Source organism: Pollicipes pollicipes, unplaced genomic scaffold (assembly GCF_011947565.3).
Source record: "Pollicipes pollicipes isolate AB1234 unplaced genomic scaffold, Ppol_2.1 Scaffold_7262;HRSCAF=8765_pilon_pilon_pilon, whole genome shotgun sequence".
Lineage (NCBI taxonomy): Eukaryota > Metazoa > Arthropoda > Thecostraca > Pollicipedomorpha > Pollicipedidae > Pollicipes > Pollicipes pollicipes.
The window spans coordinates 22,435,851-22,538,350 of NW_023597055.1; the positions used below are offsets into that span (position 1 = coordinate 22,435,851).

The 102,500-nt window shown below is 55.0% G+C and overlaps 6 protein-coding genes across 6 annotated transcripts in view; 5 read left to right on the plus strand and 1 right to left on the minus strand.

The window, feature by feature from the left end:
• Positions 1-14,323: 14,323 nt before the first annotated feature.
• Positions 14,324-23,211, plus strand: LOC119113351 (uncharacterized). Its single transcript, XM_037237662.1, has 4 exons — positions 14,324-14,838; positions 20,294-20,449; positions 20,840-20,938; positions 21,749-23,211. The coding sequence occupies exons 1-4, from the start codon at positions 14,500-14,502 to the stop codon at positions 22,361-22,363; spliced, it is 1,209 nt and encodes a 402-aa protein (XP_037093557.1). The 5' UTR covers positions 14,324-14,499; the 3' UTR covers positions 22,364-23,211.
• A 4,701-nt stretch (positions 23,212-27,912) lies between these two features.
• Positions 27,913-36,638, plus strand: LOC119113352 (tyrosine--tRNA ligase, mitochondrial-like). The gene is given in 12 exon segments (XM_037237663.1): positions 27,913-28,019; positions 29,180-29,336; positions 30,006-30,153; positions 30,936-31,120; positions 31,739-31,829; positions 32,403-32,456; positions 32,458-32,550; positions 33,477-33,561; positions 34,187-34,395; positions 34,737-34,992; positions 35,500-35,625; positions 36,575-36,638. Coding segments are annotated over 11 exon segments (1,437 nt in total). The 5' UTR covers positions 27,913-28,019; positions 29,180-29,181; the 3' UTR covers positions 36,610-36,638.
• A 3,264-nt stretch (positions 36,639-39,902) lies between these two features.
• Positions 39,903-53,377, minus strand: LOC119113353 (ethanolamine-phosphate cytidylyltransferase). The gene is made up of 11 exons (XM_037237664.1): positions 53,318-53,377; positions 52,120-52,198; positions 51,631-51,768; positions 51,050-51,162; positions 50,598-50,664; positions 48,536-48,614; positions 46,029-46,175; positions 44,634-44,767; positions 43,405-43,583; positions 42,612-42,720; positions 39,903-40,330 (listed from the first exon to the last, which is right to left on the minus strand). The coding sequence occupies exons 2-11, from the start codon at positions 52,188-52,190 to the stop codon at positions 40,252-40,254; spliced, it is 1,116 nt and encodes a 371-aa protein (XP_037093559.1). The 5' UTR covers positions 52,191-52,198; positions 53,318-53,377; the 3' UTR covers positions 39,903-40,251.
• Positions 53,378-53,805: 428 nt separating this feature from the next.
• Positions 53,806-58,851, plus strand: LOC119113354 (60S ribosomal protein L18). Its single transcript, XM_037237665.1, has 5 exons — positions 53,806-53,858; positions 53,972-54,058; positions 56,411-56,617; positions 57,051-57,173; positions 58,661-58,851. Exons 1-5 carry the CDS (start codon positions 53,856-53,858, stop codon positions 58,805-58,807), a joined length of 567 nt encoding a protein of 188 aa, XP_037093560.1. The 5' UTR covers positions 53,806-53,855; the 3' UTR covers positions 58,808-58,851.
• A 3,940-nt stretch (positions 58,852-62,791) lies between these two features.
• LOC119113582 (protein CLEC16A homolog) lies at positions 62,792-78,193 on the plus strand. Its single transcript, XM_037237874.1, has 18 exons — positions 62,792-62,878; positions 66,040-66,168; positions 67,573-67,706; positions 68,033-68,181; positions 68,696-68,811; positions 69,437-69,550; positions 70,025-70,127; positions 70,368-70,454; positions 71,255-71,389; positions 71,966-72,098; positions 72,411-72,467; positions 72,500-72,634; positions 73,309-73,314; positions 75,255-75,374; positions 75,929-76,083; positions 76,709-76,870; positions 77,177-77,718; positions 78,133-78,193. Exons 1-18 carry the CDS (start codon positions 62,811-62,813, stop codon positions 78,191-78,193), a joined length of 2,406 nt encoding a protein of 801 aa, XP_037093769.1. The 5' UTR covers positions 62,792-62,810.
• A 19,199-nt stretch (positions 78,194-97,392) lies between these two features.
• The window catches only part of LOC119113583 (fatty acid synthase-like), an 11,577-nt gene continuing 6,469 nt past the window's right edge, over positions 97,393-102,500 (plus strand). The window contains 7 exon segments of the mRNA XM_037237875.1: positions 97,393-97,472; positions 98,004-98,160; positions 99,604-99,756; positions 101,307-101,380; positions 101,382-101,481; positions 101,944-102,021; positions 102,479-102,500. The exon segment at positions 102,479-102,500 is cut by the window's right edge and continues 101 nt beyond it. Of these exon segments, the coding sequence (XP_037093770.1) occupies positions 97,407-97,472; positions 98,004-98,160; positions 99,604-99,756; positions 101,307-101,380; positions 101,382-101,481; positions 101,944-102,021; positions 102,479-102,500 (650 nt within the window). The 5' untranslated portion in view covers positions 97,393-97,406.

Below are 102,500 nucleotides of genomic sequence, written 5' to 3' on the forward strand. Positions count from 1 at the left end.
CCGTGCTGGGCCTGTGACACTGGCTTAGATACCGGCCAATCGGACATTCGGGCTGGCTGTGAAGAGCTCTGCAGTTATTACTTGCACTGCGGTGAGGGTGGGCAACGCGGGCCTGTCGTTGGGCCATCATGACTGGGCCTGCACGTTGTGCTAACTTGCAAGATAGTGCAACAGGTATCTATCTATTTGCAACATAGCGCGAGCCCGTTGTTGGTGTCCTTGACTACCGGTGGGGAGAGACATGGCGTTTGTAGAAATAACCAGACTGACGCCTTTTTTCAAAGCAAGAAGTATTTTTACATCTATCCAAGGAATGATCCTGTTCGGGGCGGCTTATCCATGTGACCTTTTCTCAGCTAATCAAATGCCTCGCAATGCCAAATGCCAATCGGGACGCCTGGCGCTAAGTGCGTAGAGGTCGCATGACGTTTAGTTCCCTAGGATCATTATACACTCAGGCAGCACAAGACACACTTGGTGAGAGTCTGCAGCTGCTGCTCTCCAGACAATCGTCTACCCCCCGAGGACGGTTCCTGTTCCTGACCCTTTCAGGTCGGGGGTCAGGTCAAAACGACAGTCTGGTTACGAAAGTGCTGTTTGTGATGCAGCCAAAGTTCGGTATATTCCGCGACGCAGCCATTATACCTACGCAGAGCAAGCTTCCGCTGAGGCCTGAGGTGCATTATAATAGCAAGCAGGTCTGAAAGGCCAACCGCTTCCGGCCAAACGGCAGACCACCTGAAGGAACGTGAGAAGGGAAACCAGCAAAGCGTCATTGGAGAAATGCGTAGGCATCAGCTAGAGTCCATTGGGTCACAGTACAGAAAACGCGGGTGAATGAAGACGAGAGAGAGAGAGAGAGAGAGAGAGAGAGAGAGAGAAGAGAGAGAGGAGAGAGAGAGAGAGAGAGAGAGAGAGAATAAGAGAGAGAGAGAGAGGGAGAGAGAGGGAGAGAGCGGAGAGAGGGAGAAGGAGAGAGAGAAGAGAGAGAAAGAGAGAAAGAGAGAGAGGAAAAGAGAGAGGGAGGAGAAGGAGAGAGCGGAGAGAGGGGAGAGAGGAGAGAGAGGGGAGAGAGGAGAGAGAAGAGAAGAAAGAGAGAGGAGAGAGAGAGCGATGAGAGAGAGAGAGGATGAAGGTGAAGAGAGAAGAGAACAGAGCCTACACCGCCACATCGCGTCCTCCCATCAGCCGTGTCAGCCAAATGTACATCAATCGTGCGCCCCTTTTGCCCCCTCCCCTCCCCCCAGACGCCAGGATAGACTTGAGTCATGCCCTTCCTTGAACCAGGGGGTTGCGGCAGCAGGAAGCGGCTAGCTGCAGATTATGTGCATGTGCCAGCTCTGACATCCTCTTATAAAAAGTCGGCCTAAGGTTGAGCTCATCGCCGCTAGGTTCGCGTGTTCGGTATGATCAGCTGTTTAGCACAAGGTGCCATCACGGCTTGCTGGGAAAGTCCAATGAAAATGAATGGATTGAAGGGAGCGCTAGAGGCATTCAATGTTCTGAGGTATGAGCACAAGAGGAAAATGAGCAACAGCAGTGACGACGACAACGTCGACTAAACCCAGCAGACTAGTGTCACATACAGGGATATGTAAGCCTCAAGGAGGAGAACAAGGTCCTTGTCGCCATGGCCTACTGTCGTTTGGGAGCGGTTTTGTATGCATAGCTTCCGGGCCTTTTCTGTAGACGCACACACGTGAATTGCATTCAGGAAAGAGTCTTTGCCACCTGTTCAAGAAGCCATGTTCCCTGCAACACCAAGCAAGCAAGAGGTGAACGCCCTGTTTCTTTTCTCGCTTGGTCATTATCCTTGGCTTGAGCTTGTTGGCATGTCAGCTTGTTGGAGATCTCGACTTCAAATGAAGCCATATTAGCCGACATGTTTCAGAAGGTATGGAAGTGCTGAGATATGCAGAATGACGTAAGTTATCACGGATGAGAGAACACACCAGTGAAAGCGATCATCGCTTTGACATATGTCTACTCGCCTGGCAAATCAGGGTCATGTACGGGGTCATCCTATTACCAGGGAAACCCTTATTTCATGTGGCTTAATCGGCAAGGAAGCCATCTTTGTCGCCATCAGCTCTTGCATTTTGAAGGCAGTTTTGTACATAGTTCCCGTTCACTGGCGACATATGTGCAGACGTGCACACTGGAGGTACACAGATGGAAGAGCCCGTGCCAACCGCGCTTGCAGCGGTAACCTTCGAACCGCCAAGTGGTCGGCGGGAAGAGGGCCGTTTCCTGCAGCTCTTGGTCACGCCCTCACCTTCAGCTGCGCGGAAGATGAGCTGGAACTCTCTAGCAAGGTCGAGTCGACAGGAGGACAGTGTGCTCTCCCTCGGTTTGGCATTAATAACAGGTCAGTTGTTGTTTATTGCTGTGAGCCGTGTGCCATGAAAGCTCGAGTGAATGCAGTGGTGCCAAGTACCCCCCACCCCCACCCCCCACCCCTCTCACCCTCAGCGGTCGGACATGTGGCTGAGGCTGAACGGTTTTACATTGCTATTTACATAGAAAATCGGGTAAGACAGTAGAACTAGCCTCATTCCTCGGAGAAAAACAGGGGAATGGAGATATAGTTGGGTTGATATTTCGGCAACATGCCTTTATCGAAACAATAGCAGAAGTGACAACTTGAAGTGATGTCGGTTTTTCTCCGAGGAACCTTATCTATGTGAATAATGATCCTCGCTAATGCACTGAACAACTTAAGTAAGGTCGGGCTGTAACGCAATCGCCGTTCACAGTGATTCGGGCTCTGATATTCATCAATGCAGCGTCTGGTCTCTTCTACCCCGGCCCGTTTGTATGATGGAGCACGATTTCAAAGTCTAGAATTGAAGAAAGTGCTCCACATCTGCATGAGTTTTGAACTGAAATAGCTGAAAAAAACTTGAAGATCATTCGGTGCATTTCACAGCTCTGCCGTTCTTGAGGCCCAAACATCTCTGGTTAATGATCGTGAAGGTGTGCAGACTTTTTCTGGGAAACTATTTCGAGGTCACCCAGGCTTCCAAGACGCCACAATAGCATCGTCTAAAACCTGCGATTTCATTAACCATGTAGCGATTAAGGCCAAGAAAAACATAATTATCCAGTCGTTCATATCTGCCGTTCGTAAATACGACTTCCAGATACATCGACCGTCCATTGGCTCTAAATAAATGCTGTTCGAGGCACGATGGCGTAATCAAACAAGTACGTATGGAGGAGCCTATTTACCAAACGGAGATATTGTGTTGTCTAGAGCAGTGTGTGCCTTTAAGAATATACCAACAAATATAAGTGAGCTTATTTCAACATATCTCACGACTGCTTCAATATTTTAAAACGTGAAACCCTTCTTTTAATTGCGTTGACTGTATTTTTTCTCAACTCTATCTCGCGACTGGACCGTTACGGTTAGCGTGAACCGGTGACGTTAAACACATCCAGTTCAGCACTCTGAGGCGCGTGATTGCTGTCAATTTGAGCTAGACTCCGACAGGCGACTGGTGTTTACCTGTGCGGCCTCCAGCTCAATGCGGTCAGCGGCATCCCTGCAATCGCTGCACCACGTACGCTGGATGAGGGCTCAAAGCATGCCAGCGCCCATGTGGCGCGACCAGTGATGTTGCATCGTTGTGCTTCAGCGTTGGCATTTGTCCCTGCAGGCTTTTTGCAAGGTAACCAGACTGGAAACGGCGCAATTGCGACGAGCTGAACAGCAAACAACTATAAATAGGATTGGTCTCAGGGATTCGGGGTCCGGTTTGACCAGGCTTGTCTGCGAATGAGGCACGTCCGGCTCATGACAGCCTGGCTGGATGGGACCGGTGGGAGGCGCGCATGGCAGCCTTATTGGATGGGACCGGTGGGAGGCGCGCATGGCAGCCTTATTGGATGGGACCTGTGGCAGGCGCGCGTGACAGCCTGACTAGATGGGACCCTGTGGCAGGCGCGCATGTGCTGCTGCTGTGTGTGTGTGTGTGTGTGTGTGTGTGTGTGTGGTGTGTGTGTGTGTGTGTGTGTGTGTGTGTGTGTGTGTGTGTGTGTGTGTGTGTGTGTGTGTGTGTGTGTGTGTGTGTGTGTGTGTGTGTGTGTGTGTGTGTGTGTGTGTGTGTGTGTGTGTGTGTGTGTGTGTGTGTGTGTACGTTGTTAGTCGTCCGCTCTGGATCCCGGAGTTGCAGTTGGGTTGGGGCGTTTTGATAAAGCGAAGTTTGGGTTTAAAGGAAGTGGGCCACTTTTTGTACTTTTCACTTAAAGATAGATCATGCGCGTCCGATTTGGCGGCAATGGCAGCTTTTGCATGCCTTCTTAAAGGCTCAGAATTTTCATTTGCAGCGGCGGCTCCGACAGTGGAAAGGTTATTGGACTCCTTGATTATCTTCAGTAAAGTGGCACTTTTCATCTGTTTTGTGTATGTGTTATTCATGTTAATATGTGTGATATGTGGTGATAACAGTAAGCTAACGAATCACGAAAGTAGTTTTCTTCTCACTGGGAGTAAAGTCCAGCCCCCCCTCCCTCCCCCCCACACTTTGAGAGTAGAGTGGAACATTTCCGTGGGCAAATCTTTGTCGCATTTTGTTTTTGTTTTCGTTATTTTTTACTGTTCATTTCCCTTCCCAGCTCCCCTACCCACCCAACTCGCTTTGCGAAACTACGTTCCTGATACCCGAACGAGGCCATCATCATTCGAACTCAACGAAACATCATATAATGGCTTTAATTTCTGCCTTTTGGCTTTTTGCGCACTGACTCCTTGAGCAGGTGCCAAGACGTCGGTCAGCATTGTTCACTAAGATGCTGAATTCGTCGCGAGACTGTTTATTTGACCCATATAGAGCGAAATACACCCGGACTGTTATATTTGAGGTGTAACAGGATACTGGTGGTTGGTGTTCGCAGGTAGACTTTGCTCTTTATCATGCCAGTCTGCGTGGTCATTTTAACGAGATTGTTGTGACCCCACTGCCCTCCCCCCCCCCGCACTGTCGCGGAGACTACGATGAATATCTCACTTAAATGTCTTGTAGGAGCCAAGATCGCATTTCGGAAAAAGGAGCGCAGCCTTCCAGAGCCAGTCAAGAAGCTCTGTCAGCGAGAAAGCCCAAGGTTCGGACTTCGGAACATATTCCCCGCTACTTCAATCGGAGCCCAGTTAAGTTCTTTGCGTTAGAACCTCTTACGTCAGCAGCTTTATGCGTAGGAAGTTCTTGCATTCGAAGCTATGTCGCGAGAAGTCTTTGCAAAAGAAGTTTTGCCACGTAGAAGTTTATGCTGTAGAAGTTCTTCTATTAGAAGTAACGTCGTGTGGCATTTTTGTGTTAGCACTTTTGTCGCAAACAACTTTATTTACGAAAACTTATTGTGTTAAAAGTAACGTCACGTGGAAGATTTCTTGTGCTAATTTTTGACGCGTAGAAGTAATGTCGCGGAGCAGCATTTGGGCTAGAAGTCATGACGTGGAAGTTAAAGGAGGTGTTCCACATTTATATCGGGTTTTGAACCGAAATATCCATCTTAAAGATCTTCCGGTGCTGTTCACAGCTCTACCCTTTTCAACACTTCTCAGCTATTTTCTGAACTATACGCCCACGAAAATGGGAAAACTGTTTCGGGGGGATTTCATAGTTACCTTGTCATTCATGAGGTCATACTTACGTTATTCAAATCACGCCATTCCATAAGCCATGCGGCGATCAGGGCCAAGACAAATTTAATTGTAGAGGCACACATATCTGGTGTTCATGAGCGCGATTCCCAGATACAACGGTCGTCACTTGGCTCTCAATCGATATTGTGCAAGTTAGAACAGTCTCTTCCTCTAAAAATGTTTTCCAATAGTCATAAGTGAGCTTGCTTCACCATATCTGATGCTTATTTCAATATCTTCAAACGTGAAGCATTCCTTTTATGTCGTTAGCAGGCATTGCATTAGATGTACTGTTGCGGAATCGTTGTTTGAACTGCTCAGCTGTAAACGCAACTGCAGTTCTTGACAGTTGCGTGGACGATGATGATCTAGCTTCACAAATCACTGCTGAGGAGGTTCCTGGTTGTTCAGAAGACCGCCGAGTGCAGCTGAGCCCGGGCCCTGTCTGAGACGGATCTGAGACCCTGGACCCTGGACCATGACGGACGGACCCTGCAGATCTGACGTGCCTGGCTGTGAGAGCAGACTCGACGTGCCTGGTTGTGAGAGCGGACTCGACGTGCCCGACCGAAACGGATCCACTTTGGTCAGACTCTGATGTGACTGATACATGTCCCCATTATGCTTCTTGGGGACTTGCTTTCTACATTCTGCGCGTAGCTGTCGCCGAGGCGGAAGTCCCTGAAACAAACGGTGGCCTAGAATTAGCCATTTAGTGGCAGTTTGCAGCTCTTTATTGGTCATTTTACTCTGTAGGTTAATTCGGTTGCGCAAGCCCTCAGTTTTAAAGGATATGCGCGCTCCGTGACCACTGCACGCAAAGGACCGTCTATCCAGACGAAGCTCACGCCGCTGAGCGAGCCGCAGCATGTCATCGGGTGTAGGTTACAAAGCTGATAACCGCTACATCATCGTTGTTAAACGATAGCTCTAGCCGTCCGGAGCTGTTCTGCCTGGACCAGCACGGAAGGGGCCAACCAATTGCGGGTGACAATCGGCGCAGGGCCGGCTCGGCCGGCAGGAGGTGAAGTGGCGCACGGGCCCCGGGCCGGCCAGGGAGTCTGTGTGGCGCACGGGCTCGGCCGGACAGGAAGGTGTGAAGTGGCGCACGAGCCCGGGCCGGCAAGGAGGCTGGGGTGGGTGCACGAAGCTGGCCGGGAGGAAGGCGGGGAGGCTGTCGGGCATGCACGGGCTCGGGCCGGCAGGAGGTGGTGGAGCTGCCGCACGGGCTCGGACCGGCAGGAGGTGAGTGGCGCACGGGCCTCGGCCGCAGGAGGTGAGTGGCCGCACGGGCTCGGGGCGGGCAGGAGGTGAGGGTGGCGCACGGGCTCGGCCGACCAGGAGGAGGTTGAGTGGGGGGGGGGGGCGCCAGGAGCTCAGGGCCGGCAGGAGGATGGGTGGCTGCACGAGCTTCGGCCGCCGGAGGAGGCCTGGGTGGTGCACGAGCTCGGCCGACAGGAGGCTGGGTGGCGCACGAGCTCGGCCGACAGGAGGCTGAGTGGCGCACGAGCTCGGCCGACAGGAGGCTGAGTGGCGCACGGGCTCGGCCGGCAGGAGGCTGGGTGGCGCACGAGCTCGGCCGGCAGGAGGCTGGGTGGTGCACGAGCTCGGCCGACAGGAGGCTGAGTGGCGCACGGGCTCGGCCGGCAGGAGGCTGGGTGGCGCACGGGCTCGGCCGGCAGGAGGCTGGGTGGCGCACGGGCTCGGCCGGCAGGAGGCTGGGTGGCGCACGGGCTCGGCCGGCAGGAGGCTGGGTGGCGCACGAGCTCGGCCGACAGGAGGCTGGGTGGTGCACGAGCTCGGCCGACAGGAGGCTGGGTGGCGCAGGCCGGCCCGGCTGGCAGGAGGCTGGGTGTTGCACGGGCTCGGCCGGCAGGAGGCTGGGTGGTGTACGAGCTCGGCCGGCAGGAGGCTGAGTGGCGCATGGGCTCGGCCGACAGGAGGCTGGGTGGTGCACGAGCTCGGCCGGCAGGAGACTGGGTGGCGCACGGGCTCGGCCGGCAGGAGGCTGTCATGCGGCGGGAGGCTGCCACAGGAGGGTGGCGCAGGAGGCAGGAGGCTGGGTGGCGCACGGGCTCGGCCGGCCGAGAACGCCGCACCGCGACGGTCAGTCCGGCTATGATCGCAACCGTACTGTACGGACGTATATCAAGTCGCCATTTTTCTATTAATCTTCGCGATGTAAAATTGAAGGGCGGCTCCAAAAAACGAGATTTTGAAAAATTAAAGGTGTTATTAATTTGGGAACCTGAACTTTTATGTTCGGAAATCAGTGCAATCCAAGAATGATGTAATTGACTTTACCTGTCAGTTTATTGCCAGATATGACACCGCATTACCTACATAAGACTACGCTATGGCTAAGAAAGTGTGCTATAGCTGTACAGGAGTCATCGTTTAACTTATAGCATTTACGTCACAACGTCAGTTTATGACGCCATCGTCAATGAAAAACGGCCGGATGTAGAGACCTAACACTTATGGATTGTTATCAGAGTATGAGATAACCGTATGGACAGAGTTTTTTTTTTGACTCACGTGGGTTGTTCAGTGCATTAGCGAGGAACATTAGTCACGTAGATAGGACGGTAGTATAAGCCTTATTCCTCGGCAAGACCAGGGGAATGAAGATTTAATTAGGTTGATACTTCGGCAACGTGCCTTTCTCGAAACAATAGTAGAATCTAACTATATCTCCATTCTCCTGGTGTTTCCGAGGAGTATGGTCAATGCTGTTGTCTTATTTATGAATTTTGTTTGGATTTGAGATGGTACTATGGGCTCGCTTGACTAAAAGATTTCTGTCTGATACGCGGGTCCGTGCCCATGAATCCCGTGGGATCTGGGGTGTAACTGACAGCCTCGTTTCTTGCAGTATCTGGGCTTAATGTACAAGCGTTTTGCAATTTGATGACATCCTTCGTTGTACTGAGACCTTGCAACGATCGAAATGGAAAAAAGTTAGAACCAGTACGTAACGCATGCTAAGTCTATCACGAATATAAAACCTGGTATCATTTGCCGCATTTGCGTTTTAAGGGATTACCCGAGGCGATATATGCCAGGTGGTACCCAACTACGCACTTCTCAGCGAATATCCCCAAGTGACGTCACCGGGGTAGGTATACCTCAAACGTCGGGACGTCCGCACACGTGGTAACGGACATTAACTATTTATTACATGCATTGCGACACGTTTTGGGGGGTGGAATAATTAGTAAGATAAAATGCATATGGATATCTGAGCAACCTAGAACGTTATGTCTAATTTTAAAGGTAATTCAAGAACCGAGGCGGTAACATAGGCCCAAGGATCAAGCTATTCGAGCACGATTTGCCGCGTTTTACGCTAAAGAAGCACTTGGTATAAGACATTATTTACGACTTTGGAAGCACTAGATAGACTCAAAACTACACCTCCGGGTTACCAGTTTATGTTTAATCCAAGCTTGCATCCACCTTGCGGATCAATTAACAGCGATATTTTTCCGTTGATAAACGGCTTTTCGGTTATAAGACTGGCGACCGTGCAACGCCATCTCGTTAACGCAGGGGCAGGATCAGATGTACTTCAGCGGGTCCATCACCTCCACCGTCGGCTTCGTCACCCGGAGTGCCGCATGAGCGATGCTGGCATCGAGCTGAAAGTCGCACATCCACCTTGCTAGCGTGTTGTTTGAAGGCAGGTGAAGTCCATGATATGCTGGGCGAATGCATAGGTCTTCCGGCTGATCGAGCGTAGTGCGACAGTTCTGGCGCCATCCAGGCCTTCCATCGACCCTTGCCCCGTCAATGCTGGGTGAGTTGTTAAGTTGGGCGCTGAGTTGCTGCTGGCTGACGACGTCCTCGGTCTGGACGTGCCGTAGGTTCCGAGTATTCCGCAGGGGCTGGCACACCTGGCGCAGTGGGCGAACGATCCTCGGGGTCAGGTCAGACGGTTAGTTCGGTGCTGGGCATGTGACTTGACCCGTCAAAAGTCAGGCGGGCCTGTTGATGTCCTGGCGGTAAATTCAGGCCCGAGGATGACAAAAGCTCCAATAGTGAAAAAGGCACAGCGCGAATTGTCTGGGTGTCAAGGACCCGAACAGCGTGTAGCGTTTTCCACCCGCCAAATTTGTTAAATACTCAGGACGTGCACCAGAAGCGTAGTCAAGCACCCCCCTTTCCCATGTGGACTCACTTGGCCAAACTTTAACAACATGTAGACCTGCTGAGCTGACGCATAATAAGGCTGGGTGGGAGCTGAAGACACATTGTGCCATTGTTGCCCTGTCAAACACACAGGGCTCACTAGCATTCGGAGTCCCCATCAGTGTCCCTGTTCAGCAAATGTTGCATGTCTCCTGGCGAACTCGGGGTCCCTTGTCGGCACAGGACCCCCCCCCCCCCCCCCATTAGTCACTGTAATCCCCTGACAGACGTTCTCATTGTTTCAGGGACCCCGACCAATGCAAATCCTGGGCCCGGCCTCGTCTCAGGAAACAGACCACCAGGATTCCGAACGATTCGGAGCCGGCTGTTTGGTGTTGGTGGTCTCTGGCCGACATAAACGTTTGCGTTGTCTCTGTGGTCTCAGCCCGTTGTCTCTTGCGTTGTTTGGGTAGGCCCCGGGACCCTCTCCGGGCCTCATCGAATACTTTCATCAGTGAACTCGGGGCCCCTTGCCAGCACAGGACCCCCCCCCCCCCCCCGTTAGGCACTGCGGGTCCCTGTCATATGAATTGTGGGCAAAAACTACCTTGAAGTGCTGCGATCAGTCACGGCAGTTCACTAATTCGCCGCCAAACCTCAATGGAAAAAATTGAAGTATAACAATAACAAAATGAACGGGAGTTGAAACTTATAAATTGAAGCGTGGGATTACCTGAGTTGATTTCTTACAGAGTATCCACCTTAAAATATATCTTTTGAAATTTTGTGACAACCGGGTGATACAGAAACAGTGGAATCTAAAGTGGCAGCAATCGAACAGTTGGTACTATCCAAGCGAGTTAGATTATGATTGACATTCACATGCGATTGATAATATCAGGAGGTGTTCGGTTGCGTTGCATAGGGGTAGTCATGGGAACAAAGCCGTCTTCATCTTCGGCTTCGTCAAGCCGCAGTTTTCACCACTGGCTTTGGGCTCTGCTTCGGTTTGTGACATTATTTAGGACTGGCATCGGCCTTGTGTCATTTAGAAAATCTGGCTTCTCCTTCCGCTTCGAACAATACTTGAAATTGGGATCAGACGTAAAACCAGACCTCTTCCCTCCCCCAAAAAACCCTCCCCGCTCCCGGCCTGCGTTCCTGCTGGTTTCGGCCTCATGCGATCTTGAACTGATGTCTTCGGTTTCGTCATGGTGACTTTTTCCATGAAGTTACGACTTCAATTCACTAAAACATACATGCCCATCATGTCATCTTAATATACATACCAATAGGGTTTTGGCGCTGTGGCACACACGTGTCTGAAAGCTCAACACCAGCCTGCTATTTTCGGGATCAGCTGACACCTGATGATGGCCGGAGGACAAACTGTCCAGAACATGGTGTGCACATTAGCACGCAAGACGAGGACAACAGTCCAAACAACCTTTCCATCCGTAATGTCCACGCCTCGTCTCAACCACTCTGTAAAGCCGTGATGAAATTTTTAAGCGCGCGCGAGAAGGGCTTTAGTTTCACAACACAACATTGCTTATCAAATTCTGCTTCGACTTCGGCCTCGTCACTCTAAACTGATGGGGTGGTCTGGCTTCATGTTTCCTGAGCTTAAGGCTGCTGACTTGGCTTCTGTTCAGAGTTTAAAATCACTGCATCAGCATCGGCTTCATGCGTTAAGCACGAAGACGTTGAATAAATGGTCATTCATCCAATTCATAGATGGACTATTTCTCTCCGTATTTCGTTCCGTCTACGTCGTTACCAAAATTGACTAAATAAAAAACGTCTGGGCATCCCGTGCCGAGGAATTGAAAGCTGTTTCTTTCGAATAATGTTATTACAATTTGGAAGAGTTTGATGTTTTCGGGGTCACGCACTGTAATGATATCAAGAGGCCGCTATCATGTAGACGACTTATTCAGCTTTGATAACATCGCCAATTCATGCATTTACGCTAGCTGATGGACCTTCTAGGTCAGATGACATGTTCAATTTTGTATATTTTCCGAAATGACGTCCTCATAAGTGTGCAAGGAAAAGCGGCGATACAGGTGCTTGGTTGCCTTATCGCTAATCTACTTGATAGCTGTGCGACTTTTAGTGCCCATAGTTAGTAAGAAAAATGTTCTTATAAGGTCAGGTATGTAGGTCAGGCCACGATAGGTCACGTGGTGTTTGCGATGAACCCTAACCTCAGCTCTAATCCCTTCCCTACCCTAAACCCTTCAGACGCTCTAATCGGCATCCAACGTCCTTCCTTTTAGCGTTTACGGAAGCCCCGGTCAGATCTGATCATTGGCGCCGGGCTCGCTACAGATTTTAGCACACCAGGGCCGTTTGCATCTACGCTGTAAACACGCCGGCGCCGTTTGCACATACGCTGTAGTTTTTAATATAATTTTTTCCAAGACGCTTTTGCATTGTCCAGGGTGAAGGGCGCGGCGTGGACGTGTGACCCCCAACCACGTGGCCGGCGCCGGCGCCGGCGCGCGCCGCGGTTCCCGCCATTCACTTCCGCTGTGCTGATTCGCCGAACGCGGCGCGCGTCACCGCATTCCGCGCCGGCGCGCGGCGTAGTAGCCTTGACCCTGTGGGCTGACTCAGCTGGCGCGGAGTCAGCTGGCGGCCGTTGACCGGGGCTGGCTCGGTTTGGCGCGCGCTCTCACTCTCGCCGGCGCTGCGGCGGCGGGACGCGCCACCCCCGGGGCGGGGCTGTGCCTGGCTGGGGCAGCTCGCCCGCCCCCGGTGGCCAGTGACCTAACAGCTCGCGCGAGCTCACTGGCCGGGTCCAACGCTCGGCTTCAGGTCGCAGCTGCAAAGTGGGCGTCGAACGTCCGACGCGGGCATGGCATGACGTGGTGGGCACCCTAATCAAGCTGTCTTGGTGAGTGCCGCCAGCAGACGGCTACTGAGAAACACCTGAGCGCATGTTTCCGAGTTCCAAGCCGGGTAGTGATTCTCCACTGTTCCTGCGAAACATCGGCAAGTTTCTTGCCCGCACCAGAAATAACCTTGCCCATCCATTTTTTGTCACATTATTTGAACTGATGCTTAATTTATCTTCAAAATTATGAAGTGATATAAAAGTGTTTTGCTTTTGTATTACCTTGCCATCGAAGGAACACCTTCCTTCCCTAAACCAGGGCCTGGTGTATTCATAATCGAGCGTGACGCTCCAAACCCCGTGCCTGCACGTGACGTGTCACAGGCCATCTGTCACTGGCAAAAGCCAGTTTATGCGGTGGTTACATAACCTGGTGTTACCTCCCAAAGTCCTGTTCCATATTAAGACAGCGGCAAAGTGGGTTGGACAATTGCTGCTCATTTCTACGTAGTGCCGCGTTTTTTTGTGGCGATTTTGATGCCGACTGAAGTTCATGAATCGCTTCTGACTTCGACCAACCGAAAAAAACACAGTTGACTATGTAGAGAATTACGTCACACACTCGTGATCGTTTTGGTGTGATTCCTTTCGCTAGGAGATCACGAATGACGACCGTCTTGGAGTAAAAGTCTCTCCTGAAGAATTTTGCAAAATGCTGGCCCAACGATAAATGCTGCCACCAGGTGCTACTCACCCCACAGCGGCTACTTAGTCCATAACGTTGTGGCCAAATAAAATGATGGTTTCTGACCTTACGGCCACACAAAAAGCCGAGCATAGAAGTGACAATATTTCCGATGGGAGTCAATTATCAGGGGAAAATATACTGTTATTGTTGTATATTGAAAATATACTGAATATTTATATATATATATATATATATATAAAGATATGTTAGAAAACTGTATTGGTGCAATCATCGGCGTTAATGGTAAAAGCGCGACTGATGATAAAGGAACGTCCATGACCACTTGCTGTGATGATAAAGGAACGTCCATGACCACTTACTGTGATGATAAAGGAACGTCCATGACCACTTACTGTGATGATAAAGGAACGTCCATGACCACTTACTGTGATGATAAAGGAACGTCCATGACCACTTACTGTGATAATAAAGGAACGTCCATGACCACTTACTGTGATGATAAAGGAACGTCCATGACCACTTACTGTGCGTCTTGACATGGACACACTGCAACTGTTGTTCACTGACACGCGTTGTGGTAATTCTAGCTAAGCTCAGGACTGGGCGCAGTTTGCAAATTCAAGCCGTCTGCTTCCTTTCATCGTGCTTCAACACTTCACCCGTCTTTGACTTGACATCGGGTACCCAACCAGTTGCGAAAATAAACGCGCGGTCTAGCTGCTTCACAGAGTCTCTTCAGACATGCCGCCCGGGGCAGCGAGCGGGGTGAGGATCGCCTCGGCCCTGAGAAGCGAGCCTCAGTGCTCGGTAAGACAGTGGGCTGTTGGGGGCGCGGCGGCCGTTGCTGTCTCGCCGACCGCTCCCCCGCCGCCGTCGGCCGCGCGGCCGGCAGCTCTGGTTGGTCCGACGGGGGTTCACTCCAGGGTCGCCGCGCGCCGGCCCACCGCCATATAAGCGGCTGCGGCGGCTGCCGGCTCCAGTGTGGTCCGCAGACCCTCGCCGCCCCGTCGCCGCCCGTGGCAAATTCGGTCCGATTTGTCGCTCCGCTTTGCCGTCTCCTTCCGCCGCCGGTCTCGGCCGTCTCGACGGTCTCTGCAAAAAGTCGCTGTTCAGGGTCGGAAGTCGTTGTCATCGAGTGACTGGCGACGGTCGCAGCGCCGACGCGGACTCATGTCGGGCGCCAGCAAGGCCGCGCCGCCGCCGTCCTTCAGCCATCTGCCGCCGCCAGCCGGTCAGCGCGGCCCCCGCGCGTCTGGTGACCTGACCTCGGAGTGGCTGGCGGCGATTCTGCGCGCGTGTCACGGCGCCGGCTACTGCCTGCGGGGTCACGAGGGTTACGCGCTGCCGGCCGGCTCCATCGCCGTCTGCAGCCAGCTGCGCGGCTTCACCGCCCGCGGCCACGTCCGAGGTCAGGAGGTCATCGACCACGTGGTGGTCAAGCTGCTGCCCGAAGACCCGCAGATGCGCCGGCTCGTGGTCAACCACCGCATGTTCCAGTGCGAGACCATGGTGAGTGGGGTACGAGGGGCACTGTGGGCTGGTGCCTGGGTAGCAGAGCGGTTGTGGGACGCCTCCGGGTGGAGTCATGTGTGTGGGCCCAACGGAAGTGGTGCAGCGAATGCTTCGCGCTCCGCATCACGCTGTCTAAGATAGGTGAAATCACGGCTGTCCCGGGCTCAGTAGGTCCGGCTATTGTGCTATAATGGCCGCCATGTCACTACCCCTGTCAATGGCTGTCTTGACGCAGCTCCAGAGCTGAACGAGGGCTCAGACAGGGGGCCCGCGTAGAGGAGCCCCTGTTTAGAGCGGCCTCTGGGACCCCGCGCAGACAGACATAGACTCGCAGAGGCTTTAGACTCCAGAATTCGCGATGGGCCGGGCTGAGCCGAGCAGGAAGCCAGGTGGGCAGAGCATGCGGCGTGCGCCGATCGTTTTCCAACTGTCGAAATGTAGCGAACTGGCGAGGTCCGCGTTCAAATGGCCATGTTCATGTATTTCCTCAACGACATGCTTATCTAGAGTGGCCTATACCAACATCGCTCCGGTAAGATTTGTGTTCGATTCAAATCCACATGGATGAAATTGATGTTGAACCGAAATAATTGAGAGTCCTAATCAAGATTCAAATAAGCCTTACTTTTCAAATGAGGATTCGAATCAACCGTTGATTCAAGCAAATTGGCTTAGTCAAATTTTGATCAAAGAAATTTTCGAACAAATTTTCGAACAAAAAATGCCTCGAATCACCATATTTGAATCAGACTGAACGAGTTTCAAAACAATATCATATGTTAATGCCGTCAGGATTTCAGACACTGGTGATATTCAATGGCTCATCTGTTAAATCTTTAAAGCGCATTTATATTACCCCGCATCACAGTGCATTAAAGTACAGCATTTTGGGTTCCTTTCATGTATGTGAAGCAATATGCATTTCCTCTCGAACACTAAGCCTTCGTCCTCGAGCTCGCCTTCGTGAACTCAAAATTTAAATCATGCTTATATTTCAGTAAAGCATGAACATCCGTCAGATCTCTCACTTCTTTCTTTTCTTCAAATTCCTTACACGCGCATAAGACATCTTGATATACATTTGCATTTATGCTTTTGGTTTATGGCGTGTTGGCACTAAATCCAGCTCGGTTTCCACTCATCGCTGCGAGAAAAATACAGTCATTCATGCTATCATTCGCGGCGCATCGTCCGGCAGGACCATTCTGCCGTCCAAAGGTAAAACCTCATATGCTAGTTTTTGGCCGTCTTGCGTTTTTTTACGTCGTCTGATTTGTCTATTCATGCTGAACTCGGCTTTCAAATTCAACAGTTGGAGTTTTCACAAACTTTCAGCCCTTTCTTGTAGCTGAAAGTTTTTGCAGGCTTCAGCCGTTGGCTTAAACATCTGAATTCAGCATGGGAAAACGAATCAGATGACATAAAAACGCTAAATGGCAAAAAATAAACACATGGGGTTTACCTTTAGACGGCAGCATTAAGGACCGCGATCTCACAAATCAACCGGATTGGCAAAAGAACAGCGCTTTGGAATGTGTATCATTGACACTCTCTAACGTTGGATACTAGGGGCGCGGCAGGGTTTTCTTAAGGGAGGGCCCAGAGCTCGGTGAGCACGCAGCACGCCGATGTATGACCTCGCGTCGAAAACTCTCTGGTGAGAGACGACATTCCGGGCCTTAAGCGGGCCCCTTCTCGGATCCCTTCCTTGGCTACGCCCGTATTATATACTATTCGTTGGTTGCAGTTGTTTGACTTGGAAGATGCCGGGCTCTCAATCCAGTGGTGAGTGGCGGGAGAGGCAGGACGTTTGAGTTGCAGAACATGACATGGAAGCTTTAGCCGGAACTTTCCAAAGACTCGGCTTGGCCCGGGTAGCCGTGTTTTAGCATTGGGTGTCACGAAAAATTCTGCCGCTAGCCTGCCTACAGCGCTGTGGGCACCATCGTCCGATGAACTGGCATCTTAAAACTTCGCTGATGAGTTACAGGTTCAGGCAACGTTTTCTGACATGCTGCTCCGAGCGTGCTGCTCTGGGCGCAGAAGGCCAGTGCATGGTCTAAATCTGAATACATGTTTAAGACTTCTACAAACAACACAGTTAGTGCCGTTTTAGGACAAGGCATGCGGATCACGGAAGTTCTCAGTCAGGACAACTGCCATTTTTGTGTTGGAGCGAGAAGAGCTTTGTTCGAGTGATCAGATTGCCGAATGTAGCGTTAGGGGCTCACGTGCCACCTAAGTCCCTTGCCCTTCCCGGCGCAACTTGTCACCCGCGTGGTGCCGCGCGCCCGGCGTAGGGCCTCGAGGGGTTCCGCGAACAGACGTGGCTGACTGGATGCTGGTTAAGCCGCTCTCCGGTTGGCGACGTCGCCTCGGCCCGTGCCGTCTCTGGGACAGGTCGGCCCCTACCCTGATTTCTCCACGGCTCAGACGGGCGATTGATTCTCTCGGTAAATGCCCCCCCCCCCCCCCCCCCCACACACACATGCCTGTGGAGCAGCCCAGTCCGGATGAGCTTGCAGTGGTGGCGGTAGCCCCACGAGGACGTTAGGGCGTCGGCTCCGTAGTGCCTTCGCCAGGGTCAAGGGACATAATGCTGAACCTAACTGACCCGAAGGCTGGACTTCCCAGCGGAGAGACCCCTCCCCTCAGTCGTCCCTCTTCCCTCTTGATCCCTCTCCTCAGTCGTCCCACCGTGCGGCGACTCCTAACCCATTCGCTCGTCAGGTGGAGCCCCGACTGCTAACCCCGCTCTCTGGCAGCCCCCCCCCCCCCTCCCCCTTCTCCCATCGGCACACAGCGTGGCGGCCGCTAATCTCGGCCGACGTGTCACGTGGTGTGCCGGCTACTGACCCCCGGACGTCGTGCTCACGCCCGCCTCTGCCCGGCTCTGCGGCTACAGGGTGAACCGGTCTCGGCCGCCGGCGCGGCGAGGCCAGGGTCAAGGACGCTGCGGAGGTGTAGCTGGCCCCTCGTCGCCCGCCAACTTTCGCTCTCTGTCTGTCGCCCGGCTGGCTGTGGCAGACTGGCGGTACTCGCTGGCTGCTGACAGCCATCGGCACCCAGAGAGATAATTTTGCTTAGCTGAATGAAAAAACCCAACTGCCTGCCATCGGTGGGCGGCCAAAGATCATTCTTGTAGAAAACGTCAGTTATTTTATTTTCGGAATGGTTTCTAAGACGAAAATCGTGGCAGTCTCCGCTGAGAAATAGACTATAAGACAGCTTTGCTTAAATGGGCCGTGACTCGTCGCATAGGTGAACATGGATATGCAAGATAGATGAAGATGATAAATGAACAGTAATATGCATGATGTGGAGTTTCTATGATCAACAGTACGCTAGATGAGCAAGGTCATCGTCCGAGTTTCTGCATGAATTTTGGGTATTACGTGGCATGAGTACATATTTATTTTAGAGCAGGACTACCTGAAGGGATATCAACCATTGAATGATGATTGCAAATGTCCATTTTGCTTCTTTCGTTCTGTTCACATCGTTTGCGTCGGCTTAATGTAGCAGCCCGACTCAAACACATCAAACGAAAGAGCTTCTTGTAAAACATCATCGCTTCTTGCAGACTTTGTTTTGTTGTGTGGCATCACAACTTTCCCTCCAGTGCGTTTCTTCGGGCCTCGCCCCTTCGTTCTCTAGCCAGGCTCCTGTACAGAGGTTGCCCTCTCCATGCTCGTCCGACATCTGGAGCAGCGGAATTTCCCTCTGTTCAGGGGAAATTTTAGCCACTTGCACGGACAGCAAAAAAAAACTTTGTCTGAGGGTGGGCCGCTACACACAGCGCTTCTGAAGACGCACGCTTGCAGGGAAGAGTTCCTCTGAGCACGCGTGGTCGGCCCGAGGTGTCCTCCGAAGCCGCATGGATGCCGGGGTGTCCTCCGAGGGTGCGCGGATGCCGTGGTGTCCTCCGAGAGCCCCCGGCGGCGTTAAGGGCTCCTCCAAGGACACGCGGTCGCGGACCTCCTTCCGGAGACACGCAGCTGCACCAGTGACATGGCTGGAATGTGATTACCAGGAGCTTACCTTGCTCAAGAGGGCTCTGACCCAGACAAGTAGCAGGCCCGGCCGAGCCCGCTAAGCCTAGGCACCAATCCGCTCTCTGCCGCCTGCCTGATGGGGTGCTGAGAGCGGGGTTCGCACGGACAGCTCAGCTGGCGGGCTACGGAGCTCGGAATCCCCTGAGCTCTGAAGCGCTTGCGCTGGCCGGTGAGCCGGCGGGCGGGAAGCCCATTAACGCGGCCATCCGCGGAACTTCGCGGTGACGTCACTTCATGTGACGTCAGAGGTCGTCGCCCCGGCAAACCGCCGTTCGGACGTCGGAGAAGGATCGTGAGAGGGAGGGCGTGACAGAGGAGCGGTGTGCAGGGACGGGGGCTGGGGCGGCAGAAGTTACGAGCTGCTGGCGCCGGTAGCGCAGGTGGGTGTTGTCATGCCACCATGACGTCACACGCGTCTTCCCGGACGTTCCGCCGTTGTCGAGACCCAATACGTTCGTTGTCGACGCCGGCACCGAAACTCTGGTATCGGCCGGCAGTTTTATTTTTCGGATGCTTCCCAAGTGTCCCAGGCGGTCCTGCAACGGAAAGGAATGATTTGTGTGTGAATAATTTGTGTAACCAGGCCCGATGTGATGGCGCGAATGACTAAGATAAACCTTGCGGGGGAAGGCGATCGTTAGGATAAACTCTGTTTATGAGAGAGTCGTGTGGAGCTGACCTTTGAAGAGAGAAATACCAACACTAAATTACCGCTTCAACCAAATCCCTTGTTCATGTGTCAAATACCTGTTAAAGAGTTCTTAGCACCGCTCGGAACCCGGACTGGCGACTTATAATACTACGTCTCAGCTCCTGGACCATTTTATCAACTTCATCTAATGCGCTGAAATGGCTCGCTCCGCTTCTGCAAGACCGCGGAAAGCAGAGCAATGGCGGTTCAAAGCTCAGGTGGCACTGAACCCAGGGATGATCAGCCGATTTTCAGAGAAACCTAGGGTTATTAACCAATTATTAACCAACCGCTTATGAGCTCTAGGCTCTTCTGTCCGGAAAAGGGCAGCGCACGTTTTGAGCATAACACATTGAGCCAAAGAAGTAATCAGTTGCTCATGATGCCGCAGACAACGATCTGATAGTGGCATACTTATATTGATTATCATCCTGCCTAGCTTAGTTAGCCTCTAACCTACTCCCGATTCCACTGTAGTGCCGGCAAGGAGTTTCCAGCGACTGACCTGACGTGACCTGACCCGGCCTGGCCTGACCTGACCTGACCTGACCTGACCTTATCTGACCCGACCCGACTCTATCTGCTCTGCTGCAGGTGTATCTGAACATCCTGCCGACTCTACTGCAGCCGGCTATGGGTCAGTTGACCTTACCTGACCTGACCTGATCTGAACTGGGCCGATCTGACGCGCTCTCCTGCGCCGCAGGTGTACCGGGACCTGCTGCCGAAGCTGTGCAGGTTCGAGGCCGCCCACGGCTCGAGGCATGTGCGGGAGCTGACGGTGCCCTGCCTGTACGCGGGCCTGCTGCAGGCGCCCGACTACGCTATCGTGCTGGAGAACGTGCAGAAGCGCGGCTTCAGGGTAAGTGACTGACACTGACACTGACACCGCAGCAACACACCGCCCGCGGCAGGAGGCGATTGTTGGCCAGTGAACTTGCGAGCTAAACTGTGTACAATGTAGGCGGAACGGGAGAGAAACCCTGTCCAGTAGCTAAGTGGGAACAATGACAAAACTGCTTAGGCATGTTAACAGAACAGCGTTCGTGCGATCGGACCATATGTTCACGATCCCATGTCGCTACTTGAATGTTCACGATGATATATCGCTACCTGTCGTATAAAGACTGTCAACAGCCTTCATACGGCAAAGCGTATTCACCCACGACGGGCAATGCAGCAGCCTGCTGGGCGTGACTCTGTGACCGAAAGCTCTCAGCTCACCCGTCGCGCTCTCTCCCTCTCTGTTTAGACGATCAAGTCGCTGCAACTGCGAAAGCCGCAGCTGAACGCGGCAGTGCGAAGCCTGGCGCAGCTGGCCGCTACCTCTCACGTCTGGCTGCAGGAGACGGTAAGGCCCACGGTCAGGTCATGGCCTGTTACGCCCGACCCCGGCCGCGGTGCAAATACCGGTTGACAGCCGAGTCGGCGCTAACGCCGGTTGACAGCCGAGTCGGTGGTAAGGCCGGTTGACAGCCGAGTCGGTGTTGACGCCGGTTGACAGCCGAGTCAGTGCTGGCGCCCGGTTGACAGCCGAGTCAGTGCTAGCGCCGGTTGACAGCCGAGTGGACGTCAGCGAAGAGGAACCATGTTGCTTGTTCTAGCGCATAGCGGTAGCCCTCTGTTTTCCTCAGCGCTTGGCGGTAGCCCTCTGTTATTTGTTCTAGCGCATGGCGATAGCTCTTCATTGTTTGTCCTATCGGATGGCGGTAACCCCCTTATTATTGCTTTTGTTGTGACGCCTGCTAATAAACTTTTGACTCATACTGCGTAGGCATCCAGTTATCCTCCCTCTTGTAAGTGTGTGCCATTGGGGCTTTGCAACGGACTCAGCTGCTACGGCTGTTTGACGTCGTTTGCCTCTCATCTTGCCTGAGGGGCGGGTACCGCGGGAAATCAAACCCCGAAACTCTGGTTTCCCAGACGTGTAGTTTAACCACTACACTATCGGTGCCCCTAAACCCGTCTTCCTGTCGCTTGCAGCAATTGTTGGGCGATTCATTGTCGGAAAGAATTGCTCTGACCACTAACCTCTCCACTCCGGTGCAAACAACCTTCAAGTTAAGTTCCTACGACAGGAATAGAACCTGAACTTACCGATCTACCCGGCCACCTGCGAGTGTTGTCCGGCGACCGTTGACGCTAGCCTTCTCTCTTCCAGTGCACCGAGGACTTGCCGTACCTGCAGGACAACACCATCACGGACGGCCCACAGCTGGCTGACTTCATCAGGATGGGCCTGGAGCGTCTGTCGGCGCCGCTGGAGCTCGGCAGCCACCTCCGCCTGCGCCGGAGGCTGCTGCAGCTGCAGCTGTCCAGCGTGCGCCTGCTGGACGCCTTCCTGCAGCGGCCGCCCGCCTTCCGCGTGCTCTGCCATGGCGACTTCCGCGACGGCAACCTGCTGCTGCGGGAGACGCCCGACGGTGACTGGCAGGTGCGCGCCGTCGACTGGCAGACCTCCCGCCTGGGCAGTCCGGCGCTCGACCTGCTGTACCTGCTGCTGTTCTCGCTGCCGCGGCGCGAGATGGCCGACCTGGAGGAGGACGTGCTGGCCGCATACGGCCGCCACTTCAACCGCAAGCTGGCTGAGCTGGGCTGCGCGCGCCGCTACTCGGCCGACCAGCTGCGGGCCGACTTCACCGCCGCCAAGCTGGTCGGGCTGGTGTGGTGCCTGTCGGCGGTGCAGTTCTGGGAGCGAGTGCCCGGCTGGGCCGAGCACACCCTCGACCTAGCGCTGGAGGTGGATCGGCTCGGCCTGCTGGACGGCCTGCAGTGAGGCGCGCGGAGGGGCGGCGCAGTCGGAGCAGCGGCAGACCAGCAGGTGGCGAATGAGGCGCAATAGTGGCGCGGCCAGCTGACAAAGCGGCCGGCTCACCGTGTAGAAAGGTGCAGCAACGAAACGACTTCGTTGCCTTGAGCTTAAACGTTAACCCATTTTTACCTGTACATCATTAAATTAAACTTATTATCAGGCATAGAACACCAAAGGCAATGACGTATTTTGCATGTCATGCTTTGAAACCGCTTCGACCGTTTTTAGGATCCTTTGATATTCCTATTGAATCAGGTCCGATAATCCACATAATTACTAAGCATTCCCTCTCAGCGCAGAAGCATCGAAGTCATGTTTGTTTAAATGACGACGGATCCGGAAGCTGTCTCCGCCGCCGCACCATCTCACCCGCTCATGTCAAGGCTCAGTGTGACGGCTTGTTTGTGGTGGTGACCTGGAAGGAACCCTGGAAGGGAGCTGCGCCGCTGCGTTTGACGCGTGTGGGAAGCGCTGTCGTCCTCAGCAGGCCAGAGAAGAGCTTGGCAACATATCATGTGTCCATGTGTCCAGACTCAGGAGGCCCGTCTAACCACGGGAGTGAGTGGGAGTCTGTGCAGGTTTGCTAGAGCTTGTGATGTGCCCATGTTCGTGCCAGTGCGCTTTAGGGAAGCCAGTGCAGCTTTACCTACTGGCCACTGCCGACTGAAGCATCCTCATGTCCCCATACCGTCCATTTGCGTCCTTTGTCACTTTTTTACGTTTTTTAGCTCACATCGATGGGCAAGGTTGTGAGAATCGTCACATGAGTTGTTGAAGTGCGTGCGTGTACAATAAACAACTAAGTACACTGAATTTCTAATCATGTTAGTTGAAGCGGTTCTTCTGGACCTGTTAAGTGGGGCATGTCTTGGTGTCCTTGGACGACGGACACTGTGCATCGCCATCTGCGAAACCAGATGAAGTCTAGTTTTCATGTGCCACGCGAGCGAACATCTCGAGCTGCTCTTGAACGGTGTCCGTCGAGGGGAGTTACCAGGATACAGCGTCTGAGAAGGCCAAGCAATGATGGGGGGGGGGAGCAAACTGACCAAACAAAACGAGCCGTTCAGAGTTGTCGCTGCCGTCGGGAAAACGCACCACGCGATGCTCCAGGGGCATGGCTCCCTGCCCCTCCCCTTCCCCTCCGTTGGCAGCGCTCCCGGGCCGCCACTTGACATTCCCCAGTTCCAATGCATGCACCCCTTGTCATCAGCAGCAGTCCGTACACCCGTGCATCGATACCCGGTCCAAGAGTCGCGACATTGTACATCACAAGCAAATAATGGACTGCATTGTGAAGGGGACCTTCGACGACAAACATCTGACGATTTAAGTCGTGGTCACTCCTAAATGCCTGCATCATAAGTTTACCGTAAATTTCGGCAGCCAGGCGCCATTCAGCAGACACCGCATCCGCAGAAACAGCGCCCATCCCAGCTCACGGAGCACTGAAGCCGACCAAACCTGCATCCAAGTAACACATACATCCTCATAGGATAAAAACAAATTGTGTGAGCATTAGGCTGATGATAATTAGATACCATTTGCAGCTAAAAAGCAGAAGTTTCCCTTTGCCAATTGGCTTGGCTAGGATGGATAGGATGGATAGGATGCGCCACAAGACTGGTGTGATAATAAGCTTTCGAGACCACTAACTAGACATGTACCTGGATCCTAAGGGTAAGTCCAGAATCCAATTGAATACTTGCTTACGGGATCCTGGAATTTTTGGGGGTCCATACGCACGTCTGCTATCGACCTGTTTTTTTATTGTTGCACGAACTGTTTCCTTGGTCCGTTTTTGACGCTATGTAATCGATGTCACTCACATCCCTTAACGTTCCCGTTCTGACTCCGTGTCGACCAAATAAAACAACGTCGAAAAGAAGAATAATGAAACCATACATCATTTCACTACAAACGTCACAAGTTCTGGGGCATAACACATCAGACAGAATGTTGACATGTGAACGATGGACATGACACATAGAGTGATGAGGAAGAGTTTCGGGACACATTCAAGTTGTTCAGTAGACGGAGATCAGTTCTCGCTTCGGGAGTAGTCAAGTCTTGCGCGGCGGTCCGACAAGCGAGCTGCCTGCTCACGGCCTTGGAGTCACGAGCATGAGCTGAGCTCCTCGCGTCGCCACGTCGCGTCGTGTCGCACGCTCTGAAGCTCTTGTGAGCCTGTTACAAGCTTTGGAGTCACGAGCATGAGTTGAGCTCATCGCGTCACCACGTCGCACGCTCTGAAGCTCCTGTGGGCCTGTCAACATTCGCGCTCGGTGCGCCTTCAGGGATCCTGGGACGGCTCTTCTGCGCAGTTCGAGTAATAGGCTGAGGGTTTAACGCCGCAGTGTATTCGACTGAGCCCGCCAGCCTGGGACCTCTCGCACGACGGGGGCGTGTCAATGTCGGCTTTTTGTATGAAGAACACAACCTGAAAGCTATTCATGTCTTTATTTTGGGCAGGTCTACCAGAGCCGTTACCTGAAGCACACCGTGGGGTGGTACCAGGGGCGCAGCTGGAGCCTTGGTCAGGGGGGGGCACATGGTTGGAAAGACCGCTTAGGTTAATTTGGGGATGCGATTTTTGTTCTGTTTCATTACTGCCATTACCTTCTATGACCAAAACTGGAGCCAACAGCTACCGTGAGATTAATTTTGTTGGAACGTTGCAGTCGATTGAAGAAAACTAAAAAAAATCGGGCGGGTAACAGCTGCATGGAATGACTTACCGACTTTTTTCATTTCACAATGATTCCTTTGACTCTTTCCAAGCCCCAAGCCCTTAAAAACTTGAAGTAATTCAGATTGAGGTTCTACAGAGAAATTGAGGGCACCGCGAACTTTTGAACGCGTGTTTGCCTGGAAAGGTCCAACGTTCAGTCAGAGTTTATTCGTGAGAAAAATAATGCAGCAGAGTTCTGAATTTGCCGCTCGCAAGCTTTGGCAACAAAAACCTCGGTATTGCAGTCTCCACAGGCTGCTCAGCGTCGGCCCCTCGGCTAACATTAAGTGGTAGCTAAATGCCGTAGTGGAATGAAAATGCCGTGGTAGAACTGAAAACGTACAGGTAGAAACTCTACCTTTCACGTTGCTGTCATTGCTAACCGAGTTAGAGAAAAAACTCCACATCTTAAAAAGGGCTTTCCCTGTCTTATGTTTGAGCGGCACAGGTTTTTTTTAAAGGCTGTCGTGAGCATTGTTTCGAGACGGTCATTCTCGCGCGCACGCTGCCGGCCGCCTGATGTTCTTCGAAGCGGTCAACGCCGTTCGGTCTTACAGAAACTACAGCCCCGACCATAGGTGTTCCTGCTCAGAGATTGCGGGCGCGCAAGCTCAAAATTATGCATGCAATTTGCTTCACTACTAGAGTGTCCAAAAGGATGACGGTTCTCAAGCAAACATAAGTTAATTTTTTTCATTTTTGAGCTCATTTTGACATACTCTGCTCAACTTTCGGGCAAGGGACCCCTTGGGTAGGACGCTAGGGGCACATATTCGTTCCTGGTCAAGGGCTGAAGGGATACTCCGCCCCAGTGTGGGCTGCCTTCCGGCTGCCATTCTGGTGACATGGGGCGGTGACATGGTAATCGATCCGGAAGCCCTTAGAAGGATACCTCATATCAAATAAGGTCCCCTTCCTGGCGCGGAAGTCCTTCTGACCTGCGCAGTTGGCTCCAGATCGATGCGGGGCCCTCAATGACGTAACAAGCTTGCGGATTGCCGTAAGTGGCCTAAGAATTGGCACATAGAGTTCCAGTTCCAGTTCGGCTGAACGGGCTCAAGGCTGGAATTGAGCTGGAGGGGCCACCGTTCGGCACCGCTGACCCCTGACTGGCACGGGGCCCTTCCATTGTCTCGACCAACGCAGGCGGCATTCGGGGTCCCGTGCCCGTCCCGTTCAGCACATGTCCCCCTGGCTGACTCGAGTCCTCCTGTTGACACAGGGCGCTGTGTTAAGCACTGTGGGCCCATAACCGACAAAGAGGTCATGCAATGTTGCAAGATCTCGGCCAATGCATATCCCGAGCCTGGCCTTGCTCCTGCTTCGGAAATGGGCTCCTAGAGCTCGGACCGACAAGGAAGCTAGCTGTTCGGTGTCAGTGTTCTCAGGCCGAAAGAGAGGAACGCACTGTCCCACGGGTCCTTAATCGATGCGAGAGACCCTCCGATTGACGTCGGAGGTCACGGCCCTACGGGCGGGAGGGGATTTCTTATTGTGACCCACGGCCAGTCCTCCTGGCCCATCGGCCCATTCAGGCTCCCAATCTGGCTCTTGATCTTTGGTCCAGTAGGCCCTTCGGCCCCTCTTCGGGCCTTTTCGAACAAAGCCGGTAACGGACTCTGGACCACTTGCCGACACATGACGCCTTGTTAGGCACCGCGGGCCTCTGACCGACACGGGGTCTCCATCATTGCTTCATGTAACCAGACCAATGCCAATCGTGGGTCCCGGCCTTACACCTGCTTAGGAAGTGGGTCCCCGGACCTCCAAATTCAGACCGACACAGAACCCTTTGTCCGGTATTGATGGTGTTTGGGCGATACGAACGCCGTAATCTTTGAGAGGGTCCTCAATCGGTGGAAGTGACCCTCTGAATGATATTTCCGCCCGGGATCCTTTATGTGGTCTAAAGCCAGCCTTCTGGCCCTTGTGCCCTCCAATCAGACCTTTGATCATTGGTCTCGGCGCCCCCCACTCTCCCTCCACGAGCTGCTCTTCGGACCTCATTGAACACTGTCTCCGGTCGCCTCGGGGGCGCTTGCAAACACAGGGCTCCCCTGTTAGGCACTGCGGGCCCCTGGCAGACGCTGGGCCCCGAACAATGTAAACCACTAGCAACAACTTTGTTCCTGCTTGGAAAATGAGCCTTCAGACCCATGCCGACACAAAGCTGCGACTCAGGGCCTACCGGTCAGCGCAAGTGACCCTCTGGCTAACATTGAAATCCCTGACCCTGCGGGCCGGGTCTCCTGAATACCACCTCCGGCCGAATTTTTAGGCACTTCAGGCTCTCAAATCGGGCCTCAATTGTTGGCTTCAGAAGATTCTTCGGCGCCTCGGAACCTAAGTGGGAGGACGTGCCCTCGTATATACCCAAGCCTGCTTCAAAGGCACCTCATTACCAAGAAAGGCACCACGCCAGCAACGCATTTGGTCCAAACCTCAAATGCTACAGCGATTGAGTCGCTTACAGGAAGAAACTATTTCTGTCGTCTTGGCGCTAATCCCGTTGCCCCCCCCCCCCTCCCCCTCACAGGACCCTGCGGACTATCCCTGTGTGCGGGTCTTGCTCCACCAGGTCCGCATTTCGCACCTCGTTTCGCTTTTACGCGTTTTTCCCTTTATGAAGCTGTAAAATGTTTGCAAGATCCCAATTTGGTAGCCCAAGAGCACTAGCTCCTTTTTTTGCTTGATTCTGAGCGTGGCGCGGTACATACAATTGTGCTCGTATATTGCATTTGATGAACTGAGTGGGGTACCAGCGTTACTGATTCAGCTGAGAGATTGCGGGAGGGTTGCGGGGTTTGGCTACTCGGGGTGCGCTCCCGTCGTGCCGCGGCGATAGCGGAGAGAAAGGCGGTGCCACATAGCCTCAGCAGACATAGTTGCCTTACGTTCGTAAACAGCATTATGTTACTGATCAAATACTGGTGGAATTCCTGATCAAAATAAAGTGATTTTGATCTCTGTTAGGGCATGTGTTTAAATGTGTCAATGGAATATATCCCGAGCACACTAGATGAAAACATTGGGATGTGTTTAAGTCTGCTGGCTCAAACCTTTTGGCATGTGATGCTTTCTATTCATACTCTGGTTGTGGTGCATTTGAGATGCGGTATTGTAGTTATGTGTGACAGCATCTAATGGTTGGGTGCGTTGACATTTGAGTGCAGAGCTGATCAAAAGAGAGTGTCTGTGTCATCCCAAGTCACATGTCTTACCTGCATCAAAGAGAGATATTTGCTCTTGTCATTGGTAAAAGCATTTTGTGATAGACATTTCTTCATTTGTCCTTTCATTGATAAATTTAAAGAAATGCTTATTTTCCATTGTGGGCTAAATTATGTTTTGTAGAACTTCAGGCAGCTGTTAAATTCTTTTCATTTCCCCACAACCCTGAATTGTGGATCCACACATGTGATCCAGGCACATGTCTCCTCACAGCCAGTGTGCACTGGTGGTGCCTCATGGACAAGTATTTTGCTGTCTATGCATAATGCCACTATGATCAGCTGCACACTATGAAGGCTGCCAAGCTGCAGGTGTGATCAGTGGTGTTATGCCTTACTTACAATATCAAGGTTATGCACTGGAACATTTTGGGACCATCATCCAGCACTGAATTATTAATATAGTCATAACAGAATAATTCTTCAATGTGCTCCCATGTCACTAAATACCTAATTGTTGAGTGTCATCCTTTGGACAAATTTATCTTCCTGAAACCAAAGCTGTATGCAATTGGTGATCATGTCCTTTGTCATGGCAGCAGCAAATCAATTCTGGAAACTTAGCAAGTCTAACATCTCTGCATCCTCTTCTGCTATAAAAATGGTATCCCTTAGCTGACATTTGGTCCAAGATATCATTGGAAAATATGCACAGGGAAACTCTGGTGCTTCCAAAACTACTGCTGCCTGTCACTGCAAAGAAATTCTGGTCTCAAAAATCTTGAGACTTATTTGCATGTGAAAGGCACCTATGGAATCATCACAATGCAGTGAGCCATGTTGATCTGTTTCTTGCCATTCAACATTGTCATTATTGCAGGATGTTGCGCATCCTAAGGTGCCTGGGTGCACATGGCGTCCAGCAGAGATGCACTGCCAGAAACATCAGAGGTGCCAGACTCAGATGGTACTCTTCCAGGAACTTGACACACCTAAAAGAGCGGGGACTGCTGTCTGAAGTTTTTCCAGATGACAGGTAAGGACTGATAGCAGCTGTTGCTGCAGTTCATAGGACCAGATATGTTATCCACCGTCACATGGGCTGGGCTCGTGAACCACTGTCTCATGGGACTGGACATGTGGTCTGCCATCACATAGTGCTGGACATGTGACTCGCCATCACGTAGGGCTGGACTCGTGATCCACCGTGACATAGGGCTGGACTCGTGATCCGCCGCCACATGGAGCTGGACTCGTGATCCACCGTCGCATTGGGCTGGACTCGTGATCGGCCGCCACATGGTGCTGGACTCGTGATCCACCGTCGCAGCAGGCTGGACTTGTGATCGGCCGCCACATGGAGCTGGACTCGTGATCCACCGTCAAATCGGGCTGGACTCGTGATCCGCCGCCACGTGGGGCTGGACTCGTGATGCACCGTCACATGGGGCTGTACTCGTGATCCGCCGTCACGCGACACACGGGTCCCAGGGCGTACACATAGCTTGGTCCATTCAAAATTGGTGGCGTCACTGTAACCGAGGACTTCTCCAATCTTTCGCCGACCTCGCCTCCCCTCCCTTACCCTTAAGCATGGCCATCGTCCCGGACCGTGGTCAGCTTAACACTGATGTGGCGTGGAGCCGCCGGTACTTATCGCCTTGGACCGGCCCCTTACGCCGCTGCTGTTCTCCCTGTGCCGCAGCAAGCGCCTGCAGGACGTGCTGAACGCGTCCACCCAGTGCTTCTACAGCGGCTTCGACCCGACGGCCGACTCGTTGCACGTCGGCAACCTGCTGGTGCTGGTGGCGCTGCTGCACTGTCAGCGGGCCGGCCACGAGGCGGTGACAGTGGTGAGGTGCCGGCGACGCCGGCCGCGTGGCCCGCGGTGTCACGCAGCACGGACTTGTCTGGAAGAGGGGACCTTTGCGCGGTCCCGCTTGGTCACGGAAGCTTGGTGCGAATGGTTCGAGGGGAGTGTGTGTGATAGACGGCGTCGTTGTTCGATCCCCCCCCCCCCCCCAGGCAGCAGATGATGAGGGTCTGCTGGGGCTGAAGGGCCACGGTTTGTTGATGAGGCTGTATTACGTGCACTGGCATTGCCATTTCTTGTGATGAGTTTACCATGCAATTGTTGATCATGGCGCGCAGTGAAAGTTTTCTCTCGCTCCTCAAGGGTGCCATCCAGCACATCACTTCCGCAGACATCGCAACTCGGTTGTGAATTGATTAGCCGGAGGCTGATGAGTAACCTGGGCCTGGAATGTGGGGTCAGTTACGTTCCGGTGTTACCCGCAGTTGGCGTGGCAAGTGGTGATGCTCTGATCTTGGCAGCTGCGTCCGTCTCAGAAACAACCCAAACATCACGTTCTGGGTCTGTCTCCTGTTGATGGGTCCCGAAAGAGTATTTACTTCTTCTTTTCATCTTCATAGGAGGAGGAGTTGGAGTGGTTTGTAAAAGCTCGGCTCAGTTAACCCACTTTGATTTGTTTTACTCCAGAGGACAGCTCATACTCAAGAAGTGCCAAGAAGTCGCGTGTCTTGTCCAGAACGGCGTCAGCCAGTGCGCCTTCCTGCGTAGTTCTCGCACCACCTATCCTTACCCCCTTCACAAACCAAACTTCCCCTGCGGCAGATAGGCGGCGCCACGGGTCAGATCGGCGACCCGAGCGGCCGCCGCACGGAACGTGCGCCGCTCGACCCCGAGACGACCGAACGGCACGTGGCCGCCATCGAGGAGAATGTGCGGCGCGTGTTCACCAACCACGAGCGGCACTTCTGGACCGAGCACGGCCACACGGACCCGCTGACGCCGCTGCGGTACGGCTCGCCGAGCGCCGCGTGTGACCAGCTGGCCACAGCGGCCTGGTCACCGGGGCCGTTCCTGGTCGGGTCGAAAGTTTTGGGTTAAGGGTTCGGAACTTACGATGGAAGTCAAAACGAGGCAATGGAAGGGCTGTGTCAGATTGGGGGCCCAGGAGCGGCGATGCTGACCTTAGCTGCCGAACAACCTTAAACCTCAGAGCGGCGATGCTGACCTTAGCGTCAGTGAACAACCGGGAGTCAAAAGCTGGCGGTGGCGGTCGTCGCTGGTGGCTCTTAAGCCGGATCTGATGAGGCCTGGCGGTGTCCAGGCCGACTGCCGATGTATGTCAGCATCTGCAGCGGCCGCACCGTCGATAGCTGACCTTGCAGGTCGACCTTGGCTCAGCCGGAGTGGCTGGCCGGGCGGCGCGATGGGGTAGGGTGCATGACGGACCCTGTCTGTTGTGTGGCTTTAGGAAACAGGGGTCCGCTGGTGGTCCTCCTTTGAGGACAGACATGGGCTGGTTTTTCCCAGTGTTCACTGGAGGTGTCGGGTGTCGCCTGTATTGGTGTCGCGACGCTCACCTGTTGGCGGGATTGGACATGTTCTCGCAGCTGTCTGTCTTTTTGCAGCGTGCTAAACAACGCGGATTGGTACTCGGAGTACTCCCTGGTGGACTTCCTCTCCATCATCGGCCGCAGGTGCGATGAGGCGGCAGCGCACGTGGCGGTTCACTGATGGCGGAGGCATGGCATTGCTGTACGTCGGCCAACAAACCTTTGCATGCACATGGCTCCAATCTGGAGCTTTGCAATGCCATGCGTGCTCGGTCTTCGACTGCACGACTTGCTCACGTTTGAAGTGTCCATGACCACAGAGTATTGTGACTACAGATCATGGGTGTGGCTCAGTGCTGCGTGTGTCGCCATATCGACGGACGGCGAGCGCCCTCGGTCGCTGGCCGCCGAGGCACTGGACCCTGCTCTCCGGTCTGATCCGTCCACGCTGTCGGTCTCCGCCCCTAAAACCCAGCAGCCCTGGACCCTGCTCCGACCCGAGCCGTCGACGCTGTCGGTCTCCGCCCCTAAAACCCAGCAGCCCTGGACCCTGCTCTGACCCGAGCCGTTGACGCTGTCGGCCTCCGCCATAAAGCCCAGCAGCCTACCCTGGCCGTGGCCAATGGCCATTGACAACTGGCGCCCCTCGCCCCCCCCCCCCACACCCACCCTGCCCCACCCTACCCCACCCTACCCCTCCGCAACGCCCTGCTGCAACTCATGCCGCACTCCTCGCCAGGCTTCGGATGTCGACATGCTGTCCCGCACCAGCGTGCAGTCGCGACTCTCCTCGACCGGACGGCATGAGCTTCACCGAGTTCACCTACCAGATGTTCCAGGCCTACGACTGGCTGTACCTGTGGCGGAAGCATGGCTGCTGCTTCCAGGTATGGTGACTTCCGCGCCGTCGGCGGCCGGCGGGTGGTTGGGCGACCCCTGTTGCTAGAAAGCGATGGCCTTCTTTGTCTACCAGCCTCTCGCCCAATTAGCGTGCCTAATATTCGTATGTCGCGTTTCCAGTGTAGCTAGGAAAATAAGGCCATAACGGCCATATGATCCTCGACAAAGCTGATCTTAATTTTGGGTGTAATTATGAACCCTTTGGTACGCTATTTCCGCTCGTTGACATTAGGTTCCTTGTGTCGCTGAGTGTGGTACCACAGGCCGCTGTCACTTTGGTGTTACCCCCGGCTGCTGTGCACAACACAGCATGGCTGGTGAGGGCTGAGGGGTGAACGGTAACCGTGACTGATCACAGTTTTCTCAACCGTGCTCGCTCTCTGTACTCGGAAATGCTCTCACTGGTGCTGCTGCTCCGCGGGTCCTCGTCCAGGGGTGTTGCTCCGCGGGTCCTCGTCAAGTGGTGTTGCTCCGCGGGTCCCCGTCAACTGGTGCTGCTTCCTTCCGCGGGTCCCCGTCAAGTGTTGCTGCTCCGCGGGGTCCTCGCCCAGTGGGTGTTGCTCCGCGGGTCCTCGTCAAGTGGTGTTTGCTCCGCGGGTCCCCCGTAACTGGTGCTACCGCTCCGCGGGTCCCCGTCAAGTGATGACATGCGTTTGCTGTAACGCCCAGGCGGTATGTGTTGCACCCCGCCTTGTTGTTAGCAGTTACTAGTCCGCGATATAGTGGTGGGCAGTTACCAGTCTGCGATATAGTGATGGGCGCGTGATAGTCCGGCGCGAGGGTCCCCTTCGCTTCGGCGCAAAACCACTGTAATACCATGCCACGCACTGTACCTGTGACTCCTACTCGTGCCGCTGACGTCATGGTATGACGTCACATCCGTGCGCGTGTTTGAGTGAGCGCGGACCCTCAGGTGGGCGGCACCGACCAGCGCGGCAACATGCTGTCGGGGTACGAGCTGGTGACGGGCACCACCGACGAACAGGTGGATCTGTTCGGTGAGTTTTTAGAGTGAGAATGTCAAGGGCAGATGCGTACGTGACGCCTGTTGTGTTGATGACGACGAACACGCGTTGTTTTTTTCTCGTCCGACGTGACTATGTGGACCACGGACACAACATGTGTCACTGCCCCAGCACGTCTGTCCTGAAAACTGTGAATACGGTCAAGAGCTTGCGTTGACAACATCTCTCGCTGCCGCTGCTGATGTGCAAAACGCATATGATGCTGACTATGACGGCGTGCTCGTCTCCGCGGAGACTGGTGGTCGTGGACGCCACGTGACCGAAGCCCCGACGCAGCTCGCTGCACTCCGCTCGGCTGGCGGCCGATTGGCCGGCTGTGCAGGGGGTCCAACCACGCCGAGAGACGGCCAGCTCAGGCCAGGCGCCAGATGGCGCCCGCCGTCTGGCAGGACCGTTCAGGGGGCCCTCCAACACCGAGAGACGACCAGCTCAGGTCAGGCGCCAGATGGCGCCCGCTGTTTGGCAGGACCGTTCAGGGGGCCCTCCAACACCGAGAGACGACCACCCCGGCTCAGACGCCAGATGGCGCCCGCCGTCTGGCAGAGCGGCGACCGCTTACGTTCCAAATCGCCGCTTACCCGACCGCCACCGCCACCAGGCCTCACCGTGCCGCTGGTGACGACGGAGGAGGGCGACAAACTGGGCAAGTCGGCCGGCAACACGGTCTGGCTGGACGCGGAGCGCACCTCGCCGTTCGACCTGTACCAGTACTGGGTGCGGCGCGGCGACGGGGACGTCGAACGCCTGCTGCGCCTCTTCACCTTCCTGCCGCCGGCAGACATAGACCAGATCGTGACCAGGCACAGGGTGCGTGGCGCCGTGGGCGCGCCGCCCTCTGAATGGTGTTCGTGGGCGCGTGGCGCGAGGACTCGCGGGGGCGGGGATGCGGCGGGAGCGGGCGGGGGATTGGGAGGGATCCTAGACGGTGAAGTGCCCCGCACCGGACGCGCCGCTCGAAATCACTGCGGAGATGCCTTCCAACTATTCTGGGGATTTTTCGCCAGCTCATGACATGGTGAGAGGCGTCTCATTTCAGCTTCGGGGCGGGGTTCGCCTAGGCTCGTCGCAGCTGTTGACCTCGAACGTCGCCGCTGCGGTTGTCGGGCTCCGGGCGTCGTGCGGCCAGCGACTCTCCTACTCTGCCGCAGGCGAGTCCAGAGTCGCGCCTCGCCCAGAAGAAGCTCGCTGAGTCGGTCACCATGCTCGTCCACGGCGCCGACGGCCTCCGCTCGGCTAAGCGTGTCACCCACGCCATCTACTCACGCGATCCGGAAGCTCTGGTTGGGCTGGCGGACGCCGAGCTGCGCGCCATGTTCCGACACTCGCCCGTCACCGAGCTGATGCTGACGCCGGGTCTGACCGTCCAGCAGCTGGCTATGGCGGCCGGCTGCTTCAGCAGAGACGGTGAGTCGGTCGCCGTCGCCGCCGCCGAAAACGGCCGCTGGTGACTTTGTTGGCGTGCCCGTCCGATGCGCCCACTCCTCATGTCCTCACCACCTGTCCCGCGCCGCCGGTCGGCCCGGCGTCGCGGGAGATGTGCCGGCTGCCGCGGACGGTCCTCGGTCATAGAGGCCGACTCAGGTTCCAGGTCATCACGGCCGCTGGGCGGCGACAGCTGTTTGGCTGGTTATCAACAGCTTTGATGGCGGACTTCAATAAAGGGTCCCTACAGGCGTACACCACGCCACTTCAAGCGTAATCTGGCGGTGCTCATTCGCTATCGCAGCGGGAATTTATCAACGTGGAATTTTAATCGGAATGTAGGTGCAGTCGCGTTGGGATTATAACCACTTTGGGTTAATCAGTCTCCATTGGAAACCCGTACCAAATCAACATCGGTAGAACATGTGGGAGACCCTTGACGTCACTGTCCCTGTCCGCTGCTCCACGCCGCGACGGTGCTGCCGCCAGCGGACGCGGCGCGCATTATCGAAGCCGGCGGTCTGCACATCAACCAGCGCCGCGTCGCTTCGACGGAGGAAGTGGTCACAGCAGACAGTCACGTGCTTCCCAACGGCCTGACGCTCATCAGGGTCGGTGAGTCTCGAGCTGGCCACGTGATCGGCCGGCCGCTGGCGGTATCGGGGCTGCTCTGTCACGCGCCATCCACATGACGCTCCGGCCACGGGCGTGATATGTTTGTGCCGCGCTAGAGTTAGAAGGCTCGTGTTGAAACGGTTGATGGAGGGGGTTGAGCTGCTGGTTTTCCACTGTCGCTTTCGGCGGTCACATCCCGCATGAACCAGTATGTACCAGTAGAAACTGGCTCACTTGTAAAACATGGGAAAACGTCTTTACTTGTAGACATGCTGTTCCGCCCTCACTGCCCAGGTACAATCATCCAGACTCCAAACTGTATCAAAGCACTCCGCGAAATAAAACCAGTTCATAGGAGCGTAAATGGGCGTTCTTATTATCTCTTGTTAACCCAGCTATTCCGTCCACATAGCGTGTCAGTTACTTTTAGACGCAGAAAGCTTTCCAAACTCTTGTTCATTTCATTTCAAAAACGTTCCATGTGTTCTACCGTAAAACATCTCTAGTACCGTTGTTGGCGTCTGCAGTACCGTTGTAAGAGTCTGCAGTACCGTTCTGGGTGTCTGCAGTACCGTTGTTAGTGTCTGCAGTACCGTTGTGGGTGTCCGCATTACCGTTGTAAGCGTTTGCAGTATCGTTGTCAGCGTCTGCAGTGCCGCTGTTAGCGTGTACAGTATCGCTGTCAGCGTCTACAGTACCGTTGTCAGCGTCTGCAGTACCGTTGTAAGCGTCTGCAGTACCGTTGTTAGCGTCTGCAGTACCGTTGTTAGCGTCTGCAGTACCGTTGTTAGCGTCTGCAGTACCGTTGTTAGCGTCTGCAGTACCGTTGTTAGCGTCTGCAGCACCGTCTGCGGTACCGCTGTGAGCGTCCCCTGCATCGATGTTGTTCCGTAGATCGCGTTGGTCACCGCGTGCAGCCACGGGCACTGACAAGGCTCCCGGCTCACAGGCAAGAAGAACTTCTACATAGTTAAGTGGGTGTGAGAGGAGGCGAGACCACGAGACGTAGCGGCTTTCCGCGCCTCAGCGGCCGGCGGTCGGCACTCTGTCAGCGCTCCTCGACTGAGAATTTCTCAGCCGACGCACGACTGGGTTATCGGTCCGATGCTGCCGGCCGAGGCTGTGGAGAGTTCTCGGTACACGCACGGCCGCGTTCTCCATCCGATGCTCTCGGCTGAAACTGTGGAGAGTTCTCAGCGGACACACGATCGTGTTCTCATACGATGCTCTCGGCTGAAACTGTGGAGAGCTTCAGTCGGCTGCGTGTGAGTGATTATCTGCCGCGACGGTGGGAGATCAGGCGGAATGCGGGTGGACGAGCCATTCCGTGCTCCTTTCCGGGACTCCGGAGCGACGTAGGCCAAACTATGTCCGGAATAAAACGCCGCCATCCTGTGATCATATTTTGGTTAATAAAACAGCTGGTGAATGGACGCGGCGACGAGAAGATGCACAGCGTGCTGACCTGTCCTATGAGCCAAAATAGAGTCTAGTCCATGAAAGCTGGATTTTCAGGCGTCGGACGTGGAACCGAATCTGCCGCGCTCCACGAGGTGGACAGGGCCCGACTAGTCCCAGCAGCTGACGCGGTATCACAGTGTTCACTGGACGGTTGGCCTCGCTAAGTCGTCATGTACATTGCATCGCCCCCCCCCCCCCCCCTTCCCCTCTGTCAGGGCGAGTGTTGATAGCGCCATGGAGGTAAGGTTCAGCAGCGTGTGCAGGCTGGGTGAAACAAGCAGGCGTCACAGCTTTCACTGCTGGAGACCGTTACGTGCCGTCCTTGCCATGTTCTTCGTGTGCTTTCTCGCTTATCCAAAAACATCGTGCAAATGTACATTTCAATGGCACGGCCTTTCTCAGTCAGTAGGCATCGGGCATCAAGAAGGGTACGTGTTGTTCAAGAGCTAGCATGGCTAAGTTGGCACCGGCATTGATGCCGGTTCTCAATGTGTGTTTCAATGTCGCCCCGCTTTTTTGGTCTGCGCGTTCCGAACTTTCCCGATACCATACGTTTGGTAAATATATTTCATTGTTCCTCCATGGGACCAACGGTTCTATATTGGGTTCTTCTCTGCTTGGATATATTCCTGGAGTGCCCAAAATAAATTTACACGGACATATTTGCACTAGAACCATCGAAATGCTGCGAATGCTGCCTTTATTCACGGTATGGCCGTGAGGGAATGCAGGCGTAACACAGCTGTTTATACATCGTCGCTGTCATGGTGCAAATGCGCAGCGCCAGATGCCACGAACGTTGGCACACCTGCGGGCGCAGATGTGCAGGTGGGACCCGAAGCGTCCCCAAGCCCAAAAACCATCGTCAGATGTGCAGGCGGCGCCCGAAGCGTCCCCTAGCCCACAAACCACCGTCAGATGTGCAGGCAGAGTGAATTATGGACTGCCAGGAATCAGCCGCTGTGGAGCTTCCTCAAAATGTACGAGTAATGTGGCTTCCCGCGATACATTCTACACGGGCGTAATGTAAGAACACGACAGGTGGCTGCGGATAGATGGTCACCGCAGACGTGCGGGCAGGCACGTCCCGAATGCTTGCAACGCGTCACAGGTCGCAGCGGTGCTGTACAGGTGAGGGTTGCCCTTTGACCTTCGCCTGACCCGCCGCAGGCGCCTGGTGATGTCCCTGGTGCCTGGTGATGTCCCTGGTGATGTCCCTGGTGATGTCCCTGGTGCCTGGTGATGTCCCTGGTGATGTCCCTGGTGCCTGGTGATGTCCCTGGTGATGTCCCTGGTCTGTGAATTAATCCAGCCCGAATTCGGTGTCCTCAGGCGTTGTTTTTGGTGTCTCAGGTGCTTTGCCAGATCAGACCATCCTCGCACGTTCGTTGGGTGATGACCCGAGTCTGGTATTGCGATGCTTCAGTCTCACTCAACACTTAAGACTGGGCGTCTCCCGTTCCACAAGCCGCCACATCAGATAATGATTCGTGTATTATTCACATCGGATAATCACAAGATAAACGTGCGTGAATCGCGAAGCAACCCCTACTGGCCAATCGGGAATAAGCGGTGGGGAAGCGACGAATCACTGAACTTAACGAAGACCTCCTGACCAACCAGGAGCCATTCATGATTACGGAAGTCGATGTAGGGCGCTGCAAACCTCACCACCATTAAAAGTAAGGCGGTACACGTAGCGACACCGCAACGAGAGTTCATCAACGGTGATGATAAAATAAACCACGTGCTCGATGCTGTGGAACTCCGGCACACCAACGATAGCTGGCCGTTGCCGGTGATAACCCGGAGACGACCGGTGGCAAGAGACGCCTGTTCAAGCATGGCCGCTGCCACAGGGCGTCAAGTGGCAACCAATGAAGACGGCCGCGAAGGCCAGCCATCCGCTACCGCACAGGAAGCAAACGAGATCAGGATCGCCGTGGGACGCGCCCAGCTCCCACTCCCACCAGCTCCTTAACAGCACATAAGTTTGTGACGGACAACTGAAAGGTCAGTTCGTGGACGATACAATACACACCGCAGCGAACTGGCGTGCGTGTCGAGGGACTGAGTGACCGACAAACCCGAGCGCACGCTACACCACCTATACATATGTTGCATGCACTACGCACGGAACGCGAGTGCATGCAACACCGCTGGGTGGTGCACCCATCGCCCATTTCTCCATGCGCTGTCCGGTGTTCCCCCAGCGCTCAACAGCCGGCGGCGCATACATCTGTGTGGTGCATGCACTGGTGGCACGCTCACGAAGTTCGTCAGAGCGGGGGTGAGCCGAGACATGCCCGACGAAAATGCATCACGTGACTAGGAGTGCGCGAGGACGAATTCCTTGAGTTCGCCAGATTAAAATGGGATACTGTGTGCCGATGCTGCAGTACACTCAACTATATGCATGCTTACTTCGACCCGCGTGATGTCCGCCAAGCTTGGAGGCGGAAGCAATTACGAGCACACCACGCAGAACTGAATAGAACCAACGCATAGCGCCCACACGGCCGCCCTCCCCAAACCGCGGCTGGAGTTTCGTCTCAGAATGTAAGAGCATATCGACAACTCCAACCATACTGGCCATTATTGCTCCTCGATTCCACCGCCGCCCCTAATTTCCGGGCGAGGGCCGACAGCTGACTAGCGCTGTTTTCAACCCCCGACTACGCCAGTGCTGGCCCCAAACAGACTGCAGCGCCCGCTGAAGAACCAGCACACAGCATCCTGGCTTCAAACAGTTCCTGTCCCACGCTGGTCCCCCCCCCCCCGCCCCCCCCCCCCCACCGGGCGCTCGGCTCCTCACGCGATCCATGGTGCCGGCCGGGCTATCTCCGCACCAACACCACGCGTCACTCCGACGCCGTCCGCCTCACACTCGGAGTTTGCTAGGCCGGACTGGTGAAGGTGGTGGGCACGCGGGCCCCGGTGCACACTCTCCAATGTTGACGCGGGTCATCGCCAAAGACCTCACACGTGACTCCAGTCTCGACCCGAGGTCTCAGGCGTGACATCTGCGGCGGCTTGTCGTCAGCACGAGAAAAAGGCGAGGTGTCTGCGGCGGCCCGCCGTGGGTAGCTGACGTCTCTGATGTGGCGTCTACCGGGGCTGCTCGTGGGTACGTGAGGGCTTGTAAATGGTGTCTACTGTGCCTCCTTATGGGCGCGTGAGTAGGCCCTCATAGGCGGCCATCTCCTTCTTCTCCTTCTTCATGTTGCGCACCATGAACTCCATCCTGCAATCGAAGTGGCGATGAGCCCAGCGACTTCAGTTTGGGAGGCTACGCACGTTTCTGTGGCAAAAATGAGGTAACTTATTCCCCGCGAGTTGCTTCCCAGAACTTCAATACGTTTAACAAGCACGGCTAATGTCTGATATTGGCAAATCAAGGGGTAACACTTCCAATGCCTCAACACATAAAAAACCAACTATTAAATCAAGATTTTCCAGGAGACTAACTTTGCCATTCCGCCCATAAAACCCGTATGAAACGGATAACAAAAATCCGTTGGGGTAGAATATATATATATATATATATATATATATATATATATATATATATATATATATATATATATATATGATACGTGTTATTCGGCGTATTTCCGTGTCTATACTCCTACAAAAAGACATGAAACCTCCAGTTTACCCTATGGAGGAGGACGTGTGATACGTTCCATTCATCGCAAATCTTCCAGAAGTGCAAGAACAGTCAAGGATATCACAAAACCGAATATGACGGCAGGATCCCACAAGCGTCAAAAGAAACACACGTCTCAAATACGCTCGTCCTCGTAACCGTAACTCGCCCTCGTCCTCGTAACCAAAAGACATCTTTTGAACGTCGCCCCGGGAATCGAATTGACGCAAACATAAGAGCCGCTTCGGGATGAGCTGCGAACGTGAGTGTCATCTGGTTAAGTGTTGTCTGCTTTTGACAGATCGGAGTTCTTTCGGCGGAGATGACAGTGTTTTACATCATCTGCCTTCGTGCACGGTTCCAATATTTCAAAAGTCAGTGAATGTGCGATGCTTGAGGTAAAAATTAGCTGACGAAAGGCTTAGTTTCAGAAGGAAAAAACTTTGAATTATGAATAAGATACTGACAGCTCACGACGTTCCTTCCAGCTAGTATTCACCTCTCATCACGCCAACGATTACACGAATACGAATTACATTACATTACACGCATACGAATTACAACATACGAATTCTAATTGGTTACATACCCATCTAAATTAATTTTAAAAAAGAACGAAAAAAATTACACCCAAACTCTATGGACATTCAGTAAAATGTCTGGCCTTCCCACTGATGAGCAGCCAACACACCCCACACTTCCCAAGCAGAGTTGGGTGGGTGGTGGGTGGTGGTGGGGGGGAGGGGGGGCTAATACGGGCTGTCAGTCTGAGCCCTCACTCGGTGACGGCGGCGGCACGGTGTCGCCTGCGGGCCGCTGTAGCGAGTACAGGCCGCCGACGCCAGGGACGGTGTGGTGGGAGGCCCCAGAGACGACAGGACCCGGCGGCCCGAGGACACGATCAACAAACAGTGACGACGGGGGCATCCAACACCAGACACGGTCAGTTTCAGGACCGGCGCACGACTGTCATGATCTTACCGCAGCACATCAGCACAGCACTACATGTCCGTGCACCACCAAAATGCAAGAGCAAAACGCACCCCGTCATGGCCCAAACATAGCGAGAATCACGACAGCACGAAGAATCACATTCCAACGCTGACATTGGGAACATGATAACATGTGCCGCATCGCAACAACACACAATGCAACACATCACAACACAAACACATCACGGTGCCATGTCGTCAGCACCATCCACGCATCATGGCCCCAACATGGTGCGCCACATGAGCACGCTACCACAGTTTGCCGCGCACGCCAGCAGCACGGCTCGCCCCAATGTTGTGTGCGCAGGATGGTCGGACTCAGCCCGTACCTGTGGCGCAGAGTGTGCAGACTCAGCCCGTACCTGTGGCGCAGAGTGATCAGACTCAGCCCGTACCTGTGGACCAGAGTGGTCAGACTCAGCCCGTACCTGTGATACAGTGGTCAGACACAGCCCGTACCTGTGGCACAGTGGTCAGACACAGCCCGTACCTGTGGCGCAGAGTGATCAGACTCAGCCCGCACCTGTGGACCAGAGTGGTCAGACTCAGCCCATACCTGTAATACAGTGGTCAGACACAGCCCGTACCTGTGGCACAGAGTGGTCAGACACAGCCCGTACCTGTGGACCAGAGTGGTCAGACTCAACCCGTACCCGTGGACCAGAGTGGTCAGACTCAGCCCGTACCTGTGGACCAGAGTGGTCAGACTCAGCCCATACCTGTGATACAGAGAGGCCAGACACAGCCCGTACCTGTGGACCAGAGTGGTCAGACTCAGCCCGTACCTGTGGACCAGAGTGGTCAGACTCAGCCCATACCTGTGATACAGAGAGGCCAGACACAGCCCGTACCTGTGGCGCAGAGTGGTCAGACTCAGCCCGTACCTGTGCTCGATGATGCGCTCTACGATCTTCTGCGTCGTCATGTCGTTGCCCGACTCGATCTGCTTGAATTTGGAGCGGCGCTTCGGCTCAGCATACGGGTCAGAGCCATCTGTCGGGTCAGGGCAGGGCAGGTCAGGTCAGGTAAGGCCAAGTCAGGTTGGGGCAGGTCAGGTCAGCTGTTACTGGCTGCGTCACGGCACCTGGTGACTGGTGTCCAGAACTGCGGCGATGGTGATTTACAGAGTGCAGAGGCACCTCCACAGAAAATTCGAGGTGCAGAACAAGTTTCTATCTTTTTTGCATCTGGACTGTGCTGAACAGTCATGCGATGTGCGGAAATTAGCGATCCTTACATATTGCTGTCATATCTAAGCATCTACTAAACAGTGCTGGACACATTAATCAGCAATGCCTACAAAGCCCCTCAATCTCGCTGGGTGCAGCGTCCCCAGCTAGATAAACAGGCCATTTCAAATGCAAGTTGTTGGCAACCTAAGCCGCCTCATACCTAACGCAGGCATGCAGAATAGTTTCACACATTAACAATTATCTATGGCATAGCACCAGTCCTTGAATCATCACAACGTCAGCTGCACCAAGTGCAGCTTAACCTGAGGGTACCAAATCGATCTGCCCCCCCCCCCCCCCCCTTCCAGCCGTTCGTTACCCCCGACATCAGGTACAGCTCACACTGAGGGCGCCAAACCGACCTGCCCCCCCCCCCCCCCCAGCCGTTCGCCACCCCTCCTTCCCCAGCTGGCCGTCGCCGCTCCGCCCGGACCGGAGCACTCACCGACGTCGTCGGAGATGGGCGTGGTGCCGTGACACACCACGTCCACGCGGAAGTGGTCCATGAGGTCGGGCGTGACCGGGTATGGCGCGCCGATCACCACCTCGTCCACGTACCGACACGCCAGTACGCTCAGCGTGCGCTCGTGAAGGTTCATGATCGGGTAGTTGTAGCCCTTGTAGCTGGCGGCGGCGGAGGGCGGCGGTTAGACGCTGCGGTGGGTTCGATTCTCGGCGCGGGAAACTTTTGCCGGCTCCGATTGCCAGCACGAGTGACGATGCTCATGATTTCGGCAGCTGCATGCATCGGGAAACAGTTCCATGATGATCGCAATTGCTAGCGAGCGAAATAGAACTGCAACTCAGTTTGACCACCAGGGGCGGCACGGCCGCCGCAGTGGGGACCAGAGGCGGAGCGGCCGCCGCAGTGAGGACCAGAGGCGGAGCGGCCGCCGCAGTGAGGACCAGAGGTGGAGCGGCCGCCGCAGTGAGGGCCAGAGGCAGAGCGGCCGCCGCAGTGAGGACCAGAGGCAGAGCGACCGCCGCAGTGAGGACCAGAGGCGGAGCGGCCGCCGCAGTGAGGACCAGAGGCGGAGCGGCCGCCGCAGTGAGGACCAGAGGCGGAACGGCCGCCGCAGTGGGGCAGCCAGGGGGGTGAGGGCAACACACGACCCGCCATCATCCACGACCCGCGGACCAGTCACCGGCATGTCAGCTGTATGATAGGACACCTCTGGGGCTACGGCTTGGAAGGCATACGCAGAGCGGTTGATTCCGAGACACAAACTGCGTTACTTGCATGGCCACGTGATGCGTATGTAACGCTCCAGCATGTAACACTCCAGTGAGGTCCAGAATCAGCTTTATGTTATAGCACTTGCAAATAAGCTCATTGTAGACACGTTGTCTAATATCTATCCCAAGTCACCTCTTGTATAGGGCTACGGTACATATACAGCTGTTATTGGTTGTCAATAAACTGAACGAAACATAACCTGACTGCCTTGAAGAGAACGCGAACAACCTATTCGCCCCCAAATTAACTTGCTGGTACAGCACGTTTCCTGCGTAATACGACAAATGATACATCACGAAACATAAAAATACGCTCAAAAGACATAATCGTGGGAATAACAACGTCACATATGGCGTCACCAAAGCCCCGCGCTTTGAAATTCTCCACTCAGATATCAAGAACCTGAAGCATAATATGCTGTCAGGGCGGCCACCGACCGGTTGACTATTGGGTCCGTGTGAAGTCCGACGATGAGGAAGTCGCCCTGCGCCGCAGCCTTCTCCAGGAAATCCAGGTGACCCACGTGGAACAGGTCGAACGCCCCGGCCACGTACACCACCCGGTCGCCCGGCTGTCGGCCAGAGGTCACGGCTGCACGTCAGAGGAGTAGCCAGAGACCACGGCCACACGTCAGCGGCGTGGCCAGAGGTCACGATAACACGTCAGAGGGGTGGCCAGGGGTCACGACCACACGTCAGAGGGGGTGACCAGGGGTCACGACCACACGTCAGAGGGGTGGCCAGGGGTCACGACCACACGTCACGTCAGAGGGGTGGCCAGGGGTCACGGCCACACGTCAGAGGGGTGGACAGAGGTCATGACCACACGTCAGAGGGGTGGCCAGGGGTCACGACCACACGTCAGAGGGGTGGACAGAGGTCACGACCACACGTCAGAGGGGTGGCCAGGGGTCACGACCACACGTCACGTCAGAGGGGTGGCCAGGGGTCACGGCCACACGTCAGAGGGTGGCCAGGGGTCACGACCACACGTCAGGTCAGAGGGGTGGCCAGGGGTCACGGCCACACGTCAGAGGGGTGGACAGAGGTCATGACCACACGTCAGAGGCGTGGATAAAGGTCACGGCCACATGTCAGAGGCGTGGCCACGGGCCACGGCGCCACACGTCAGAATCGAGGACAGAGGTCGCGGCCATACGTCAGAGGCGTAGCCACAGGTCACGGCCATACGTCAGAGGCGTAGCCACAGGTCACGGCGCCACAGGTCAGAGTTGTGGCTAGAGGTCACGGCCACAGGTCGACTCACACGTCAAAGTCGTGGACAGAGGTCACGGCCACACGTCAGAGGGGGGGGGGCAGGGGTCACGACCACACATCAGAGGGGTGACCCGTGCCGTACAACTGGTCGCCTGCTACCCGCTTTCACAGTACCCGTACTGGGGTACAGTTCAAAAGTACACACCACAGCACCGTAGCACGTGTAAGTACCCGTGTTTGTGGTCGGAAGCGGTCCCAATGACCCTCATCCCGACTGAGGTGTCTCGACCCCTGGGACTCACAGGTACCGGCTGTCGCGTTCGCCAGGCGCTATCGGTGAACGTTAACGACAACGCTTGAGCGGTCAATGCACGGGTGATTTCCAAAGCACGTGTATCGTAATTTGGGAAGCCCTGCATGACATCCAAATCCCTGCATGACAAACCAAGGCCAAAACATCAAAGTCTGCCCGGTGTGTCTGAGCGCAGGACGAGCAACCAGTGAGACGCCGCACACGTGCTATCAGACGCCACAGTCAGCGCCGACCTCTGACCAGCCCCCACGGCGTCTCACCAGCGGGTCTGTATCCCGCGCCTCGTCGGAGCGGACACCTACCTTGGGCACCTTGCCGGAGGAAAACTGAATCAGCTGCTGGGTGGTGGGCAAGAACTGAGTCACGCCCGTCCAGGGACTGTGGGCCGTGGCGCCCTGCTCCAGCGACGCTTCCGGCGGCAGGTCCACCGAGTACTCGTCCTTACCCGTCTGGGGGCAGGGGTCAGGTCAGGTCAGGTCCACCGGGTACTCGTCCTTACCGGTCTGGGGGCAGGGGTCAGGTCAGGTCTGGTCCACCCAATACTCGTCCTTACCGGTCTGGGGGCAGGGGTCAGGTCAGGTCAGGTCCACCGAGTACTCGTCCTTACCGGTCTGGGGGAAAGGGTCGGGTCAGTTCAGGTCCACCCAACACTCGTCCTTACCGGTCTGGGGGCAGGGGTCAGGTCAGGTCAGGTCCACAGGGTACTCGTCCTTACCGGTCTGGGGGAAAGGGTCGGGTCAGTTCAGGTCCACCCAATACTCGTCCTTACCGGTCTGGGGGCAGGGGTCAGGTCAGGTCAGGTCCACCGAGTACTCGTCCTTACCGGTCTGGGGGCAAGGGTCAGGTCAGGTCTGGTCCACAGGGTACTCGTCCTTACCGGTCTGGGGGCAGGGGTCAGGTCAGGTCTGGTCCACAGGGTACTCGTCCTTACCGGTCTGGGGGCAGAGGTCAGGTCAGGTCTGGTCCACCGAGTACTCGTCCCTACCGGTCTCGGTCTGGGGGCAGGGGTCAGGTCAAGTCTGGTCCACCGAGTACTCGTCCTTACCCATTTGGGGGCAGGGGTCACGTCAGGTCAAGTCCACAGGTTACCCGTTCTTACAGGTCTGATAGCAAGAACAGGCATCGTGCCCAGAGTCCCCCCTCACTCGGGGCTAAGCAATCGACAAATGTTTGTCGAGGGCTCTCATTGCCCTAGCCATTTGTTCTGGCTATTTACGGGTTCGATATCATTCGAGACAGATGAGGATGGAGGCCCCAAGCTGCCTCCCATGGGCTAGCGCAGCTCTCGCGCAGACAATCCGCTTCGCCTACACATGAGGTGCAAGGAGCCGTTCGTCAGGCATGTCCGGATGGATGCGCCGGCGATAGCCCCAGTCATCTCTGACGGAGCCAGCGCTGACCGCCGAGGTCGGTATGCCGGACTGGGACCACAGACGTCGGTATGCCGGACTGGGACCGCGGAGGTCGGTATGCCGGACTGGGACCGCAGACGTCGGTATGCTGGACTGGGACCGCAGACGTCGGTGTGCCGGACTGGGACCGCAGACGTCGGTGTGCCGGACTGGGACTGCAGACGTCGGTATGCTGGACTGGGACCGCAGACGTCGGTATGCTGGACTGGGACCGCAGACGTCGGTATGCTGGACTGGGACCGTGGAGGTCGGTATGCTGGACTGGGACCGCAGACGTCGGTATGCTGGACTGGACCGCAGACGTCGGTATGCTGGACTGGGACCGCAGACGTCGGTATGCTGGACTGGGACCGCAGACGTCGGTATGCCGGACTGGGACAGCAGACGTCGGTATGCGGGACTGGGACCCGCAGACGTCGGTATGCTGGACTGGGACCGCAGACGTCGGTATGCTGGACTGGGACCGCAGACGTCGGTATGCTGGACTGGGACCGCAGACGTCGGTATGCTGGACTGGGACCGAAGAGGTCGGTATGGCGGACTGGGACCGCAGAGGTCGGTATGCCGGACTGGGACCGCAGAGGTCGGTATGCCGGACTGGGACCGAAGAGGTCGGTATGGCGGACTGGGACCGAAGAGGTCGGTATGCCGGACTGGGACCGAAGAGGTCGGTATGCCGGACTGAGACCGCAGAGGTCAGTGTGCCGGACTAGGACAGCTGACGCGCGGGGTGGTCACGCAGGCTGAATGCTCCAAGCACCAGCACATACCCGCAGTTTCGGAGCCTGTAGCCCCAGCACACAGCGCCGCTCACGAGCCTGCTTTCTAGCCACAACAGCAACGACGTACAGCACGTGCAATAGCGTACGTTCTGATCACCACACCTCGACCAAAGTCCGTCCGTCCAAGTGGGTGCGATGCAGCGCGGCGCGCCGCCCCGGACTTTGAGCACGGGCCTGTCCGCCAGCACCGTCCTCGACCGTATCTCATCTGATCACGCCCAAATGGCCCACTCAACACGCTGTCTCGACACCGAAGTGCAACGGCGTGAGGTCACTCAAGATTCAGTATCCATTAGCGTACAGTGATGCCGCTGTGTGGAATCAGTGGACACCTTGTCACCGGTACTGGAAGTTGTCACATGTTGTCAGTGTTGTCAATGTCGCAGGGCGGACGGACGGGGCTGCGCAGTGACAATGACAACAGCGCTCATCGAGTTCATATGTGTCATCCGAATACGGCAAAAAAATAAATGGGCTTAACACTTCGTCGGCTCATCGATCACTAGTGCAGAACAGCCAATCTCCAATTCTCCGATGGTATTTTGCCTCTCTATACCGGAGATGGCCACAGGCCTATGCAAACGCTCTGGTCGACCAGCGCGACTCCGAACTGACCTTGAAGTGGCTGCGAGTCATGAGCAGCATGCGTCCCACCAGATCCGTGGTAGACACGCCTCTGGTCCGCAGACACTCCCTGTGGGGTAAAGACGGCGTCACGCGGGGGTCAGACACACCTTTGGTCCGCAGACACTCCCTGTGGGGTAAAGACGGCGTCACGCGGGGGTCAGACACACCTCTGGTCCGCAGACACTCCCTGTGGGGTAAAGACGGCGTCACGCGGGGGTCAGACACACCTTTGGTTCGCAGACACTCCCTGTGGGGTAAGGACGGCGTCACGCGGGGGTCAGACATATCTCTGGTTCGCAGACGCTTTTTCTGTGGGGTAAAGACGGAGTCACGCGGGGGTCAGACACACCTTTGGTCCGCAGACACTCCCTGTGGGGTAAGGACGGCGTCACGCGGGGGTCAGACATATCTCTGGTTCGCAGACGCTTTTTCTGTGGGGTAAAGACGGAGTCACGCGGGGGTCAGACACACCTTTGGTCCGCAGACACTCCCTGTGGGGTAAGGACGGCGTCACGCGGGGGTCAGACATATCTCTGGTTCGCAGACGCTTTTTCTGTGGGGTAAAGACGGCGTCACGCGGGGGTTAGACACACCTTTGGTCCGCAGACACTCCCTGTGGGGTAAAGACGGCGTCACGCGGGGGTCAGACACACCTCTGGTCCGCAGACACTCCCTGTGGGGTAAAGACGGCGTCACGCGGGGGTCAGACACACCTTTGATCCGCAGACACTCCCTGTGGGGCAGAGAAGATGGCGCCATACGGGGTGAGACATATCTCTGGTTCGCAGACACTTTTTCTGTGGGACGTCTCACGGGAGGGAAGGAGAGGGGCGGCAGATCACACACGACTTGCTTAGTCGCTCGGTATCCGCCGCCCAACCCCCCTAACTGATGCCGTCTGCAGGGCACACACCCCGCAGCGAGGACCTGTCTCTCAATGCCACGGCCCCACGGACCACGCGTACAAAGTCCGCCGCCAGCCGACCCGGCCGGCGCGTCTGGGCCGCCCGGGCCGCGCGGTGGCCGGCCTCCGTATCTGCCGGGCCAGCGGCACACCCCACCACCGCGCCGCTAGGCACCGACGAGAAACGTGACGGGATGGAGGCTCGAACCCAGCTTCGGCCCAGGTTCGCCTTTCATTGTGTTCCCTGAACAAAACGTCCAAATTTCTACGCACGGTGATACCTGTCCTCCGCGTTTCCCTCAGTTCCCTCGGCTTGAACACCCAGGCCATGACTTCGCTGCTGGACTGGACTGCCAGCAGCTGACTGCATGACATCTGTGTTTTTACATGCTGGGAGACACGTCACTGCTGTTGCTGTTGACTTCAGCGGTGATACGTGACGGGCGGAGCTCCACATCAGCACCCCGAGTCTGGCTCCACATGAGCACCCCGAGTTTGGCTCCACACCAGCACCCCAGAGCCTGGTTCCCCATCAGTATCGCAGAGCCTGGCTCCACATCAGCACCCCAGAGCCTGGCTCCACATCAGCGCCCCAGAGCCCAGCTCCACGTCAGCACCCCAGAGTCTGGCTCCACATCAGCACCCCAGAGTCTGGCTCCACATCAGCACCCCAGAGTCTGGCTCCACATCAGCACCCCAGAACCCAGCTCCAAATCAGCACCCCCGAGTCTGACGCTACATCAGCACCCCAGAGCCCGGACAAGAGGGTCAGTGCGTCAAAACGGATGGCAATCTGCATTCTAGTGTGATGCTTGAATGAGGCCGCTCCAAATGCCGATCAATTTTAACATCCCATGGCTGGCACCTGGCAACAAGGCTCCCAGATCCTTCTCCCAGCTTAAAGCTGAAAGCTATGCACAAATCAAGATGCTAAGTTCTGTGCACAGGCTCAACGCACGCACGCACGCACGCACGCACGCACACATACACACATACACACACTCGCCCTGCAAGGACGGCTGGAGAGAAAAAGGAGGCCAAGAATACACTTACACACCAACGCAAGGCACAACGTGGCCAGGTTTGCACTTTACAGCATTCGGGGCCTGATCTGTCACGTCCCTTCTGTCTCGGTGCTCAGCTCACTTGTATCGGTTGGCGGCCTTGACGATGTGGTACGTGTCCACGCCCTCAGCAGTCATTGTAATGTCATCTGGGAAGGAGGCACAGGCTCAATAGCGCTGAAATTGCCGAACACAGCTCTTTTGGCCTATGGCCTATGAGCAACATCTTTGGAATCTCGCCACTGCACATCCATCATTAAATGGTCGCCCATATGCACAATAAGCAGGTGCATCAATGCATGTGTCAGCCTTGACAATGGATCTGACAGGGTAGTTTGGACACCTGAAGGGCCCATAATGCATGTCAGGGAAAGCTGTGCACCCTTTTCATACCAGTAAGTAGTAACAACTGGTAGTTCGCAACAGCGCACATACAGTTCCCAGCAGACAAGGTACATCCACGCAGACAGAGCTCACAACAGACCCCTGTGCCCCTGCATGCCCAGTTCACAGCTGGCAATGAGTCCTGCCTACCTCCATGCACGCAGAAGTCGCACTCGTACTTGTCGAGTGTCTCCAGCGTGGTGACGTACGGAGCCGCCTCCACCACCTCATCCACCCACTTGATGGCACGCACCATCTTGTACCTGATGGCCGTGAATCACAACATCAGGTCAGTAGGGTCGGTCACTGCTGGCCAGGCGTTGCGGGGGGAGGGTGAAAGGTCGACACCGAGACACTAGTCAGCAGACTGTGGTATCTGGTGTAAGGACACATGGAGGCAGCTGGAGGGGTTTTGGTAGCGCTGTGATTAAGATATGCTTCTCAGGCATGACAGGTACAGGGTTTGATTTACTGTGGTGCCTGCCATTCCTGTCAGGGTCAGAGGAAGGTGATGCCACATAGCCCCATCAGCTGGTTGAGTTGTAAGGCCATCAAGGCACACAGAGACAATGCACCAGGTGGGCTTGATCTCCCACAGTGGCAAGCTAACATGGGTGACAGGGACAGGGGCAGCATTATGGGCACACACCAGCTTTCCGGAGGCTGAAAACTGGAAAACTGCAGCAACCAGCATCTTCACATGGCATCTTCCTGACATGGCATGGACTGACCTCTCCTGTTCTGTGAAGACAGGTGGCCCCTTGTGCTCAGTGACTTCTGCATCACTGTGCACTCCAACCATCAGGTAGTTACCCATGGCCTTGGCCTGACGCAGTGAATTGGCATGCCCAAAGTGTACCATGTCATAGCTGAAACAGTGGTGCTGGTTAGTGGATAGGAATCCTTATGAGCTCCTTGTGGTGTAGGAACATTAACAGCTTATCCATTTTTGCTCAGCAATATGCCAAAACTGCCATGTTTTGGAGTCATTTGACATAACAGAGTGTCCTAAAAAAGTCGAATATACATAATTGAGCAGCAACAAGTGAATGATTAAATCTATAATTACTACACAGGAGAAGAGATAGCTTTAGATGACATGTCATAAAAGGCTCATATATCCTGGTGATGTGTTCATAAAAATAAAACAATTGCATGTTTCACATAACATTAATCATGTATCCATAACTTGTTTAGATGTTACACAAATCCAAACTCACCAGCCATCACACCAGACACGAACTTGCTTTTTATCACCTCCCATTTTGTCTCCTGAGGCCATTTCACTCATCCTGCAATCTGAAAATCATCACAGAAAATAGACAAAACTGAACTGTGATCACATCTCATTTAAATTTAGTTTCTTCAAACAGCAACCAGGCAACACTGGATGCTTGGAAACATCAAAGGCTTCTACACCAACAGCTGTTTTGCATGCCAGACATGCAGTGGTGAAACTAAGCTTTTTTAAAAAATGCCCACAGTTTTTTCCTAGCAAATAGACAGTGGGCCTATTCAGCTTTAAGGCTCAGTCACCAGTAAGGCTCTCAAAGAAAGTCAGTGACAATAGCATGTTATAAGAAGGGGTAAGACCATATCTCAGAAATATGTTTCAGAAAGATACATGCTAGAAACTATGAAAAATAGTTTGCCCCTAAAATCTTGATGTATATTATACCCAATCACAATGCCAGAGAATAAATCAAAGTTGAGAGCAACAATCTATTGCTTGCACCCTCAATAATAAGCTGACATCATAGGTGCACAATGCATCCATGCACAGTTACTAATATGATGGCTAATAGGATATTAGGTTTATCATGTCTATACCCACTGGAAAGAAATGGAAAATGAAAGAAATGGTCTTGGCTTTCTAAAAACTATACTCAAAAGAACTGGAAAAGCCTACTGGTCTGCCCAGCTGGATTACATATTCTGGCACTCTAAAACTTCATCACCACTTTATTGATTTTTCTCCAAAACAAATCAGGCCTCACATTTCTGAATTTTTGAAAAACATTTTGGTGCATACAAAGTTAACTGAAACCCAATGTACTTCCAGTGGTCAGTATTTTTATGGGGGATGGGGACGGGCAGAACTCAGCAAAAAATCATCATTAGAATACTGTGACAATTGCAATTTAAACTGGTTTCAATCTATCCACTAAATAGCAATGAATCTCACAAGAATGTGCAATCTAAAGAATACAACAGCATTTAGCCTTGGGTCAGGAGCCATTCGCAGTGCTAACAATCAACACCCACAACTTATAATAATTTGGCAACGCCTGTCACAAAACGATCAGAATGGTACTTCTACATCGCATGACACGCACCGCACACGCACAAACCAGGCCTAAGACCAGCTGGACGCGCACTTCCACCAGGAAACCTTACCGCCCCAGCGCGCAAACCCACCTACAGCAGTGCGGACTAGATACGTAGGAACGCGTGGCGCGCAACCCTCCGCTGACCCGCACCGGTCGCTCAAATGATCAGTTGATCTGGTGTACTCATCGCAGAGAGACATACCGTATGCTTTTCAACTTAATTGTCTTACACGCGCCATCATAGTAAACCCCATTTATCAAGATTTTAAAAAAGTGGTTAGAGGTTTCTGAAATATACAACCCTTAAATGCTCCTTTTATAGCATTAAAACTCATGTGTGTGGTTCTTTATATTTATTTAGTTTCTGTGGAGCCGGCTGAGGGTAATTCTTAACTTCAAATTCAAGAACACACATTGCTTTAGTGAGACCTGCTGAATATGGATATCATATGAAAATGAATGATATGTCGATGCAATTTTTTATTTCATTGTGAAACTTGACTGGAATTTTGTATCCTAAATTTGAAAGCGAATAGAGAATAAGAAGGCAAAATCAGCGTATTTAATATATCTGGCGGTGTGGCGCGGCGCTTCCTTTCCTGCGCTCCCATCGAAATTGGCGAAAGATGGTATGTAAACAGTATCGTTTTGTTACATACCATTGGGATTCGGGCCTTGTGCAGCAAAAAAATAAGTTTGAAGTGTGTTCGTGCTACTTTCTCACACTGACTTTTTCCCCCAGGGCATCGATATTTGTCATAAGCACGAGCGTAAGAGTCGGCGCACTGAGCCCAAGTCTCAGGATGTCTACCTGCGTTTGCTGGTCAAGGTGAGAATAAAATTGAGCTTGTATGAGCTTTCTTGGCCCGTGCTGTAAAATATTTTGCTGACGACCGTCTTACTACATTTTAGGATTGCGGTAAGTGAAGAGTCACGTTCAGGAAATGAACCTCCATGTGGGATCAGGGTGTACTTTCCTACCTAACATTAGAAAAAATCATTGTACACCATTCGTCGTGTTAAAGGCAGGACATATCATAAATAATCACAAAACAGGTAGAATCATGCTCCTACCTTCAAATTTCAATAACTTCGATGGTGGGCTCCCGAGCGCCGCGCGCACCACACCGCCTGGACTCCCCAGCACTGTTTCTGCGTTGCTGTTGCGTAAATACAATATTTCTGCTTACCAAGAACTCTACAAAATGTATGGGACCAAGGTAAACCATTTGTCGTGTTTAAGGCAGGGCATATCGTAAATATTCACAAAACAGGTAGATTCATGATCGTACCTTCAATTTTTTATAATTACAATGGTGAGCTCCCGGGCGCCGCATACACACAGTACCTGCGACACCGGCGCCATTAATGTGCGGGTCACAACATTACTGTGCATCAAGCAGCATCAAGAACCATAAAAATGTAGGGGGCCAACCCACCCGCCATCCACCAATAATAAGGATGCTGGAGCCTAGACATGGGCATGCCAAGCTCCTGTCTGCACTCAAAACAATAAGCCCTCTCCTGATTGGCAGAAAGTCAGAGAGAAGCATAAAACACAGGGAATGTACTGTGTACCACATGATTCAATATTTCTGGATTGTACTCTGAAATTGTGTCATAGTCAAGATTGGTATCAAGATACATGTCATTCTAACATATACTTATAAATGTGATGTAAATTAATGAGATATTGGATGAAAGATGAGTGTTTAATTATCTGTTATTTGGTGTTACTTATTGTATATTTTGATTGAAAGCTGTAAAAATGGGGGTAGTACATAGGGTGTTTCAGTGATGCCAAACATCATCTGAAACACTCCCTTGGGTATGTGGAAATCCAGGGCTTCCCAAATTTTCAGCTCTTGGGGATGATTTAGCATTGGAGGAAAGGCATGGAAGGCAAGGCATAGTGCATACCTCAGGCTGCAGCATAAATTTTGGCCTATTGTGAAAAAAGTCACAATTGTTTTGCTTATCTTGAAGAAAATTTTCTTCAAGAGCTGGTGTGCAAACCCCCTTTATGGGATGAGTTTTGGATCTCATTATGACTGGTGAGAAAAGTGTGATAGATGATGTATGATATATTTAAGGTAAGGTGATGCATTTGAGTAGTTTCAGCATAGATGACATCTATCAAATGCGAGGTTGGGATTTAGACCAGATTGGGGAAGAAAAGGACTGTGTGGTTATCATTTCCAGAAATTGAGAGGGATTGTTTTACATTTGGAGACAAGCATGAGATTTAATGAAACAAGCTCACTTATAGCTGTGGGTATACTTTTAAAGCGAATGTGTCACGGTTAGATTGCATCAATGTACCATGTGCAACACTGATTGAGAGCCAGTTGACAGCACTCAATCAATGGTCAATTTCAAAATCAATGGCCAATCAAATCAATTTGGGCTCTTTGAGACTTGGAGATGGTGCACAGTGGAGCAGCCGTGTTGGAGATTGGAGGGGGAGGTGGTGGACAAATAGGAATTGGAGCAGAGTGAACAGAGAATTTAAAGAGGTCTAAGAGGAATGAGTACTTGCTCATGGTAATATGCCAATTTGCAGTCTGTAAACAGTGTCTGGTGTCTTAAAAGCTTTAAATTATTATGCACCATACCGCAGTAGCCAGCTTGCAGTGAACAGTGTCTTGTGGGACATCACAGACTGGGTTTGTGCCATGGCACCCATGGAATGGTGCTGTTGTTTTCTCTAGACATTTGACATGGACTGAAGAAAGACACAGTTGTTCTTTGATGCTGGCTATGCAATTTTCAAACATCATTTACTGATGGTTTGTGTACCTAGCAAGGCTACAGTGTCTAATGTTTTGTTGTCCCCATTTCTGTGACTGCCTCCTTGCTGTGTCATGTTAGTGCATTTGGCAGTGAATGATGATTCCCCACTCCCGAGCTGCTGCTTTTCTCCTTTCTGTGGTTCATGTCTGGAATTGCATTGACAGCGCTCTTCTGTTTGCAAAATCAGTCATGGCCAGCTGCATATTTTTTTCTTTGCAGCATACATTGTCAGAATTTGCCTTTTGTGTGCACAATATGTGTGAAGTTCTGGGGTAGAAGTTTGGATTTGGGATTAATGTTGGCAAAATGTTTTGGGGTAAATGCTTGGACCCTTGCCTGCCTTCCCATCCATGAAGGCACTGCCTGTCACTGAGCCTGTCGCCGGCAGCTGTACCGGTTCTTGGCGCGCCGCACCGGCTCCAAGTTCAACCGGATCATCCTGCGCCGCCTGTTCATGAGCAAGCTGCACCGGCCGCCCATGTCGCTGGCGCGCATCATCCGGTTCATGAACCAGCCGGAGCGCAAGGACCGCATCGTCGTCGTGGTCGGCACCGTGACCAACGACGTGCGCATCTTCAAGATCCCCAAGATGACTGTGAGTGGAAGGGCGCTGCGCCAGCATGGGGTGGGAAAGGGGTAGGTGGGACCCTTGCCTGAGGTGAAGACAGGGGCAAGTGTGCGTTGTACAGGTGGGTCAGGCTCTCCATGGGTGTTTTTCCTTTCTTTTAGAACATGTTGAGGTTAAAGCGAGGGTGCTGTGCAACGAGTGAGATATGTGGCATGCCAATATTTACCGCGTTTTCTGGTTTTCAGTATCACAGACATTGAGCATTGTGATTCCATCTCCCGTGGCTTGTTTGTTGAGTTACCTGTCTCCTTTGATCCATATGCTGAAATGTCCGTCGCCTGTGATCTTTATGTCGCAATGCTGTCTCCTATGACCTTTTGGGTAGCGTTTCGCTGCCGCGTCATGCCGTTGACCGGTGTGGTACGATCGCTGACGGCCGGCCTGTGCTCGCTGCCACCAGATCTGCGCACTGCGCGTGACTGAGCAGGCGCGCGCGCGCATTCTGAAGGCCGGCGGCGAGATCATCACGTTCGACCAGCTGGCGCTGCGTGCGCCCACCGGCAAGAACACGGTGCTGATGCAGGTACGGCTGGCGGCGGGCCCCGGCGGCGGCCGGGTCGGCGGTGACGGGCCAGTCGCTGACGTCGTTGGCGTCGCCGCCCACGGCGGGAGCTGGCGCTGGCGAACGTCATCGTGTTTGTTTGGAACGAGCCCGGCTCACTTAGTGAGCTCGCGGCCACGCAGCCACCTTGGTCGGCGCAGGGTCCGGCTGGGGCAATGGCGCGGTGGTGGTGTGGCCTGCCTCGCGGCGGATCGTTTGTCTTCCGCCATGCCGCGTTGGGTTCGCTGGAGCTGGGGAGCTGTATCCGCTGATATAGGATAGACATGTCACGATCCAGCGCGATCCTTGCAGCTGAAGCCCAACTGTCCGCCATGTAGTTTAGCCATGTCCGAGCGCGAATTGCCGTAATGCATCTGAGTTGGGTATTGCGGAGGACGGCCGTAAATTGAAAGGGGGGGGGGGGGTGCTCTGGTTTACTATGCTCTCTTTCTGTAACTGTTAGTTACAGAAAGAAGGGCAGGTTCTTACAAGTTAAGTTTTATCATGAGGGGCAAGTCCTCTGGTGTTGTTGCTTGAAACATCAGAACTTCAGTTTCTTCATTCACGCATGGTCTCACCCATGGAATTATGAATTTCCAAACCAACAGCTGCTGTAACTGCTGCTGTTCCCAACATCTGCTACGCTCCAGATTAGAAAACTCGTTCCCACTGTGGGCGGACACTGGCCAGTTTGTTTTGGTTCCACAGGATGCATATTTTGGAACAAATGGTTATCGTTAGGTTGCGTGTCATCCTTTGTTCTTGGGAGTGTTTTTTCTGGTGGGGTCGACGACGATGTGCGTAGCGTCGTTAAGCAAACTTTAAAGGATAAGTAATGTTTTGGTTGAAATATCTCTGCTTCTGAGAGAAGTTTGGCTAGGGTTGTTTCCTCCTGGAAGGGATAATTGTGCACCCAATCGTTCTTAAAAGGCGGTGGTGCATCTGAACAAGGTCTCTGTTCCGATTGTGTTACTTGATCTCACGGGGTGCCGTGACCTTCAGCTGTGTCTCCGAGCGTCATGTGTGGTTCGTCACAGACCCACCTTGGCACAATATTGGTCCACGCGTGAATTGTGACCTAATTCACGGCCATATGTCCCTGTTCCTTTTCGGAAGAAACCCACGCACGGATACAATTGGTTGCCAACATCGTTGTCATTGGGGCTTTACGACGCACTCAGCTGCTGAGGCTATATGGCGTTGCCTACGTGTCACCCCTGGCAGGAAGGGCGGCACCGCGGGGAATTGAACCCCATACCTCTGGTTTCCCAGACGCGTGGTGATAAGCGCAGACACGTTAAGCGCTACGCTACCGGTACTCTCGCCAACTCCGGCAATATGCCTACGTGAGTTTGTTCGTTGTGTTCCCGGTGACTGTCTCCCTGGTCTGGGCCAGGGGTCACCGGGCCTCGTGTGGCGGTACTGTTGACCGCCGAGGCTGATCGGTCTGTAACCTCTCTCCCCCGCAGGGTCGCCGCACGGCGCGTGAGGCCAACAGGCACTTCGGCCTGGCCCCGGGCATGCCGCACAGCCACACCAAGCCTTACGTGCGCAGCAAGGGTCGCAAGTTCGAGCGGGCGCGTGGTCGCCGCTCGTCGTGCGGCTACAAGAAGTAGGCGATCGCAGTGGACGTTCAATACATGGGATCCGAGCGACGCGCGCCGGCTTTTGTGGAGATAACGCGGAGGAGGTGGAAAGAAAGATGTGCGAGGCGGAGAGGTAATGACAGACGCACGCCGGCTTTGTGGAGAGAGGACGGAGGAGGTGGAAAGATGTGCGAGGCAGACAGAACGACAGACGCACGCCGGCTTTGTGGAGAGAGGGTGGAGGAGGTGGAAAGATGCGCGAGACAGAAGGAAAATGAAGGGAGATTGAGGAGGTATTTAGAGAAATTGAGTAGGTGTTTTTGCATGTACCGTATCATACCGGCAATTACAACAGAGTGCACGGAGGCTGAAGAGCGGGGCATGCAAATATGGCGTAACATACACAATTCGTTACAATTGCATGCAATTACACGCAATGCCCGTGACTGTCTGCAGCGTGCTTACAAGATGCGTCGTTCGCACAACTATAAGAGTATACTGTATTAAGGTGCATTTGGTCGTCATTGGGTAGCATGTGATCTGTTTGTTTCTCGTTTAAATTTTAGCACGTTATGATTTTTACATTTGCGGGCATTCCGACTTTACAAGGTTCTGTGTTCATATCTATGGGGAGACGGGGGCGGCTTCGGCCTTACTGCTTGCGCCTAGTGTATGGCGGAAGGCACGCAATATTTTAAGACTGGGGAGTTTGGAAGAAGCGGCGTCCGATGTGGGGAAACCGGAAGAGTGGAGATCACCATAGCAAACACGCACGCTGGCTTGCCATTTGGAAGCTCTTGTGAGCTGGATGGGCGTGAGATGCTGCTCGGCGGACGTGGCGAAAACCAAGAGACACTGCGACTTGTACAGGTATGAGCATTTATAGTTTGAGGACGAACGATAAAGGACCCGCGTTGGGTGCAAGTGCCTAGCGCGATTGCAATACCTCAACCGGCGCATGCCTAAAGCTAGATGCCTAAACCGGCGGGTACCATGGGATCATGCACCATGCACGAAGAGGTGGCTGCTGCCACCGATCTAAACGCTGGATACCCCTGTTTGGACTGATTGGAACTGGTACAAGTCCGCGTCACCCTCCGTAACGTCAGATTGAAGTCACAAATACCACATTCTGTGTGATTTGTGCGCTAGATTCGCTTGTTATAGGCGTTACTGTTACCGGTCGTCGCGAGGTGCACGTGTTATTTAGGTTTGTCAGGCAACACATCCCGTTATCCCTGCGTACGCACCGGATGCGGAGAGGCCGGATGGTCACCAGATACGTCAGGTACATTACGGAAGACACAACAAATCGACATTGCAACGTCATCTCATTGCAGAAGCACTGTCGCTGGCTGATGTAAATCGCTGATGGGCGGGCATGACCCCATCCGCTGTATGACGGTGCATTGCCCATTGAGGTCCCCCGGCCGATAGCGTGATGGCCAGCATGCGGTGGCCTGGGAGAAATACTCATAAACGCGAGAAGAAAAGACGGGCACTGTGTGGATTCGATAGCACTGCGTTGGGATATTAGCCGCCTGTGCGTGAGCATTTTTCGGTGACGCCATCGGTTTGTTTTCGGGTGGTGGTCGAACGGCGTACAGCTCGGGGCAGGGTCTAAAAAGCCGACATGAAGCAGACACTTGTTCCCCGAAACGGCTCTGTCGATCGCCTTAAGACCTTCAACAATCGATGCAGTGCAATGACGAGACGTAAAATGGCGATGTCGAGACCTGACCTGAGGTCAAACACCCCAAAAAAAGGCGAAGGAAAAATTTCGCATGCAAAACCAGACAACTCGGATCATAGAACCCTTTGCACCGATCGCTGTGAAACCCTTACCATTGGATCCGCCATGACTTGAGGATTTTGTGACCCTATGTCGGCTCAAGTCATCAAATTTCCTAAGTTCCAAACTTATTGCTTGCAAACACCTCAGTCTTCAGAACCTGCTGGATTGAGTACTTCCAAATTTTCACCACTGGATGCATCGTACCTGATTCTGCCTTGCCGTTGAAAATTCGATGACCGTAGGTCAGGTCTAAAGTCTCCATTTTGCGAATAACAAAATTCTCACTTGCAGGCAACTCAGTTCCCAGAACTTACCTAACCGATCGCCGCCAGATTCACCGTTGGATGCGCCATGCCCGATACTCTGTTGCAATTGAAAATTTGGTGACCCTAGGTCAGATTATAAGTCATTAAATTTCAGAACCGTTCACTACCAAACCTTCACCATTGCATGCGCCATACCTGATCTCCACTAGCAGTTAAAAATGTGATGGCCATAGGTCCGATTAAAGTCGTCAAATTTTACAAATTCTAAAATTTCTGCTCGCAGGCAACTCATTTCTCAGAAACTACCAGTCTGATTGCTGCGAAACCTTACCATTCATTACGCCATTTACCATGATTCCCTGTTGAAGGTGCAAGTACGTCAAGTGTTATTTATAACTATGCCTTTCCCTGGCATGCTTAATCCCAAGAAAACGTGCAATCTAGTTAGTCTGGCCTTATGAAGAAGGCGGTGTCGTTTGTCACTTGAGTTTCTCCTTAGCGGAGGTGTTTCTAAAAGTCACGCGCTGAATTGTGCATGATGCCATCGCGGTAAAACAACAATGGCGGTGGTCCACATGATGGTGTGTGGGGAATGCCGTTCTGTCATGAATATGTACATGCCTGCTCAGCAGCCATTTTTCCGAAAATCTTAGCCTTAAAATGTTAGAATTTTCCATGATATTGAGGAAGTCGATAAGTTTCATGCGTGTGCATACGTAGCACACCCAGTTTTTTAGGGTTGCGCACAGTGAAATGGGCTCCCATATAAAAATGGCATGCTAAGAGCCTTAACATTTACTGGCCGTAATGCGAGGATTTTCTTGGATGGGGTCGCAAACTTTTAGAGTGGGCCCACAAGGTTACGTGTCCCTCCCCCTTGGCGAAATCCTAGATCCGCCCTTGCTTCCTGGACGATGTCTGCCTCGCCGGTCGGGGCGGTGGGGGGAGCCGGCGCAACGTGGGGGAGGTGCTGAAACGCCTCGTGGTTGCAGGTCTGAGGTTGAATCCCACCACGTGCCAGTGCATAAGGCCCGAAGTAGAGTACCTCGGCTACCGGGTAGGTCAAACTGGTAGCCGCCATAGGCGGATGCTGCTCACGCAATCTTAGGGGGGAGGAATTGACGTATACGAAAGTCGGATGAATAAGGGATATGTCGGCCCAGAGATATCGCTGCTGAGGACCGGGATCGGTTCCTCAGCGTTTTTCGGTAGCCTGGAATATAGCTGTTCACGAAGCGGTGGCATGTTTTGAAGATCTACAGATAGAGTAATTTGTGAGTTATGCGTACGAAGATTTCGATGTTCCGATTGCCCCGTAGCCTTACACCCCACGGCCAGCGACCGCGCCGCACTGAACCTCGGCACCAGTGACATCACCACCCCGTGCGGAGCGGGCGGAAACCCGACTTTTGTCATAGCCCATCCACGGCATCCCCTGCGGCGAACAGAGCTTTGCACACGACACGCAAACGGTGCAAAACGGGAGAACAGGATTCGGGGCTGGGGTGTTCTGCTGGCGTTGTGTGTTTGTGTATGTTGTATGGTACAACACTGTGTTTGTTAACGGAAAGACATTGTGCCATTGGCACCTTCTTAGGTAGATAGGAGCTTGTATTAAAATGACATTAGAATGGTTACCTACAAGGCCAAAGAACACAAAGTGAATGCAGCTAGAAAGCAGATAAATGTTGGTTGATGCAGATTGTATTCCCGGAACGTGCTGAAGAAATAGCCATAGCTCATGCTTTGCTGAAGAGATTGCTGCCGGACACCCATCATTGGGTGGAGTTTAGTAAAGTCTGTCAAGTTGTAGGCCAGATTGTACATGATAGAAATGTGGCAATGCACAGTTCTTGCTGATGAATGGATGCATGCATCTGTATAGTATTCTCTAATGTTTGTGTATTATGTCTCACTTCAGGACAAGACAAAAATAGGTAACAGTAAGCAAAGAATACTGGCATAACTCAAGATGTTCCGCAACCGCTTGTTTGGTGGTGTGTGGAAGCCAAAGAACCCTCATTCACTGGAGCACCTGAAGTAAGACTTGCATTGTATTGCCTGTTTCAGCTAACCTTGACCTTACAGTGGTAATTAAGAGGCCAGTTGGTCTGTTTATCCCAGTCTCTTCCAGCTAATGTTCAGGTAACAGCAGTGTCATGTGGGGATGTAATTAGCACAGGATGTTATACATGACATCAGCCCACTGTGAATCATGCCTAGATTTGAGCTGCCCAGTTGTGGTTGACAATACCACTGGCTACTTTGGATGGAAGAGCATTCCTACCATGTATGACCAGGTGCTGAAGAAGCTCTGGCAAGGTTGAAGGTTCCAGCTGTACTAGGCATAGCAGAACAAAACTGCCAGCTGTGGCACATCATGCTTTCACTTACCAGACCATGTTGCCATGGCCTAAACCACTGCATAATGCGAGCAGAGCTTGGCCTTCCTGCAGGATTACATGTCCAGGCCCAATTATACATAAATATTGCAGCATAAATAGCATATATCCATGAAAGGGGAATATTCAATGTCAATCAATGGAAGATAATGAAGAAAAACTTTCCCATCTTCAATGTTTTAACATGGCTGAATGCAAGTGGATGTCACTAGTCATATCAAGTTTATAGTCCAACTACTTATTTAGCACTTTCACAATAGTGCTGACCAATACATGTATCATGTGCAGCATGTATATCTCAGTATGCATATTTGTGCGTTTACATCATGGGGTAGCACTCTTTCAGTGGTCACTAATCCTCAAGTCACATATTATGACACAACATATACAGGAATTGTGCATTACATGCACATGTTTTAATCATGCTTGCATGTGAATACATACAAGGTAAGTCATTCCACACAGTTCCATCAGCAACCTATTCTAGTGGCCAGTCAAGAGCATGACACTTAATGGCAGGAAGGAATGTCTGTAATATCACCCAGTGAGTTCAGTTGGGAGCTGGTTATATACTTCTGGCACCTGGGTATGGATATACCCTTTCCTCACCTCAGTCCTTGAGTGGGTACATAGCAAACTGTCCTGCCACATGCTCCAACAAAGTTCTTGACTGGGAAGTTGGACCTGAGCAAGCCTGTCTCGTGCAGGAGAACCTTGTGTACCGGGCTTGGTGTGCAGTCGTCTGCTGATTGCTGCATGGTCAGCCAACTCGACCTCTCTGGCAGGGTGGACGCATGGTGCAAAAACCTTGTGTACTGGGCTTGGTGTGCAGTCGTCTGCTGATCACTGCATGGTCAGCCAACTCGACCTCTCTGGCAGGGCAGACACATGGTGCAAAACCTTGTGTACTGGGCTTGGTGTGCAGTCGTCTGCTGATCGCTGCGTGGTCAGCCAGCCCGACCTTTGGCAGGGTGAATACATGGTTATATTTATGACGCCCAAGGATAACCCGAACGACGAAGCTCACAATTGTGAAAATTTTTGTCCAGTTTTTTTTGCACTACTACCATAAGGAAAAATCCAGTATCTGGCATACGGGGAGACGGGAGCCATGATGGGATGGTGAAGACGCTATCTGGGGTGGGGTAGCGGGCGGGGAAGGGGCTGACCAAGGGGTCTGTGCGGCAGCGACTGACGTGTGACACAGGTGCGTCGCACGACACCGTCTGTTCGAAGGTGATACCATGTGTTTTACCTCACTGTAAGCTGCGAGGGCGTGCCGCGAAAGCTGCCTTTGAAATTTGGGAGTTAACTCGTTGGCTTTCGGAAAAGATATGCTGTGTTTGTCACTTTAACCTGGAGCGTGGTCGTGCGGGACCATACGTCCAGAGAACAGAGAACATTCTCCATACTGGAGATGCGCGTTGTGAGATCGCTCTTCCTTCCGGTGATGGTGGTTTCCGGAAGCACCTGAGTGTCAGCAGCGTACCGCAGCGTACTGTACTGCTTTCCGGAGAAAATAACATGTCATTTGTGAAAAGTGCTGAACAACAAGGGCCCAAATGCCGACCCCTGGAACACGCCCATGGTGTTCTGTGGTCGTGAGGTCACTGCGCCTGGCAGCGTACCACTCAAATTTTGCACCAATAGGTCGTCGTCAGTGGCGTCAAACGTGTTGTTGAATCGATCAGGCGCAGCAGCGGTGATGTTTCTCCGCCCTCGGCGGCTGCGAGTATGCGGTGCGTGACGGATATCAGCGAGGTTTCCGTGGCGGGAGGAGTTGGCAGCTGTGCTGAAAAGCGTGGAGGAGATGCCCATGGGGATGTACCTGCAGGGCTGCATCTGCGCTACTCGCCCCACCAATTCACGGCGGGAATGGGCGAGGTAGGGTTTGGTCCGTAGGTCACCGGGTTTTTGGATGGGGTGGGTCATTCGGTGCCTGCAGGATGTAGGAAATTCGTAGGAGCTCATATTGTGGCGGATGATGTCGTTGGTAGCAGGGAAACTGGCCTTCAGCAGTCTGATGCGGTTGCCGTCCGCTCCCCACGCCGCCGGGCTGCGCTTGGTTTGAAGATGGCGTTTCTGGATGTGTATATATTCGTACATACATGTGTACATATGTATATATGTATGTGTGTACGTATACATTATATGTATATATATATATATATATATATATATATATATATTTATACATATAATATCTTTGAAAAGGTAACGCGTGCTATAAGTGGGGATCGCCAATGAACAATGAATGCAAAAAACATTAATAAATGTTCATATTAACTGAAGGAGCATTATCCGTTCGGTTTCATAGGAGATCTGACGGGCGTTTAGAGACATTGAGAGGCAGGGTTTAGTGAGTAAATCGTCCAACAGGCTTTATAACGAGCGCAAGCGGCTAATGCTCATGGCGGAATGCATTGCAATCATTTCGTTGGGCGCCACCTAGGAAAGCCAGAAACTTGTGCCAATGTGTCAGGTACGTATCGGACAGCTTACGGCCTGTACTGAATTCGTTTCGGTCATTACAAAGTGGCACAGTGGCTCCCACCCAAACCACACTACCATACTTAAAAAGTGAGCACACCTTGGTACAGATCTGCGCAGCACTGGAGCTGAGAACGATCGGATTGTCGGGGGAGGGGGGGCGGGGACGTGTGGTGAATGGCTGAAGATGATGCTCATGCAGGGGTCGCTTAGTGGCCTCAAATCCCGACCTCCTCCGGCACCGCCCCTGCAGGCCGGCGACTCGACGATTACCGATTGGCAGTGGTTAATGGCCCGGCCGGCCGGCAGGTATCTCTACAACGTGCTGCAGCGGAACCAGACGGTCTCCGAGAGCAACCGCGGTCTGCTGGTGGAGACGCTGCGCTCCATCGCCGAGATCCTGATCTGGGGCGACCAGAACGACAGCACCGTGTTCGAGTAGGTGGCCGCACGACGCCGGACGGCCGGCCGACGCGGGAAGGAGGGAGGGAGGGAGGGAGGGAGGGAGGGAGGGAGGGAGGGAGGGAGGGAGGGAGGGAGGGAGGGAGGGGAGGGAGGGAGGGAGGGAGGGAGGGAGGGAGGGAGGGAGGGAGGGAGGGAGGGAGGGAGGGAGGGAGGGAGGGAGGGAGGGAGGGAGGAAGGAAGGAAGGAAGGAAGGAAGGAAGGAAGGAAGGAAGGAAGGAAGGAAGGAAGGAAGGAAGGAGGAAGGAAGGAAGGAAGGAAGGGAAGGAAGGAAGAAAGGAAGGAGGGAAAGAAGATAGGGAGGTCTGTCCGGTTTAGCAGCGCTGTGGGGGGAGCACTGTGTGTGTCTGCACTGGGTGAGTCCATGAGATGGTCGGTGGACTTCGGTTGGAGTCAGTGGGCTGTGTTCCGGAGTCCAAGAAGGCTCTTGTCAGCTCCGGTCGGGCTTGTGATTGGCAGGCTCCAGATGAAGTGAGTGGAGGCGAGATTGACCGTATGATACACACGATGTGCTTGAAGTGAGATAAGGACGAATGGTTTGCCCCCGGGGCCGCAGCCAGGATTTTCCTGTTGGGTGGGGGATGGGGGGGGGGGGGAGATGGAGCTTGTTGGGTTATTAGTATGCCTATTTTTAGCTGTTTATCGGGAGCCATCTATGGTAAACAACAACAAATTCTGACTACTCGCCCATCTCCTTCTTCCCCACCTTGGCTGCGTTCCTGTTGACCGCAATAACTTTAACTTCATGCTTTGGTGTTATTGGATGTATTTCGGTTGACCAGCCAGGTCTGGTAATGCAAAGACACTTATTTTTGCATCTACGTAGCTTTCAAAATTTTGTACCCGGGCCATTATGCAGCAACGTCGCTTTGGCGGCTGAAGGTCAAAATGTGGAAAAAGACACCATTTGCTTTCAGTGACGACATGATGTCAGCCTAGCCTCAGGCATGGAGGCGTGATGTACGGCGGCTTTTGGGGATTTTCAATGAGTTTCTCGCTCACTTGACAAAAAACGCCTGAGAAGCACGTCAAGTTGTGCCTGCCAAAGTTGCTCCACCTTTCGTTGCTCACTCGCTGGAGCGTATTCAGCAGACGACGTGTTGTGGCCTTGACCAATTGGCTCCACGCAGAGCCATCCTTTACATGAATGGGAACACCCAGGTACATTTCAAGCTCAGAACATCGTGGGCGACAGGAAGTACAGATTGTTACAGCGGTCGCCAAGGTCAAATGGCCGAACAGCGGTCCTGGAATAGGTTCCGAATACTGTTCAATCCGTTGCGTTGTTGCTGCTGTAAACGTAACAACATAGAGGCTGGCAATAGTGACTGGATGATGCACGTGCACGCGCGTTAAGTAAGCCGGGATCTTCTGTTGTAGCTTCTTCTTGGAGAAGAATATGCTGTCGTTCTTTCTGAAGATCATGAAGCAAAAGTGTGGCAGCTACGTATGTGTCCAGCTACTGCAAACCTTAAACATTCTCTTCGAGAACATCCGGAACGAAACCTCGCTCTGTGAGTCCTCTGGAACATACGGCAGCCGGAGCTCACCACATTCACTCCGAAACGAACCGTTCTGTGTTGTACCGTTGGGTGTGTTATCACTTGCTATCGTGTCCCATTTGCTGTTGGACGTTTGATGTTTGATGTCATTATGACCGCGACATTCTGTAACCACGAACGAGCCGCTGAAGTGCTCAGTTGACAAACGTCATGTTATTCGTGTTGCCTGGCCGCACTGCGGCATTTTCGTGTTTTGTCCATTGACACATTGGGGGCGTGCTTTTCGGCAGTACCCCACCTGTTGGCCGGTCCTCTGTAGCGTCCGGTTACAATTTCAGACTACCTGCTGTCGAACAATCACGTTAACTCGATTATCGTGCACAAGTTTGACTTCTCGGACGAGGAGGTCATGGCGTACTACATATCGTTTCTGAAGACGCTGTCCCTCAAGCTCAACACCCACACTGTCCACTTCTTCTACAACGAGGTGAGCTGCTGACTGCAAGGGGTGCGGCAGTCCCGACTGCTAGAGCGTATGAACACGGAGCCGGGGCGTGGAAGGGTCGTAAACGATCAGTCTCGTCGTGTCGGGTGGCGGCACCGTTTGCTGGTGATCATGTTGTTGCAGCGGGTCGTGTTAGTGCATATTAGTGTCCACTAAGCGGCGAAATTGCGTATATTTCTCCTCCAGAAGACATCAAACACCGTTTCGTTCAAGGCAGATGATGACGGAAGTGGCAAAAATGTGTGTGTGTAGGGGGGGGGGGGGGGGAATATTACAGCATTGATAAGTGAGCATCATGTACTCCTGCCGCCTCGAAAACGATGGCCCACTTTTGTAAGTGTGCTACACTGAAAGCGCCCAGTACGTATGTGGAGCCGCTGACGGACCCCTCCGCTGAGGCGTCTCTTGGCGCGTGGCGGGCGCAGAGCGGTGGCACTGTGACGGCGCCTCGCCCCGCGCGGCGGCGTGCCGACGGTGACGGCGTCTGCTCTCGCAGCACACAAACGACTTCCCGCTGTACACGGAGGCCATCAAGTTCTTCAACCACTCCGAGACGATGGTGCGCATCGCCGTGCGGACACTCACCCTGAACGTCTACCGCGTGGAGGAGAGGTGAGCTCCGCACCAGCGGTGTTCACGCTGGCGCTGGACATTTACCGCATGGGGCCGGGAGGGGAGGAGCTAAGCCCTCGGGAAAGTGGCGGTAGGGGTTGTTGGTTGTCGTGTCCGCAGAAGGAGGTTGTTGATTGGTTGGTGGTTGGTTGGTGGTTGTTGTTACTTGTTTTTGATTGGTTGTTGGTTGTAGACTTGCGTGTTGACGCGGTCTGGTCAGGGGGCATTACGACAGGGGCGGGTGTACACCTACCCACGGCTGCGGCTAGTGCCAGTCTGTGCGGATGCAGCGCCCACGCACGGGCTTGAGGCCACGAGCTCGTCTGGAGTTGTCGGGCGATGTTCGCGTATGAGGATCTCATCAGACCGCTCTTGAGTTGAGGGGGCAACGCCCGCCCGAGGCATGGGTGTCACAGGTCAGTGCTGGCCGCTGGTGTTCGCGTAAGAGCCGAACCGCAGGTGTCGCGGCCAGGTGACCCGGTGACCTTCCCATGACCTGACCCGTGCGGCCACCGGAGCGGTGGCGGCGCTGTCTGGGCCTCCCCCGTGTGTCCCTTGCGTGTCGTCGCCGCCCGCCCGCCGTGCCGCCGACTCCCCTGACGCCCCGGACGCCCGCCTGCGCTAGGTCCATGCTGCGCTTCATCAGGGACATGACGGCCGTGCCCTACTTCTCCAACCTGGTCTGGTTCATCGGCAACCACGTGCTGGACCTGGACCAGTGCGTACGCAGCGACTCCAGGTGAGTCGCGCGCGGCCGCCGCGCCGACGCGAGCCGGGCCGGCAGTCGGCGGTCGCAGACGGGGGTGCGGTGTAGGCGGCGGGAGCGGAACGATGCTGCCGCTGGGAGGGCCGCGTGATGGCCTCTGTCATCACCGCAGGTGACGTAGCTCGTTCGGGACTCGGTGGTCGGGGTGTGGGTCGTGCTGGCGAGCTGTCGTCTGGACACGGGAGTGTTACGGAGAGGCGCCAGCGGTGTGCTGGCTGAGTTAGCATCCTGCGATCGCGACGATTCTTCGCGCGTCCCGCCAGCGCCGCGCCCTCGCCAGCTGCTGCGGCACAGTGCTCTCCCGAGCCGACGCCGCCGCCGGCTGCAGCGGCCGTCCGACGGCGCCTGCCGCGGGGCCGGCGCGGCGCCGCGAGTGCCCGCTCCTCGCCGTCAACGGGCATGTGGCTGACCGTGTCCCCCCTCCCCCCCCCCCCCCTCCTCCGGCAGTCATCAATCGCGCGGACGGCTGGCCGACCTAGTGGCGGAGCACCTGGACCACATCCACTACCTCAACGACATCCTCTGCCTCAACATCGAGGAGCTGAACCAGGTGAGGCGGTGGCCGTCCCACTGCCGTGACGACGGTCACAGAGGCAACCACGTTTCCCACCTCTGCGCTTGGTGGCAAGATAACATCACATTTTCGGCGGGTCTCCGAATCGCTTTTTTGAAAGTGCGAACAACTCGCCCTTTGGTGGTTTTGGACGCGCTGATTACGAATACTGTGTTATGGGAGATAATGGTGGAAGGAATCCCGCGATCTGGTTAGCATGTTTTCTCTATCCGCCAGGTGCTGACTGAGCATCTGTTGAGCCGCCTTCTGCTGCCGCTGTACGTGTTCCCGCTGGCGCACCAGGACCGCGTCACCGATCAGCAGGTGGGCCGCCAGCCGGCGCGCCAGGTTACCGGCCCGCGCCTGCCGCGGCCGGCGCGTGAGAGTGTGGTTAGGGCGGGGCACCGGCCTGCGCCTGCTGCGGGCGGCGCGGGGGCGCTCTGCACCCCCGCGGGAGTGTGGTCAGGGCAGGGCACGGAAGCTGCCGCCGCTCAACCGGCTGGTGCTATGTGTTGACGAGCCGCAGCCAGCATCGGAGTCAGTCGTCGCTGAGCCGGCGCCGGCCTCGCCTCCCACTACACCGCCGTGTTGCGCGGCCGTGTCTGCCGTGGCCAGGCGAACCTGGTAACGGGCCTGCCGGCGGCGTACCCCAGCGGGGCGGGCGCCCGTGATCGAGCGGCCGCCGCAGGGGTGTCAGCTGAGCGACCGTGCGCCGCCCCGCGTGACCGGGCGGCCGCCGCAGGGATGTCAGCTGAGGGACCGTGCGCCGCCCCGCGTGACCGGGCGGCCGCCGCAGGGGTGTCAGCTGAGGGACCGTGCGCCGCCCCGCGTGACCGGGCGGCCGCCTCAGGGATGTCAGCTGAGCGACCGTGCGCCGCCCCGCGTGACCGGGCGGCCGCCGCAGGGATGTCAGCTGAGCGACCGTGCGCCGCCCCGCGTGACCGGGCGGCCGCCGCAGGGATGTCAGCTGAGCGACCGTGCGCCGCCCCGCGTGACCGGGCGGCCGCCGCAGGGATGTCAGCTGAGGGACCGTGCGCCGCCCCGCGTGACCGGGCGGCCGTCGCAGGGATGTCAGCTGAGGGACCGTGCGCCGCCCGCGTGACCCGGCGGCCGTGTTTCATCAGCCGCGCGTCAGCACTGTGGTCTCGCTGTTCCTGCTGTCGCAAGTGTTCCTCATCTTCACGCACCAGCCGCTGGTGCGCCTGCTGGCGCGCATCATCCTCACGGCCGACCAGCACCTGCTCTGGCGATCCGCCTCCGTGAGTATTTTCCGCTCTGGCGGTCCGCCTCCGTGAGTGTCTTCTGCTCTGGCGGTCCGCCTCCGTGAGTGTCTCCTGCTCTGGCGGTCCGCCTCCGTGAGTGTCTTCTGCTCTGGCGGTCCGCCTCCGTGAGTGTCTTCTGCTCTGGCGGTCCGCCTCCGTGGATGTCTCCTGCTCTGGCGGTCCGCCTCCGTGAGTGTCTTCTGCTTTGGCGATCCGCCCCTGTGAGTGCCCTCTGCTCTGGCGGTCCGCCTCCGTGGAGTGCCCTCTGCTATGGCGGTCCGCCTCCGTGGAGTGCCTTCTGCTCTGGCGGTCCGCCTCCGTGAGTGCCCTCTGCTCTGGCGGTCCGCCTCCGTGAGTGTCTTCTGCTCTGGCGGTCCGCCTCCGTGAGTGTCTCCTGCTCTGGCGGTCCGCCTCCGTGAGTGTCTTCTGCTCTGGCGGTCCGCCTCCGTGAGTGTCTCCTGCTCTGGCGGTCCGCCCCTGTGAGTGCCCTCTGCTCTGTCGATCCGCCGCCCGCGCTCCCTCGTCACCGGACAGCCGCTGCCGTCCACTGACGCCCCCCTCCCCTCCCCGCAGACGGGCGCCTTCTGTCCGGGATTCGTGCCGCCACCGCAGAGTCTGGCGCAGTCGCTGGAGGCGGTGGCCACGCCGGCCGCCGAGCCGCCGCCGCCGCCGGCGCCGCCCGCCGCCTCCTCGCCACGGCCGCCAGGTATGGCGTGACGCCGGTGCGAGGGAACGCTTCTGTCGCACGCCGGCGCACCCGCTGTTGGATTGCCCGGCACCTGTAGACGTGTGTGGGCCGGCTGGAGGGAAACGCGCAGCGGCTGACGCGGGGGGGGGGGGGGAGACCGGAGGGTTGAACGCTGTGTTCCGTCTGTGCCGCCGCCGCCGCCGCCGCCGCCGCTGCGTGCCGTGGCGTTACTGTTCTCCGTCGCCGCACCTCGCCCGTGCCGACGCGCGCCCCGGCCGCGGGTGCTGCGCGGCAGACCGGCCTACCGACGCCGTCTGCCCTCGCCGCCAGCCGTGTACGGCCTGCCGGACCTGGCAGACTCGTGCAACTACACAGACGAGGAGAAGCGCCTGCTGAGCCGCGGCGCGCCGGCGCGCGAGACGGCGAGGCGGCCGAGGCGTCGCCTGGCCCCCGGCCCTTCATGGCCACCATTCTGGAGTCGCTGGACTGCACGCAGAACGATTACACGGCGCTGTTCGCGCTCTGCCTTCTGTACGCCATCGGTCACAACAAAGGTGAGCGGGCTGGCGCTCTGGCGCCAGGTTGAGCGTGAACTGGCCACGTACGAGGGCTGAGCGGAACTGCAGCGACGGAGTCGGGAAGAGGGGGCGCTGGATAGGGTGTATGTGGCCTGAGGATGCACGCACACGCGTGGTTTCGGCGTCTGCTGCAAACTGGAAAGACTGCGGTGGCCAACGCTGACCGGGGTGGGGAGAATGGGTTTGGATGGGCAGGCTTTGTCAGTTTTGGTGTCACACGTGTTCCGGGTGTTGGAGGTTTTCTGGGCTTGTATGGATGGGTTTCGTTATCCGTGAGTGACGTATCTCTGCAGAAGGGGCAGCTGAAGCAGGCAGCCACTCTTGCCGGCTAGCTGCCGGTGTGCCATTTATGGTGTTGATAAGTTGCTCTGACCTGGATAATCGGACACCTAGCTTTGCAATGAAAGTATTGCTTAGAAGTTAAATGCATGGACACTTGTTTCAAAATGTTCATTTATGAGCGTCATCGCCTCCAACGCCGCCAAATTTCGCGAACGACGTGCGTTTTTGGTTGGGACCGACCCCGGCCGGTGGGCGGCGCACTTCTTTGGTTGGCATAAGCAGCGGCCGGTCATGGACGCACGCCTCTGACCCCGCGCGTTGTCGGGTGCACGTCAGCTGACCGGTGCCCTTTCCCCCGGCGGCCGCAGTGGAAGGTAACCTCGGCTGGCCAGCGCCCGCCGCCGGCTGGTGCTGACCGGCCGCATGCTGACCCCGCTCTCTGGGCTTCCGCCGCCGGCTGGTGCTGACCGGCCGCATGCTGACCCCGCTCTCTTGGCTCCCGCCGCCGTCACGGCCGGCCAGCGCCCGCCGCCGGCTGGTGCTGACCGGCCGCATGCTGACCCCGCTCTCTTGGCTCCCGCCGCCGTCACGGCCGGCCAGCGCCCGCCGCCGGCTGGTGCTGACCGGCCGCATGCTGACCTCGCTCTCTGGGCTTCCGCCGCCGCCACGCGCTCGTCTGTCACGCATGCGACCCTGTTGTCTGTTCAGCAAGGGCGGCTTTTTGTCCAGCTTCTTGCTGTCTGCGTTTGTGGTTAGCGTCATCGCGGTGGTGTTTTATTCCTGGTCTGGATGGTTAAAAGAGCTCTTATTTGCGCTTCCATGGGAGTGGTCGTCTGCCTTTTCTTCAGTGTCAGCAGTTTGTACTGGCTTGCGTTCAGGCACGCTTATTAATGACTTTTGCGACACAGGCGAAGTCCTCAGCTTCTTCAGTCTTCTTCAGAATCTGTGAGATAAGGCTTATGAGAATAACCCAGTATATACGACATATTGTCTTACATATGGGAGACCTTGGGACAGTTCGAGATGAATAGCCGCTGAGTTTATTTTATTCGACGTCATTTCTACACGGCGTCTGTCCGGTGCGTGCGCACCGGGCGTCTGCGCGCACATCTGTACACGCTGACTGTCGGGGCGCCCGCCAAGCCGTATGTTCTACAGCGGAGGTGCCGCTGCCACTCGCCGTACTCCCTTGGCCGCGTCTGTCGGAGCGCGTCCGCACCGCGCAGGGCTTGGTTCTGGCACGGCCGCGCCGCAGCGCCGTAGCAAAGCATGGGTCTGCTCTTGGCTGCATGTGTTTCGTAGCTGCCTGAATGCTGCAGTTGCAGGCACGCTCCTTCTCGTGACTGTACCCTTCGGGACTGTCGTGAATGCCGTTGTAACTGGGATGGTCTCTGGTCAGGCTTTCGTGGTGGAAAGAAAGACAAACCGTATTGTGAGCGTGCCGCTTGTCAGATTTCCCAGGATAGAAATTCATTCAAAACGTTCGTTCACATTTGCTTTCACCAGTGTTTCTGGACAGATTAGCGTGACGTAAGTAAATGCAGACTCGCCCTTTTCGTAAACGGACATAAGTAATCACCGTTCTAAGCTAGGAATGTAGTGTGCGCTGGCCGATGCCTTAGCATTCTTCATCTAATCGTGGATATATGATGGCAGACATGATAACCATCATTGTTGATCTGGTATAAATAAAGCTTACCGCCGATAATCTTCGTCCAAATGCCTCGAGAGAACGAACCTGGGTTGAGAAGCGTTCTCTGCTTGTGGTCATTACCTATTACCTTAAGTCGATCCGCGGGGCATTCTACTCTCCGTATCCCTTTTGTGTCGATTATTGTTACCGCTGTGATTGTCTTCGTCATTGCGTTATATTTCATCAGCTCGTCTCATCTAGGTGTTTCCATGCGCGCCATCACGGTCATCCGTGTATTATGATCCGTTGAGTGTCCTATAGAATGGACAGTTCTCCATTGCCTGCCAGCATGTGCCTGCCCCCCCCCCCCCCCCACGACGCTTCCTCGTGCCTTTTCGGAGCTGATTCCCCACCAACCATCTGCTATACATAGCCGTTTTCTGCCACCCCTCCCTCCGCCGCCCTTTCCCCACCTCGCCACCTACGATGTCCCGTGCCGTTGTCTCCGTGCCGCCCGTGACGCCGCCTGTCCCCCACCTCGCCACCTCTGGTGTCCCGTGTCGTTGTCTCCGTGCCGCCCGTGACGCCGCCTGTCCCTCGCCTCGCCACCTCTGGTGTCCCGTGTCGTTGTCTCCGTGCCGCCCGTGACGCAGCGCTCCGCCGCGCGTCCTCCGCCGGCAGGCATCAACAGCGAGCTGTTGGACACGGTGCTGCTGCCATGCGGCGACCGGGCGCGCGCCACCTACAACAGTCAACTGGCGGAGCGCGTCATCGGCATCATCGCCGCCAGCTGTCTGCCCAGTGAGTGACGAGCCGAAGGCGGCCGAGCTGCGCAGTCAGGCCAGCTGTCTGTGCAGTCTGCGGCTGCCCAGGGCCCGCTGACCTGCTGACCAGCTGCCAGCTTTCAGCTGGTCAGCAGCCTCAGTAGCGTGGCCTGGGGCGGTGATGTCCCCGCCGGTTGTCCGTGCTTTGCTGGAGACGATGCTTGAGTTAGGTAAAAATCCTGCAGCGTCCCCAGCAGAGTTAGGTGTCCTCTTGAACTCATGGAATATACAAAACTGGTTTATAAACCACAGGATCCGGCAAAACAACGCTGCATAAATGCAAGGCGTTCTTATGGGATAAGGTGATTTCCGCGCAAAAATCCTCGTTAACCGCAGTTTAGCTTGCTTCCCTGGAGCAGCCGAAACACCATACCATTCATTGTGCTGGTAAGCATGTGGCAATTCCATTGCAAGCACGCACATCCCGGACCGTACGCTGCGAGACCGCAGGGGGTGTCCCAAGTGTGGCGTTGCCCTGGCCGGGTGGCCGTCTCAGTGGCCGCCGCTGACGGGGGCGCCGCCCGCCGCCAGACTCGTGCGTGCGCCTGGTGACGCTGGAGCTGGCGCTGGTGGTGCTGCGCCAGCTGGTGCTGACGGCCGGCGGCAGCGTGCTGAGCGACGCCGACCTGGCGCGCGTGGAGGGCGCCCGCGAGCAGGCCACGCTCACACTGCGCAACTTCTACAAGGTGGGACCATGCTCACGTGCTGACGAGGTGCCGCGACACGTGCCGATCAGCCGGACAGTGCGGGCTCTGGGGCAGCACTGCCCTGACGGGTCTTCGGCAGGGCGAGGACCGAGGGGCAACGCCGCGCGCGGCTCTGGGGCCGTGGCGTGGTACACGGCCGATGTGGGACGCGCCGCCCCGCTGGTGGCCGGCCGAAAACGGCGACACTTATCCGAGCATGGCGACACAGCTGCTCAAAGTCTGCCACTGGCGCATGTCTCTCGACAGATGTCGCTAGATGGCTATAGACCCTTGAGGTTTGTAACGTTCTGTCAAGACCATGATTCGCACTCCCTTGAAGAACCTGTCCCCTTCTTTGCAGGTGAAATGGTATTGTTCTATGGGACGGAACGTGGGAAGTTCTACAGTATTATGTGATCATGGCGTTATAACTTAATCCTCCTCAGTCTTTTCCGGTGCACAAACGTCTGACCAGCATTGTATCGCCATGGTAGCACCGCTGTGAACTGAATCGCGTAACACGCGCGCAGCGGATATCAGACGATTGTAGGCGCCGTCGTCGCCGCTGGTCACGGCCGGGTCCGGTCGCCGGGATCGACATCACCGTGAACCCCCGTCCCCGCAGAGTGAGGAGATCTTCCTGGACATCTTCGAGGACGAGTACCGCGAGATGCTGAAGCGGCCCATCAACGTCGAGTATCTGATGATGGACGAGCGGCTGCTGCTGCCGCCGGCCGGCACGCCCATGTCTGGCGTCGAGTTCAGCCGCCGTCTGCCCTGCGGCGAGGTGCGCCACCCACTGCCGGGCCGACCGGCTGCGCGGGCTGGGGTGGGCGGGCGACGCAGACTGCAGGCGCTGGGAGACTCATGTACTGGTCAGGTTCAGGGGTCGGGTGAGGTGCGGGACGTGCACAGCTGGGGAGGCGTGAGGGAGGGAGGAGGCGGGTGTGTTTGAGAGGCCTGGAGTGGTCACCACCCCGTGTCGAACTGTGCCCACTGACGCGCTCCGCGGCCTGTCCCAAGTAAGCTCCTTGCCCGCCTTCCCTCTGGCCACACGCCTTACGTCTGACGGCATGTCCTGCTGGGCGGCCAGGTGGAGCGAGCCCGCTGCGCCATCCGCGTGTTCTTCCTGCTGCGCGACACGAGCCTGGCGCTGCGCGACGAGCCGGAGACGCAGCTGCCGCTGTCGCGGCCCGACCAGTTCATCGGCGTCGACGAGACGCTCGACCTCAACAACAGCGACCTGATCGCCTGCACGGTGAGCGGCCGCGACACGGCGCGCAGCCGCCGCTTCCTGGTCATCGACGTGCTGCAGCTGCTGCTGGTGGACCCGGACCCGCGCCGGCTCGGCTGGGGCCTGGCCAAGTTCGCCGGCGCGCTGCAGGACGTCGAGGTGACCGGCGACAAGGAGGACTCGCGCGTGCTGCACATCACCGTGCACGGGCCGGCGGCGGCCGGCGCCGCCGGCGCCGCGCCCCTCCTCAGCGCGCGGTTCGTCTTCGACGACCACATCCGCTGCATGGCCGCCAAGCAGAAGCTGGTGCGCGGCCGGCAGAAGGCGCGCCAGCGCAAGATGCACGCCATCGGTCGGCTGCTGGAGCTGCCCGGCCACATGCACCCGTGCCCGTCGCCGCCGCCCGGCGCGCTCAGTCGGCTGCGCGCCGAGCCGACGCGCCGGCCGGCCGAGCGCTGCCGGCCGGGCGGCGCGGCGCCAGCGCCGCGGCCGCTGCTGGCGGCGCCGCCGGCCGCGCGCGCGCGCCGCGAGCCCGCCCCGGCGGCGGCGGCGACGGCGGCGGCGCCGGTGCCGCCGGTACCGCCGGTGGCCGCCGGCGAGGACATCGCGCTGGAGAGTATCGACAAGTCGTCGGCGGCGCTGGCCGTCGACGAGACGGAGACATCGTTCTCGGCGGCGTCTGCGCGCGTACCGGCCTCGGCCAGCAGCGACCTGTTCAGCGACGCGCGGCACCTGCCGTCGGCGGCCGACGCCGCGCCGTCGAAGCAGAGCGTCGCGCCGGCGCTGGCCCCGGCGGCGGGACGCCACCTGTCCAGAGAGGGCGGCAGCAAGAGCGTGCCCGACCTGCCCGACCGCGCTCGACAGACCGACCAATGAGGGCCGCGATAGGCGGCCGACGTCAGCGCGGTGGGCGAAGCCAACACCGTGGCGCCAGTCAAACCGACCGACGGGAGGAGTCGGGAGTGCGGTCGGTCGGTCGGAGAAGGCGGAGACTGTTGTGTCAGCAATGATTTAGAGGTCTGAGAGCTCTAACGAGCTCTAGAGGTCGCTCGGATTTAGATGCTGGCAGGCGCGAAGTAAGAGAGTCGACTGCGGCCCTCACACTTCCACTGAGTAATGTATTTATTTTTACAACAAAGGTTATCAACTACGGTGTTGTGTACTGTGATTATGGAATACGAGACTGAACTGTTCTCGGTTGTGAATTCCTCGTCATGTCGTCGCGAGCTGGGTGATGAGCTGGGTATCGGCCAGCGAGCGGCCGCTGGTGTCCGGAGCTTCCTGGTCTGCGGCGCTGACGGTGAGGGGCCGTTCGGACGTGGTCGTGGCGTCTGGGGACGGGCCCGGTGCAGCCGCTGGGCTGTACACCCCAGTCTGGGGATCGCAGCTCTGTACGGTGGCGGCAAGCCGCGCCTGGTCTGTGGGTTTGCACTGTCACGTCACACGGCTGTCTGTGGGTCTGTGCTGTGGCACCAGACGGCGGTCTGTGGGTCTGCTGTAGCACCAGACGGCGGTCTGTGGGTCTGCACTGTAACACCAGACGGCGGTCTGTGGGTCTGCACTGTGACACCAGACGGCGGTCTGTGGGGCTGTACTGTGACACCAGACGGCGGTCTGTGGGTCTGTACTGTGACACCAGACGGCGGTCTGTGGGTCTGTACTGTGACACCAGACGGCGGTCTGTGGGTCTGTACTGTGACACCAGACGGCGGTCTGTGGGTCTGTACTGTGACACCAGAGGGCGGTCTGTGGGTCCGTACTGTGACACCAGACGGCGGCCGGACCTGGTCTGTGGTACTGGACTTCCGGCAGCGGCTGGGGTCCAGCTCTTCCCAGGGTGGGTCGAGACAGCGGAGGGTGCGCCCCAGAGGGGATCGAGACAGCAGAGGGTGTAGCGACAGGCCCCGGCGGCTCTCGTCCGGTCCCGAGCGGGGTATGGTTCGCCTGGCGGACACGTGGCGGCGCTACTGTTGACACAGCTGTCTCCAGTGTGATCGGTATCTCGACGGTACGCTCCTGTCTGGAGGCGTGGTGGATTTTTGAATGAAGTGACATAGTTGCGATATGCTGCGGCATAGTCAGTATTTTCGATACTCAATCGTGATCGGTAATACATGGTAATACCACTGAGAGCTTTTCAGCTTCGCTGGGGAGGAGTTGGCCGTGGAAGAGCGAGGCTTTTCCTGTGTACAGTGAAAACAGCAAGGAATACAATGGCAAACGTTTCGCAGTGTGTACGGCACGGACTTCTTTCTGACAGCATGACTGACCTGACCGGCTCATCGCACACAGCTGGTTGTGGGAGCTGAGGTTACGTTCGATGACGAGGTGTGCTCGAGATGAGGTGATACTACTACGTGTTGTGTGGCATTGTGCGGGCGCGCCCTGTTCATGGCCTGTGCAGCTGTTGTAAGTGGGTTTGCAAGCACTTTCAGCTCTTGTCGTCAGGAGACGGCAGCTGCCTGTGTGTGCTCGCCCCTAAGGCCTCTACCAATGGCCCGCGCTTTCATCTGTACCGAGCAGTTCAGTGCTCTTCGTAAGATTACAGCCTCTGACAGGAGATCGGAGTGTAACGTCAGGCCTTGTCACCGGTCTTCTGGAAACCGTGCCTTCCTCGTCCGCCCAGTGTTGCGTTGCCTTCGGCACGGCCTGGCCGTCAGGTGGTGTTCGGGATTTGTTTGCTCGACGACTATCCACGAAGTGGCTTTTCAGGTTTCGGCTCGTTACAGCGTTCGCTAGCTTCGGGTCGTTACATCACTCAATCACAGGCAACACATTACAAAAATACATTACAACACATAACAATATATATAGTGTGTGTGTGTGTGTGTTTCATGTATGTATGTAACAGACAATGCTACGAGATATACTATAAAATACGATACTATGAACCAGGCCATAGGATATGATAATATAAACTACGATATGGTCACACGGGTAACCAGCATGGGTTTAGAACTAGGGGACAAGACCTAAAGATTTGCCTTTTGAATACGGGTTGTTAATCCCTTAAAAGAGTTGAAGGCATGGTAGTAATCGAAGGCGGATTGCTCCAAGTTGCCGCGGCGCCGTAAGGAAAGGTTCGCTTGCTGGCTTCCAATCGGCACCTGAGCAGGTGGGAGACATTGACGTGGAGGAGCGCGTCTCCCTTAAAGAAAGGCTCGCTTGCTGGCTTCCAATCGGCTCCTGAGCAGGTGGGAGACATTGACGTGGAGGAGCGCGTCTCCTTGGTGGCAGAGGGGAACGTAGCTTAAAAAGTGACCGAACAGGTGGGGGTGATTATTTATATTTTAGGGCTTTGGGCACTCTCAGCACGTCCCTCTTTCTTACCCAATCACCAATCCGGAGCCATGCCAGAGATTCCAGGGTCGGCGTCGGTGTCGGTATGCTGGCTGCGTTTTATGTTGGGGACAATTCTGACGGTAAAATTCTTTTTTTAATTCTTTGCACCTGACAATTGATCGCGCCACCCCATGCGTTTATACAGTGAGCCACATGTGGAGAAATGTGAGCTTCGATGATAATTTTGAGAACATCAGGTGCAAAGTAATGCTCAGGGCGGTACAGTGAGATAAGAATGTTGTCTTGTACGACTTTTGCGACATACTTCTCCCTACAAAGTGTCAGATCTACCATCACACCAAGAAATTTGATTTGCCGTGAAGGTGCGATAGCCTCTCCATCTATCGTTAGTGAAAATCCCAGGCTTTCTTTCAATTATGCTTTGGACCAATCAGAACCAAGACGGTTTTGTCCTACGGCCCAGTACGGCTCGGCGCCAGATGACGCCGCGCTGTGAGTCTATGACGGTCCTTTGGCACGACCTTTTCGCCAGTTGGTACGGCTCGGCGTCAGAGGGCGCTGCGCTGTGAGTCTATGACGGTCCTTTGGCACGACCTTTTCGTCAGTTGGTACGGCTCGGTGTCAGAGGACGCTGCGCTGTGGGTCTTTGGTAGTCCTTTGGTACGGCCTGGCTGTCAGATGGCGCGGCTCGGCGTCAGAGGGCGCTGCGCTGTGAGTGTATGGCGGTCCTTTGGCACGGCCTGGCCGTCAGAGGCACGGCTCGGCGCCAGAGGGCGCTGCGCTGCGAGTGTATGGCGGTCCTTTGGCACGGCCTGGCCGTCAGAGGCACGGCTTGGCGCTAGAGGGCGCTGCGCTGTGAGTGTATGACGGTCCTTTGGCACGGCCTGGCCGTCAGATGGCACGGCTCGGCGTCAGAGGACGCTGCGCTGAGGGTCTGTGGCGGTCTGCCCGGTCTTCTCGGCAGCGACAGCCGGCTAGACAGGCACGACTGTCCAGCCGCACGACCGGTTTGTCGCCGCCGCCGCCGCGACTGGTTGTGCGACTTCCCGCATCCGAGAGCCTCTCTTCGCTGATTGTGCCACGCCGGTGATGTAATATGGCGCCACTCCGCGCCATCCAGCCTGCTGCCCGCGCTCGTGGGCGGGCCGTATGTGGTGTCGTGCAAACTGGACCCTTGATCCACCTCCCCGCCAAGTAGGAGTTCCGCCATCCCTGCGAGGGTGAACGCGGATGTGTCGCTACCTACCTTGAATAGCGGTTTTACGTGGCGTCTTTGTTTCCCAGTTCCGTGCACTGTCGTCTCCCTTGGGCAAGACCCTCTCGATGCAGATCTGGTTGCACATCCATTTTTCGTTTGTTGCACTCATGAACACCGATGGTTTGCTTAACGGGAGTGTCATACATTTGAATGGGGTTTTGAACCGAAAAAGACATTTTGAAGATTATTCGTTGCGGTTCACGGCACAGCCCTTCCTAAGACTAACAATCCTCTAGTTTCTAAGCTACACGCCTACAAAGATGTGCATACTATTTTAAGGTCATTCATACTCACATGACGCCATAGGAACGTCATTCAAATCCTGTCACCCCATGAGCTATACGGCGTTTAAAGGGAAGATTCAACCTGTTTTAAATTTTTCGTTTATCATCAGATCAGACGCGTCCGATTCGCTCAATAATGCCGGTTTTCTCAAAACCTTTCTGAAAAGCTCAGAATTTCTATTTGAAATGGCTGACCCCGCGAGAGACAGCTTATATGATTCCCTGCTCACCTCTAGGAAAGTGATGCATCTCATTTGCTTTGCTCTTTCAAAGTGTGTGTTTTGTAACGTTTGCAACACCATAATGTGTCAAAATATTTGTGTAATATATGCTTTGAAATCTTGAAACACTCCGTTCAGACAAAAAGGTGAACATGGAGCTATTGTCCCACGAATTCAACGAAACTTTTTGCTCTGGTTTTGGTTAGCCACTTAAGACGGTTGGCTCAGTGGCTCCTTTCGGGGTGCACTTTGGCTTTGGGAATTGGAGTACCACATGACCCACGTGGCGTACTGATTCGAACTTCAGCCAATGCCCTCCTCGGTTACCGACCCTTACCCGCTGGGCCAATCACAAACGCTCCTTTTGGCACAGTGGAGGTACGCACGGTGGTCGTCATCAGGGGCGGATCCAGGACTTCGTCAACGGGGTCACGCGACATTGTGGGCCCCCCAGCGTTTGGGGCCCCTCCAACAATATTCTTGTATTCCGGCCATTAGATTTTAAGAAAATTAGTACAATATATATATATATATATATATATATATATATATATATATATATATATAACTCAATAGATGCGGGAGCCCATCTTACTGTGCGCGGCCCTATGAAGCTGGGCGTGCTACGCGTGCTCACACATGAAGCTCATTGATTTTCTACAGAACATGTTAAATCCTTTTATTTTGAGGCTGTGTTTTGGAAAAACAAACAGCATCAACTCAAGCTGGCTGTCAAATACCATCACAACCAAGCACGGACTTCATTCCTAGTAAACTTACAGCCAGCCGACTGGGCGATGTAATCAGCTGGTGTGGCTGACGACAAATCGAGAATTCTTCTTTGTTATCAAGTGGTACAAAATGTCCTAGCATTCAAAATATGTTAAGCACGTGATACACAAGTATCATAAGTGTCACACACTCAATAGCCAAGAAAAATGACACACAACGCTGGCGGCACGTAGAATTACGTTTAACAATCGTGCGTAAAAATTCATCGTCACATGTCTCACTGCTGCTCTTAGGCTCAGGCGCCAATCCCAATAGGAACGGAACCTGAGGAATCATGGGTGCCGCGGGAGGCCAGCAAAGAGGCTTCCGTCAACAAGTATGTGATCCTCAGAGCAAACAAAACGAATCCAAGACTATGAATTAATACCCCTGCGCGATCAAGAGTGCCTGGCCAGGTTAACAGAAAGAGTCTCGATCGGAGTGAAGAGTCCTCCGCAAATGAGATGAAAGAGAAAGAGCCCTCGATCAGCGTAAAGGGCCCCCGAGCATCGACTGTCTCGGTGCCTTACCTTATCTGAGTTCCCAGCAACAACACAAGACTCTCCAAGCAAGTGGAAAGAACCTGACACTAATATGAGGGACCCATGAGCCAGTGAGTGCACCCTGGCTTATGGCACCCCGAAAAAAGCGAATAGAGCCTTTTGGGCGAATGAGAAGAATTCGTTGGGGAAAACTTGATCGATCAAGAGCCTCCAGGCATGGAAGTAGATAGCGTGCCAACAGCAGAGTTGGACCCTACGAGAAAATGCAGAGGTCAAGGGCGGCATGGAAAACTCATTAGCGGTCAGATTGCCCCGGCAAGTGGACATATCGGGCCAGGCAACAGCGTAATGAGTCTGGACAGCTTAATGAACCTCAAATTTCTCCAAAGCAACGCCTTAATCAGCGAAGAATTAGTTTTGTCTGCTTTTACATTCGATTTTAGCTAGCATACCTTTTGGTCGTCTGTGGTCCAAAGGGGTCCAGTTTGTGGTGTTTTCGTTTTGTTAGAAAAATGCTTCCGTTCGGTCGGTTACAGGCCCCTTCGGAGCCTAAAGGTCCTTCCGGCATGATCCATTGGGGCGTGGTCCCATGTCTTCCCCCCCCCCCCCTCTGTATCCGCTAGATGCTCGAGCAGCTTAATAGATGAGGCCCGCCAAGAACACAGCGTCATCCATTCGAATACGAAATACTCAGACACTGCGTGGAGGGCCCCGGAATGATCGAGCGTGTCCCAGCAGGTTAACAGATGGAGCGCCCGACTAGAGCGCAGGGCCCTCCATCTAAGTAATAAATACTCCCAACACGATGTGGAGGACCTTCGAACGATTGAGTATGCCAGAGCAGGTTAACACATAGAGCTCCCAACAAGAGTGTAGGGCCCTTCGTTCAAATAAGAAGTACCCAAAACCCAGTTCAGAGCGCCCCGAAAGATGGAGTGTACCCCAGAGGATTATCAGATGGCCCCTGACAGGAGTGTATGGCCCTAACTTCAAACACCAAGACCCAATACACTGGGTCCCTGAACAATCCAGTGTAGCCGCGGAGGCGAACAGATGGTCCCAACAAGTGTGGGGCCTTCCAGTCAAATAGAAAGCACCTAAGACACAATGTGGGGGGCCTTCGAACAGTCGAGCATGTCCGAACAGGTTAACAGGTGGGGCCTCCGGCAAGAGCGTAGGGCCTTCCGTTCAAATATAAAATACCCACGGCCCCCGAATGGTCGAGCGTGCCAGAGCGGGTTAACAGACAGGGCTCCCACGAGAGCGCAGGGCTCTCCATTCAAATAAGAGTATACAGGACACTATGCAGAGGTCCCCAACGATCGAATGTGCTCGAGCAGCTTATCGGAAGGAACCCAGGTAGGAGCGTAGGGCCCTCCATTCAATTAGGAAGCATCCGAAACCCAGTGCGGAGGGTCCCCGAAAGATGGAATGTACCCGAGCGGCAGCGCGGCAGCAGCAGCAGAGCAGTGTACATATAAGATGGCCCCGATAGGAGCATAGGACCCTAAATTCAAACACCAAGACCCAATGCACAGGGCCCCCGAACAATCTAATCTGCCCGAACAGGTGAATAGAGGGTCCCCGACAAGGGCCCCATTCGAATAGGCCGTACCCAATACCAAATGGGGAGGGTACGATCAAATGCGCTCGAGCAGGTTATCATATAGGCCCCCCGACAAGAGCGTAGCCCCCCCCCCCATTCAAATAAGAAGTACCCACCAATGTGAAGGGCCCCCTAAAAATCGGGTGTACCCGAGCAGGCCATCAGGTGGTTCCCGACAAGAGCGTAGGGCCCTACATTAAAAAAACCCAATGTGCAAGGCCGCCGAGCAATGAAGTATCCCGAACAGGTTTACAAATGGAACCCCGAAAAGTGTGTAGGGCCTTTATCCAAATAGGAAATACCCAGCACCCAATCTGTGGACCCCGAACGACCGAGTGTGCCCAAGCAGATGAACACATGGCCCCCAATAAGAGCGTAAGGCCCTAAGCAAGTGACGGAGAATTGGAAGCGCCCTAGACCAATGTAGGGGGCCCATGAGCATATCGCGAGTGTGTCGGTAGGTTAACCGAAACCAACGTGAAGTGTCCCTGAGCGACCTAGAATACCATGCCAGGTTAGCAAATGGGCCACCGGCAATACCCCACAGAGCCTTTCTGGCGAATGGAAAGAAGCCGTAGAAGACCCATGATTGACACGAGCGCCCCGGCACGCTAGCAGGAAGGTTCCAGCAACAGCGCAGGGCCCCCTAAGCCAATGCAAAGAAATAAAGGGCAACGTGAAAGGCTCCTTTACGATCGGCATGACCCTACAAGTGGGCATGCAGTTCTCCAGACCCTGCATAGGGTCCCTGGACAGCGTAAAAGGTTTTTTTGTCTTCTTGTAGGCCATCCACTTTCGCCTGCAACTGTTCTTGGTCGCCTTAAAATCCAAAGGGGCCCAATTTTGTTGCGTTTGCGTTGAAAAAATTTGCAACTGTTCGGCCGGCTATGGGCTTCTTCGGGCCCCAAGAGGGGCCATGGGCCCGTCCCCCCCCCCCTCCTCTGCAGGGAAGAAATGTAGTGCTGTTACAAAGCGTTGTCAATTCAAACTCGAAGGGCATTAATATTGATATCTTTATTGTGTCTAGATTGTGCTCAGAGTATGCTATTGAAATATGCCCCAACCCAAAGGTGAGACAAGCTGTCTTGAAGGCAAAAAAGAATTATTCATTGCTCAAATCTGACGTCCGTAACCACTGTTACCAAGCATAAAGGACATCACTTGGCTCTTAATAATTGTTGAGCGAGCCGTGCAAGTTTCAATCACGATTTGGCTCTGTGGTTATTTGAATCAGGGCCCTTTCGACCAGCAAAAGTCATTCAGGACTATGAGATGAAGGAGAGTGGATGACGGTGAGGTAGGGCTACATGTGCCTGGAGGACCAACCGCCAAGCCTTAGCCTGCATATGAAACCCCTCTGTGGGCTGGTCTCTCAGTGCGCTCGTGACTGGCACTTGCAGTTTATTCCGGGCAAGCAGGGCGTCGCGGGGATGCAGAATGAAAAACGAAGAAAACTTCAAACCTGCTTTGCTGCCCACCTTCACTATTCGACGTTATAAAAAGAAGTGATGAGAGGTGTCGCCTAGGCTTCTCAGAAATGGGCAGACTCCAAGGTGGACCGTTGAAATCTTCTCCGTGCTTGAGATTCGTCAAATTGTCGTGAGATTAGCCCTGTAACGCATGGACTTTCTGCGCCTCGGGCGATCTCGGACTGCTCGATTTCGACAGCAGTGGCAAAAAATCTGGAAATATGATAGGGCTGCAAATATGTGAGAAGAAATATCTCCCATTCATGATGCTCATGCATGAAATGGAGCGCTGAGATTTGCCACAAAACACATCTGCAACATTGTTTTAGCTCCTGAGCGGCGGATTACCGTGGCAAATATGTAGGCCACACAGTGCTAGAGTAGTTGAGGGCGTTGTGACACAGAGTAGTTGAGGGCCGTGCGATTGGTGCCGCTACAGCGGCACCAATCGCGATGTCCAGGTTCGAAAATATTATAGAACATCATCCAACATCATCATCACATAGGTCTAGTGCACTTGGCTCACTGGCTCTTCTGGCCATGCCGCACACAAAGCTGAGCCATCACGCAGGTATCCGGTCACTCAGGCCTGATTCCATGCGGTTGGGTGAAGACAACGTGCTGCTGCTGCTGCTGCACGCTCTAGTGCAATAAGATGATCCCGACTCACCGCCCTCTCTGGAGTCCCATGGACGGAGATCGTGACTAAAACTGCGGTGTATCTGCCTAATGGGGGGTGGGGGTGGGGGGGGGGGGGGGGTAGTGGCCGCGTGGTAAGCGCGCAGGACTTTCACGTCCAACGTGCTAACCGATCGACCGATCGGTATCAGTGATTCGAAACCAGGCTCGAATCGCTGATACGCCATGGCCCCTGAGCGATAATGTGAACAATGCAGTCGCTGGAGTTTCTTAAAAACAGCTGTGACCAGGGGCATCGCCTTCCAAATAAAAATTAAATAATTTGCCCAATTAAATGTTTTTTACTCGGTTCCATTAGACTTTTGCGATCCCATTCGGTATGTTACGCAAGCCACCTCTGCCCGTGACTTGAATATGTGCGGATACGGGATTAGCTAACTGATTACCAAACGCACCGCGCCCCGCTTCGCACCATACGCCGCTCAGCTGGTTGGACGGGTGCTACCTTGCGGCGCAAGTGCACAACCTCACAACGAACGGTCTTACAAAACTGCGCCGGTACCTTTCTGCGCACTAGCTTGCACGCTTCCAACATACCGGCGTGAGGTACGCAGGTTGCAGAGCTGCGTGTCATCTGCCGGGAGCATGCCAGGGGGGGGGGGGGGGGAGGCGCTCACGCTGTCACTGCCGGCGATGGGGCGGTCTGGAACGCCGCGCGGCTCGTGCTGTGACCTCCCGACCTGCGGTGGTGGAGCGCGAGTTGTGCGGTCGCCCGCCAGCGTTGTGAGGCCCGCACCGCCGGTACCCTACTGCGCACCAGCGAGCACTATGCGCGCCATGCCGCCGGTGGCTGGTCCTCGGTTAGCCGTATGTCCCGCTCACACGGCTGTCGGGGTGAGAAATCTGCACTGGGTAAGCACTGGGCAAAGACAGATTTTCATCCATTGCTCAAAGATAGCCTTTGGTGGGAAATGGATGAAGCCAGCAGTATATGTCCTGCCTACCGATAGGGGTGAGGTTCATGGGTGCTGTATACATGCGCAGGATTCCAACCTCTGGTAGCGCTAACGGGTCCAGTCATTATCGGCGGTTAGCTGGCAACTGCCAAGAAAGCATCCACTTGACAAAGGACGGTTGCGTGATGCCAGTGCGTGACGCGAAACAAATGACAGATAACGGGGTCATCCGGCGAAGAAGACAGAAAGTAAATGATGTGCACTCGGATGCTCGCAGAGTTTGGATGCGCACGAACGTCTATGATTCTTCCCTCTCCTCTCTTCTCTCTCAATACTTTTCTTTCGGGCATATAAACAGACATGGCATATAAGACTGACATTTGACACGACATGGAGACCGGTTTCCACCAACACATCTCTGTCGCCCGAGCGACGAACATCGGCTTTTCCGAAGTAAATGATGCCACTCTGAATTTTGTTCCGCACCGCGTTATGCATGCTTCCATTGTATGTCGTAAATACGTAATTTTATCAACCGATCATGTCTAGCATATGGAAATGTAATGCTGTCTCCCTCCTAGAGGGGACAGCTAGCTAAACCTTAGCTAAACCTCTGACAGCACGCAAGCCTCTGCCACTGTGAGCAGAGCAAGACACCGAAGGTTCTCCCCCTGAAAGGTGGGTTTCATGACGTGCATCCTGACCCTGTATGCCGAATTCAGCGGTTTCTTTCCAAATGAACAGACGTTGCCATCTAATGAGCTTTGGTGCTCTCGATGAGTCAACTGCACTACATGGCGTCAAAAGTGGAAATGGTGCCAACCGCATTATATATGGGATATATGCATGAACACACACACACACACACACACACACATATATATATATATATATATATATATATATATATGTGTGTGTGTGTGTGTGTGTATGTGTATACCTGTTCTACTCTGTGGTAAAAATAGGGACAAAGATTACGGTGTCTGGGCACGAGCAAGACACTGATGGATCAATTATTTCTATCGTTGTAGAGCACTTCTCCCGACCCGTCAGACGCTTGTATGATCCTGTTCACGTGCAAGTGAAAACATTCATGGCTTATGCTGATTGATGATTGAGTTTTGCTGTTTGTATCGGTGGAAATCACAATTCGATCCATCCTCGGGAAATTACTTCGAAACGGTTGCGAAGCTGTGCCATGGGATGCGAACCAATTTCATGACAATACATTTCCTGCCTCGCCAAGTAACATCGAGCACGGCATTCTCCCTTCGTTCTGGCGTGAAGTGATGCTTGGCTACGTTAGCAAGCCGTCGTCATTGTTTTGTCCCCTGTAGATAGGTCGCTGCTGATACCACCTGCAAACGTTACGCGGCACAGACGGGAAGGCCCTCCGCCTGCATTGACCTGGTAACTTCGAATTACGGCGCGCGTATGGTCCGAGCCGCCACGCGCCGCCATTGGTCGGCGCCGCGCATGGCCGCACGCTGATTGGTCGGCGCCGGGTGGCCAGAGCAGCAGACGACTGCGGCTAGCTCCCACCGCGGGCTACAGCGCAACGCGGGTTTTGCTTTCATCACGGCGATCGGGCGACGCCCAGTGACTAAAGGTTCTTGTGGCGTTGCCGTGCGCACTGCGCTTGGGGGCTCGTGCGTGCGGTGTGGTCCGTCGCGTTGGCTGCTGCAACTCGGAAGGCGCCCGCCTGACAGGAGGCGGTCTGCGAGGCGACGCGGCGACGATAAAAACAAATCACGTGACGTCATAGATCGCCAGGTCAGTGGTTTGATTACGTTTTTCGCCGTGTTTTTGTTGCCTGTGTTTATGAGGAGTGCTTTGCGGCTCTTGTCGGAAAGCTTGGCTGGTCTGCCCGTCTTGTTACCGGGTGCGGACGCCAGACACCGCCTCAGCAGCCAACGTTCCGCAGCAGCCCGTGAGGCGAGGCCAGTCTGCCTTGGTGCCGGTGGCAACCGATTGGAAAAGCGGGGGCAGACCTCTTCCAAGGCCGTCAGTCATGCGTGAAGCTCTCGACGTCATCGACGCAACGTCATGTATACTAAAAGACCAATACAGTATATGTATATTATTAACGGGTGTTTCAGTTCGTTTGGGCATTTTGGGTAGGTCATTCTCGGTCGTCCTGAATGCTTATGGAGCCGCCCTGGAAAGACAGACCTCAGTACTCCGCAGTTGACACTCGCACAGGTTGTAAGACTTCAGAAACTGGGCGCCGGATCTTCAAACTAAAATCCTATACGCCTATAACTAAATCCTAACGCCTATAAAGGTGCACCGGATAAAACCCTTGAGCGACGAAGAAAGGCACTGGGCTGGAAGGTTCCCCTGTCACCCGATATGGCTCCTTCGTGGACGAAATCCTGGCTTTGTCGCCGATGTCATTTGGAGTGCCGGCTGTCACCGACTGCGTGCTTCAATGATTGGGAGGTCGCAAATATACGAAATAATACTACGAAAGGGTCGCGTGTGGGCTGGAGTGAAGAGGTCTTTACAGCGAATTGATTGAAGCCTTTATGGCGCATAAGGATCGTGAGGAACCGACATCCAGGATACGACCGGAGGCCCATGCAGTGACCCAGAGGAGACTCCGGTCTGGTGCAGCGGACGACACGATGATATGAATAAGCCGGATGTTCTCAAGCAGCGTGACAACGGGACACATTTCCGACTAAGCGGAGATGCCATTCACTTCCAAAGGAAGGCCCTGTCATTACGTAAAAGGAGGCCACGCCTCTACCCTAGAAGTACTGTATGGTCTAAGTCCGCGGCACGGTAGGAGGCCCTCTTCATGCTAAGAGGGGGTCCAGCTCATGCCTGGGAGCAGGCACGTGTCGCGGCTGAGAAGAGGCCCCTGACCTGATCTAGAGAAGGCCACAGTAATTTATAGAATGACTAATTGAATGGTGTTGTGAATCTGCGTTAGCGCTAATATTGCACTGAATGGTAGGTCAGTTTCCACGAAGTTGACCCGCTTATGCTTTAGATGAGTGACAGATAACTTGGATCTACACCGAAGCAGCCTTGCTACTGTCGGTGCCGTGTATAGGGTCGCTGGGCAACGTTAGACCTTTATTACAATGAATGGAGCCATCATCAAGTTCACCATTCATTGGCAAGTGTCATGAGCATAACCACCTTGGGTGCCGGTATCAGCAGGTGGTGGGTGCTATTGACTACCGGGCATCTTTGTTTTCAAAAATTAGTTTTGTATTTGACCATAAACTGTGGCCCGAAGTAGACGCCGTTAACATTTAACGCGTGGCTATGTCCATCGGCGGACCCCTCTCGCCTGAGGAGGCCCCCTGTGCCTTGAAGGCCTTCTATAAAAAGTGACCGGTCCACTCTCCAAAAACCGGTTAGCGCCTTCCCTGGGCGCCATGCATAGAGCACATGGCGACGTGTGTTGTGAAAGTACGTTTGCGATGTCATTTTGTGCGTGATTAGCCATTACATACCGTAAGACCCCTTTCTTTGTGGACGTGTGTTATTCGGCGGAGTCTGTCAAGAACTGTGTGTTCACTTTTCGGTTAAGTTAAGTTAAGACGCTCGTGAGTGTGATGGCTAAGGAGCTCGAAAAATTACAGAACCTCCCCTGAGCATCTTCCCAATCTGCGCGCGCCGTGAAGAGGAGTGCGTCACGCGCATTCAGTGCTAATGGGTTTGGCGTTTCGCACCCTCGTTTGTCATATTTATTAATTTCTTATCGGTGCTATTAAGCTGCCCTCGGATCGCTCCGTACGAACCTACTCCGTCCGGTCATCCACGAGTGCCTGGCACTGGCGTCTCTCTCCTGTTCTGCCACCGCCGGGTGAGGTCTCTCCGGCTCACCTCACCCGTCAGACCCAGACCAGGGGGCGGCTGGCTGCTGCGGCCGCTGCCCCACCCACCCCGACCCGGCTGACCGCTGAGGCGCCGCCGGCCGCGGGGGCCAGGGTCACGGGACGGCCGCCTGCTGGTCCGCGCCGGCGGAGTGCTGCTCACGTGGCCAGCGGTCCGCCGGTCACGTGACCAGCGGTCTGCCGCGGCGGCCGCTCCCCGCCCTTGCCGTGTTTTTTTGCGGGCGTCGGTCACGGCCAGGGGTCGTGGCCGTGGCGCCGCCCGGCGACGGCCGAGCGCCGGTCGATCAGCCGGCGCCCGCGGCGGCCGGCTGCCAGTTGAGTCCCTCAACTCAGGAGCAGCGGAGTGCGGCGGCGGCGGCGGCGGCGCGGTCAGCGAGCGAACACCCCCCTGCCTCTGCCCTGACGGTGAGGCGGCGCGGACTCGGCCACGGCTCGGGAAGCAAGCCTGGCCGGCTTTAGTCTTTCCGTAGGCGAGACTATAGCGCGGACGCCCCGCCCCCCGCCCCCTCTCCGGACGGCGTGTGTGTGGGCTCTCCCGGCCGGCTGGGAGCTGTTGCTGTCCCACGCGCGGCGAGCAGCCTATTTTCGCTCCCGGCAAGGCGGCTGAACGAAGGCGTCCGGCACCCCGGGCTGCCTCAGCGAGGGGAGACTTGGTCAGATGGGGGCGTCACTTCTGGTGAGGCATGCATGAAGTGTAGCATAAAAGGGCGGAGCTCGTGATCCTGCGAGTTTACATTTAACCGCAGTGAGCTGAGAACAGCTTAGCTCACGGCTCCCAGCCGGTCATGCTGTCCCCAACAAAGACACGTCTGCACAACGAACAGGCGAACATCACCAGCCGTCAGTACCTGTCGTTGATAGCATCCGCTGAAATGTGTAGGCCGCGAGATTACTGGCTTCAGACTGATCGGTTGATGCTGTGATCGATTGATGCTGTTGGGGCACAAAGGGGTCCCCGGAGTCTACGATTAAGGGCCCGAAAGGTTGTCTGGAAGTCGCATTCAACGGCCCCGGCCCGCAGGGCCGGCACTCCAATGCCAGCCAGAGGGCCCCGCGTGCTGATCAGGCCCCCCCCCCCCCTGAGTACATAAGAGCTTATATGTCAGTCAAACACCACCAGTAACGCGGAGTCGGCTCCGTGACGACATGGGCCTGAGCGCCCATTTCCCAGGTAGCAACAGAGTCAGAGCCAGCGATTTTCATTGTTCTGAGCCAGTGTTCGAGGCGGCCCGAAGGGCCTAGAGGGTCCGACGATCAAGGGCTTGATTGGAGGGTCTAAGAGCACGAAGGACTGACCAGAGTTTTATTCAGCGGCCCCGGCCTGCGGGGACGGATCAAGTAGCCGTCGGAGGGCGCTTGGCGCTGATCGAGGACTCCTGAGTCGATATAGGCCTATAAGTCGGTCAGGCCACAGAAGTGCCGCACAGTCGGCTCTGCGTCAGTATGGGCCTGAGGGCCCACTTCCCCATCAGCTATAAAGCCGGGGTTAGGGATTTGCAGTGGTCGGGGGCGCTGTGTCTGTCAGGGGCCTACGGCGCCTAACAGAGAGTTCTGTATTCGCAAGGGCCCCGAGGCGACCAAGGGAAGTGTTCGATGAGGCCTGATGAGGGGTCCGGTCGCCCCATCGGAACGGACGATCAAAGGCCCGGTTGGAGGGCATAGGGTCCGAAGTATTGGCTACAGGCTATTAGAATCACGGCCCGTAAGGTCGCGATCTGAAATGCTAGAGGTCCTCTTGCACCGTTTGAAGAACCCTTGAGACAATGCAGGTATGTAAGTCGGCGCAAGACCACGATAACCGAACAGTCTGCTCCATGCCCATCTAAGGCCTGAGCCCTTGAGACCCATTTGTCAAATCAGGGGTCACAGTGCCTAGCAAGGGTCCGGTGGCGGCAAGTGAAGGCCAGACACCCCAGTCTGGGCGGTATTTGAGGAGGCCCGAAGAGGGGGCCGGAGGGCCTCTTGTGACTAAAGATCAAGTGTCCGATTGGAAGGCAAAAGGGTCCAAAGGGTAGGTCACATGGAGGACCCCGCCCATATGACAGCAATGTCAAATGTCAGTAAGTGGACCTCTTGTACCGATAGGGGCCCATGAGACAAAGTGTTCCTCTATTTCGGCCAGAGATCACCAACAACGAACCGTCGGCTCCGTTTCGGTTTGAGCCCTGGACCAATTTCCCATGCAGGAACAAGGCCAGCCCGCAAGTTGCACTGGTCTGTTCTCCTGTATCATTCAGAGGCCCACAGTGCGTAGCAAGGTATTGTGTGTCAGCGAGGGGCCTTGGTTGGTCAGGGGAAGCTTTTCTGAACAAGGACGGGGACGGTAGCCCGAATGGCAGAGGGCCTCTTGCGTTGGTTTGGGCCCTCTGACAATGAAAGGAAACATGAGAACTTATGATGAGTGCTCGCATTGACACAATGGAACGGTCCTGCGCCATTCAGGGCCCCGGTACCGAACGGTGGTCACTCCAGTTCAATGCCCGTATTGGCCCGTTAAGCCGAGCTGGAGTTTTTGTGTCAAATGTTTGGCCATCTGCGGTTATTGTTATCGGGGTTATTCATATAGGTATATCAGGTATATCATATCAGGGTGTGTGATAAGGTATGTATGTGGGTGATATAGGTATATCAGGGTGAATCAGGGTTATTGTTACATAAATGAGGGATTCTGCATCGATCCAGGGTCAACTGCGCAAGTCATAAGGCCCTCACGTCAGGGAGGGGACCAATGTGTTATGATGTATCCCTCTGAGGGCCCCCGGATCTTCGAGGAGATCCGCCCCGCGTCGCCAGAATGACAGCCGGAAGACACACCGCGGTGGGACAGAATGGCCTTTCAGCCCCTGACCGGGAACACTAATATGCCCCGTAGTGTTCTACTCAAGGGGCCTCTTTCCCAGAAATAAAGTGTTTCATTAGCGTTGAATAGAGCGTCGAAATGAGTTTAAAAAAAAAACGCTCAAGGACATAACATGTTGCCTGAAAACGTTCCTTCTTTTGCAGAATCGACTGGTTAAACAATTAACATCAAAAGGTTTTAGCCTGAGCGGCTGGTGTCGATAGCCTTAAGGTTTACGCGCCTGCGTTAACCGCTGCGCGTCTGGGAAACCAGAGGTACGAGGCTCGGTTCTCCGCGGCACCCGCCCTTCCCACCAGGGTGCTACGTGGGCGGCGCCATAAATCCTCAGCAGCTGAACGGACGGCGGTGGCCACCGCGAGTCATAACAGGCGGTGGGCGCTGTGCGTGTAACGACTATCGTAAAGTAATGTTTCTGAACGTCTTTTGAAATTCAATTCGTACAGTTCAAAGGTTGGGCTGGGCGACTCTTTTATAACAATTTTCAGGATGTCCTCTGGACAGATTAACACTTACAGCGACACGAAAATAGAAATTCCGCATTTAGTCTTACAGCTTCAGTATAAAGATTCCAGCATCACTTCGTGGGGCTGTAAAGGCTAATCCTTTTTTATCATCAATCTGAAAATTGCACAGGTGAAAGAAACGCCCGGAATATTTTTCACTGTGCAGTTTGATGTTCTTGAGCGTTCGAAGGTACTTCTTTCAAATGCGTCATAATTTTCGTCCACATGATGGCCTTGGCTTAGTATTAGCCATGGGGCCGACGCTGCGTGGCCTATGGAGACTGGAATGCCTTACGTCGAGGTTTTGTTGCAAAGAAATGCGAGCGCTCATACTCAAAACCACGTTACATAAGTCATACCACTAATCACAGTCAACCCCGTGCCCCCCCCCCCCCCATGCCCAAACTCTGGCCTCGCGCCTGCATGTGGGAGTCCACCCCAACTTCAGAAAGCTAGAGGAGCTCGCGTGTGGCGTGTGTTGGTGCGTTTCTCTGTCTCGTGTTTGGTCCCGAATTATGAGGGAGGTGCGCATGTCTTACCGAACGCCATGCGCACATCCCTCACAATTCGGCCTGGATCCCTGCGACCCTTACGGTCTGCGGCTGATTTTGATGAGCTGGTTTGCGGTTGAGGGCTGGACTAGTGTAGCTTGAGAGACCTGCAGGCTGTGGCGAGTATGCACGGTTTAGACGCTCTCAAATCGGTTTGAAAGGATACAAGTCTTTGTGTCACCTGATGCCATTTTGGTTCGTGATATAAATCGCTTTCGCTTGCAGGTCCGAAGGTCATCAGCCATCTAAGGCCAACAAGGTCAACAGGCTGTTCGTTGTTATGGTTCGGTATTGGGTCTGCAGTAACTGGTTCATGAGTGGCACTACGGGCAAAAACTGGCCCATATCTCCGGGCATATGCGTCGTTGGCAAAGGCTCTGGAGTTGTAGCGTGGACGTGTCTTGGTCGTCGATCCAGGATATCAAATGTGCTGGATGGAATAATTGGATTGTCGTTGGGATATTGGATAAATGCCTTTAAACTGAACTGGATTAGTTCGTCCGGAATACTTCCAGAGTCAGATTGGATGTCTCTTACGCATCTTACAGTCGCCCAAAAGAGACAGTGCCGAAGGTATCGCTCCACCCGTTCTCCATTACAACTGTCTCGCGTAGACGGAGCTTGCAACGCGCTTATTAGCGAGCCTATGTGGAGACTGCAACATTTCTCAGACATTTACCTCAACACCGACGCATGCCTTACGGCCGATGGATGATCTTAGCGCATGCTACGCTTGGTAGATGCCGTGCGTGACAGTCCTGTTCACAGTGGACACCCGGCTGCGCGCGCGCGTGCGCGCGTGCGTGCGTGCGTGCGTGTGTGTGTGTGTGTGTGTGTGTGTGTGTGTGTGTGTGTGTGTGTGTGTGTGTGTGTGTGTGTGTGTGTGTGTGTGTGTGTGTGTGTGTGTGTGTGTGTGTGTGTGTGTGTGTGTGTGTGTGTGTGTGTGTTGTGTGTGTGTGGTGCGTGTGCGTGTGTGTGTGTGTGTGGTCGCGCGCGCGCGCGTGTCGATACCGAGGGTCTGCTCCGTGTCACACTGGTCGGCTCTGTAACGTGTGCCAGTGGCGTAGACAGGATTTCACCAGGTGGGAGTCAATCAGGCGTCAGGCGTTGGGAGGACCGTTTAAGGCTTGGTATCTTACTTTCATGTCTGAAGGTCTGGTGTGATGTTTTAGAAGCTATACAGACTTCGTGAACTGCAAACAGGTACTGGGGCCTTCGGTCACAATACTTTTGTTCTCTTCCGCGAAAATGTCTGTACTCAGACCGACTCTGTAACGCGTCCCGTCTTTTGCCTCGACAGTATCGATCACGATGCCTGCCCAGTTTCCGGACTGTCCGCCTATCATCGGCGACTCCATGACGGTGACCGACCAGGAGGTAAGTCATGGCCGGGTATGCTGGCCAGGAGGTAAGTCAGGGCCGGGTATGCTGACCAGGAGGTAAGTCAGAGCCGGGTGTGCTGACCAGGGGGCAAGTCAGAGCCGGGTGTGCTGACCAGGAGGTAAGCCAGGGCCGGGTATACTGACCCGGAGGTGGCGAACCGATGAAAAACTATCTAAGAAGAGCCACATTCCCAGGAAACAGTACGCTATCTCCAGCCGAGATGATGGGTAAAAAGGCGGGTCAGAGCCCGATAACCTAGCCATGTGGTCAGCTAAGTCATGTCTGACCGGCTGGCGGTGTTAATTTTGTTCTGAAGGTCATGTCGCGTGTTCGGCCCGCGTGTTCTGGCATTCGCTTGTCCCCCCGTTTGTTTTTTCCCCGTAGTCTGCTGGCGATTTGCTCACCGTCTGATGGCAGTATATGACTCCACTCCAGGGCCTCAGCTATTGGCGATGACGTGTGACGTCACCGCAGAATGGCACGTGACCGAGCTGGCCAGTGACGTGTGATGTGACGTCACCGCAGGGCCCCCGGCGGGTGACGCTGTCGTCGCTCGCCGATGACGTGGTCATCAGCGGTGTCAGCGGCAAGTTCCCGGAGTCGGACAACCTGCAGGAGTTCGCCGACAACCTGTTCGGCGGCGTGGATATGGTGACCGAGGACGGCCGGCGCTTCACACCCGGTCAGTGGACCCTGCTGCCGCCCGGCTGGGACCTCCGGCCAGGGCTCAGGCCTGACTCCGCCGGCCCGGTCGGTGGGCTCGTCGCCGCCCGGCCAGGACCCCTGGTCAGGGCCCAGGCCTGACCCCCGCCGGCCCGGCCGGTGGGCCTGCCGCCACCCGGCCAGACCGTCCAGCTTCTGATCTAGCTGCCCCCCCCCCCCCCCCCCCCGAACGGACGCGCAATGCGGTCCAATCACACGAACTGATCCGTTGGCGGGCAGCGCCGCTCACTGTGAATTCATATGGTTATGCTATGTGCTATGTTTCGAATGGTTATGCGTAGAACGGTCTGGATTTTCGTCACACGGAGGCCGCGACGGATCCAGTCATGCAGGGATTTAGTTGGTTTCATTCAAGCATGTCATCTAAAGGAGGGCTCTCGCCTGCTCTTGAAATTGTGGTGGTCTTCACCCGTGAACCAAGCCGCTCAAACTTAAGGCCAGGAGTAGGCAGATGCATAGCCACGCGGGCAATCAAATGTTTGGACAACGCCGGCCACTTTGACTGCGGGTTATTATTAGCATTGTCCATCCGCCCGATATACAAATAAACCGCAACTGACCACGGTCACGGCTTCGTCCCGTGGGCGTGTTTCTTGCGGGCGGAAGGCTTCGGTCGCGGCTCTGTTCTTTCCCGGCGCGTGGCGCTGAGCACACTGTGACCCGTCTCCGGGTGGCGGTCCGCCCGCCGCTAACTGCTCTGAACTGGTCATGTGACATGGTGTGTCGCCCCTCATCGCCCATCAAACACTGGTCACGTGAGCCGTCTGACATGGTGTGTCGCCCCTCATCGCCCATCAAACACTGGTCACGTGAGCCGTCTGACATGGTGTGTCGCCCCTCATCGCCCATCAAACACTGGTCACGTGAGCCGTCTGACATGGTGTGTCGCCCCTCATCGCCCATCAGACACTGGTCATGTGAGCCGTCTGACATGGTGTGTCGCCCCTCATCGCCCATCAAACACTGGTCACGTGAGCCGCCTGACATGGTGTGTCGCTTCTCATCGCCCATCAAACACTGGTCACGTGAGCCGTCTGGCGTGGTGTGCCGCCCCTCATCGCCCATCAAACACTGGTCACGTGAGCCGTCTGACATGGTGTGTCGCCCCTCATCGCCCATCAAACACTGGTCACGTGTGCAGTCCCACATGATGTGTCACCCCACATCGGCCCATCAAACACTGGTCACGTGTTTGATGGGCCGATGTGGGGTGACGGAAGTAAGCACTGTGGCGACGCGAGCCCGGCGTGACGGTCGAGTTATCGTCTATTCAGCCGACGGCGCCTGATCTGCCTGCCCCCCCCCCCCCCCCCCCCCCCCCCTCACTCCCATCCCGCCCGCGCCGGCGATCAGCGGTCCACCGAGCGCGGTAACGTCACGCTCGTCCGCCGCCGGTCCACAGGCATCTTCGGCCTGCCGACGCGATCCGGCAAGCTGAAGGACCTGTCGTCGTTCGACGCCTCGTTCTTCGGCGTCAGTCCTAAGCAGGCCAACAAGATGGACCCGCAGCTGCGCCTGCTGCTGGAGCTCACGCACGAGGCCATCGTGGACGCGGGTACGGGTGCGGACGGCCGGGCGGGCGCGGTGTCCGGAGCTGGCCCGGCGTCAGCCGTGGTCCAGCAGCCGTCTTGGATAGCTGGTCCGACCTGCTGACCTAGGTCGCGGTCCTGCTCCTTGTCGCGGTCCCTGTCAGACCTACTGAGCCACGTTCCGGATCAGGTCTGGTCCGTAGTTTGGGCAGTTCCAGGACCGAGAGCTGTATATGTGGATGCAGATTTAAAATGCAGAGCTTATAGGCTGTACATGGTGTGGGTTCGAAACCCGACTGTTGCCTGGCTGTTGTAGCAGAGAAGGGAAGTGAACACCACGACCGTTGTGCCGTGTCGGTTAGTTTCCTGAGCTGCCGTTGTAGCAGGAAATCATCCACATTGACAAGGCGGTTGGAAATTCATTATGACCCCGGAACGAGCGACGCGGATACGCTGTCATGGCGCGGTCGTCTGGCCTGGATTCGTAAAACCACAGTATGGTTTAGTAGCGTAGCCAAACCCTCCCTTCCGCCTCGGAGGTAGCGGAGCTATCTGGGGTCAAAGGCCCAGCTTTTTTTTTGTCATTTCAAGGCGCCCGTAGGCCCGTCAACGTAAAAACGCTCCAAGGCATCACGACAGGCTCTCTTGTCTAAAAGTTAACCGAAACAAAAACAAAACAAGACTTTAAGCGGCGATAAGATTATCTGTATTTGCTGGAATGGCCCCCTTGACCAGATTGGGTCCCTTCTTGGCGAAATTCTGGCTATGCCTCCGGTTTAGTTCTTATTTGTAAAGGAGCGTTATGACCACGATGCGGCCGGCGGGCAGTGTTTGGATGCCGACCTTGTGACATCTAATGTCTCCGAAACCGGTCCATGTTAAGCAGCCTGTCTTGCGTCATTGCATATTTCCACACGAGAGTTTTAACCCAAGATTCCCACCATAACATGGCTGAGGAAAGTTTGCTAGCCAGTCTGATCCGACGCCATTGCGAACGATTTACGGCGCAGTGAATGGCCTGTAGTACTACCGCGCAGTATCCATCGTTTTGAGAGATGACAAACGACCATCTGTCTGTCAGTCCCCGGCCTTTGGTGCGTGCTGGCTTTTGCGTATCCGCAGGCGTTGATAAAACAAACAAAACATAAGAGAACGCGTGTGCTGGTCTCCTTGTCGATAACTCCCAGCGTGACTTGAAAATGCTGTGCTTTCTTCCCCGCCGCTGTTTGGGAGTGAGCCGCGTCCACATTGCGCGACTGATGATGACCTTCGGTGACCACATCTAGCATCCGACAATCGCTGCTGATTTGTAGTGACCCGTGCTGACCCGGCGCTGACCCGCTTTCGTGACCTGCAAGAACGGTCCCCATTCTGTAGTTGTCATTTGTCACGCTTGTTGGCCTTGACCTAACTGTTCCGCACCCGCCGTGGCAGACCCCCCCCCCCCCTGCGGTGAACGCTTGTGGGTTTCGATGGCCGCTGACAAACCTCCGCTTCTGCCGGCGGTGCTCAGCGACGGCTCGTGACCCTCAGTGGCTGCACTGACCTGCCGTGACCTGTGCTGCCCCGTCCCCAGGAGTGAGCCCGCAGTCTCTCCGCGGCACCAGGACCGGCGTGTTCATCGGCGTGTCCCAGAGCGAGACAGGACACCAAGCTGTCCGAGGACCCCGACCAGATCAACGGCTACGGCTTGACGGGCACCAACCGCGCCATGTTCGCCAACAGGATCAGCTACACGTTCCACTTCACTGGTTAGCGACAGTGCACGGCGTCGGTCAGCTGTGCCGAGAGTTGTCTGAGAACCGGGTCTTCGAAATCTGTGTTGGGCGCGCGCATTCTGACCATATGTTGGGTGGATAGGAAAATTCAAAGAGGTCGAGTTAGAAAGTTGTGGAGTTAAGTTCAACATAGCCTGACATAAAATATCCCCACGTGTTCTGCTTTGTGTCAGCTGTCTTCAGGTGACAATCTAAGCAGCGTGGTAGTTATGGGCAGCTATTGAACGTCGCATTACTCCAGTGCAAGTCGAAATATGAGGCTTGTAGTTGGGCATGCAACTGGTAACGGTAGCAGGCACCAGCGTCTCCAAGCTGTGACGTTGTTTGACATGTATTCTTTTCATGTTCAGCGAGAGAAACACTTATTCCTTCATGACTACTGTGTCTTGGGCAAGCATTCGAGCTATGTGCAGCTGCTGGACTGTGCCTTCGCAGGTCCCAGCTACGCCATGGACACGGCCTGCTCCTCGTCATTGCTGGCTCTCAACAACGCCCTGCTCTGCATGAGAACCGGTCAGTCCTGGACACACCCTTGCCTCCGAACGAACTTCGTGCCGAAACTTGATAGTGAAAAGTGTGGTGCTTAATGTGCAATAACACGACGGCTGTTTTATCCCTGTTTTTCAACTCGCACGAATTTCTGCTTTTGCTTAGAAAAAAGAAGCCCGTATGGCTTCTGGTTGAATTAACAGACTAACCCCCGGCAGGATAGTACGCTATAATTTGTGTTACCAGCAATTCTTTCCGTGATAGAATACGCTCATAGTATAATCTAAGCATCGCCTTTCCCGCGCGCGTGTGTGCTTGTGTGTGCGTGCATGCGTGCTATGCCCTCCCCCGCCCCGCCCCTCGCTCTCACTCGGTGCACGCCTAACCCGGCCTGGCCCGCACCAGGCCAGTGTGACGCGGCCATCGGCGGCGTGAACCTGACCTGACTTGACCTGCCCTAACCCGACCCGGCCCGCACCAGGCCAGTGTGACGCGGCCATCGT

Excerpts from the sequence above, each read along its gene's own strand:
- LOC119113353 (XM_037237664.1), bottom strand. The coding sequence starts at position 52,190 with ATGAGTGAAATGGCCTCAGGAGACAAAATGGGAGGTGATAAAAAGCAA. Across the intron at positions 51,769-52,119 it reads CGTGTCTGGTGTGATGGCTG|CTATGACATGGTACACTTTG; the intron begins GTGAGTTTGGAT and ends CCACTGTTTCAG. Across the intron at positions 43,584-44,633 it reads ACGGACCCAATAGTCAACCG|CTACAAGGGCTACAACTACC; the intron begins GTCGGTGGCCGC and ends CGCCGCCGCCAG.
- LOC119113351 (XM_037237662.1), top strand. The coding sequence starts at position 14,500 with ATGTCGGGCGCCAGCAAGGCCGCGCCGCCGCCGTCCTTCAGCCATCTG. Across the intron at positions 14,839-20,293 it reads TGTTCCAGTGCGAGACCATG|GTGTACCGGGACCTGCTGCC; the intron begins GTGAGTGGGGTA and ends CCTGCGCCGCAG. Across the intron at positions 20,939-21,748 it reads ACGTCTGGCTGCAGGAGACG|TGCACCGAGGACTTGCCGTA; the intron begins GTAAGGCCCACG and ends TCTCTCTTCCAG.
- LOC119113582 (XM_037237874.1), top strand. The coding sequence starts at position 62,811 with ATGTTCCGCAACCGCTTGTTTGGTGGTGTGTGGAAGCCAAAGAACCCT. Across the intron at positions 72,099-72,410 it reads CTCCTCGCCACGGCCGCCAG|CCGTGTACGGCCTGCCGGAC; the intron begins GTATGGCGTGAC and ends CCTCGCCGCCAG. Across the intron at positions 76,871-77,176 it reads GCCGTCTGCCCTGCGGCGAG|GTGGAGCGAGCCCGCTGCGC; the intron begins GTGCGCCACCCA and ends CTGGGCGGCCAG.
- LOC119113354 (XM_037237665.1), top strand. Across the intron at positions 56,618-57,050 it reads TCAAGATCCCCAAGATGACT|ATCTGCGCACTGCGCGTGAC; the intron begins GTGAGTGGAAGG and ends CGCTGCCACCAG. Across the intron at positions 57,174-58,660 it reads AGAACACGGTGCTGATGCAG|GGTCGCCGCACGGCGCGTGA; the intron begins GTACGGCTGGCG and ends TCTCCCCCGCAG.